The sequence below is a fragment of the Dermacentor albipictus genome, unplaced genomic scaffold (assembly GCF_038994185.2).
Source record: "Dermacentor albipictus isolate Rhodes 1998 colony unplaced genomic scaffold, USDA_Dalb.pri_finalv2 scaffold_14, whole genome shotgun sequence".
Taxonomy (NCBI): Eukaryota; Metazoa; Arthropoda; class Arachnida; order Ixodida; family Ixodidae; genus Dermacentor; species Dermacentor albipictus.
Window position 1 is genome coordinate 2,660,530 of NW_027225568.1, and position 144,179 is coordinate 2,804,708.

At 46.8% G+C, this 144,179-nt stretch overlaps 2 protein-coding genes and 3 long non-coding RNA genes across 5 annotated transcripts; 3 read left to right on the plus strand and 2 right to left on the minus strand.

The window, feature by feature from the left end:
- Positions 1-44,296: 44,296 nt before the first annotated feature.
- On the plus strand, positions 44,297-46,289 carry LOC139051763 (uncharacterized). Its single transcript, XR_011509535.1, has 2 exons — positions 44,297-44,759; positions 45,533-46,289. It is a non-coding gene; the product is annotated as an uncharacterized lncRNA (long non-coding RNA).
- An 8,398-nt stretch (positions 46,290-54,687) lies between these two features.
- On the plus strand, positions 54,688-58,716 carry LOC135914753 (uncharacterized). The gene is made up of 2 exons (XM_070528673.1): positions 54,688-54,858; positions 56,204-58,716. The coding sequence occupies exons 1-2, from the start codon at positions 54,808-54,810 to the stop codon at positions 57,674-57,676; spliced, it is 1,524 nt and encodes a 507-aa protein (XP_070384774.1). The 5' UTR covers positions 54,688-54,807; the 3' UTR covers positions 57,677-58,716.
- An 11,409-nt stretch (positions 58,717-70,125) lies between these two features.
- On the minus strand, positions 70,126-92,871 carry LOC139051784 (uncharacterized; the record flags this gene model as incomplete). Its single annotated transcript, XM_070528776.1, has 7 exons — positions 70,126-70,199; positions 70,267-70,390; positions 72,021-72,181; positions 79,028-79,094; positions 84,412-84,539; positions 86,858-86,965; positions 92,652-92,871. Coding segments are annotated over 6 exons (732 nt in total), but the record flags the coding sequence as incomplete, so codon positions are not given.
- A 22,587-nt stretch (positions 92,872-115,458) lies between these two features.
- LOC139051761 (uncharacterized) lies at positions 115,459-117,405 on the plus strand. The gene is made up of 2 exons (XR_011509533.1): positions 115,459-115,879; positions 116,639-117,405. It is a non-coding gene; the product is annotated as an uncharacterized lncRNA (long non-coding RNA).
- Positions 117,406-122,751: 5,346 nt separating this feature from the next.
- Positions 122,752-125,591, minus strand: LOC139051775 (uncharacterized). The gene is made up of 2 exons (XR_011509548.1): positions 125,335-125,591; positions 122,752-123,585 (listed from the first exon to the last, which is right to left on the minus strand). It is a non-coding gene; the product is annotated as an uncharacterized lncRNA (long non-coding RNA).
- Positions 125,592-144,179: the final 18,588 nt, after the last annotated feature.

The following is a 144,179-nucleotide window of genomic DNA, read 5'->3' on the forward strand; positions in this document are numbered from 1 at the left end:
ACACGATGAATAAATGTCTGGTAATGACTAAGTATGAGAGTCCGTAAACTCAAACCCTTCATCAAAGAATGTATGGCTCATAAAATGAGGGGTTGTTTGCTCATAGATTTCCTTTCCACTTCATATCTTGTGCGTATTTTGTATTCTTCATCCTTGCTGGGTTTACGTAGAAAGTAGACTCCAGCTAGCATACGGCTATCAACGCCTGCTGTGCTCCGTACACAACGCATGCATGCCCGCTTCTGAGAGACCGGCTCCCTACGTGAAACAAGCAAGCGCACAGCGGAATAATAGCGCATGCACACTTGGTCAGTGTGAAAAAAAGAAAGAAATAAAAAATACGCGTCCCCCCAACTTAACTCCGGCGACGAAAAAACATTGCGTTAATTGTTTTGCGAATATTTGAGAAGTAATCTGAGCAAATTCTGATCAAAGGAATAAAACATGGTCACTGGCGAACTCTAAATAAAGGTTTCGTAAGTGTAGTAGCTAGATTTCTTCAATAGTGCATATTAAAATTTCGGGGGTTTCTTAAAGGCCATCTTAACAGGTTTGGAAATTTTAAGCGGACAAGTGCAAAGTATACATCCCGCGCTGACGGTCGTGCCTGCAAAGTATAGCAGTTCTGCGCGCCCGAAAGAAAACCACTGAAATTTCCAACCAAATGCCAGGCCCCGCCCTCTTACTTAACCCCGTCGTGGTTGCTCAGTGGCTGCGGTGTTGGGCTGTTGAGCACGAGATCGCGGGATCGAATCCCGGCCACGGCGGCCGCATTTCGATGGGGACGAAATGCGAAAATACCCGTGTACATAGATTTAGGTGCACGCTAAAGAACCCCTGGTGGTTGAAATTGCCGGATTCCCCCACTACGGCGTGCCTCATAATCAAAAAGTGGTTTTGACACGTAAAACCAAATAGTAATTTTGTTATTTATTTGTACAAACACCTCGTTTGTCATGGACGCACCTGACAATGTACCTGATTTTATCTGAAACTCCACCACTTGAAGGTTTATTTAGGTCATAATGGCACATTTAAATTTTCCACTCTGTCATGTGACACACCCCATGTGGTCGCAGTAAATGTTCAGAAATCTGTCCTCGTACCCGAGCGCTGCATTTTGATGCCAGAGCTATACTGAACGCTGAGTTTGCAGGAGATAAAAAACAGAAAAGCCAAATATACATGTGTTCTCGGTGCAGTTAGGCTCTGTAGATAGAATATATTGATAGGGTCTGTCTTGGCTGGTCTATTTGCTCGTCATCTAACACTATTTTGTTCTATTCCGCCACCCACACCTTGTTTCCGTTGTCGCAAAACTGAAAGCGAAGATCGCATAGGCTAGAGACCCACGCCTGGTGTGCGAAAACAATCGTGGTAGCTTTTCACCTAGAAAAGAAACAAAGCTACGTTTTCACGGCGAAATGCTGCCACGATCATTTGACTACAGTTTGCTTTGTTTCCAAAGAAACAGAAAATTACGTTGCCTATTAGACGCACACAACGGCCCGCGCCCACACGCACAAGAACCTTCGCATCAATCGCATACCCGCGTCGCGGCATCGAGATTTCCAGGCAACCAGGCACACTTGAACGAGAGGCGCTCGTGCGCGTCCCCGTGCATGTGGAAGCCATAGGAAACCAAGACGCAACCCATGAGGTCCACACTTTTGACGGCTCGATAGATGCGATAGGGCAGTCGTACCAGCACTTGCTGGTGATCGCGAATCTCTTCGAGGCGCTTCACTTCGCGGTAGAGCCTCATCTTGTGTCTGCTCCTACTTTAACTTCGGTCACAAATTGGACCAGCCGGTCACGTGAGAGCGCCACGGCGCTCGATTTCTACAGATTTTTTAAGAACCGGCGAAAATAACACAGTAATGGTATACAAACAATAAGAACACCATTCTCCCGCTCCATGCTATACTATTAAAAGCAAATTGTCGAAGGTAGACTTACCTTGCATTCAAAGCTGGCGATCAGAGTGATTGAACTTCATGAAGGTCCGCATTTACAAGAATCATCTTATGCTAGAAGAGTTTGTCAGAGCAGATGCCAGTTAATAGTGACGTTTGACATATTAGCGAAGGCGACTGTCCAACAGGAAAAACATTTACAAATAAATAAAAAATAGCCCAGAAAACCATCCACGAAGATTGTCAATGCAAGCTAGTAGAACGAACGAACGAACGAACGAACGAACGAACGAACGATAGCCCAGAAAACCATCCACGATGATTGTCAATGCAAGCTAGTAGAACGAACGAACGAACGAACGAACGGACGGACGGACGGACGGACGGACGGACGGACGGACGAACGAACGAACGAACGGACGGACGGACGAACGAACGAACGAACGAACGAACGAACGAACGAACGAACGAACGAACGAACGAACGAACGGACGGACGGACGGACGGACGGACGGACGGACGGACGGACGGACGGACGGACGGACGAACGAACGAACGAACGGACGAACGAACGAACGAACGAAGTAACGAACGAACGAATGGACGGGCGGACGGACGGACGAACGAACGGACGGACGAACGAACGGACGGACGGACGGACGGACGGACGAACGAACGAACGAACGAACGAACGAACGAACGAACGAACGAACGAACGAACGAATGAACGAACGAACCGACGAACGAACCGACGAACGAACGAACGAACGAATGATTGAGAGAGCGAACAAAAGTACGAAAGAAATAACGAGGGAAGGAGCGAGTGAGAGAGGAAATAAACGAACACTTTCCTTACTGAGTCCGACCACCGGCCACCAACCACGAAAACAGCCGAAAGAGCCAAAGACAGCTATTCGCTGTAAAACTACAAGTACGTGACTGGGAACGGCAACGAGCCTTTAGCTTTGTCCCGGAACACAGTGCACTTTGAACTGTCGAACGCGACGATGGTGCTCTCAGCTACCCCATCACACAGCATTTCAGATGCGCGATGGCAATTAGAAACTTGATAAACGCGTTCTTTGAGAATACGTGCGTATGTTGCTGTGGAATGTGTCATGTACCGACGTCGCCAGCAGAAGAAAACGCAAAGACTGATACGTAGGACGGGCCTTCTTTTTATGTTGTATGCAAAAAAAACATTATCGGGAGGACCATCTTCTTTGTGTAGCACCACCAGTTACGAGTCTGGTGCTAGCGGGCTTATGGCGACAGGAGTGAGACCACGATGACAGTGACGATGGTGATATGACGGCAAAGGAAAGACCTTTATTCCGGCCGTCCGACGTTAGTGTACGAAACGCTGACTGTCGATGTTTACATAGTACTGAACGTGACGTACACTCCAAACTTCCCAAAGAGGTTGTTGGCTTTGGCACAAAAAATGCGTGCACGCTACCGTACAATATAGTGTCGAGGCCCAGGGCAAAGTTTCTTAAAGTTTGGAAGTAGCGAGGAACCAAGACCTCGAGGAGCACAACGCACGAGACTGACGTAGTGGCCGCGTCGCGGTAAAAGCTTGTCCTCCCTGCGTGGAGGGAGCCTAACCGATTCTGCAGCATTTTTAATGAAGTTGTTCTCTCTCTCTCTCTCTCTCTCTCTCTCTCTCTCTCTCTCTCAAGTTTGTAAAAAAACTTGGTCGCAAACCAATTTTCAAAGCATGTTTCGAAAAAGTGTACACTCACTCTAATCTCGCTAAAAATGGCTTCAACAACGAGGATTGTTTGTACCACGGGCGAGAAATGACATGTTCTGCAGAAATCATGTACCGCTGGAACACGTATTTGTTGAACGCTGCGACTATATTTTGCACAGGGACCTCCTACAGCAGACAATCAAAGAAGTGTTACCCATTTGCTTATGCATATTGTTGCATGCTTAATGCGAACACAGGTGGAATGTCATATGGTCTAATAGTTTTTTTTCGCCTGCATATGTCGTGAAAAATGGGGCTGCAGATACGGCGGGGATATATAAACGTGCGCTAAGTTCATGCGAACGCTGAAGAAAACATGGTCTTATGCGAGAAAATGATCGTACAGTTCTTGTACCATCCGAAGGGGTCATTTTTCTTGAAAAATATATTTTTATTGAAATCAGTCCTGTGCTAATAGTCTATGAACGGCTAAATATTTATATTTGCCTACTGTTTATTTTGTTCATGCGAAAGAAGACAGTACAATACAGAAAAAGAAGCGATGATGGGCGAATAACTAGAACATTCGTTTCCACTGCAAGTTCTTAGATCCCACCGTCGTCCAAACATTTGTTTCTTGAAGAGGTCCAAAGCAGCAACGCGATACTGGATGCTGCCTGTTTACAACTCAAGTGCGTAGAATTTGCCATTCACGATAATTGGCGTATCGGGACTTCTTTAATACGACCCCTACCAGGCCAGGACGGTTTGATCATCCGACAAGGATGCTTTGTGTTGTCTGGATGACTTATTCGGTGCCGCTCACGGGGGTTTGGAAGCGGGCCCAGCAATCTACCTGCACGTGAGTGAAGAAAGAACTTCTAATTAGTAATTTTTTCTATTCTGTTATAATTACTATTTTATTTATAATTATTTTGTATACGTCCCCTCCCCGACAACGACGTTTTGATCATCTGACAACCTCCTTAGGATGTTTTGTGTTGTCTGAGTGCATAATTCCTACCCCTCACAGAGGACTGCAAGAGGACCATAAATTACACTATACCTTCACGTGAGTGAAGAAAGAACATCGGTGTCTAATTATTTTAAACATTTCCTCAACAAAGCGCCGCATGACCAAAATCACGAGATTGAAACGCTACGGCATCGGTGACCTCGTGTACACAAGGGCACCGATGTGCTCGTCCAACATGCAACAGACGATTAGTATTAATCTTGCGAATGCTGCAGGAAAGCTCTGCTGAGCACTAATTCTCTGTTCTTGGTAACACAAGCTGTAATAAATTATAGCCTGAGGCAATGATGGAAATCGAAAGCCGGCCACTCAAAGCCCTAACTATGTAAGCAAGAGAACCTCGTTTGCTGCAGAAACAGGTAATAGGTACAGCCTACGAGGAAAGCATGGCTTAATCATACCCCATTCTATATATTACGTGATGTTAGTTTTTTCTGTTTACCGCTTACACAAAACGAGAAAGTTCAAGGGACGTATTCCCAAAAAGTTCATACGCTGATATGGTTCGTAAGAGCGAATGCTAGCCAAATGTCATTCTTGACATATTTTAAGCGAAGGTCATCGGTCATTGGCAATTTTAATACACTTACGAACAGTTTTGTGAATTTGGACCCATTGTTCTACCTAGCTACCACGCGATGAATGAATGTGCTTTAACGCGCGCAGGGGGCAGGTCAAGTAAGCCGTATATATGTGGAACTGGGGAACATACCTAATAACTGGTAAGAAGGTCTGTGGATTTGGTTGTTTTATTGAACGCCACGAAGAGCCCAGATACCGGGTGTTTCAGCAAATACGTTGAATTTTTTCAAATATTGCCTGTCGCAGCTAACACAATTATAGTTAATGAGCTGGTCTACTCAGAGGCAGACATTACTTGCACAAAACATTGAAATGCATAGTCACAAATTTTTTCTCTAATTACCTTACGGCCCAAATTGCAATTTACACATTATAGCAGGGGAGCTCGCAAGGCGAATCCACTTGTAATGAATTCATCTAACTACAGTATTTGAGAAGTTGAATCATTAAGACCAATTATGTAATTAGTCAGAGCGCAAAAATTATCTGTGCATCTCCAAGCCAACGGAAGACAACATTACATTTGTTCTATCCAACTACGAGGCCTTTGCAAAATTTTAAACCTTGGTGCATGACAGTTGGGACGCCCTGTACATGCGATGTAATAGTGCATGTGTTATTCAGGTACCAAAGGTTTAGACATATTATCATCATTACATTACACATTTATTAAAATATTCCACTACAGATCTTTATTAGTGCGCTAATGAAGAAACGAAAGTTCATGGTTTGGTTGAAACTATAAGAGACAAATAAACTTAGTGATTACAAAGCAAGCAACCACAGATATGCTGCTGTATATAAAAAGACCAAAAAGTATGCCCACATGTGTGGCTCTTTTAGCACAATCTCAGTAACTGATTATGTCACGTTCACAATTGTACCCCGTTATGTCGAGGTGCCATTCAACGACCAAGTCTTGAAGGGATGTCTATGGCCGAGATGGTTGCCACCACGTTAAAGCGTTCCTCTCGACACGGTGAAACTCTGTGAGGGTCGGACTCCGTAGAGCAGAGTTCTTTGCCATGTATTTTGCGGATACTTCTTCTAATTCAATGGAACCGCAAGTGAAGATGCAAGAAATATCGAGGCGCGCCTACGTTTCAGCATCAGTGAGTAACTCTTACTCGTCTCCAAGTGTCCAATGTCTCGACTGGTGAGAGTTGTACCTCGTATTAATAAAGTCACGACTGACCGCAATTCCACGTAAACCGTGTGACACGTATTCAAGGTCCTCTGTTTTTTATCTGTCTCAGGGGCGTTATTCTAGGTAGCAAACGTGCTGTACGTCTAAATTCTCAGCAGTTGACTACCTTCTGACACTTGCCCTCTTAATTCTGTGTAGCTATATTAATAAGTGCATGATGGAGTGCAACGGTAGCGATGTAGGCTATATAGACGATAACAATGCATCTATGCTACGTGTTCACTATTCAAGAAACACATGGTGAAGCCCCTTTCCACTTCGCTCAGTCCGTTTTCTTTAGCTCCGAAGCGCTTTCCTGAAACACTCACTAGCTGCACATTTTCTTCATCGTCATCTTCGTCCACCTCGAGCTGGAGGCCAAACTTCCAGAAGAGGTAGTTGCATGCCAAAAGGTGCCGCATCACATGGCAAACGCGAGTGTCCGCGGTTCTTGTACAAGGCAACTGGAGCTCTTTCTCAGTGTTGCATCCGTTGCCGAGCTGGTTCGTGGGTCGCCAATGCCGTAGGATATTCCAGCAGTTACCCATGACTCGCATCTCGCCGGGATCCAGTCTTTATCTGGTCTTTCTGCTACTGCCTGTAGAAGGCTGACTTCTAATACGGCTGTTCTGCTTCAGATGCCGATGCACAGCTGAAGCCTCTTCCAGATTGTTTGTCACAGCAGAAAGACGGCAACTCGGAATGATGATCGGATCATCACGAAACATCCAGCTTGAAACGAATGGACGAAGATAGGAGAAGAGCCACACTCACAAACAGTTGAACAGGAAGGGGCCCAGCGTGGAACGCTTTCACGTGCTGCTCGCCAGGTATGGACAAAAAAAAGGAGAGAAGTGTTCGAATGACTTCGTTGCTGTTTGGACTGGCACAAGTCAAATAGGGGGCATGGCACGTGCGACGCCGCGACAGCCGCTCTTCGTCCACGTCTTCGTCGAGCTACACGCTTTTTCATGGCATCTGAGAACGTTCTAAGAATAACACATCTTAAAATGCGATATTTTCTTGCACCATGTGGAAGCGCCTCTTCTGAGTTTCACGCGGGAAAAGTGTAGGATTTACTTTTTTTTTACGCAATGCTAACCACGTCCTGCAGGATTTTGTCTGTTCGCGTAACCGTTAAATTACAGAATATGTAATTTTTATACTTCGTCTTCATTTTTTCTTTTCATTATTGAGCATTTTCCAGTTCTGGATTTCGTTTTTACTGCTGATTTTTCTTTACTTTCTGCGTTTATTCTTCTATAGCCTTAATAGCTCAGCTAACACCCTAGTCATCGGGGGTAGCAGCATGTCAGGCATTTGGCTAGGCTAACATCTGCAGTTCTCATAGAGACTTTGTGCCTTCCTTTTATGTCGATGGTTGAGTTGCCCATGATATTTGTTATCAAGTAACCAAAAAATGACGAATCCGCATGACCATGCTTTAATGTAAGCATTCATTTTCGCATTGATGTAAAGGGGTAAAAGGACGTTGTTGGATGCAGGCGAATTTTTTTCAGTCAGCTCGTTTAGTAAAATATATTTAATGCGAAACCACTTCACCACAGCTGTGAGGTGGTGAGGCGAGAAGAATAGATAATTGTTTCGTCTTCATTACAGAAAAAAACAAAGTGCACCAGACGAGACATCTGAAGACAAAAATGCCTGGCAATTTAATTTCGCCAGGTATATTTCGCTGCGCACAAGATATAAGAGCTGTTGTCGATACTCAGAAGAAGCAGCGAGTACATAGACAGACGAGTGGTATAGTTTGCTTTCTTGCTTCACAAACCATTGCATTTGTTTACTAAGGGGTAATGTTCAATACGAAGACGGTTAAAATCACGAGGGGAGCGAATGTTTCAAAAACTAAGTGAGACAAGGGAAAGTGGAAATCGCTCAAGTGATAACATATCAGACTAATTCCAAGACACTAATTTAGAAAGACTGGTTATTCAGAAAAGCGTATAATCTAGTGAAGGATAGCATATTGCGAGTTATAGAATATGGATTTTTATATGGTCAGCAATTTTGTTAAGGAATAATTGATTACTAAGACAGTTAACATACTATTCAACAGTGAGTCACCCTATCGGATGCACGAATGGATGGATGCCATGAACGTCATCTTTGAAACGGGTTTGTTGGTTGCGGAACTAATCTGTTGTTATTATTTTGCCGCATGTCTTACCTATATTTAGAAGAAAAAGAAAATAATTACCCGTCGTGGTTACTCAGTGGCTGTGTTGTTGTTGTTGTCTTTAGTGGCCGTGGCACATACCCACAGTGGGGGATTGGCCAAGAATCGGGCGGTTTAATTAGGTGCCTAAAAATAATAATGATAACAAGGGAGTTAGCAATTTGGGCTTGTGAGTTTAAAAGTAAACGTTTTGTGTTTGGAGAAAAAAGGAAATAATCAGATGAAAACGGTATAAGATAATAATGGTCTTGGGCTGTTGAGCACGAGACCGCGGGATCGAATTCCGGCCACGGCGGCCGCATTTCGATGAGTACGAAATGCGAAAATACCCGTGTACATAGGTGCACGTTAAAGAACCCCAAGTGGTCGAAATTTCCGGAGCCCTCCACTACGGTGTGCCTTATAATGAGGAAGTGGTTTTGGCACGCAAAAGCCCATTATTTATTTTAAAAAGGAAAATTCTCAGCCTCATATTTTCTGAACCACAATTGGGGAATTTTTTTGTATGCCTCCATTGTTTGTGGTGTGCCTACTTTTCTGGCAACAAACTTACAATCGGCTCTTACTAATCTCTATTGCGGACATATTTATTTTCCCCCTGCTAATGCTGAACCCAATCCCTTCAAGGAGGCCAGAGTAACCTAGACCGACAGCTGGGCAGAGATCTTCACATTCTAATAAGACATGTTCCATCTTTTTTCTTTAAGTATGCGTTTTAAGGCACCCTGATCTCACATTGAAAAGCAAAGAGCTTGCCTTTGAGTTATCATAAATTGTTTCATTCCTGGTTTCGTTTATTCCTCTCAGGTAATTACTCATAGCAGGTTAGCTTTCCGTTAGCGCCACCCATGACATTGTCTCAGCCTCTCTGACTATGCGTTTTACGTTCATAGTTGCCATGTTGCTTACAATACCGTTCGCATACTTGCTGGTAAGCTTTCTAGTTCTTTTCCTCCGCTGTCAGCAGTGGTTTTTCCTGTTCGCGACCAAATTACTTTCTTCTGTAATCCTCAGTCGTTCTTCAAAATCCATTTTACTCTGAGCTTCCCACACTTCGAGACTTGTCCAGCCCATATCACCCTGCACAGCTTCATTTGTAGTCTTCCCGCGAGCGCTCAATGCGAGGCGTCCCAGTGACCTTTCGAGTCCTGATTCGAGTCCTGATTCGAGTCCTGATTGTACCACTCACTTTAAGCAAACACCCACATTTCCAAATGTAACTCCTGCAACTATTACACCTTTCCACATACCCCGGAGTTCCTCATGCGTATTGTACCCCTATAGCACTCTGTGTTTCATTATGGCCGCATTTTTCTTCCGTCTTCCTGTTATTGCCTATCCTGTGTTTTCATATACCTATTGCATTCGTTTATCCATATACTAAGGTATTATTATGTTACCTGAGGTACTTCCTGGCTCTGTATCGACACTGTCCCGAACCAGAACCAGGACAAATTTTTCTTCATCTGCGATGCTTTTCTTTCAACAAACCCGTATAAGTTTCCTTTGTAGCAAGTTCTACAACTGAGTGGATGTCTAATTTTCGCATAATTAAGTACTTCTCTTCACATTGTGCGTTTCCGCAGAACTATTATGTCAGATTGTGCTCACTAAATATCATAAAATCAGATTTTTCACGTTTAATTCTCACTTTCTTCTCCACAGATATGCGCGAGATGTTGAATATCACATTGTTGTTAGCGATCAACACAACGTCGTCTACATAATACAAACCTGGAGGCTGCTGCTCCGCTATTGTGCCGGCCTGTTTGTATGACAGATTAAACCCGATATTACTTTCCTCTAGCGCCCTTTCCATTATCACCATGTACATCATAAACAGCAGTGGGGATAAAGGGCAACCCTGCCTCAGTGCCTTGCTGATATCAAGTTTCTCCTCGCTCCTCAGCTCTTCCAATTCATCGCAAACGGTATTTTGCGTTACAGTAAAAAGCTGTATACAGTAAAATCTGTATAAAGTCGTTGCCTAGATCTTGTTGCGGTCTGCGTTGTCATACACTCCGGTAATTTCTAAAAAAGCCACATATTGCAGTTTCCTTTCGTCTCTTGATATTTCAGCACAGTGATTAAGAACAAATAAGTTGTTATCCAGACGCCTGCCGATTATGAATCCATTCTGAAATGCTTCAAATATGTCATTATTATCTGCACATGCTTTCAGCTTTAATGAGCTGCATTTCTAAATTCATATTAGCGATGTAATGGTCAATGGTGTATATGATTGAATTCTATATTTGTCTCCCTTTCCCTTATAAATTAAATTCGTTCGATCTTGTCCCCAACTGTCTGGTATTCTTCTATTTTTTAAGGTTTTTCATACTGCTTTCGACAGAGCATCCATACTTGGCATTCTTCCTTACTTCCTTAGTACAATTCTTCATTACTTGGAAGAATGGCGCTGTCAATTCTTCGCTCTTTGCTCTCTTTGCCAGCTACATATGCAATTTTCAAAATGATGCGTTTATGGTCACTCCCTGAGCTGCTATACCTTTTCTCGTCAATAACCAATTCTCTAAAGTCTGCTTGGAAGCTTGGTCTTGTTGGTGATTAATTGGAAAAAGGACACAGTGCAAGAAAGACAAGAACACGAGAGAGTGGCAGGCACACAGCGCTGACTTACAGTAATTTATTCATGAAGCCATGAAGGAATAAATATATAGGGCGCTACTATGCGCAATATGTGAATGATAGGCAAAATTTCTGGAACATAATCTGCAATGCTCATAATGATAGCCACGTACCTAAAGGACACACGGAACGCTTACCATTCAAACCCATTGATACGCACGAGCTATCAAACTTCCTAATGAAATCTGCCTTAATGATTTCATGTTTAGCCAGCACTTCACTTTATTTTCCAAGTAGGGCAGGCATTCATTGGATTCATTGACGCGGGTCGCGGCATTCATTGCCGCGACCCGTGTTCGCAGCAAAGAATACCCAGATGGCCCTGCACCGTGTTGTACACATTGTTATGGTGCTCCATGAGACGATCATTTAAGCACCTTCCTCTCTGTCCCACGTACTTTTTTCCACAAGAGAGAGAAATCATATACATCAGACCAATGATGCAGGTCACCAAACGCTTCCTGTGTTTCACAGTACAACGGCTACGCCTGGCTTGTGAAGCAAACTTGCAAAGCTTAGATAGTTTTTCAGGAGCGAAAAAAACCACCGCAACATCAGTGCGTTACCCTACCCTCTCCAGTTTGTGGGACACATCATGTATATGCTGAAGTATTGCAAGCTTTCCTGTTTGACTGGCGGACGTGGTGCTCGATCAGCTTCACCATGCTTGATTTGCTTGAAAAGCTTTTCCGCGACAGCTGATACTGGAGCCTTCGTGTATCCAGAAGACAACACGCGGTCAACCTGAGCATCAAAACTTTTTTACATAGAATGCGAACATGACCTTCTGAGGGCATTCCGTACGTGGCTATCAGTATCATCATTGCAAATGGTGTTCCGGGTTTTTTTGCCGATCATTGAAATATTGCGCATGGTAGGACCCTATATATTTATTCTTTCATGGCTTCATGAATAAACTGTTGTAAGTCAGTGTTGTGTGCGTGTCGCTCTCTCCCGTCCTTGTCTTTTTTTTATATTGCGCTGCGTCCTTTTTCTAATGAGTCTCTCAACTTATCATGAATTCCTTCTGTCATCACATAATCAATGTTCGATTGCCTATTTCCAACTTTCCGCGTGATCTGGCCATTACACTTAGGACCCGTATTCGCTACAACGAGATCATGTAGCTCATAGAGATCTAGCATTAATGTCCTGTTGTTGTCGGTATAACCATGTGGATCCTTCATGTGGGCATTCATGCCAACTGATCGGATAATTTCAAACCCTTTATATCAGCGCGTAGGGTTTCTACTAACTCTTGATCTTTTTGTTGCATTTTTCCCGTCCACAAATACGTTACGCCAAGCCAGGTTTTCTTTCTACTCACTGTGCCTGATAAACAAAGATGCTCTTGACACTTTGAATTTACTCTTTTCCATTTGGCTACCTTATGTATAAGCATTCCGACTGTACCTCCCTTTCTTTCCGATTTAGTTCTGCTGCACCCTTCCCAAACATAATTCTCAATCACTGGTGGCTCTTCTAAGTTTCTAAGGTGCGTTTCTGTAACTGCATACAAACGTATTTGTCCTCTATTTAATTGCTCCTCAGTCTCTAACTACGTTTTTCTTTCTTCTGCCGCTCTGCAGGTGTTTATGTAGCCTATTGCACGGCAAGCTCTCTTCGTTCTTCTTTTGGCTCCTATATTTGTTATTGACGGTGGTGGTAGTGATAATAGTCTGGGTTCCCCTAGGGCACCTCCTTCTTCATTGCTACCTACCCTGGACTCCTCAGCGCCCGTGGGCCCTAAAAAAAAAAGCAACTGCGCGACCAGCAAGTCCCCATCCCACTTCTTGTCGAATCCTGTTATTGAAGTCAAACCGTCTCGATGAAAACCATCATACCTTCTGACTTCACTGTTTCCTACCACAATCTCGAAACCTTTCTCTCGGCTCATTCTCCATATATCTTCATTAGCGGCTGCAGCAGCTCTTTGTACGTTACTGTCACGTAAAGGCACCTCCGGCACCCTGCAGACAACAATCTGGACCCGAGTGGACATCTCACGTGTATCGTCTAGCACTTTCGCCCAACACTAAGCTAGACCTGTCCCTCTTCTATTTAGCACGTCATTTAGCCCACCAGCTGCTACCACAAAGTTGCTTCCCTGTTCACTTTCCGCCTTCATTATCACTCTAGCTTACTCAATGACCAAACCCAATATCTGCCTTGGAAACGTTCCTACCGCCACTGTTTTGTCACATTTACCCTCTCCACAATCGCCTCTGTACACCTAGTCAGATTTAAGTCAAAAGCGACAATCACCTTTTCACTCTCTCCTGCTGCCAAGGCCTCTCCATGCTTTCCTTTGTCATCATTTTTCACGCGATTGGCACTTGACCAAAGGGCATTGACCCCTGCGTTGCTGCTTTTCTTTCGTGGCCACTTCATGGTCGGTGACCCTCTTTCCAGCAGCCCAAACTGCACGTTCCACGACGCATTCCACGCATTTTATTGCCATGTCCGATCCTGTCACGCCAGGACATGGCATTTCATCGTCACTACCATTTTGGCCTATGATGGCGGCACTGTTAAGTGTTTCCTCGGCTGCTCGAAGTCTCTCTTCTACTGCCTCCGCCATCGGTGCCTCTCGCTTCATAATGAGCTCCTTTTTTAACTCTTTGACCTGTTTCACAAGCTCTGCCTGGACGTCCTTCCTTTTCTATAGTCTCGCATCGACGTCACAGTGTTTGCCGATCGACTCGATTTCCTCTCGTATCTCATCCTTCCCCACGTACGTCTACCTTGAGGGACCCCCCGCCCCGACGCTGCACACGTTTCCGCCTTTCCTGCCATGTGTTGCACTTTCTTAATGTTTCTTTCTTAATGATAGAACCATAATCTTTAAATTCTCACAGATTATTTATCTGCAATGTATTAAAAGCAATAAATACTGAACAGACTTCACGTATGACACATGGTCGCACGTGTTGAAACACGTGGCCGCGCTCTGGCTCTCTTACAAAATCAATATTTTGGACTCCTGATACAAATACGCACCCGCTAAAACCACTAATACCTTATAGCATTGCCACTCCCAATCTACTACTTAAAGGCTAAAACAACTTAGCGTCTTAACGTCTTGGTAGCACATATGGAAACATGGGGCACGAAAGGACGCTATGATTATCCCACAAACCATATATACGTAGAAAATACACGGAGACACGAAAAGAAAGGAAAACAAACCTAGCTAGTAGCGGATAGAGTTGTCGCTTCCAACCTACAATTCATAGTCTGATAGAACAGCAAAATGAAACACAGAAGCTAGCTCAAAGCGAGTAAAAAAGAAATTATATTCATCGCCGCCACGGAGTCCTGAAAAAACACATCCGTCCGCCACAAACATCACGAGAACCCCTCGAGAACAAAAGGACAGACTGGTGGGCTAGTTGGTATGGCATTATGCACAGAGTAGCGCAAAAAGCACACGGACAGCTAAAGAAGCAGACGCTACACAGCGCTATCGCTGTTCATTGCACGAAAACATATGTATACGTCATTGCACAAAAGGAAGCGAGAACGAAGGCACACAAACAAATCAACCCAGCAAGTTAATTAATTAAATTCTGCCATTTTACGTGCCAAAACCTGCAATCTGATTATGAGGTACGCCGTAGTCAGGGGCTACAGAATAATTTGGACCACCTGGGGTTCTTTAACTTGACCTAAATCTAAGTGCACAGGTGTTTTGGCACTTCGCCTCCATCGAAATGCGGCCACCATTATGAAAAAAAAAATGGACGAAGCAATGAAAGAAATGCATCGTCAGCATATCTTATGAAGAAAATAACCGCCGTGCGATTGCTTCCGGACAAATTTAATGGAGGAATGCTCAGCTACGTATGGCGCGGCTGAGAACTCCGGCGTGGGCCCAGCTGCCTTGCAAGCCATCTGGGATGGGTGAAAACTCTAGGCACGCCGAGGGCTGATGGCCTTGTGTGCGCTGTGTTCTCGCCGCTTAGTTCGCGTTGAAGCGAGAGGCTACATTGAGAGGCATTCGCTGCTGCTGCTGCTCTTTCTCACGCCGGCATTTTGACGTCGAGCGTCGGTGGTCATCGAATCAGATGTCTTCTTTTTTGCTGGTGCGCGCTTGACACAAAGCTTGTGCATTTAGTAAGCGTAAGTTTATATATTTATGCTTCCGATACGTCTCCTATCCTTACTGCATATGGCTGTCTAATAATTTCTTATCACAGTCGATTCTTCGCCTTTTCGATGACACTGCGGCCTTTTTTAAATTATATACTCAGTTGGTGGTAGTTGATACACAATCTCCGCATGGCGACCTATCGTTTAATACCATTGTCATGTTCATGTGGCCTATACAATTCACCTGACCGGCCGTTTCTTTCTAGAAGCAGTTACAAGATACCCTGATCCCCAATATGCCAAATCCTTGCGAGGTCGGCCTAGAAGACCTTGCCTTCAAAAATACTTTGCCCGTTGATTCCCCATTGCCCGTGTTATTAAAGAAAATAAGAACGAATCAGGAGAGAAAACAAATCTGAGGATGTCACCTGTTTCACGATATGCACTGTAAAACTTGCTGTAAAAGTGGACCATTGTTTTACTTACTTTTGAAGCTGTATATGGCTAGTGTTCCGTTCAATTTTGTTCTCCGTGAACTGAAACTATCATCATCAATGGCTCATACCCCCGTAAGCATTCATACTCCCGTAAGCAAGCAAAAATACAATGACTCATAGCCCCGTAAGGCAGAGGCTACAAGCAGCCAGCAAAATAAAGCAGACAGTGCTTAAATTTTTTCTAATCACGCATATACCATACAGAACAGCATGTCGAAAATTGTCATCATCAATGGCTCGTACCCCCGTGAACAATGGCTCATACCCCATAAGCAAGCAAAAAATGCAATGACTCATTGTCCCAAAAAAGTCGGAGCTCCTACTCTACCGCCTCACGCAGAGGGGTGGTAGACCAGGCGACGACCAGGCGAGAATACAAAGAGATCAAACTACACACGAGAAACGTAGCAACCATCCCGATAGTGCAGGTAATTAAGGTCCAAGGCATGATAATCGTGGCCAACGGCGTCAACGGCGAAACAATTACTAAATTAAAGCACAAGACGGCTAACTTCATTAAAATCCTCAAGAGGTTCACCAGCAGAATAAACGGAATGAGGGAGGCGAGTCTCACACTACTCATACACTCTTTCGTCATGTGCCATATTGCGTACGTCGCGGCATTCTACAACTGGTACAAGGGAGAAGAAGCCAAGATAAACGTCCTCGTCTGCAGGGTATACAAGATAGCAATGGGTCTACCCGAGTCCACCAGCACGTACCGCTTGCTCCAGCTCGGGCTTCACAACACGTTTAGCGAAATCGCCGAGGCTCAGCGCACTTCACTAGAAAGATTGGCGGGCACGAGAGCGGGACGCTGATCATGGAAAGTCTGGACATCAGTTACCATGCACAAGGCCACAAAGTCGCTTTTCTGGACGCGATCAAACAAACGCTATGAGTCGACCCGATTCCACGGAACGTCCACCCGGAACACAACCGGGGAAGAAGAACGGCCAGGGCCAGAGCTCTCCTACACACCCACGGAGACGAAACGGGAACATGGCTAGTTGACACGGCAGAATACGGAGAACGCACGCGATTTGTGGTTGCGGTCGTTGATTCGAGTTGGAAAACGCGCATAACGGCAAGTGTAGCGTGCGAGCGCACAGAAGAAGCGGAGGAAGCAGTGGTGGCACTCGCCCTGACGCATTCAACGTGCACCGCGGTTCTCTGCGACTCGCGACAAGCGGCCAGAAACATCGCCGAGGGACGGATCTCACGGAGAGCTGCCCGAGTCCTGAGCAATCGAAAAGTCCAGCGGGAGGTAGATTTTCAAACCAGAATCCAATTGTTCCCGGGCGCACATGGGAGAAGTGTCAGAGACACATCGCAACCGAAACGAGACAGCACAGGCCAAGGCACGCGAGCTCCCGGACCGCGCCGGCGACCATCGTCCATGAGACAGCAACGAAGACTGCATGACCCCCTACAACGAAATTACCAAGACCCTCTGCCTGGCTCGCCGAATCTTCCCTGCGCCCAGCGACAAGCTGGACAGGGCGCAGGCGGTGGCCCTCAGACAACTGCAGTCGCTCACGTACCCTAACCCGGCACATATGCGACAAATATATGAAATGTCTGCCACACTGATACAGCCACTTTAACTCACATGCTCTGGGACTGTAACAACAACCCGCACGGTGCTAACTCCGAAACCCTTCCACCGCAGTGGGCCGCTGCCTTGCGCAGCCCCAGCCTCGGCGAGAAACTCTGGGCCGTCCAGCAGGCCCGCGAGGCGGCGGCGAGGCAACACATCGACGCCCCAACGTGGGAGACCTAAGGCTGCGTCGGCGAAAGCTCTGCAGGACTCTAAATAAATTTGTTACCAACCAAACTTATTGTCCCGTAAGGTTCACGGCTACTCCCTTTGCGTGAACTAGCTTCAGTGACACTACCGCTCTTTTTGTTGTCGATGGTTTCAATGAGGACGTGTCGGTACCGAAAATGGAGTGGTTTACGCGTTCCCTGTTGCATGCACATCCCTTGCGATGCCACATCGGTTCGGTCCAACCGACCACCCAGCGCACGTGCCTCGATATGACATCATCAAAGAATGTAATTGCAGTTGCGAGTGAAGTAATGAACACCTATCAACATAATAAATTATTGTGCGTGCCTTTCGTCATGATGACCACCCATCAAGACAATAAATGAGTTCGTATCTTTGTTCACAATTATGCGTCACCTCCGTGTCATGTGCTAAACAGCTTCGCTGGTCAACCACCATCACAGAGTGGAATGGCTCATGATTTTTTTTTAAAGAACACGCTGCTTTATGCATTGAAGCACAAAAGTATAACTGGAATGCCCGAGCATTTCGTTGGACACTTTGAGAATTATATCTCGAAACTGGTACAGTCCTGCTAATTTGTTCTAAGTCGATATAGCTTGCAAGCTTACTAACTACAATTCGTAGATTGAAATATGCACCCTAATGTAAGTATTTATAAATTATAAACGTAATGATAGTAATTATTCAATTAAGCATTTTGACTTCTCGTAGAAGTAATAGGCAGTTTTAGTATAGCGTACGCTATACCATTGCGTACGCTAAAGAATAGCGAGTCGTCACTGCGCATGCGCTGAACGCTAAACGAAATAGTGGGTATAGCGCGCGTACGCAACGCAAACGAGTTAGCATTAACGTTCTTGCGTGGGTTGCGGAGTTTGCGGGAAACATGGCGGCGATCCCGGCTGCCCGCTTCGAATTGAAATTGGCGTTGCTTTTGTAAAATGCACTTCGTTCGTAGCAAATAACTGTGTAAACGGCTTTCACTTAGTATCAGGCCGCTTCGACGACAGAGTATTATGGATAACCTCATGGTGTTTCCGAGATCGCTTCTCGTTTCGAACGAGTCGAAGCCTAAGGAAAGAAAGGTTTGAGATGTCATCGCCACCTATCGCTACAGGCGCGAAATAGCTGCAACGACGGCATATGGCCTCAGAGATCGAAAGATATTGCCGGCCAACTAAAATTGTAGAAAACGTGCGCTGCTTAGCGTACGTTATATTATAGCGTATAGCGTACGCTATATTTAGGTACGCTAAACTAAAGCTGTCTAATGGCTACCTCATCACGGGAGCAAAGCAGATGACGTTTCTTGTTGTGGGACAAGCTAAGCCCCAAAGGGTGCATTCTTCTTAAAGAGTATAGTGGGTGGTGCTTTCGGTGCTTTCCAATCAGAATTGAATGCGACATAACAATCCGAAGCAGTCCGGGACTGGTAGGGACCGATAACCAAAGGAGCCCACTGTTTTCATCTAGCCACTGTTGTGCCATACGACGTGCTTACCATCGAGGCGACGGGAGCTGCCCTACTACGTGTCTATCATCGAGGCGACGAGAGCTCCCATTTCTCCTCGATGAATGAAGAATTCGACACCGGAGGGGACTTCAAGAGGAACCCAGCCACCTCCCTCTGTTGACTTAATCGTGATGCGATTGACATGCGCCGTGGTTCACGGAGCAAAGAGTGCGAATAAACTAAACGAAGGAAGATAATTATCGCGACATCATGTTCGTTTATACTAATTGAAATTGTTAGTTGCGGTGGAAGTTTGATCAGGTGGACGGTCGTATCGAAGCCGCAGTCTAGTGTTATATATTGCGTCGAGCAAACGGATTCTTTCAATGTACATGTCTACTCTATTTATTTGCAGGTGTCGTCGGCGGTACATGCCAGATGCAGGCCTTAAAAGACCTTGTAAGACAGTATTATACCCAAGCGAAATTTGTGTAGTGGTGTGGTGGCTGCACAATACTCGGCTCGTTACTTGTTTGGGCCTCAGTTTACCGTTAACCCTGCAACCATATCGCATATGTTCTCGACAGCCCAGACGCAGCAATAACAAAGTTGTTTGAAGAAAAGTTTAAGCAAACGACAGCTGCTTCTCACTGAAAACTTGGGCTTTAAATTGGACAGCTCCGGCAAGTGGAGCACTTGCCAAATTTTGTAGCCGAAATGTATCAGGGTAAATTAAACACCGCTTTTGGCCATTTAACCCGGTTGCATCATGAGGGGCAGTCAAGACGATAGACACGGAGAGGGATGAATTTATCGCCAACTTTTTATTTATTAGACGTACCGGCAGCAAGCATTAGACGTGGCTATGACTGGTGAGCGATAGCAGGGTTGAAAGAGAGACGGATAGGGGTTGGGGGAGGGGGCTGACCCCGGGAAGGAAAACTGCGTGGGAATCGGGGGAGCTCGCCCACCTCTACCCATGCAGTCCCGGAGTCCCTGCCGTCGACAGTAATTGTGAGATGGGTTCTGCAGGAATTTTCTTCTGGGGCTATTGTAAGACACATTATCAATATGGTAATAACTCAAGAACTTAAAAAAATGTTTTTCCAGTTCCACGCAGTGAAAGCTGTCAAAACAGTGACGCTGGTGGTCGTTTTCTCAAGTTCGAACTCGTGTTCAGAGCGATTTTCATGGAAGTCTTTTGTCTCGTTGTCATCGTTTTGCTAGATTCGAGCTTCGATTCCGGACTGTACACACTCTTCAGTTGCGTGAGGTTGTGATCAAAGCACAGTCGCTCACACACCCAGCAGCTGTGGCCACACTCATGGTGTAGGAATTCCCTCTTTATCCGTCCATCGGCACCCTCCGAGGGAGTAATCTCTCTGCGTCGACGTCTCTGCTCGCCCCACTACTCTGAAAGTTGGGGGTTAGCTTGCCTCTGCTGGTGCTTGGCTTGAGTTGCCTTCTCTTGAAAGTGGGGGTGGGCTTGCCTCCACCGGCGCTTGGATTGCACTTCTCGCTCTTGAAGCTCGGGATTTGCACGACGACGGCGCTGCCATTCTCGTGCGAGCTTCCGCTGCCGCTCGTGCCGAGCGCAATTCATGGGCCAAATGTGCGCGCGCCGGCGAAACACCTGTTTCTATACCCCTATCATCCCCCTCCCACGGCGCGCCCTCCGAGTGGTCCGCTGTCATCCTAGCGGGGCTCCGCTCCTTAAAGGGAAGCTGAAAGCTTTTCCAGAAAAAATGAGTGAAGAGCAGCACGCCGTGGTTTTCAACCCTCTGAATTCGAATATCGCATCGAAATTGAGCGAAAGAAAGCGCAAACATATTTTATTTCGACGAAAAGTGCAGCAGCAGACACGCCCAGCTCGCGCGCCTCGTTTCCGCCTGTCATTGGTCGGGTGCCTCGTGACGTCAACAATGGTGTTCGTCCGGACCGACTGCTGCCGCTACACACGAAGCACGGTGCAAAGTAGTTTGGTGGAGTTTTGCTGAGACTGTCATGGAAATTTTCGAGAGCTTGCGTTTCTCTGAGGAGTTCGGCGTTAAGTCCAAACTCTACGAGAGCGATTTTGCGCGCGATGGTGACGAGCGACGGCTTCGAGCGACAAAACGGGCCGTCGCTTGAACAAATCGCTCGGTGTTGTCGCTCGATGGCTCGTTTCTAGAAATCTAGAACTCGTCGCTCGTCGCCCGGAAATGCTATGAGCGACTAGCGAAGCCGAAACTGGATGTACATAACCGAAATACTACTGTTTGTCGCACGGAATGAGCAAACTAATGAATTTTACACATGCAAGAATAAGAACCTAGTGCAAGACCTTCAGAAATATTTTGTGCTGCTTCTTCAGTAAAATAAATCAACTTAAATTGATAATGCATGCGTCACGCTGCAGTGGTTTAGGCGCGTATATTGCTGCCCTCATGCCGGGAAGTCGTCGTTCAAAGCCGTCGCTCGCGTGGAGTTCGGCTTGCAGACGACGAGTGAACGCGACAGCCATCGCCTCGCTTGTAGCGCTGTCGCTGTCGCGTGCAAGATCACTTGTAAGGGGTTTATACTTGTACATACTACATGTACGAGCCGATTGCGAAGAGCAGGCCTCTCCAAGAAGCAAAAAATACTGGTGCAAGCATTGCTTTCGACGAGAACGAAGGCGAAGTGTTAGCATATCCTTGTGTTGGAAATGTTCTTTGGCGAGTATGTTTTTTGCTAAGCTGCATTCAGCGTTCCAGTGAGTACGTTTCCGGGAAAACAACTGTAGTGTTATGTTCCTGCATGCCTCCTCGCAGAACGTAAGCGGTGATGCGATCTTCAGCATTTGTGCGCTGCCTCAAAGCTGTCGGCAATCGACACAGACGGTTCAAACGCGGGAAAAGTTTACCGGCTGTTGTAGCACGTGTAGCATAGAACCTTCGTCATCGCGCCATCCGCACGCTACTCGTAACGGGCGAATTCCGTCGGCTACGTTAGATGGTCGGTTTCTTATGTGTGCGAGAGAAGGGGGAGCGCAGCGTCTTGGCGTGGGCAGGCTTTCTTACACATGCAAACTTTTCGCTTGCACTGCGTTATGGTAGCTGCTTGCAGGCTGTTTCACAACACACGTGCGAATAGAAAATTCGAGGCGCTTGGCGATGAAACCTGCGTCAAGGGTGGGCGATAAACATGCACCTTCTGTTCAGCGTGCTAACTATTTTTTATAGGAAAACCCAAAGCACGCATTATTGATAAACTGCGGTAGTAATCGTCACGGAAGTGCATGGTTAGAGCACAGCACTCTTGTTCTTGAGCGCTTGAAGTTGTTTCGCTTCACAGCAGCCTCCCACTTAGCTGAAAGCTTCTTGTCTTGCAGGAACTAATGGAACATTGGAACATCGTCGCGGCCGCTGGTGTTCGTGCAAGCGTAGGCTGCACAGAACGCTGGCATGATCGGCCTACAGGTTCAGTTGATGTTGCGCACGTCAACTACCACTCCTATATACACACAAATAAAGGAATGTAGGGTCGAGCAAAGCAGATTAGGACGGCACGCACGCAGAAATAAACCCGGTCAGGCACGGTCGCGGAGACTGCGAAGGAGCGGAACACCAGTGTTGACGTCACTAAGCCGCGGTTTCCGGTCTCCGCTCGCATCGTCAGTGTCAGCAGCTGCGCGCGGCGCTCGACGGGGGGCGGAGCTACAACGCAATTTTAAACGACGATTGCGTCGCTCCTAAGCGAAAAATCCCCCCCCCAAAAAAAAATTTTGCCTTCATGGTTTATAAGGTTCCCACATCCGTATATGAGCGTCTTATTGAATTCGACAGACTCTTCAGCTTCCCTTTAAGAGGAAGCTTTAGCTCGGGTGCTCCTATCTAAATACATGTAAAAGGAGAATTCGTTTTTCTCGGCAACCACTGCACTAAATTTGACTGGGTTTGCTGCATTTAAAAGAAAAACTTAAAATCTAGTGACTGTTGGTTTCGAATTTTTGAGTTAGGCCGTCCATATTTTATAAAAAATTGACAAAAATTGCAAATTTTCAGAAAACGAAACTATCAAGTTTACAACTCTGTAACTCAACAAGAAAAAATGATATCGCAATTCTGTGAATTGTATCTGATAGCACATCTAAAGGGGACAAAATTGATATGTTACACATGAACCTTAAAAAATGTAATAATAGGTAATTACAACTTTTGCAGAACCCTCGTAAACAATGTAACAAATTCACGTAAGATGTAAAATGACATATTTGACCGCTTTGAAAGATCTAACGGATGCGGTTTACGGAACCGCGATATCTGTTCTTTATGCAGAGCTATTAGTTTGTAAACTTCATGCTTCTATTTTTTTCAAACTTCTGTTGAAAATCTTTCTAACAAAATTCAAGCCCTAAATCAAAATTCTGCTTCCAACAGTCACTAGAATTTATCTTACTCTCTCAAATGCAACAAATTTCATCAAAATCGGTCCAGGGGTTATCTCAGAAAAACGTTTTTGCGTTTTTACATGTATTTGAATAGGCCGCGTCGGAGTTGGGCCCGAGCTAAAGCTTCTTCTTAAAGCCCATGGAGGAAGGAAACTGAGGAGAGGCCCTACACCCTCCGCGAGCTAGGAGAAAAGTGTGGAGGAAGTGACGGAGTAAGTTCTCCTTTTTCGTGCTGTTTCTTTTCGGGCCACAATGGCGGCTTTGTTATTGTTCTGGTTTCGTACCGTGGCAAAGGCGCCGTGAGGGCATGTTTGCGTTTGTCTTCGTGTTTTGTTGCGCTGCGTTATCTGGACCGTGCTCTACGGGATGTTGTTGTGGCCAGGTGGGACAGGAGAAACTAAAGTTTGTGAAATGAACGCGCATGCAACGCTGTACGCAATGTACCGCGACACGGCAATAGCAATGGACGAAGGAATATCCGCGGGAAATTTTGCCCTATTTGGGGGAATCATGCTAACGTGCTAACGATTGTTTAATATTGCTGCGGAGCGCGCGTCCAGGCAGCCCGGTTGCGCGCAGCGCGGTGTGGTCTCGTGAGAAATGTAAACAAGAGAGGAGAACTGGCCCGATAGGCGGGCCAGTTCCTCCTCGATCTTTCCTCCTCGATCTCGTCGCGCGCCATGGCACGATTTTTTTCCTTGGCGCCCGCGGACAGGCCACAGCATTCCACGCAGGCGAATAATTTTGGGCCAGTTGCGCGCCTCAATGGCGCAGAAAATTTTGAAAAATAGTGATAATAGCCATTAAAATGCCGAAGGTGATGTTTACGAGGAGGTTTGTTTCTTCTTAAATCCGTGTAAATCGCGCATACTGACGTGAAATTAGCTCCGAGGCTAGTTCTACAATCAAGACATTTTTTTCTGCCACGTGCTAAGAAATATTACCTTGTGAATCTGATCTTGTATTGACTGTGGCACATCACTCTGTGTTTGGCTTTAATTCGAAAGCATTATTTTGCTCATGAGGTGGAAAATCCGGTGTTGTCACTGCTGGCGTGACCTTGATGGTCCAAAAAGTCAAGTAAGCCAATCGAGGCAGTTGATGACGTCGATTAGGGCAAAGTAAATTAAGGTAAAATAATCATGGTAGAGTAAATTAAGGTGAGGCAAATTAAATCAGGTCTAATTAAAATATAGTTAATTATGCACTCGAACCCATGACCATTGGTGGGAGTCTAACCTAACGAGTTTGTTGGTAATAAGGCAAAATTAATTAAGGCATACCTAATTAAAGCATTCAAATACACGACCTTTGTTGGGAGTCGAATCCTAGACTTTTGGTGGTAATGAAGACCGTGTTAGATAAGGCACATCTAAATAAACTATAGTTAATTAAGACACTCGAGCCTATAGCCATTCGTGTTAAGGCGCAATTAACTGAAGAGAACTGGAAGTGCATAGGCATCGCTCGATGGCCGTGTAATGCTTTCGCGCCCATCCACGTAGGGACAATTAATGCCCCTTGAATTTTTTTCTTACCTGTGCGCGCATGAGTACTGCAGGTATCATTTCAGCGTGCCTTAAAATGAATTAGTCGCGAGTGCATCGTCTTTCCATGTGATTGTCTCCTCAGTGTGCAAGTAGCTTTTGCGCTGTGGTCTCTAAACTGAATAAGACGGCTGCGCAATTTCAATGCGAGCAAGCTTGCACGATCATGTGAACACCCCCTGCAGATGGCCTTTATCCGCCAGAAAACCAAATAATAATCGTGGCCCACTCATTCTTGCATGACAGACCAATTCAAAGCAAATTCAACAACTGAAAAAACCGAATGTTGACTAGTTAGCGCCCATCATCCGCAATACCATGGGTATTCTTGCCATTAATTTTTTCAGGGCTTGCATTCATTGTAACTAAGTGACTGAAGCACACATTGAAGTAAGCTTGAAAGAAAGCTCCTTTACAAGCCGCTTTTTCGATTTTCAGTCAAGGAGGCAAAGGATCCCAACAATCACGAAAAGCGCGATCGGGAGGCTGTACCTTCGCGCATAATCGATCACAGGGGAAAGTCGAACCAATGCTGCTGCATTTGCAACTGCATAACCGTTTACGTGCGAGGTGATGGAGTCCAAGCAGAATATTCAGCATACTGGGGACAACACCATTTTTATGCTACACACAAATTATCAAGCAAAAACGATGATGAATAAGGTTGAAGAGTTTTTAAAAAAATTCAACCTTAGGGGATGCTTTGGTGCGAACAATAACGAAGGCGCCGTACCTCGCAAACAAGGCTGTTCTTTGTCGGAAGAAAGCTATTTCGGCCATTGTTGGTCAGCCACTGCTTCTTGCGCAAGCCGTCATGCTTTCCTTGTGGTCTCATAAATACTGCATAACCATCTTCTGATTTCCTGCTGCAGCTATATGCGCTACAACACGGCATAGCGCCAACACTAAACCGCAGGAGAAGAATGGTGACATTCACCTAAAAAGAAAAACATAAGTAAAGCTCAAGATTCGCGCATTTTCAAGGGCAACGGCAGGGAAACCAGTGGCCGTGCATGGAAACTGCCACAAAACCGGTTTTCGCGGAGGAGGCGGGCAAGGGGCGATGAGGAGGCGAGGATGTAGCGCGGCGGCGGCAGAGTTCAAAGAGTGGCGCTACTTTCAAACTATCGAGGTTCTTCATCGCTCTTTAAAACCCTCCTGTTGCCGCGCCTTCGACAGAACATATTATGGGAGTAGTACACCCCCGTCTGTTAACATAAAGCCTAGACCACACGTCTGTCTCTTAAAAAAAGTAAAAGGTTAATATCCACATACAAAGCGTATGTTGCTCCAATTACTCTTGGCAGCGTTCAAGTTCAAATGAAGCTGATCATAAGTGTGGTTCGAGAAAAAACATTTCATTAGCTCGTTTTCGCGCACCACCTCCACCGTTGACACTGCAACCGAAGTGATCGCTGTGGAAGGAGCTTCGATAAAGCAGTGCAACGTGGATCCCAGCAGTTATTGGGGTAACTCATTTATGAACCTCTCCTGTCATAAACACAACAACCAAATCCTTCAGGCGCGCAGTGGACTGCGCGCCAAAGGGGCGAACGATGGGAGCGTCTACTTGATGTACCCGGCGGAACTGCTGCCACCGTCGGCGCCCGGTAGGAGCCGAAAGAAGCGCCGGCATAGGAGGAGGAGACAGGAGATGTCGTTACTTTTAGATCATTTAGGGGTTTTATCGCTCCTCATACAGTTACTATATTGACTCTAGAGGACAAGCTACCCATAGTGCCCATGCATTGAAATCGGGAACCGCAAGAGCGCCGCCATGTTGCTACGCGCCGAGGTTGCCAGCTCCTGAGACGCTTGCTAGACTTAGTGACAGTAGTCAGTTTTAATCCGGCAACCGTAGCAGCGTAGCAGCATGGCGTCTCGCTTGTAGTGTGGTGATGTTCGTGCAGCCATGTGGTTTGGGCTTTATAAGTTGGTTCTTTATTCTATGTTGCGGGATGGTGTGGGTGTGTTCGATGTTGGCCGTGCAGGTGCCAGTTATGCAACCGAAGGATGATCCTGATGAAGTTTCCGGTGCTATGCAGATTTCAGCGGTAACGCCTGTTGCAGCAGTGTCACTCGACGAGGTTACGAGTTAGGAGCTCGAAGCTGCGGTCAGATCACCTCAAACTCTTGCCATTGCTTCGACTTGTCGACAAATGCGACTTCGGCCTGCCATCTGCTAGCCACTTGGTTAGCTCAGATGGTAGAGCGGCTGCCCCGGAAAGGCGTTGGTCCCGGGTTCGAGTCCCTGACCAGGACGTCTTTTTCTTCAACTGCGAGGCTTTTCTTTCGAGGAACCCGCATGGGTTTCCTTTGTAGAAATTGCTACCAACGGGTGTATGTCTGATTTTCTCTTTATTAACCTTCATAAAGACATCAGGTATGCGTTTTAAATGGCAAAACATCAGGTGACCTGTACTTGCTTTCAGCTCTTTCAGTAGTAACTGCACTAGCCACATTGACCAGTGGCAACAGGGCGGGCGCCCTAGCGGTTCCCACTTTTTCGGGCCAGCGTTTCCTCTAGAGCTGGTTATATTAACTCGCTCCTACCCTCGGCGCGCCCTCTGGCGGTGAGCTCCGGAACCTGCCCCCCTGCGTGACACCGGACGGCGAAGGCTCGACTCAGAACAGCTACGCTGTTAAAGCCGTTTTACTGTATCGTCTTCTTTTCGCGTGCTTCTTCACAGAGCAGCAGAAACCTCTCATTAGTCTCCCAAGTACAGGGTTATAGGAGCTCAACATGGTACCGCAGGGCAGAGATGCATGTCGCTATACCTCCCTCTTGTTCTCTAGTGAAATGCCGCAACTCACCCTGGGGGATCGGCCCTGAATCCGGGTGTGAAAAAACTGTTATCATTTTCTTAATAAATTAATAAATAAATAAAAATTAATAAATATAACATCAACTTTTTGAAAAAAGCTGAATACTTCACAGCTTCCTACTTTGTCGCGCATCATTTGCCCAGCGTGCCGATGGCAGGCATGCCATTCCCCAATAATCGCCATAGTTGGGCGCTACGATACTTAAAGCAACCACTGATGTAATTCTTAGAGGCACATAGACTTGCGGAGTGTAAAATCTTTTGAAAGTTTGATGCAGCCTGCCTCACACGGGCAGCGCGGATTCTTTTTAATATATCTAGCGGTCTACAGCAATAAAATTATGCACCACGGAGCACTGATCGCCCTAGTTTTACTCGAAAAGCCGAATCTGCTGCCTAGAAAAAAAGAACGCTATACTGTCAAAGCTCTGTACGCAAACATTACTAGTAATCGAAACTACATTCAGCGATGGTTTTAGGTGTAAAGCTTCTATTAGTAAAGCTGTACTCATCATTATCTTAAACATTTTATTGAACGGCATAATACAAAAATGCGTTTAGCGCGTACATGATGAGCCCGAAATTTAGTACCCCTTAGACGGTAGCGAAGTCACCCACCTTGTAATTGCTTCTCAATTCACAAAAATGTTCCTGTCTTTTCCGGTGATGGCACAAGACGTAAGTTCTGTGTAGCGCGGTTGCCGCCTGTGTCGCTTTTGACGACGCCGTCTTCCCGGGAATAAATGCTGCGTTGTTCGGGCGCTGTAAAGAGGATGGCCAGTGCCACGCCAAGCTAGGAAGCAAGAGCTAAAAAGCCGGCCTTGAAAATTTGGCTCCTACGAAACAGCGCGCAGCAGTCAGGTAAGGGAGCCAAGAAGAAATAAGTCGTTGTTATATATTCCTTCAAGTTTGCACTTCTCGGATTCCAAGGAAACTTTCGACCTGGCTGGCCTGCTCGTGCTGCTCTTGCTTTTCCTCCTCGTGTACCGCGTGAGTCACGGCACGCAGAGCCTCTTCCTCCACGACGACGGACATCACAGTAGGCATCTCGTCAACGGTTCGAAGTGGGCCAGGACCAGTGCCGTCTGCTGCGTTGCCAGTAGCGTTGGATGGCGGGTTCATCAGGCTCAAAGCGGCACTCGCATCCATCGGGCGCTTGTAGTCGACGCCTTGTGGAGCAGTGTTCCTGTCGGAGTCTTCGCCTTGCTTTCCAGCGCCACGTGGCTTACCGCAAAGCAGAATCGTCGCCTTTCCCGTTGGGTGCCCCGAAAAGCACCCTCGTGCACGTGGCTGCAGGAGGTGGGCGTCATGAGCAGCTCGACTGCTGCCAACAGGACGAAACTTCAACAGCAATGCGCACCGTCCTCCTCGCCTCGAAGTCGCTCGCGCAGCAGCGTGACTGGCCCGCATCATCGCCTTATCAAACTGGCGTAGGTGCGGTGGTAAATCACGTTCGCAGCTCCAGACTAGACAGCCGTAATATGTGCTGCGCGTGCTTTGGAGTTGGAATGTTCCCGTGCTGTCCTGAAAGCGATGCCCTCCGTTTCCACTGACAACCTTCCAGCAGTGCATAACTGGGCCAGGCATGAGGCATCGCACGTAGCGCCTTCTCGTCGTGGTCCGTGCAAACTCCGGAGGCAAGGACTTCGCAGCCGCGCTAATGGCAGAATGGCAGCAGGATCTGAGCTTCGCCTTTGCCACGGTGTTGCCTACCAATTCTATAGATGGAACGTCGCGTCCCCTATGCCCGCAGTGAAGCCAGTCAAAAAGGTATTCCACTGCGCCGTCGTAAGCAGGTGCTTGTCTCTTGGAAAACATATCAGGTTGGCAACGACTCAGGGCGTAGCGACAGTGGCGATGGTCGGTAGAAGTGAAGGCGCCCCACCATCTGGAGCGAACTTGAGAAACGACAGCCGGTCTTGCACATTGCTGTGGGACGGCTTGCCTCGGTAGATACCCAGTGGACGGGGCAAGAGTGGCAAGGCGACAGGAAACAGCCTTAACAGGGACACGTCGGTGGCGACGCTCGCATATCCATTGATGTGGCATTGCTTGGCACTCCTGATGCATGGGCAGCCGATCAATAGCCTGGCAGAGGTGGGCCGGATCTTCGCACCTCGTCTTCGGGACATCAGCTAGGTGAAGGTCGCGCTGACTCCGGTGAGTCCTTGAGAGCGCTCTAGTTCGAAAGCTGCGTGTCCTTTCGGAGTGACTCGTGGAAGCGTCCGGTGCATGGACTGTTGACGCGATTAACACGAGGCACGCGGAGGAAACGTCGTCGTCTCTCCTCAGTCCGAGTGTCACGTACATGCGCTGATTCCTTTCAGTTCGCCATCGGAAAAAATTACGGTAAATTACAAAAAAACTGGCATTTTAAATCACAGTTTCTCGGCTAAAGTCACGAATGTCTTCCTGTTAACAAAAACGACTGCCGAATTTGCAAAGAAAAAAATTCTGCTAGGTAAAGTCGCAGAGAGAGAAAAATAGCGATGAAAAACAACTTCGTTAGAACTATCCTTTCATAAAGCACACGGTTTCCTGCAAGGAAAAAAAAATGTCTGCAACGCTAGTTTGTATTATTTCTTTTACAATATTGATTTTAATCCGACCTATGCTTGTTATTTCAAGTTTTCTATCCTATTGCCCGTTTGACCACTGGTTGCCTTGCAAATCCTCTGTAGAGGGCACGCGTCATAATTTAAGAAGCAAACAAGCAGTACAGAGTCGATCACATTTGTCTAGAGTGGCCCGAAGGCTGCTCCGCACTGCGGCTGCGACGCCTAGCGACAAGCACCGGGTTCGAGATGTGTTGGCCGATAGCGCCACGCGCGTGCACGCTGCGGCATTCGCGGGCGGCCAAGATACAGGCCGCAGCATTCTAGCCGTGTCACGTTGGCAGCTCAGCTGGCAGTGCTCGTCCAGTGATAAAAAGCCGGTGCTCGCGACCCGCAAATCACGCAGGCCTGTATCTTGGCCGCCCGCGAATCCCGCAGCGTCCACGCGCCTGGCGCTATCGGCCAACACATCTCGAACCCGGTGCTTGTCGCTAGGCGTCGCAGGCGCAGTGCGGAGCAGCCTTCGGGCCACTCTCGACAAGTGTGATCGACATATCAGCCCACATTTTTCTGCTGCACAATCTCCGGGATCGGTCCATGATAAGATGGTAGAAACATACCCAATACGGAAAAGTGGTGGTAACTCGCAAAGAAAACCGCTGTCTTTAAAAACAAAGCGCAGGTGGATAGGTCCGCTTACACAGGTTACATCGTCCCCTTACATAAGCTACTGTCATCTCGTCACTTCGCTGTCATGGCTATAGTGATGGGCCCCCTCACTATAGTGAGGGGGCCCATCAGTGAGGGGGCCTTTCCCTTCCCTTCCCTTGGAATCCAGTCCGTAACCCTTAATGACCATCGGTTATTTTCCCGCCTCATTACAGGTCCTGCCCATGCCCCATTTCTTTTTCTTGATTTCAACTAAGGTGTCATTAACTCGCGTTTGTTCCCTCACCCAATCTGCTCTTTTTTTATCCCTTCGAATACTGGCACCACCCAAAACACACTGGCTTTTCTCATGGGTAGAAGTATCCCTGGCCCTTTGCTTGGCTGTTTCTAGTGGTTCTCAATTAAAAAAGGGTCTTTTACAGATTACTTGGCGGGTCATCTGGCAACCCTTCTCCAACCATCCAGCATTTTAGTAGAGCATTCACCATGAGTGTGGGAGGCCGACTAGATCCTCCTGCAGATCATGCAATAAAAAGAGAAATGCCACAATGATCCTCATCACACCTGTGATGCTGCTGGTGACATAGCGGTAAAATATGTATAGGCATGCTCCGGACCAGGTACAGACCTTCTATGCTTGAAACGGTAACATAGCCGAATTACGTCTTATTCTTGTTCAGGAGCCTTTCTCCATGTCTCAACTTGAAGTAAGAACCCACTACAGCTGTCATGCCGCAGACATCGTGTCGCGTCACAATTTCAGCCTTGCAAATACAGGGATCATTGGTTTGATCGCCAGCTGCCACGATGTATTCTTTTGTGTCGCTGAATAATCTTCGTGATGCATGCAGGCGTTAGATTTTTGTTGTAGCCAACCATGAAGCATATTCATGTTAAAGTTTAGGATTCAACCACAACTGCACACTGCCCCCACTATGGTTCCCATCCAGAGGTGTGCTAATGCCCCTTACATGAACCTCAAAATGAACCCTTTTGCTGTGAGACCAATCAGGCTAAAATACCACCCAATGTAGAGAAACCCAGTGCCTTTACAGATCAGATTGGTGATATATGACTAGCAGAAAATAAGTACAATGTGCAAGGAAATGTACTGGCAGTCTTGTACATCACCCCACGTGCCTCTCAAGCACCAAATGAGGAACTCATTTCTGAAGGATAACTTGGTATGCTTTTATCTCTCTTGCCCTCACATGATAACACTGCCGATAAGAAAGTTAAGTTATGGGGTTTTACGTACGAAAACCACTTTCTGATTATGAGGCACGCCGTAGTGGAGGACTCCGGAAATTTCGACCACCTGGGGTTCTTTAACGTGCACCTAAATCTAAGTACACGGGTACTTTCACATTTCACCCTCATGGAAATACGGCCCCCGTGGCCGGGATTCGATCCCGCGACCTCGTGCGCAGCAGCCCAACACCATAGCCATTGAGCAACCACGGCGGGTTGCCGATAAGAAGATGCTAAAGATTATAACAGGGGACTTTAATGTCATTGTATCTAGATCCGCACATGCCTGGTTTCCCAAAAATTGGGAGAAGCATTCGGTGTTAAAAGGGCCTTCAAAGACTTCGTACCCAAAGTGGAAACATGAGGGGTCATCGATCATGCGTTTGTTAGGGATTATTTACATCAAAGCACTTAAATGCGTATACTTAACCATCCACAGAACTTTCGTGCATTTGGTGACGAACGCTGTGGGGAAACTCAACTCGCGCGTCCCCTGATGTTTCTCCCGCATGGTTCTCGCATCTCCTGTAATCCGGCTTCTCCCCGTAGCTAAGCGCCGGTGGTGGTCGGTGTGGTTGCAACATATTACGAGAGATGGCGTGAGTGTTGCGCTGCTAACGCCGCCTAACGGCGGAGTTAGTCGGACGCACCAGGGAGTAGGCTGGTAGTCTCCTCTTTGGCACGGTCTCGGTGGGCGGCGAGGTCATTCCGCGCGTGCGCCAATTTATGCTTCTGCGAGACCGTCTCGCGAGGCCTAGGAGCAGGACACCAGACTGAACAAACACGATCGTTCGAACGTGCACGCCACCGTTCGCGTGACCGTACGCGCAAACGACCAGGCGTTGGTGTCCAGCATAGGGCGAACATATTCGCTCGATATCCAGTCGCGGTGGAGTTGAACTCCCTAGATTTGTCGCGCGCCCATCGGCATGTTATGTGGATAGCAATTCGGCTAGCAGGTATTAGTGTATGAAAGGTGCAATAAATGTCCTTGTGATTGTTTGCACTACTGTGTTGTTCCTTTGTCCCCAAGATCACGGGTGAGACCCCACAACGCGAAGCTATGTAAATCTGAGAATTATCTCAACAGATTGTAGATAAATGTGTCTTCAGCATTACAGTGTGTCACTACATTTCTTTAAAGGGTCCCTGAAACGGTTCGGACAAATTTTGTAGACGCGTAGGATACAGCTAAAGTTAATAATTTGCACCACAATTTGTGTGAAACGTCTCATATTAGGAGCGCTACGGACGATTACAAGGTGCCCTCCTCCATAGTCATGCATTTTCTCTTCAACTCGTTTGCCGAGTGATCGGGGCTAAGCTCTGCCTTCACTGGCTCTGCGTCATGATGGCACGTCGTGTCGTTGACTTCCGGTTCTCTAGGAGTGAGCACGCGAAGCCTCTCCAAACTCTCTTCCAGCTGCTTGACAGTCGTCCCCAAGCGAGAGCTATTCAAGTAGCGTGCGTTGCAAGCATTCTGTCGCAGCGCCGAACGTGTCTGGTATTCCGGTAACCACAGGCGAGCTGGGCATTTCGACCAAACGGTGGAGGCATAAACTAAAGCTGATGAAGGAATTCTAGCGTAGACGTTCATGAGCTGCCTGATCGGTCTCCACGGTCCAGCTGCCTGTTGGCGCAGAGCTTAATCAGCTAGACAGCTAGTATTGCTCTAACGAAGTGTAAAACATTTTAAACATTTACAACAACAACGTGTTAACGATTACACCCCTGCGAAAAATTTACGCAAGCCAACAAAGAATACATTTCGTTACTGCTACTGTGTGTGGTTGAGCTCTGTGCCACCAGGTGGCTGCGCCATGCAGACTATTCACGTTTGTGCTTCTGCTCATCCTGCGAAACGACACGATCAAACGGCCAGGCCCTCTCCCCTTGCGCTTGAGTTCACCCTAATACCGGATTCGCGAAGCGCTATTGCGTTAATAAGCTTCCGGTGTAAAGTGACGACCGCAAACGCGGAAATCCTGGTGCCGATCGGATAGCGGCAATCTGATGCGCTGCAGCCAGTCCACTCGTCTGCTGCTTTGCAGAGGGACATGAGGTCGCAGCTTGACATATTGCCAGTCGCTACGTTTGCAGCCCACAACGCAACAAATTCGAATCAGTGCTCACGAAAAGACTGAGACTGACTCTGACTGCGCAGCTCTCGTCAAAATGGAGCACGTTGTAACACAAGCAGATGGCGCTTGATGTGTGCCGTAAGTGCTTAAGTCTAGTGAGAAATTGTTCTTGTGCATTCTCTTTCTTTTACCTTCTTTTTATGGAAAATAATGAACTAACATTCTAACTATTACTAACATAATTTGTTCACCATAAAGGTCGAAAAATTATAGATGACGTACCCTGTGCAGCCAATCGGATAGCTCGCTCTACTGACGTCATTGGGTGATTTACGTCATATGTGTAGGGGCGGCTGCAAATTCCGCCGATCAGTGTGCTGCAATCTGCAGCAATGTACGTCTTTAAAACTTTATAATAAATTACACGCTTTACGCGGAGCACTTAGATGCATTAATTAACAATCAGAAGGACCTAACGACTCAGTACGTTTGTATAAATTGTCAAAATCGTTTCAGGGTCCCTTTAAAGGCCAACTGCACCGAAATTTAACTTGGGCTAAACTGACTAAATGCTGAGCGTATACTCTCAGAGTAATCTTGGCAAAGCCGCAGGGCCGGTAATTGCTTAATTTTGCTATTAACTGCTGTTAAATAGCGCCTATGCAGACGACGCGTGCACCTGGCGGCAAAGCGGTAGCGATCCGGACATCGCGAATAGTGATGAACCGTACGCAAGTATTGATCTCTTAGTTACGCCTAGGCAGCCAGACGCATTGCTCGCTCATCATTTGCGAGTTGACAGGCGTCTCTCTCGGAGTACGTTCTCCCTTTTTCGCTCATGTTTGAGCTGTTGCAAGAATGACGATGCATTGTGGCCGTCGGGTGCTCGAATGCGTACTTAAACACGAGCAATGGCGGTGCCGTGTTGGATGTGCTCGGAAGCCGAGCACATCTTTCCTGTCCCAGCTTTCAGAGCGAAAGCGCGGACCGCGGCGCAGCAAACAAGTGCGACGCGGACCAGACAACGTGCACAAAGCACGTAAGTACAGTTGACGAAGCTGCACAAGGTGCATTTCAACACAGTCGCTTAACCATGAAGCTCTGCTTGGCAAACGCTCTATCTGGTTGACTATGGCGCACGAAAACAAAAGGTAACGTTCAAACGTAAGTTGTACTTAGGGCGATATTATCGAGCGATCTTTCCCGGTAGTAAATCGTCTTCAAGGTATTTCGTGCGTCTCTACATCGAACGCGTTGAAATAGACAAACATAATCCTTTCTCACACAGCTCCAGAAACGAGCAGGAATATAGCATGCTGCATTTGTCACGAAGGAGAACGCGACGCGGCAGCCATAAAGTTTCCTACAGTATACTATATCTCTGGCGCTGCAGTCATTGACCCTAAGTTGACCCACCACGGGAATGATGGGGGAGTCATGGAGGAAAGAAAAGATGAGGAGAGGACCTACCCCCTCCGCGCACTAGGAGAAAGGTGTGGAAAAGCGTGGTATTTTCTCCCTTTTGCTTTATTTTTGCTTATTTTTTGCTTCATAGTGCGCTCACACTTGTTGCTCCGTGGGTTTAAGACCGTGAGAAATTTTTCGTGTGTGCAGGATTGCGGTGGTCCGCGTGTTTTGTTCTGCTGTGTTATCTAGATTGTGCTCTCCCAGCTGTTGTTGTGGCCAGATAGGATTGGAAGAAGTAAAAAGCGTAGGACGAGCGCGCATGCAACGCCGTACCACGGAGGAAGGATGACGGGGGGATATTTTTCTCGTCTTCGGTACGTGTTGTCATGCTAACTGTGATCGCAGACTGAAACTGCTGTACTTCAGCTTATGTACGATAAACACCTTGCACGTCAGTGACAGCTGTGCAGTGTTCCAGCTTTTGACAGTGGATGATGCATTTGTGGCACGTAAAACAGCCATGTGAGAGTATATGGGAAAGAAGCGGCTGCCATGAGTAAAAGAGGGACGAACCTCGTTTACTACAGTAAACTTATATGTGTGTTCGAGGGGCGCAGGGTAGGGAAGGTTGGCGGATGTGGTGCAAGAGTGAACAAGGCTCGACGCAAGAACGCACGCCTGCACGTATGTAGGCATGGTCAACGCACTAGCCGCACGCATACGCGCTTGCTGTTGGGCATCGCAGAACTTCGTTTCCCTGAAGCTTCACTTACCGTGAGAACAATATACCTCACGGGAATATATACCTCACGGGTGGGTGTATTTAAACGCGTAACGACATTCTCATCTGCCAGACCGTTCGTCGGTGCGATGTGGGTCGTCCCACTTCCGCTGTGAGTGGCCGTCCGAAACGTGTTCAACAGAGCAAAACGATTCCGATGAAGCCACGACCAGCATGCGTGTTTGTTCTCATAAACAGCAGATGAGCTTGCCCTAGGTGGTATCGCGATGGAATCCAACGCGATAGGACCGTTGGTCAGATCGCTACGGCATGCAGCCCGGCGTGGTTGCGCCTATGGTAGCGCGCCGAAGGCGAGTAATGTAAACAAGAGAGGGAAATCGGTCCCGACACGATGTCGGAGTAGCACCGACTTCCGGCGTCACTTTGGCATCACAAAGAGTGACATCAGGGCCCCTCCTCAGATTTTTCGTCTTCTACGTAGAGGTGCGCGACGAGACGTCGGCGCGCTGCCGCCGCCGATGTTTCTTGTCAGCGAGATCAGCGCGCCATTTAAATAGGGACAAAGATTTCTTTTTAAGTCAATCCAGCTTGGTTGAAGATTTTGTCTTGTCTTTTTTAATTATTTTGCCTGTCTCAAGCATAGGATCATGTCAAGCAGGGGAGCAATGTGCAACACACTACAAACAAAAGTAACCCTGCTCTCCACGCGTCTGCGCATGCGTGTCGTCGCAAGTCAGCGCAACGTGGGATTCCAAAACTTTTCAAAAGCGCAATATGGCGCAACGAGAAAAAACAGCGGCCTCGGAACGTCGGAATCACGGCTTGAGGGTCGCGGGCACTGTAGTTGCAGGTAGAATCGGCGATGTGTCTGACAGCAGCATCAACGCGAGAGATGCAACTTGTAGCAAGATAGAAATTTCTGGCCCCGACATGTTTAAGATGCCGGTTGGAAGTATTCGCATTATTCCGGTCGTTGCATTCGAAGGAATTTCGCTACATGTAAAGAAAAAAACTCTTTACCTGTCTACTGCATGGTGCTGTTTCTTTTGCAGCTTCATATAAAAAATTAAATGCCACTGACACCGATAACTGCACTGAACTATAAGACAGTTTTGACGTGCAGGTTAAAAAATATTTTTTTTTTTTCAGAAATCATTGTGCATCCGAGCAATGCCTCCATTTGTACTAATCCACACTTCGTTCATTCAACCTGGTGATGACGAGTTAACAAATTGAGCAAGTTTGTTTTCTATACTGCATCATAACATATCTCAGCAGAAAAATAAAAAAATTTCACCTGGCGCAGAAAAAATATTTTGTTTCTTCATTCTTCAGGAAAAAAGGACGTTATAAAAAGATTCATAATAAGCAAAGGGTGTTTATTATTCAGAACAAGTGATTTCACTAATTGTCCAGTCGGGAATGTGCGTTATATGTACATTTGCTGATTGGTTGACAGCTGAAGGGCTCAACCTAACAAAAGTTGGTCATCTAGACTGACGTCACGAGCCGGACGGCCGGTGACCCCGCCGATGGAGATGATGGCCGCCCGCGCTTCGAACTGGGCCGAGTCGTGTCAGTCGTGTACGTGTGCCCCTCGTCAGAGTGAATTTCCAAACTTTTTGCCGTGGTCTGTTTTGCCGGAAAAGACAGACCACGGCAAGACAGACGGCAAAAGGGAAGCGCAGTCGAGGATGGCCGAAGACTAGGTGAGGCGATGAAATTAGGAAATTCGCAGGCGCTAGTTGGAATCCGTTGGCGCAGCACAGGGGTAATTGGAGATCGCAGGTAGAGACCTTCGCCCTGCAGTGACGATAAAATAAGCTGCTTCTGATGACGCTATGAAGTAAGGATTGTATTCTCATAAGCCGTATAATTCGTGAACATTCCCTTACTAAATATAGTAACAATCATGGTGTCACGCGCGCACAAGCAAACATGAACACGTGTCACCCCATGAGCGCGGGCACTCGCTGTAAACACCGGCGTGAGGAAGAGCGGCGGCAGCATCGAGCGAATTGTCGTTCGTGCTGCCTCGCGCTTCAACGCGCAATAAGTGGCGAGAAAGCCGTGAACACGAAGCTACCAGCCCTCCGCCCGGCCGACTCTCATCGCAGATCGCTTTCAAGGTAGGACCCGCTCGGTCGCGCCCAGCCGCGCCATGCGCAGCCGCCGTCGGAGTCGAACCCCTTCCCGCCTTCCTCCCTTGCGTGCGCGAGACCAAGCCACCATCCTTGGCTCACCCTCGCAAGCTTTCACTCGCACCTTGAGCATACGGCGCGTGGTCACGTTGTTTAGCGCTCGTACATTATACGGAACATCACGGCAACGCTTACGCCAACGGACGAAATGCGCCTGGAGTGTCCACATAATTGCTATCAAAATAAAAATCGCGTACAATTAACAAACATAATTCGCATGGTATGGCAAAAAAGTAAGTAATATTAAAGGATGGCGTTCCGTTCATTATTCTGAAAACGCATAGCGGAAAAGTAAACGTCGTAGCAAAGGCAGCTCCCTAGTTATGTGATAGAGTGTGGGCGTAGTCCCGCACCAGGGGCAGGTGTCCCTATACTGCGTTGGGAACATCTTGTTTAATATGAAAAGGTTTGGGAAGGTGTTTGTCTGGAGCCTACGCCAGCCCGTTGCTTCCTCCTTCGTCAGCGCTTTATGGGGCGGTGGGTACTTGAATCTAGTCCCCCTGTAGTGTTGCAGTGATTCCGAATAACTGTCACTGAGGATCCCGGCGTAACTAGCGCGGTACTCCTGCTGCTGCCCAGCTCGGAATCTATTAGCTCGAGCTAGACCGTCCGCCGCCTCGTTACCCCTTATGCCCTCGTGCCCAGGTATCCAGATCAGATTGTGTTTGATTTCCGCCTCCTCCGAGGGGTTACTCCCTCTGAGGATCCTAAGGGCAGTTTTGCATATTCTGCCCCTCATATAGTTGCGACAGGTCTCTTTCGAGTCTGTGTGAATGTTTAGAGATTTATTCCCCCTATAGCCTTGCATTGCCGCCAGCGCCACGGCGATTTCCTCGGCTTCAGCTACGCTCCATATCTCGGCCGAGACGCACGAGACAAGCTTTTCCTCCTTGTTCATTACTACCGCGATGGCCTTTGCCTCGCTTCCTATTACAGTTATGCTCGCGTCCGTGAAGAGAGTGTTCTCTTCTCTAGCCACTGTCTTTTCTATGTATTTTCTAAGCATTGGGAGAGCCGGCTCGTCAGCTGCGAGCTCGCCGTCCAAAGAAAGATGGTGGAGCACGCTAGGGACGCGGCCAAACTCAGTGGAGCCCTGGACTGAGGGACCACCCGTGCTGCAGAGGCTTCCCTTCGACGAGAAAACAGCGTGACGAAGAGATGACCTCGATCCGCGAGAATTCCATTTTATGCTTCAATAAATGTTTCTCTCTCTCTCTCAAGGCAGCTCCCTAAGAAAAGTGCTAGAAAGTTCTTGTTGCGATATCATTTCTGTTCCCTTCTTGCATTATGTGCCTCATTCTAGACCAATCCCCTTTGGTGGGTGGGAGTCATTATATGTTGTAGGGATGCTGGCCATACCCAGCAAACGCAACATACTAGTTGCTTTTCTACGAATATTTTTCTTTTTGTGGCCCAGAAGCAGCGGCTGAAAAACTGGTTTTATCCATTCTTCATCTAAACTGCAGGGTACCTTCAGAAAAAAAGTTCAGGGTCACTGAACTTTAGCTCCGAACATGATTGCTAGAATTTTAAAGTATTTTTTTTAACAAAGCGAACGCAATTCAGTTGTAATATAGAACAACGTTCAATGCACACTGATACCAGTGACTTTTTGCGTACGTCTTATCCTGTCCAGAGTTGTACACTGTGGGCCAAGTACGACCTTCCAGAGTGGTTGTGCTTCTCGACGCGACAGGACTCAATGGCAACTCCTTACTTTTCTATGAGTAATTGACATCCTTTCTCGTTAGTAGAGCATTTTATTTGGTGAGGGACGAAGTCGTGCTCGCTTTGTTTTGGATGTTTCACATACTGTAATCCGTGCGACCTGCGTTTCTTTTTTCTTTCTGTTTCTGCGTGACTGTTCTGTTCGTAGTTGGGTCACTCTATACGTTGTCGTCGTTTTACTTTAGTCCACATGGTTTGTCATCTCTCCATTTTCCTTCTATGATGGCGCATAGCATCATCATACTACCATACCATCCGAGCTGCGTAAAGCTCGGTCCCACTCTTCCCTGGTGGACATGGCCCCCGGCGCCAGGGTGCAACCTCAGAGCATGTCAGCAAGGCTAGCTGTATCTTTACAAAAGCAACACGCATTGTGAGGGTGCGCGTCCGGAAAGATTTTGTGCAGGAAGGCCGGGCATGGGTAGGTGCTTGACTGAAGCCGCCTGTACGCGACTTTTTGTGCTTTATTGAGTGCTTTGTGCGGTAGTGGCATGGTTGTCTTGACCAACTTGTAGTGCTGGGTGAGATCGTTGTAAATGACGAGGGGGTCGCGCTCGCACACCTATCCTGGCGAGAGGGAGTCCGGGCTCGCACGGTGAGTTAGGTCTCGTGCGGCCTCGTGTGCCGTCTCGTTGAGGTTAGGGAGCGTCCCCTCCAATGGTCTCATTGCGCCGGGAACCAAATGATGTAGTGTTGGGTGAGGTGCCGAGTACCAAGTATTGGTCGGGGATATGCTTCCTGTTCCGAAGGACAGAACTGCCCTCTTTGAGTCGAAGTATACCAAGCATTTATCGTCTTCTAGGAGTGCAAGGCTGATGGCCGCCTGCTCGGCCACCTCAGGACTAGCAGGGCGGAACGTGCACGCGTTGATGACCGTGCCATCTTTGTTGTCCACCGCTGCTACATAGGCTCGTCGGCCAGGATATTTGGCTGCGTCCGCAAAGCAGCATGCTTTCCCGGAGCCAGCTGCCTGTCCAAGAGTGCTTTGGCTCGAGCAAATCTTCTGTCGATTTTGCGCTCGGGGTTCACATTACTAGGCAGGGGGGGGGGGGGGGGGGGGCTGCCCTGATCTTTTTCCTCTGGTCGGGTGTTATCCCATGGCTGTTACACTCCATTTCCCGAGGCGCAACGCCGGGTTCTCGTAGGATCCATGTGCCCGCAGGTGTGCCGGACAGCCTGGGGATCTGTGCCCGTTCCCGTGCCTACGCAATCTTGCTCAGCGTGTTGAACATGCCTAATGCTTTTAGTGCCTCCGTGCTCGTGTGCATGGGTAGACCTACGGCTCTCTTGGCGACCTTACGCAGGAGCTTTTCAACCTTGTCTCTCTCCACTTTGGATCATTTGTGCATGGCCGCGATGTTTGAACGGTATTCGGAAATTGCAGTTACTCCTAAAGATACGAAAACTTTTCGCGAGAAATGGATAAAAAATAATGTGTGAAGAACTTAAGGAATATCCCTGAAACAACCATAATTTCCACCTCAACTTCTCTTCTTCCCATCGTAATTTTTTTTTTGTATTCCCTTGTTCCTAAATAATAAGCAGGTGTTGTGCGCCTCTCGGTGGCTGTGGTCAGCCTGCTCGTGCCATATTTCCATCTCTGTGCAATGTATATGTGTTTTGAAATGGAATAATAATGTTAACATCATCTAACAATAATAGTAACAATAATAATAATGATGATGACAATAGTAATCCTCTGATGAAGAGCTAACTTGCGAAGATGTTGTCGCGCGAACGATGAATTGAACACTAAAGACAATTTGCTATGTATATTTACAAAAACAACTGCCGCACTGGCCACTTAAGCCGACAGCTCAAGACATGGGAGCAGTTCGCTTTCATCGTCTCGACGAGCGCGCATATCTCCCAAAAGAAACTCGCAATATGCATGAAGCATTACCTCCTGCGGCAGAAGCATCGTCTCGGTGCGTCTAAATATCGGCTTCAACAGGGGCGCAATAACGCTTGAGGCGTGCGACATGTACAACGTCAGTGGGATGCGGGGCACATGAGGTACTTGCATTGACTAGGGCAATTTCATATGTAACTGGAGTCACGGCACGCAGCAGGCAGTATGGGCCTGTGTACCGAGACAGGAGTTTTTGTGGCAGCTCAACGTGATGGGTTGAGGACTGCAACCGTACTAGAGGTAGACCTCTGGTACGGTGAGAAGTCGATCCTGTGTTGTCGATCTCTGTGTTGTCGACCGTACATGCGCCGCTGCTTCTCTTGGGAAGCCAGGAGATGAGCGTGGGCAATATCGCGTGCTTGCGCTGCTTTTGTGATGGCATCAAGTGCATATTAGCTGATGGAGGAAATGTGTCCAGTGCCAATGTTGGTTCACGGTCGAACAGCAGATAAAACGGGGAATAACCGGCAGTGTCGTGGCGTGAAGAATTATATGCGAATGTGACGTATGGTGAAGCAAGGTCCCAATGAGTATGGTCGCTGGAGACATGCTTTGCAAGTATGTATATCGGGGTTCCATTCGGAAATTCCGTGAGACGATTAGGTTGCGGATCGTAACACATAGTCAGCTTGTGCCTGGCTGAGCAGGACTGCAGGATGTCAGCGGTGACAGTGAGCAATTGACGCCGAGATCCATGTTGCAAAATCACGTATAGTAAAAGGAAATCGGTGACACCTGTGGCGCAGCTTGTTGGCAGCGCTCTGGTGATTGCGTAGCGCGTGGCGTAATCTGCCGCCACAGCGACCCACTTGTTGCGAGATGTTGATAGAGGGGCAAGGCTAAGTAAGTCCAAGCCCTCGCGAAGGAACGGCTCCGACAGGACGTCGAGCGGTTGAAGGCACTCGGCAGGGAGCGTCCATGGTGTTTTCCGGCGCTGGCATTTCTCACACGCCGCAACATATTTCCGGACGGAACGGGAAAGACGGCCGAAAGAAGCGTCGGCAAATCCTGTCGTAAGTGCGGGAGACGCCACTGTGACCGGTGGTTGGTGAATCGTGAAGTTCATGAAGAACCGCTGACGGTAGGTGTTTAGGAGTAACGAGGAGTAGGGCAAGACCATCGGGTCTAACGTTGTAGTGGTGTAATACACCATGCCGCAGGACAAACAAGTGAAAGGAAGAACCGGAAGGCGAAGGTTCCAAGCGATCAAGGTTGGCGCACAAGGTGGCATCAAGGCGTTGCTCGTCGGTGACGTGGGGCAGTTGAGAAACAGATAAAGCGCAAGCGTGGTATCGGTGTCAGTAATGACGGGTGATTCGTCCACTGGATAACGTGAAAAAGTGTCTGCGTCTTGATGTAAACGGTCCGATTCGTTTATGAATATTCTTGTAAGCGCAGAGCCCAGTGACCAAGCCGACCGGTAGCACCCTTTAGTGACGAAAGCGAGCAGAGTGCATGATGGTCCGTGATTACCGAGAAGTGCGTCCCATACTAATATGGGCGGAATTTAGAAACTGCCTGGATGAGAGGCAGGCATTCGCGCTCTGTAATCGAATAGTTGCTCTCCGCTCTTGAGGCGGCGGCTAGCGTAGGCGATGGCTCGATCTTGTCCCCGTTGGCGTTGCGAATCGCCAACCTCCACCAAAGATGTTAGGCGAACGATGGATTAATTGAACACTCAAGACTATTTACAAAGTTTATTTACAAAAACAACGGCAGCACTGACCAGTTCAGCCGACAGTTCGAGAATCAGGAGCACTTCGTCTTCGTCGGGGCGCCCACGCGCATCGCCCAAAAGAAACACGCGATATGCATGTACGAGCTATATTTCCTGGAAAGTGTTCTAGGCGCGTGAGTAGAAGAAAATGAAGAGCACAGCAGGGAGCTGTCTCGTGCATCGCGCAGCCGCCTCCATTCTGTGGGAGCAACTAGGCGCGTTCGTCCCGCAGTGCTTCATCTAAACAATCCAGCAAGCTTTCCAGGACGCGACCAGCGGCAACTCCTTCTTTTCCGCCCAGCAAAACTCTTGCGACGTCTCGTGTCAGTCATGATGCAACGGCCTCAATTCGATGCCATGACTTCGCACCAGGACACAAAGACGACTGGCCACGGATTTCGCCATGCTGCTCAACAAGACGACGGCTGCGGCCGCATTCGGGGGTCAGCAACTGTGTCCGCACAAGGTCACCCTCGATCTAAACGTTCTCGTGGGTGGACGAAACGCGGCAGGGATCCCGGGGTCTTTCCTTCTGGCGGCTGCTACGTATCGGCGTTCCATTGGTCCGGAGATGCTTGCCGAAGCGTCTTGGTCAACGGAACAGTCGACAGGTGAATATTTTTACATGTTCTATGAGCGTAACCATATCATTTCTGAGAGATATAGTTTAAAACTAGCCTCCATGCAGTGCTCTAGCGAGACGTCACCCTCATCTTGGTGGCACCGTACACACAAGGTCCGTGGGAATGATGGCGCGAAACAATTTTAGGGTTATTTTGGATTCTTCTTATCACTTAGAGGCATTCCGAATAGAAACCTGCATCTCTTTTGTACATTGAGTGCGCAGGCGCCTTCAATCTGTTCAGCGGGCATGTTGAAGCTTGCCTAAATGTGTTTCATGTACCGAAGAAGGCCGAACACAAAGAGAACAAACGCTACACTGCGTTTGCTTCGTGAGGGTGTGTTCTTTTAGTGTAAGCCTTATTGGATTGCCTGTGATGCTTTCAAGTAACCAAAAGCTGAGGAAGGAGAAGTATTTTGTTTGTAACCGGGTATTTGCCCCTGGCAGGTTGTTTTCGGTAATAAAACGTAGAAAATCATGGTTAGGTGCCATCTGCTTTTGACAACACTTCTAGAGGAATGACGATTTTTTTACATATGCGCCCAGGCGCCTAATGCATTGCTGTACGATTAGGCTCTGAATAAAATAATAATAAAGATAAATAATTTGATCTTTTCTTACTTACATGCTGTTTAAGTGTTTAGCATTGAAATTCATTATGTGAACGAAAAATATGATAAAGGAGAACAAATAAACTATCAAGTAACATTTATCAACCATGATGCAAAGAGTCTGATTTGCTGCGAAATTTTTATACTGTAGCGGGAAGCCCCACCAAGGAGTCAGCCATTGTGGTCGCGGGTCTGCTGGTGCAATCTCGGCGTGGCTTCTCGCTCCAGCTTCACCAACCAAGACGAGGGTTCACAGGAGGCGGAACGAGCTCGCAGCTGGTACAGTGTGTCATCCCAGGAGCCGCCAACCCCACGTCCTGAAAAACTCCGCCCACCGCCTGACCATAGCAGGAGCACTGCGCAGTCCTGGCCACAGTTCCAGCGGCGGTGCTTGGCGCAAGGGCGGCGTGTCTCGCTGCGAGTGCACCAACAGTTTTTGCGTGGATGGCTCCGCGCGTGGAGTCGAGGAGCCCGCCGTCGTCGCCTTCGACGCGCTGCCCCGTCCCACGGCGAGCACCACGGGAGCTTCAACGCACGTGCGGGGAGTTCCAGTTCCGCGTGGCCGAGCACTGCGCCGCTATTGCGACTTTGGCGGAGTAATTTTCACACGGATTCTCGCAGTTTTCAAGCAGTACAAGGACGTCCTGGCTTTTCTTCCGGACATTATAGGCTTCCATAAAATCGGCTCTGCAATCGTCGATCCGGAAGCCTGACGGCGCGCGCGAAACTTTCCCGAAAAGGCGTATCTCGAGAATTCCGCGGATGACGCGGCTCACAGTAGACGGGAACATTTCTGCGTTGTATTTTTTTCGTCGAGTCCTGTCGGAACTTGAATGCCGCTTCACTCTAAGATCAGCGAGGTGTTACATTTTTTGTGTTTTTAAGTAAATATATTGTCACGTGTGCGATATTCGTAGTTTTTCCTGAATATTTCCTTTTTAGAGGGCCATCCTTTTTGCATTCTCGGAATTAACGCATATCTCCTTGTTATAACGGTCATGAGATGGCACATCTTGACTTCACATATACCTAGCTTACAATGAACAAAGCCAATAAAAGGGGAAGAGGGGACACATGAAGCACTGCGATCTTTGTCCCCGCTTCGCTCTTTTTTCGTCCTTGTTTATCGTCCACTACGTACGTGAAGTTAAGATCTACCAATTCGTTCAAATCGCCGCACCAATCAAATTAATTTCTCTTTGCCTGGCAGGTATAACCTGCGACTTAGTAGCTTATACCTATATCTCCTGTTTAGTTTACAGTTAGGACGTCTCATATCTAACTTCAGGGAAAATGGTAGGCTGCACACGTTTAAGGTGGCCAGTCAGCCGGCAATAATTTCTGAAGGGATACTGACTAGACATCCGAACTAAAAACTAAAAACGCAACAGCAGAGGGGAAGATTAAGATAATAAATTTATGGATTGCCTCACACCCATAGCTGATTAATGTGTATACACAAATGACGTCGCCCTTTACAAAACCAAGGAGGTTCGAGTCGACGGGCATGCTTTTCAACACGCAGCATTCTTTACAGGCATCGCCCTCGGGGTCACGGATAATAATAATAATAATATTTGGGGTTTTACGTGCCAAAACCACTTTCTGATTATGAGGCACGCCGTAGTGGAGGACTCCGGAAATTTTGACCACCTGGGGTTCTATAACGTGCACCTAAATCTAAGCACACGGGTGTTTACGCATTTCGCCCCCATCGAAATGCGGCCGCTGTGGCCGGGATTCGATCCCGCGACCTCGTGCTCAGCAGCCCAACACCATAGCCACTGAGCAACCACGGCGGGTCGGGGTCACGGATAATAGAAGCCGTTCAATGCTTGGCGTTATGACAAAATGTCCTGAGCTGCCGCGGTGGCTTACCGACTATGGTTTTGCACTGCTAAACAGGAGGTCGCGGGATGAAATCCCGCCTGCGGCGGCAGCATTTCGATGGGCCTGGAATGCAAAAACGCGCGTTTCCAGTGCATTGAGGGCACATGCGGGTGAAACTTAGCCTCGGGTTCCCCATTGAGGCGGGCCCCTTAATGAAATTGCAGTTTTGGCGCGTGAACTCCTGGAATTAAATAAAATTAAACAAAATATCCTTTACATGTGGGTGCGGTTTGAAGGCAACATATAGAACCGTTGGGCCGTTGTTAGGGTGTTGGTTGGCGGTAAAGTTCAGCTGCAGGACCGCCCTGCACTGGTGTCCATTGATGAGTTAGACGTGGGGTTCTCGCTGCTCCATTTATTGTGAGTGAGACGGAGTGTCGCCGTTTCATCGATGCCTGGAGGCTTGACAGGCATTACACAAGTCTGCCTGTGCCTCGATTTCGTTTAGTTCTGTTTGAACCTTCAGTTCCGCTCACTCGGTGGTCGGTAGCACGCCTATTCCAGCGTTTCTTCTCTACTTTGTAGCGTTGTGACCAGGCCGTGGTGCTTGTTCATTTCCCGGAATACTATTGTGCACGGGTACCCAGACAATGTGGAAATCTTTGACTTCATTTGTAAGCAACATGACTCAGCGATACATGTTGATTTTGTAAGGGGTGCAGTCACAAAATAGGATTATTTATTATAAACTATTTGCTTTAGGCTATGTGGATTATTGTGGCCGGTTGACAGGGAACTTTGCAGCACGTGCACCCTCCAAGTGTGTCCTAATATGCAGCTATGCGTCACTGTGTCCGTCTTGCACTGATGCATCAGAGTACATACGAAACGCGATGCGTGACGCCCCTAGGCTGGATAATGTGCTCGTACCATGTCCTTTTGCTTGAGTTGCCCGTTTATATAGAAGAAAGGAACGACATAACGAAACGATGCAATTCCCGCCAAAGACGCATATTTAGCAAAGTGTGCTAGAACAAATAATTTCATTTACTGGTAGTAATTCTATCTATCTATCTATCTATCTATCTATCTATCTATCTATCTATCTATCTATCTATCTATCTATCTATCTATCTATCTAATCTATCTATCTATCTATCTGTCTTTCTGTCGGTCTGTCTGTCTGTCTGTCTGTCTGTCTGTCTGTCTGTCTAACTAACTAGCTAGCTAGCTAGCTAGCTAGATAACTAAGTGACTGACTAACTTACTAACCGTTTTCCCGCCAATCGGGGTCACTGTGTAGTCCATGGTCCAGTGGTACGCTACCGCACGTGGCTGCCGTGCGGAATGAACAGGATTTAAAACCTACCGTCGTACCACTGCCAACAGGCCATTGCTGCAAGCGGTGGTGGGAGCTTAATGAGGAGGAAGACTCCGTCTGCAAGAATATTGTCGAGCTTGACTAGCCTCTTTCAAACAAGCCTGTTTTGTAATGGTCAAAATGTTTGGAGCTTACCCGGATTTACATTTTATTTAAAGCTTTCCCTCTCTCCATTGCATTTAATCGCCAGCATCTTGAACAATCCCCGTAGTGGTTACGAGGAGGTCGTCTACGAGTACGACTGCAAGCATCTCTTGAAGCTGCCGTATATGACGATATCACGTGCAACCAGCCTTAACACCTATCTGTGACGAACGCCCGGGGAGAGCTCAAGTTACACCACAGGGACGCCATATGGCAGGCTCTGCACACCAATCTCTCATTGACGAAATAACTGGACACGCAAAGGACAGGCTGCACACGATCATACAACATGACCAGGAGTTCTTCGACAAACACATCTTTGAAAAACACGTCATTCTCGTCGCCATCTACTTGCAGTCGCCCGATGCGTACGTCAGGCACCTCGAAGGAGGAGGAGGAGGAGGAAATAAAAAGAGAAGGCATGGATGTTAACTAGACATGCGTCTGGTGGCCTCCTCTACTCTGGGGGATGGGAAAGAGGGAATAGAAAGGTGTGATAGAGAGAGTGGGAGGAAAGGGTGGAAAGGCGTGGAGAGCTCGCACACACACGCGGAGGGCCTGAGCAAGTCAAAGGCGTTCACATAGGCTAGTCGCCTCAAAACAGACAAAAGTGCATTCAACAGCTTCACTTCGAGCGAGACCCCGTAGGGAGAGGCGTCTTCGCGGTTCGCAGCACCACCTGGCACCCATCAAGCGTTATGACCTCGTCGGGCACTGAATGGGCTTAAAGTCAAGGTGCAGTGCCGTCGCCGTGTGCAACAACATTGTCAGGCGCTGTTTTGGGGTCAAATTCATTAGGCTACGTTTGTCGCCCCACGTTGACGATACGCTAGTGTACAGCAGCGGAGGAGACATCTCCATGGGTCAGGCAACTTACAACGGCCAAAACATCGCCGTCATCGCCTTCCACGTCAGTCTCAAAGCCATCTAAGAGATGGTGCAGCGATTCATGTCAATCCACCTAATAGCTGACACCAAGACTGCGTTCATACCTTCGTACGACGGTGCTTGGGAACGAGACATGCCCCTCGCCCCCTGCGGGGTCCTTAACATCAACCTCTTGAAGTTTCAAAAACGTGTGGATCCGCCGTACACGAGGGAGGCGTATGGCGTCAAGCTGGACTCCCTCGACATTGTGCCCATGGCAAGGGCTGGAGGTGTGTTCGATTAAAACTTCGTCCGCGTAAGCAGAAACATGAGAACTCACACGCATGCGTCGTACGTGTCTGTCCAGCACCCTATGCTAGCGTGAATGAAGCTCGCGAATCCACGCAAAATGGTCGCTTGACTGGCCGCTCCGGGAACTTTGCGTTTTTTCAGGAGCTTCTTTCACGCTCAGAAAAACACTTTTATGTAACCAGTATTTAGCAACAGAAACCTGTATCGGGAGTTTTTCATGTTGCTCTACAATTTTCACCTTGACATTTTTCATCTAATTATAATATTCGAGAGGTTGAATAAGAATTAAGATTTATTAAGCAATTAGGCCTAATTAAAAGAATAATCCGATTATATCCAAGCGACCGTGAACAACATTACTTTAATTCGGTACACCTACGTGGCATTTGCATATTTTAAATCTTGGTGCATGATAGTTGGGACATCCAGTTACAGAGATATCAGGTTACGCGAACATGTGTATTCTTTGCTTCCCAGAGTAGCTGCTTTAGTGATAGCACGTGTTTTATGCATTGATTTTCTCTTAGTCTTTCCTTCCTTTGTCTCTAAGCAAAAATAATTAGCCCTTTCACAACTTTACAGATAAAATAATGTTTTCCCCATAAATTCATTTCGATATAAAACAAACGATTGCATCACGTTCAGTGTTGACTCTAGGAAGCGCGATAAATTTTAAGGAAGTTCAAAGCGTGTCACAAAGGCCACGGTGCACAGCCAAAAGGCGCAGAGTACGCAAGCACCTATCGGCGCGCAGCTTTAGAAGCTTGGGGAATGCAGTGCGTAGATTCCAATGGCCAACGCCGAAGAAGAGATCGAATTGAATTCAGCTGTTTTACATTCCAAAACCACGATTTACTTATGAGGCACGCTGTAGTGGAGTAGACCGGATTAATTTTGGCCACCAGGGCATACTTAACGTGCACCCAGTGCAGCCGCAGAAGATATAATACGGGCGTTCTCTTAGACAGCTTTTAGCATGTATCGTGGCTTGAAACTTTGGCACAGCTAATCATTACGTGCTCTTCTCCTTAAAATAATGCTTCCAAATATATGTCGTAGCGTCCTTCAGCTTGGAACCGAAAGTAAAAGCTTTCAGTAACAAAAAAAAAATCCCAATCGCAACGTGCTTGCGTACGCGGCGTTAGCTTCGTTGCTGTTATCACGGACGTTGTTAAGATTGCGGTCGTCGTTGTCGGCTTCTCTACTGATGTTTCCGGTTCCACTTACGTTTCCCTTTGAGTGCCTGTAAAAAACGCTCTCGAAAAAAAGGTTCCTAAAAACGTATAATAACGGGTACAAATACAAACTTTATCAGGCCATACTATGCCTATCTACAAACTGTTTGCTATAGCTTCAAAAATTCGGACTTATCGAGTGTTGCCTTTACTAAGAAGACTCTGTGAATGCTGCGGTTGGGTCTTAGCCGAGGTCTGTTATGGTGTGCAGTCATGGACCTAGTGCGATATTTGGATGAAATGTAGTTTATTTCGTTACAATGGATTGACAGTGATGCGTTATCACCTGGAGCGAATATGTACACACGCAACGTTACACAAATTTACGTTCATAAGAGAAGCTAGAAAGCTGGCCTAGTTGATTTGATTAGTGAGACATATTTATGGTACTGACAAGAAAAAAAGCGAACATGCAACACAAAGACAGGACGGGCACTGAAGTGCGTCCCAGTGCCGTCAGTGCCCGTGGTGTGTTCTTCATGTTGCGGGTTACCGTTTTTCTCAGCGCGGTGAGCTTGTTCCAATCTTTAATTGTTCAGCTACCCACATACATAAGTGCTCATTGGTAATGTCTGTGTTCCCAGGAATGCGGGTATATATACAAATCAGGCCATCCTCAAAGAAATGTCACGTGGTATTTCGAAGAATGCGTACAGCAATATCGTTCTCGCTGTTTCATTCTTTTCTTTTTTTGTTTTTTACCTGGGTAGTAATTACTAGTACTTGCGGCGTTGCTACTTCCAGTTACTGAGATTTTAAAGAAATTTATAACAAGGTGATGCTAACTTACGGTTATTGAAATTTTATAGAAGTTCGTGACACGACCCAAGCTTTTTCAATTTTCAATTTCTGTTGCAGCTTTTCGTAGCTCTTGTTTAGGTTTGATACGCAATTAACGGCACTGCGACGAACTGCTGGCTAGTTTTCACGCAATTACTGCGCTTTTTTAATCAATTTTACAGTTTTCTGGAGAAAAAGTGCCTCTGTAACCAACTGGAGCCAATGCGTAAAATGAAAAACACGAAAAAAGTATTTTAGGGGAAATTCACAAGCGGCAAGTGATTCACAATTCAGAAGTGATCACGTACTCCCAACGGGATACACTGTGGACCAATATTACTTCTTTAAACAATGCAAGGCGTTCGGAGGCAGCTTCACGAGGCGCCTTCGCATATTGAAAACGAATGCCGTGCCCTGCAGAGAACGGTGTAGAGTTGAGTTTTCTGCGCTGAAATATTCGATCACGAAATAATTAAAGAAGGCAATTGCCGTTAAAGGAATTATTTATTCCTACTGATATATACCGTGAAGAAGTTTGTGTGCGCCCTCTCCGAACCGTACAGTAGAGAAGACATGACCACTCGAGGGTGTCCGCCTTTGTTGACATAAAGCAGGCATGTGACACATGATTGCTTTAGGAATTCTCAGAGAACATATCTATGGTGTCGACGAAATGTAAGTTACAAAATATCAGAAAGGAAACTTTTGTTCCAATCAGTGTCTATTATTTCGTGCTGCTGCTTCTGCGCCTTATGGCATAGAGGCGTTAGCATTACGTGAATGTTATTGTGCGTCGTGATGGCATTTATAACGTTTTTGCGTAGCTCTGACTGTTTCCAAGTTTTTTAAGTACGCTTTTCTGCTGGTCGGCAAACCTCAGCCGAAGCACTTATACAGGCCCAGAAGTTGACACCAGAGGCGCCACCGTCAGGAGAAGCCAATCAGTGATCCGCGCTCGCTCGGCCGCAGCCGCGCGCTCCAGCCGTCCGGGAAAGACGGCCATGTTTCTTGGCCAGTTATTATTATTTATGCATTTACAATAAGAAGGATAGTCAAGGTCGGCTGCGTTTATAGTTCGTTGAGGATTACCAAGCAAGTGGCTGATTGCCGCACATTGAGAGATCCGACGGTGGAAACGCGCTAGAGTAAAAATAACCGAGAAGGCTCACCCAATAAACTTGGGCTCTGAGAAAGTGCACAACGTAGAAATCCCCCACAGTTATATCGATATGTTAAGTGACGTCGAGTGGAACATCATTGGATCAAGTAAGAATACACCTTCTGCGTCAATCTAGAATATATTCAACATTGTGCTGAGCAATTTTGTCAGCAAGTTCAAAACTGCTGAATCAGCGAAAAAAAAAAGTCTAAAAAGAATACTGCCTTTTATTCTTGATATTTTGCTCTTTCAAGATCCAGCAAAGTCAAGCTCACCAGAAGGAACTTCCGTTATTTAATAATTCGTGTGTATATATATATATATATATATATAAAATAGTGGATCGTCTGGCGTAAAAAACGACCTGCACATCCTGCGACTCGGTAACGGCTATTCATCGGCATATGTCTATGGCTGCATATTGGATACTCATTTTATTCACATAGAGTAGAGATTTTTCTTTTGTAAATATTCGGTATTATTTCCCTAACAGAGGGGCCAATATAATTTGCCAGTCAGCCTTCATTCCTTTGGCGTCTGGCGTTGTCTCTTGCCGAAAAATCACGAATTATACCACGTGTAATTACCAACAGCACAAAATTTGACAGTCACTCCTGTGTAAGCGAAAGAGGATGAAGGCGACAGCCTGCGCGCCGTCCAGTCTAACCTGCGTCCTAAAGTGCTAAAGCAGCCCTAAAGCCTTCACATTTTCATTCAAATGCTGTTACTTCCTCTTACTTGTTTTCTCCCACCAAAGGTCACGGGCTCGAGTGCCTTAATTAACTCTATGGTGATTATATATGTGCCCTAATTAACTTCGCCTTAATTACCACAAAGGGTCGATGGTTCGACTCCCTCTATAGGCCGTATGTTCAACCCCCACGAAAGGTTGAGGTTCTGACTCCAATTTTGCTGCCATGGAATTTTGGTGCCATTGAATTTACCGGACCGCGACATTTTCGACCCATGAGCCATCTAAGGCTTGCACCTTAAAAACAGAGACCGTTCAAAACACATTTTTCTTGCGTCTCTGATCTTGTGTCTTTCCTCGTTCCTATTGATTGTGCTGTAGTTAAATATGAACCGGTTGACTCTTACCCACTTCCTTTTGTAATAAAGGTAATATAGATTTCGCGCATCTTCGAGGTTGGTTTCGTTTGGTGCCTACGGTTGAGACCCAGCCCACTAAAGAGGATCGGCCACGATCCGGGCGGCGGTACATAAAAAAGAAAATACTTAAATAGAATGTTGTAATTGCAGAATGAGATCATGAATCAATACTAATCGTTAATACAAATTTTCGGGATTTATTACTGTAAAATTTGAATTAATAGTTTTGTGTATACATTCAGCAAAATAAAACGATAAGGTTCACATAGCAGTCTCTTTGTTTCACTTACAAAAATGCATATGGCGCCGCATACGTTCCTATTGCTTCGAGTGCAGCACTTCACTGGCGCATCAATTCGGCTCGTCCTCTTTTCTGGTTAAGCAGGCTTGTTGCACAGAAACACGCAGCATGTCATGAACGGGTCCACCTCGCGTCACGTGATGCAGCCCCGAGACAGCGTGCCACGAGCAATGCGTGACCACGAAAGGGCGCTGATGATCACGTGATCCGCGCGAGTCACGATCCAGCCACCGGCCCAGCTCGGCTCCAGGGATTAGCGCCCAGCATCGCGTCCAAACCTAGAGGCGGTCCAGCTCCGCGGCCCATAATGGCGATAATGCCGATGGACTTGAGGCGACGACGATGCTCCAGCGACAACGTAAGGCCCTTCCCTCACACTTAGTTATGTTCGTCGCTGCGGTAAAGAAGAGATTTTTCCGACGCAGCGGTATCTAACCGTTGGTGTATGTCGCTGTGCTCTTGAGCTCGAGGTCGAGGTTTTGACTCTCGTCCTAGATAGCCGCATTTCGATGATGGCCGCATTGCTATTTTCTTAGACGGTGAAGAGATTGCTACGAAACACGAACTAGAGGATCAAGTTGAAAGTAGCATCCGGCACAATTTGAAAAAAAAAGAAGAATAAGTAAAACACTTCTGATCTCGGCACAGCTTCATGGAAACTACGAGGAAGTGCTATGTTCAGTGATTCGGCAGTCAATCTTTAAGCAAGCTGTGAACCGGGGACGGAAATGCACAGCGTTGTGCGTGAAGTGAGTCACTGCGTAATAAACGCAGGCAATGCTAAACACGCATTAATGTTGTGTAGGCGCCTTTATACTGTATTGGCATTTGAAGTTTAGTTGATAGTACCGGAAAGTGGCCGCGGTAGGTGCGCTGATGTGGATATACGGCAATGCTGGGCACGGCCAAACCAGAACTATTCCATTTGTAGTAAGGCTATCTTTGCGTTTTACCGTTCACATACATCTCCTATATGTTGATTAACATGTAGAAGGACTATTTGCAGCTGGTTCGTCAGCCTGCGCATGGTCAGTTTCTGTGGTCACTTATAACAAATGGAGTTACGATTATGCTTTGGGAAGTGACTTTGACATAATGAGTAAAGAAATGAATGCTTATGGCGCCCCAAACTTATGTTTCTCAGTTACCTGGTAGCGGGGTGGCGGCTTCAAGGTCGAGGTTCTCTAGTGCTCGATGGTGCCTCTGGGAATGGAGTAGGCAAAGCTCTGACGTGCAACGACAGGCTGCGCAAGTTCAGTTACATCTCCGTGGTTCTCCCTCCTGATTGGCTTGCGCAAGGTGCAGGACAGCCAACATATTTTTCGACAAGCTGTACACGCTTGAACTCTCTCAAAAGTGAAGTGGATACTTCTGAGTCACTGTTAGAATGAAGCTGACCTATAATTATTCTTGAAGTAAGCAAACGGCAAATAGCGGACACCCAGTGCATTCGTCTGCCATTTCCGCTTGCACTTTGGTGCAAGCGAAAATATATAATGTATAGCAATGATTATAGTCATCGCCAGGCTTCTTTGTTAACAAGCAACTTGTGGGTAGGCCTTTCAGAGAGAGCTCCTTAGTCATAGCCCGTGTGTGTGCAGCTCACTACTCGGGATTGCAGCACGTATCAGAAAAACGTCATTTTATCGCTGTGGAACGTGAAAATAGGCAGGCGTACAGACCCGACGGGTGTTTGTCCCCAGGTTTGCGAGACGAGACCATGGAGAGGCCGCCTGCGAGAGTACCCCGAGTGCCTGGTCGGCAGCTGTCCCGGCCTGTGGCCGTCGGTGAACCAGCTCGCTTCCAGCCTTCGCTGCCCGCGGATCAGCCGGAACCATTCTCGGGTGGACCTCGACAAGTCGTGCACAGCCAACGCAGCCGACAGCGGCTTCCTCCTTGCGGAGCGGTCCCAGCGCAACATATCGCTCTTGGTCGTCAACATCGAGCTGCGCAAAGGACGGCTGACCGCGGCTTGCCTGCGCAGACGCGCGGTTCCTGCAGCGTTGAGCTTGCAGCACAGGCACTCGGTCGAGCTGGTTTACTGGATACTGATGGACTACCGCTGTGTAGACATCGTGGAGCTGTGCGAGTCGCACATGTCTCCAAATAAGTTTCTGTTCCGGAGCGAGTTCCAACTCATCCGAAAACTGAGGCCCGCCAAGCTCTGCTACCACCTGCTGGACGACAACCCGCCTAGGAATCTGACTGACTCGCTCCGCTCCCCCGTGACCACGTTCGACATGCTGGAGTCTAGGAGCGTGCGCTTCTCGAGAGTCAGCATTCACGAGCCGAGTGAACTGCCCGACAGGTTCGAGACCATGCGCGCGCTCCTCTTCCGTGAGAACAAGTGCGACGTGCCCGATGCTGAGGCGCTGATTCGCTGCTGCACCACGCACCGTAGTCAGGAAAAGATTCACGTCGACGAGACGTTCAAGTTGATCGTCTGCTGCTATGTGCTGGCCGAACTAGTATCCCGCAGCGCGGTCATCGAGAAGCTTGTCATGAGCCGCTGTGTGCACAGTGCGCCCCACGAGTTCGCAGCTCTCACGGGTTCTCGGGCCGTCGGAGATCGGTGCGAGCTGCTCGGAACGTTCGAGATGCAGAACTTCGAGCAGGACGACGCAGACATCCCGGACCTATCCAGCGCGCTGAACATCAGCGCGTACGTGAAGACACCGAACGTCACATGCACCACCACCTCCCCAGGCCTCCAATTGACTGCGGCGCCTGATATATGGCACGTCGCGACACTCGGCAAAATTTACATGAGCGGCTATTTGGTCCCTGTTGACTTCTTGAGAGAGAGGACGATCGAGGTCAATGCCACGCTCAAGAAGCTAACAGTCAGCCAGGCGTGTCTTAACAGAGATTATGACTCGCGGCTTGTAGATGCTCTGTCGGTCAACTGGATGCTTGAGCTCTCGAGCCTCGGCACGGTAGTGCAGCCGGGTCTGGGAAATTTCTGGGCGCAAGTCGGCGAGAGAGACCAGAGAAGCAGGATAGAGCTCACTTGCTGCTACGCTGCGACCGACGAGGTGATCGGTTGTCTACAGTGCGTCCTCAAGATCTCGCACGTCCCATTAGAACTACCCGTTTTTCTGGCCTGGCCCGAGTACCAGGAACTCGATCACGGATTCTACTATTGGAACGCAAACGTCTGGAGTCTTCTGGTATGATGGGCCATAACTTGGCCTTCCTGCTGTCCACTGTATTCGTCAGCTGGCTGTACCTCGAGAAAGCCCTGGTGGCCTTCGCCAAGCACACTTCTCAGGCCGGGAATCAGCGCATATTTACAAGCTGGAGCCGCATCCTCTGCTCCCTCATCTTCGGTGGCTGGACGTTCGATTACCACGCGGCGACCGCCTTAAGTGACATGCTGCACAGGAGTAGCTCCCTGAACCATGTCACGTTCGACGCGGTGTTGCCCGAATCCGCCGTCTCCCTGATGGAAGGGCCGCGAGGCCTAGAAACAAATTACACGCCCTTAACCATCAGAGACTGCGAGCACCACTACCACGCGCCGAACGTGTTCGGGCTGCGCGACGGCGTTCGTGTTGCCGTCCGGCTACACACGTGAGGTGGCGGCCACGCTACTGAAAAACGTGCTCGAGAGCCGGTAGCTACTCATTAACCTGTTCCCACTGGCTGGCCTGACCGAAGCCGAGGTGGCCTAGGCGGTAACTCGGTGACAATGACACCGGAACCAACACTTCCTGGCCCTCGCTGGTATCACGAGGGAAAAAACTTTAGTGTTATCATGACCTAGCGAGTAGTCAGCACCCACGCGAGCTCAGTGAAGTTAATTTCTACAGCTGGATAAAGATAAAATGTCATAGCAAAGACTTGATATGTCGAAGACAGGACAGTAATCCTGGGCCATTGTGTCGCTTGAGTTTGACTACATATTGTAGCGAACCGAATGAGAGTACATCACGGCTAGCCGTTGCAATACTGCTGGAGATACCGAAGCTGCAGAACTAGGTGTACGCGAAGAGAGAATTGGGGGACGTTATGTGTGTTTTAGATTTGATACATGCATATCAGTTTGCGTTGGACACAATGTGTGCGGCATCAGGCGCTTGAGAACGGTTGGCTCACCGCAGTGAGAATGGCACTGGCAATACCCGCTTGCAGGATTTGACTTTTACTTCCACATTTACAATTTTTTGCGCAATTCATCACGAGCAAGTGATAAAACCAACAATTCTTGAATGACGAGATCTGGTAATGGTGCTCAACATTCTGCAGAATTACCATCCCTTCTGTTCAGTGTTCTTTTTTCTTAACAGTGTATTTTTCTCGAAGTGGTTTTTTACATTAAGTTTCAACTAAACGGCGCATAAAGTTATGTAGCTCTAAGTGGATTTTACTTAGGCCAAGAACATCAATACGGCATATTGGTTGCAACAGTTTTTTTATTCTCTCGCGAACCTTAGAACATACGCCTAAGCATAAACATATGCCTGAGCTTTAAGTGCGTTAACTATTTTGGCGTGCAATTACGCCTTGTGTAACTGACAGCTAAGGCGGTTGCGTTAACATAGCTAGTGAGATCAAGAAGGATTTCTGAAGTCTACTAAAATCGCTAGCAGTTTAGAGTTAACTAGCTTTGAAAAATGAACACTTTATTTTTGATAGAGGCCATGGCAACAAGATGTAGCTGCAAGGAGCGCTACAGAACTAGCAACGCAAAGGGCTATCCCACTAACTGGTTCCCTGTGAACTTGTGTTAAGTGCTAGTTTAAGCGTGGTGCGTATGGTGTTCCCTGTACACAGGTCCAGATAAACGCGTCTACGTAGTCATTCAGGAGGAAAGATTAAATACGTTCACGCATATATTAGCGATGTTAATGTATAGCTGTTGCTATCTACAACTTGTATAATGGTCGTTATTGGTGACCACATAGTATTTGATGGCAGGAAGTTTCATGACGGCAGTCGCAGGCAGGGGCCTTCAGATGTGAAGTTGGGGCTTTGAACGTGCTTATATAAGGCTCCGTCGCGCTTTCACCATGGAAGCTTGCGACGATGAGGGACATTAAGAATTGCAATAGTGAGGAGAGCGAGAAAATTCTACAGAAGAGCAGCAGCAGTGACTGTATAACATTTTAAACGCTCCAAGGCCAATTGCTTTTGTGGATGTTTGCCGAATTTATCAATGTATTCGTTTAGTAGGGCGAGTCGTTGAATGGTAGCACGTGTACGAACGCAGGCTGCCAGTTTATTGGTAATTCGCATATGTGCATTCACCCTCATCCTCCTTTGTTTCTCGGGTAGTTAAGACCATGCTTCAATTAAACAGCATATAATTATATGATTTTCTCGCTACGCCGTCGCATTGCTTGATAAAAACGGACAGCAGACATTATCAATTTCATTAGCTCTGAATTATTCTACAGCGACAGCAGTATTCTCCAGCTGCGAAGAGAACCACCTCGTTGTTGCTCTTGCCTTTAACTTCGGCCAGGTGCACATGAGGGGGCTTTCGCCAAGGTTCAAAATGGAAACGCATTAAAAAAAATTGCGAACCGCTAACGTTATGGTCACTACTCAGGGTGTCTACCAAGTTGACATTTCCAAATTCCCCGAGTTTTCCAGGTTTTCCCTGAGCACCTTTGCGAAATTCCCTGAATGAGTCAGATCTTTGTTTTATGTCAAGACAGGCTGACACCACGTTGCCCGATGCTGTCACTCTCTAGTAAGCATGCTGAAACAAAAAAATGACTTAATCCAGTTTGAATAGTAAGGAGTAATATATATTTTATTTAAAAAGAAAACAGAAGGAAGGTGTTAGTAAAATGCACAGCGAAAGAAATGGTAAAGCCCATTCCAAATTGAGTCGAACATTTTCAAATACGAATGAAAAGGAGATGCATACATAAGTAAATATTTTTTTAATATCAGCTATTTCTATCAACTGATAGCAAGCTCATCTGTATGAGGTCCTGAACTTTGTCACAACTAAGGTTCTCTCTCAGCAGCTGAGAAGTCAACCTCAACTGTTCTGACATACTCAGCCCGTACACAACATCTCAGTGTTGGGTTTCACTGCGTAAACAATTTATTTTGGTTTGGAAGAGGGACACCTGTGTCTCAGCATCAGCCATCACTTAGTTTTTTTTAGCTCAAGCTCCTTCAAAAAGGTGGCGGCACCCTTCCTTTCCCGTTAATTCCTCAGTGCGTCGGTCCTTTCTGTCCTCATCCTCCTTCTACCACGCTTTCACCACATGGATCATCTGAAGCATCCTCTTGGTCAGTAGTACAGTCAACATTTGATTTCTTGGACTTCCGAGGGGCCGCAAAAAAAAATTGAAAAAAAAAACGGGCAGTCTGAAAAAAATTAATGCATGTCTTTAACTGCCTTTAAGGGCTAAAATTACCACAGGCACGTCTCAAAAAGCTCTGAAGGCCTGCCAGTACGCTTTTTAGGCATATCAGGGCTTGTACTGTGACAGAAGACGACGTGCACGCATGTGTAATTAAGTAATGTATACTGTGTCCCGCGACAATTTCCCCCTTCCCACGCTTGTTATGCTTCACCGCCTAACACTAGTGTACCGAGGCGAAGCTAACTTTCGCAGACTGGCTTTACGCAACGCGCTGTTCTCTGCGAGCTTCAAAGCCAATCGCTAGGATTACAAAGGCGGAGTCGGTGCCAGTGGTGATAGCGGCGAATTCTTTCAATGAAAAACACGGCACCGCACGGCAAGAAGCTTAATAGCGAACATAGAAGCAGCTAGGCCTGACGTTGCCGCGGTGGTGGTTACGGATTTGCGGATTTGCCTGCGAGAGTGCCGGTTCGAGGCGGCGAGATAATCAAAATAGCGGCGGTGGCGGCTTTGATTAATGCCATTTCAGACCTGCAGTCGGGGCAATATACATTGACTATATGGAGTACGTGGTGGTGCCGCAAAACCGTGCAAATTATCGGGCATGTCCGAAAAATCGGGCGTCTAGAAAATCGGTCGTTAACTACTCTGGCAATACATCGTGCCGATGACACGGCGTCAATAATGATTCGTTGCGATTCCTCTGTTACTGGAGCCAGCATTAACACGACTTTCGTTCCCTTTCAATAAAGTTACAGCTAATTTTCCCTGATGGAAGCACAAATTCCCCGAGTTTTCCCTGAGTTTTTCCAGACTGTTCAAATTCCCTGAGAATTCCCGGTTTTCCCGGTTGGTAGACACCCTGCTACTGTGTTGTGTTGTGTTGGGTTTAATGGCGCATAAGCAGCTTAGGCTATCATGCGCCAAACGCAAGGTCAGAGACACCCTGCTACTATTAAAATTTTCGACATGTCTAGAAGGGTCTTTCCACCCCCTCACCCGAAGTTGAATAGGGTGCAAGCCGTTTAGCTTAGACTTCTACAGACCAGCACATATCCGTGTCTGTCCGTTCTCCACGAGGCTTACCCCGACATGCATCGCGACGACGCCTGCCCGTCCTGCGGGTAGACCTCCACTCTAGCGCACATGCACTGGGAATGCGGGTCGACATACCCCCAAGTTCATCAAGGAAGAGTGGGACTCGCTTCTGCGTAGCCTCGCTCTAGAAAAGCAAATCCTGGCTGTCCGGCGTGCCCGCGACCGGTGGGCTAGACCTGCCGGTCCCGACCTGGGACTAGCCAGCTGCGCAACAAGTTCGCGGCCTCGCTGAACCTGCAATAGTTCCTTCACTCACTCGCTACTGCATATGTATGTATGTATGTATGTATGTATGTATGTATGTATGTGTGTATGTATGTGTGTGTATGTATGTATGTGTGTGTGTGTATGTATGTGTGTGTGTATGTGTGTGTGTATGTGTGTGTGTATGTGTGTGTGCATGTGTGTATGCATGTATGTATGTATGTATTTGTGATACTATAAATCCTAAAATAAGGTTCAAAAGTTATCATGCCACTTTGGACGAAGTCGCTCAAGTATTGAAAGAAAATCAAACGTTAGTAATGAGGGAATGAAGCATTTTACATGTCAGCCTCTCTGTACCGTTGCTTTACTCATGCACAATCTGACGTACTTCTTTTCAAACCTTAGCAAGGGTGCTCGCACCAAAACAAGAAATATTACCCACTGTGACAGCAGAACCGCTACGCGATAACAGTTGTTATAAATGTGTATTTATTTCCGGATTATACCTGTGGTAAATTTTAGCGTGCTTGGCTTTTCCTCAATTAATTTCGCTCAGCCACTACTGGGAATTGAACATGAAACTAACGGTTAGAAAGCGATTGGGTTGTCTGGAAGGGTGCAGTCCTATAAAAAAAGTGAATAATTAAAAAGCGAGGCCTTCAAAAATACTTGCTATATGTTAAACTTACCTTTTGGCTCTCAATTCCGTAATATTACAGAACGATAAGTGTGGATTACATAAAAAAGTTGCGACTGTAGCTTATTGGCTGTGTCTTAAAGTTCATCTGTATGAACTAATAATAATAATATTATTTGGCGTTTTACGTGTCAAAACTACTTTCTGATTATGAGGCACGCCGTAGTGGAGGACTCCGGAAATTTTGACCACCTGGGGTTCTTTAACGTGCACCTAAATCTAAGCACACGGGTGTTTTCGCATTTCGCCCCCACCGAAATGCGGCCGCCGTGGCCGGGATTCGATCCCGCGACCTCGTGCTCAGCAGCCCAACACCATAGCCACTGAGCAACCACGGCGGGTTCTGTATGAACTAGTAGCGTATATTGTGAATCTCGAAATACGTTCATGAACAGGCTTTAGGACTCTCCTGTTCTGTATGTCTATGCAGGCCAAATTTATGTCCTAGAAATTTTCAGCTTTTTGGATCCTTTCGTGCCGCACTGCTTCGGCACAAACTTAAGCAATTGTCTCTATTTTTTTTGTAAAGCGTCAGTGAACCTTTTAACGAATGTATGTATTTCATTAAAGCAACCATGCTGCATCACGTTTGCTTTTTTATGTGTGTTTGTTTATTCTTATGATGTTGTTGTCAGTGTATAAGTTTGGAGAACGTTTCTAGAATAGTTTTACAGTCGACTCCCGATAATTCGAAGCCGCTTAATTGGAATTTTCGGTTAATTAGAAGTGAAGTGTTGGTCCGGTCAGTTTTGCATGTAATCGTATAGAAGAAATCGCTTGATAATTCGAAGTCCTCATCCAGTAATATTGTTTAATTGGAAGTTAATTTTCAGCCGGGATCCTCGAGGTGACCGTCATTCTTTGGTAGAATGTGCAATTTTTCAAGTGTTGCAACAGTTCCGTGCTCCGCGTTGGTGTCATCGCCACCGCAGCCGCCCGCAACGCCATCCTTCTTGGGGAGGCGCGATTATTCATTGCTACGGCTGCCGTGGCCTCCGCGATCAACTCCGGCGGGAGGCGAAGCGGCTCCCGCCGGAGCAGCCGCGCGTGGCCGGAGCTGATCGCGGAGGCCACGCGGGTGCCATAGGTGCACGCAGCGCTGCATACTGGCAGTGGCGAGACTGTGCGAGATTAGTCTTGCAGCGTGCGCAGCGTATGTCGAGGCGTGCGTTGGTCGAGCGCCTTTGTGCGAGTAGCTCGTAGGCTAGGTTGTTTCGACGGGTGATTCGGAATTGACTGTACCTAGTCGCACAGTTTATAGCCATGGCGAACCGTGGCTCTTATCGCACGCTTGACCTGGCAACGAAAGTCGAGGTTTTGAAGGAAGTTGAGAAGGGAGGTGCCGCCAAACAAGACAGCGTGGAAGTACGGGATCAAGCCGAACACGCTCTCAAATTACATCAAGAACAAGCGCACAATAATGGATGCATTTGAGAACGACAAGTTCAAGACTTCTCGGAAGCGAATGCGCACCGGCGCTCACCCAGAGTTGGAGAAGGCTCTGCTGGTTTGGATTAGGGAGGCCAGGAGCAACAAACTTCCTCTCAGCGGAGACATCGTTGAGATGAAAGCCCGAACGCTTGCAGCAATGTTGGGGATCGATGACTTCGTTTCGTCAGATGGATGGCTGACGCGCTTTAAAGATCGCCATGACCTGGTTTTAAAGAGCGTGTGTGGTGAAAAGGCGTCCGTTAACCAGGAAACATGCGCCACGTGGAAGGACGGAAAGCTGCGTGAATATCTCGCCGAATACAGACCGGAAGACATCTTCAATGCAGATCGAGACTGCACTCTTCTATCGGCTTCTACCAGAGAAGACCCTGACATTCAAGGACGACGACTGTGCTGGGGGCAAACGCAGCAAGGAGAGAGTGTCGGTGCTGATCGCGGCAAACATGACTGGCACGGAACGATGTCGTTTACTTGTGATCAGGAAAGCCACGAAGCCGAGTTGTTTTAAAAGCGTGAAGACTCTGCCTGTGGACTATGAGGCGAACAAAAAAGCGTGGATGACGGCCGAAATCTTCAAGAGCTGGATAAGCAAACTGGACCGCAAGTTTGCTGCTTCGAACCCCAAGGTGTTGTTCCTTGTCGATCACTGCAGTGCTCCCGTGAATGTGCCAGCCTTGAGTGCAATACGCCTCGCATTTTTGCCTGCAAACACAACGGCTGTTTTGCAGCCAATGGACCAAGGCATCATCAAGAATGGTAAAGTCCTGTACAGGCGGCACCTCCTCGAGCGCATAATTTTGTGTATGGATAGCTCCACAAAATACGAGGTGAGCCTGCTTAGTGCCATCCACATGTTAGCGCGAGCATAGGATCGTGTGAAGCAAGAAACAATCGCAAACTGCTTCAGAGCTTGCGGTTTTGTGGCAGCTTCTTCGGAGGATGCTTCTGAAATTTCAGCGGAGGAAGCGTCAACAAGCGAGCTTGACAGCACTGATTTTGGTGATGCTCTCGGGGACGTCAATTTTGAAGATTACGTCACCGTAGACAAGGCGGTCGAAACGTGCGGTGCGCTGACGGATAGCGAAATTGTAGATTATTCGGCCCCAGGAAGCGACCCAGGAAAGCGACGATGACGTTGAAGGCGAGCCGCAACCTAAGGCTGCCGATGTAGCTGCGGCCCTTGCTTTCGCGGAGCGCTTCTTTGCCGCTGAAAGTAACGCGGAAGAAGCGTTCCGCCATATCTACAGCCTGCAGAACTTGCTTTCAGCAGCGCGATTCGGCAAGAAGCAAAGCAAGAAGACAGACGGTTTTTCTTAACGAAAATACTCGATTTCGCCACAAATAAAGTGCTGTTTTTTGTGTTTTGTGCTTAATTGGAAGTTCGTTTAATTCGAAGTTTTTTGCGGTCCCCGTGAACTTCGTATTAACGGGAGTAGACTGTAACTTCTTTTTCCATCATTTGCTAGGAAAACGTCCGAGCAATTACCTAGCCTAAGCATCGGCATTGTGGCAGCGCAGAGGACCTTCAAGTACAACATATCCTTACACCATATTTATATTTGTTTGTGACCAGCCAGTGTAGACCAGCGGCTGTAGCACTGTGCTGCTGGGCTCGACGTCGCGGATTCCACATGCCACATTCCTGTATGCGAGGTCGGAATGCATGAAGGCCCGTGTACCGTGCATTGGATAGATGCTGCAAAATCCCTGATGGTCATATTTGTTCAGTAAGCTCCACTACGCGGCATTCGTCATAATTCAAATGTCCTTGCACGAAACCACCCGACTTTAACATTATGCGATGTCACTGGATTCTTCAGTCGCGCAGTCACTGTTCTGCAAGTGTGGACGTGCTAAGCATTGGTTCAGTTTGGACGAAGCTGCTGAAAACTACGTGTGCACAGTTCTTCGGATTAACATCACGTCGAGATTTGTTGCGTCCCCCCCAACCGCGAGCCTGGAAAATTCTCCGTCGCATAGAAGTGCCGTTGGTTACGCAGGAGCTTTAGAAATTTTGTGGCTTTTCCGGTGGACATGATGGAAGCCTTCGGGCTGATTTTAATACTTGTGGTCGCTTCATCGTAGATTTCTCTGAAACAGTATCGCTATATGTCTACTAACGCATCTGTAGGGTGAGTGCAAGAAAATGATGTAAGTGCACACCACAATGTACTTCACTACGTGTATTAGGCTTATCAATAATTTTCGTGCACACTGTTAAAAAAACCAGTCATATTACGGTAAAACAACCTGCTAACTCTTGATGCCAGGGAGTTCCCGTAACGATACATGATACTACTGCAGCCGTAGTTACCAACCAACATTTTCAATGCTGTACCACAAGAAACTACCATTAAAGCCGTAGTACCTCCCAACGTTGCCGATGCCGTACCATGAATGAAAACTTTTAAAGCCGTAGTTACCTACCAACATTGTCAATGCCGCACCACGGCTGAACAGTTATATAACTGTAACATGCAAGTTCAGGGTCGGAACCGCAACTGGCGCACAAGGGATCTCACCTGTGAGAAATTGTGACTGGAATGACACTGTAATGAATTTGTACGGTTGCTGTGCTGTTGTGCAGGTTTCATGAGTAATGTAAATACTATCATAAAATAATGCAACATAAGTAGACGGAAGAAAAGGAATCTCAACACCAGCAATTGCGACAGGTGCTCGTGTGTCACTCCTTTCGTTCTGTCTTGTGCAGCATTCCCCATTGTTGTAGCCATCTGTTACGTCGTCTAATTAAATTGGAACTCGCGCAGTCGAGTCCATTAGGAAATAAAGATGTTAACCAGAATAATGAACAAAGCGACCTTTAGGTTCTTGTATGGGAATTAGGACAATTAGGACAGGCCGCCATTGGAATCTGAACCTGGCAACGTTTAACGTTAGAACGCTATCTAGTGAGGCGAGTCTTGCAGTGTTATTGGAGGAATTAGAGGGTAGTAAATGGGATATAATAGGGCTCAGTGAGGTTAGGAGGACAAAAGAAGCATATACAGTGCTAAAAAGCAGGCATGTACTGTGTTACCGGGGCTTAGCGGAGAGACGAGAACTAGGAGTCAGATTCCTGATTAATAAGGAAATAGCTGGTAACATACACGAATTCTAAAGCATTAACGAGAGGGTGGCAGGTCTTGTTGTGAAACTTAATAAGAGGTACAAATTGAAGGTGGTACAAGTCTATGCCCCTACATACAGTCATGATAACCAGGAAGTCGAAAGCTTTTATGAAGACGTAGAATCGGCGATGGGTAAAGTCAAAACAAAATACACTATACTGATGGGTGACTTCAATGCCAGGGTAGGCAAGAAGCAGGCTGGAGACAAGTCAGTGGGGGAATATGGCATAGGCTCTAGGAATAGCAGAGGAGAATTATTAGTAGAGTTTGCAGAACAGAATAATATGCGGATAATAAATACCTTTTTCCGCAAGCGGGTTAGTCGAAAGTGGACGTGGAGGAGCCCGAATGGTGAGACTAGAAATGAAATCGACTTTATACTCTGCGCGAACCCTGGCATCATACAAGATGTAGACGTGCTCGGCAAGATACGCTGCAGTGACCATAGGATGGTAAGAACTCGAATTAGCCTAGACTTGAGGAGGGAACGGAAGAAACTGGTACACAAGAAGCCAATCAATGAGTTAGCGGTAAGAGGGAAACTAGAGGAATTCCGGATCAAGCTACAGAACAGGTATTCGGCTTTAACTCAGGAAGAGGACCTTAGTGTTGAAGCAATGAACGACAATCTCATGGGCATCATTAAGGAGTGCGCAATAGAAGTCGGTGGTAACGCCGTTAGACAGGAAACCAGTAAGCTATCGCAGGAGACGAAAGATCTGATCAAGAAACGCCAATGTATGAAAGCCTCTAACCCTACAGCTAGAATAGAACTGGCAGAACTTTCAAAGTTAATCAACAAGCGTAAGACAGCGGACATCAGGAACTATAATATGGATAGAATTGAACAGGCTCTCAGGAACGGAGGAAGCCTAAAAACAGTGAAGAAGAAACTAGGAATAGGCAAGAATCAGATGTGTGCGTTGAGAGACAAAGCCGGCAATATCGTTACTAATATGGAGGAGATAGTTCAAGTGGCTGAGGAGGTCTATAGAGATTTATACAGTACCACTGGCACCCACGACGATAGTGGAAGAGAGAATAGCCTAGAGGAATTCGAAATCCCACAGGTAACGCCAGAAGTAAAGAAAGCCTTAGGAGCTATGCAAAGGGGGAAGGCAGCTGGGGAGGATCAGGTAACAGCAGATTTGTTGAAGGATGGTGGTCAGATTGTTCTAAAGAAACTGGCCACCCTGTATACGCAATGCCTCATAACCTCGAGCGTACCGGAATCTTGGAAGAACGCTAACATAATCCTAATCCATAAGAAAGGGGACGCCAAAGACTTGAAAAATTATAGACCGAGCAGCTTACTGTCCGTTGCCTACAAAGTATTTACTAAGGTAATCGCAAATAGAATCAGGAACACCTTAGACTTCTGTCAACCAACGGACCAGGCAGGATTCCGTAAAGGCTACTCAACAATAGACCATATTCACACTATCAATCAATGATAGAGAAATGTGCAGAATATAACCAACCCTTATATATAGCTTTCATTGATTACGAGAAAGCGTTTGATTCAGTCGAAACCTCAGCAGTCATGGAGGCATTATGGAATCAGGCTGTAGATGAGCCATATGTAAAAATACTGGAAGATATCTATAGCGGCTCCACAGCCACCGCAGTCCTCCACAAAGAAAGCAACAAAATCCGTATAAAGAAAGGTGTCAGACAGGGAGATACGATATCTCCAATGCTATTCACAGCATGTTTACAGGAGGTATTCAGAAGCCTGGAGTGGGAAGAATTGGGCATAAAAGTTGATGGAGAATACCTTACCAACTTGCGATTCGCTGATGATATTGCCTTGCTTAGTAACTCAGGAGACCAATTGCAATGCATGCTCACTGACCTGGAGAGGCAAAGCAGAAGGGTGGGTCTGAAAATTAATCTGCAGAAAACTAAAGTATTGTTTAACAGTCTTGGAAGAGAACAGCAGTTTACGATAGGTAGCGAAGCACTGGAAGTGGTAAGGGAATACATCTACTTAGGGCAGGCAGTGACCACGGATCCGGATCATGAGACTGAAATAGCCAGAAGAATAAGAATGGGCTGGGGTGCGTTTGGCAGGCATTCTCAAATCATGAACTGCAGGTTGCCACTATCCCTCAAAAGGAAAGTGTATAACAGCTGTGTGTTACCAGTACTCACATATGCGGCAGAAACCTGGAGGCTTACGAAAAGGGTTCTGCTTAAATTGAGGACGACGCAACGAGCTATGGAAAGAAGAATGATGGGTGTAACGTTAAGGGATAAGAAAAGAGCAGATTGGGTGAGGCAACAAACGCGGGTAAACGACATCTTAGTTGAAATCAAGAAAAAGAAATGGGCATGGGCCGGACATGTAGTGAGGAGGGAAGATAACCGATGGTCACTAAGGGTTACGAACTGGATTCCAAGGGAAGGGAAGCGTAGCAGGGGGTGGCAGAAAGTTAGGTGGGCGGATGACATTAAGACGTTTGCAGGGACATGGCCACAATTAGTACATGACCGGGGTAGTTGGAGAAGTATGGGAGAGGCCTTTGCCCTGCAGTGGGCGTAACTAGGCTGATGATGATGATGATGGGAATTAGGAGCTGAACTTTTGTTGGTGAACTTTCTCCTTTTCTAAGACCACAAAATGTCTTTCATGCAGTAATAATTGATACTGCATAAAGGTTACATGAATACTCAGGATAGTTTTTGGAAAAAAGACTAACACAAGAAGGTCAATTTTCAATTGTGTATTCAAAGAACATGCACGTCAGCCAGAACACGAGCCTGTCTTCGGCCATCAGAGGAGCTGGAAATGAAAAGCAGGAAATGCAAGTCATTACCTGAAGTCAACCAAGCAATAATAACAGACTCACAGAGCTCCATTTCTTCTTGAATGACGCAATCTCTGCGCACGCCGCCAGAGCTTTCGAACGGGCAACTTTGCTCTTTTTAATTTGCTGCCGTGTGCCCTCCTCTTCTGATATGCCGACAAGGTATCTGGAATGAATAAGAGATAGGCAGGTGACAAACACAATTAAAAACAGCTAGGCAAAAAACCATTGTGGTAACTAAATTAAGTTTCCAGATTAGTGCTGCATCCTCTACTAAGCTTCGCACGTAATGTCAGCCCCTACCAGTAGATATACGCAGATATCCGCAGCTACAGACAATCATCTATCCAAATCTTGGCACTTATGCTAGGCTATTCTACGCTGCAATGGAAATATGTGCAGCCATGACAGTATCCATGTAATGAACAGCTTGTTTACGTATATCTGTTCCTGCATTCTTAACAGGCATAATCAGTGATGGACCAACTGAAACCTTTGTTCTTATATATACAAAAAGTGATAATATGATAACTTTTAGCTTGAAACTGGCAAATCTCAGCAAAGAAAAAGTGATACTTTCAATGTAACGCAATGCAGAAATGAAAGATAGCATGTCTTCCTGATGGAGAAGTCAAAATCAGTGTAATGAAAATAAAACCTAAGGACACTAGTCCAATAAATTTGCCTTGTGTTCATTTTCTTGAGTAATATTGTCGATAGGCAATGTTATCTGTACAAGTGTAAGGGAGATTAAGCACACCAATACATGTCACTGTAACTTGCAGATACAACTTGCAAAGTATACTGCCTGGCCTCACATGCTTCCTTCAGACCATCATTACCTGTTTTTTGTGGTTAAGCTGTAAATATAGCAGGGCATAACAGACAAGGTAATACCATGCATCGTTACCTTGGCCAGTCTCGGCTAGAAGGAACATTTACAGAAAAAAAAAGTTGAGAACTGCCAACTGTAGCACACATTTCACAGCAAGTAGGTCACCTATATTCACCCTTCTTTTTAGTGCTAATAGCACATGTTATAAAAAGCAAGGCAATTAAACAAGCTAATAAAGTCTACCTATCGCGATACATAGCTGTGTTCCATGTTAGCTCTCTGGAATACCTACTGCCTGCTGTGTTCAAATAATTTATTAATTCCTCAAACAACTCTGTCAGAGTATTACATGATGGGCGGGCTTCTGTTCGATAAAGAAAAATTTCTTCTATAGTAGCCTTGAAATGGTAGTTTGATCGGCGGCCGACTGAACGAAGGATTTCGGGTACAAAGAAGTATGTGTAGGCAGCAGATGTGTGGTTTTACGCGGGATGTGCAATGGTGCAGTTGCAACGTACAGGCGATATTGCAGTTAAGAGGAAGAACTCTACAAAAAAATGAAAATTTTGTGTCTTATTTATCAGTCGTGAAAGTTAGCCTGCAAGGACATGCCACAGTAGTAGAAATACTCATAATAAACAAATTACCAACACGAACAGCCGGTTTTATACCCGATTACAAATATTTGGAGCGGTTAAAATTCAATTTTCACTAATTGCACTGAACTCTGCTAATTTTGACTACCATACAATCCAAAGCAGATGCACATTTCTTTTTTTCAATAGGCTCAGCTTTGATTTATGTGTATCAGTTTATACCATTCATAGAAGTGTTTCACCTTGTTGAATGCTAATGTCTTTAGTGCTTTTCTAGACTAAGGTTGTGTGGTGTCTTGAAGAGAGCTGCTTTGTTATTGGAACATTTTTTTCTCCAAATGTCTCCAGAAGCAAGCGGTACTTACCTCTGAAGAAATTCGAGTTGCCCCTACATGTGCATCATATTTGATGTTCAAGAAGTTGTGGACAGCAAACAGGTACTCAATAGCCAGCTTCAAGCAGATGTTTGGTATTATGAGCTCCCTATCCACAAACAGATGGCAGGTGCATTGAAAGATGGACTGACCTGGAGAAGAGCAGACAGAGAAACATACATCTTTATGTTAATACACGCTGAGCAGTATTATTCATTTATTATCCAGTGGTTAATAAGGAGTTGACCTGAACCAGGTTATTTCAGTAAAATCTGGCTGTATCATATTACAGGCAGATCAGAAATTAGTCAATCTGGAAGTGGGGGTGTGCAAATAAAAAAAATGAATACAACTGCTTAGCTAAAAGGGCTCAGAACATTTAAAATCCTCTCCAAGTTCCCAGTTATCTGCCCTCATCAACACTGCCACAGCTACCAGCCAAGAACGATAACCGTAACAGTCAGTTGAGAAAAGCGCTCATGCCTGTTGTACAGCGCACCACACGAGCCACAGATGAAAGTATGCCTATGGTAGAATGTGCACCACTCCTGTCAGTAACAGTGTTCACGACGATACTGTTTTATTTGTCGCTCTCAAGCAGTGTCCTCATGATGTGATCCTAGGACAGGATTTCTTGTCTGTCCACTCTGCACTTATCAACCGTGCGAACGGTGTTCAACTGCAGCTTACGTCTGAACCTGACATTGTTCGTGTTCCACTGAAACACCTGTGCTGCATCGATTTTGTTTTGTCACTGTCCCAAGCTGCAACCAAAGTCTCTTCGACGCCTTCTATTTGTGTAACAATATCCTGTTAATTTCAAGACATTTCATGTTTCCTTTGATGAACGTTTATGGCAGGTGAGTGCTTGAGCAGTGTACCGGTGACATCAGGGCCAAGAAACTAAACGAGAAACCATATTATATCGTATCTATAAAGGTTCTATTGCGTGTGGCAAATCCTCGAACTACAAATTCTTGTCTCATTCACTCCTTGATTTAACATAAGTAGTTGCATGAAGATTACCAGGGCTTCCACTGAAAAACTACTTTGGAGAAATCTTTGGTACACAAAACTTTGAATTTCAGAGTACTTTAGAACAGACACAAACTGTTTTATTTTTGAGCTAGTTGAAGGATTATAGGTTATAATTTTGGGGATGTGTTTCACTAGATGATACACATGTATTTTCATCACATCCGGCGGACTCGCTCGGCTTGCTCATTGATAATGCGAAGTTAAAACAAGGAGGGCATATGGGTGTTCTGGTGTTTGTCCTGAACCCCTTTATGTGATAAAGAATGTACAGGTTATTTTGCTAGTCATTGCAAAATGTTTTCATGTACTAAAATTCACAGTGCAGATATGAATACAATAAAACACTTGAAGCGGTATGAGCCTTCGAATAGAAGATGAAGAAGCGCGGGAACCGGGGGGACAGAGGAAGAGAAGGGAGAGAGAGCATAAACTTTTATTTCAAATCGGCAAGATTTGAGTCCGGCGTCTTTTAGTGGGTCTGGGCACCCACCGCGGACGCAGTTCCAAGACCTTGTCTCGAAGCGACTTCCTCGGCTCGCTGGACGGCCCAGAGTTGTGCTGTCAGATCAGAGCTGAGCAGTGCGGTCATCCAGCGTGACTGGAGGCTGGCGGTGGAAGAGACGGAGGGGTCGGCACTGCCCGACTTGTTTGTTAGGTCCCGACACTCCCATAACATGTGATTTAGTGTGGCAACCTCGCCACACGATGTGCATCTGTTTGTAGTGTATATGTCTGGATACATGGCGTGCATGAGTCTGGGGTTTCTGTAAGAGCCTGTTTGTACTTGTCTGAAGTGTACTGCTTGCGTCCTGTCTAACCTCAGCACAGCAAAATTCTTGGAAAACGGAGCCGACGTGAAGTGCGTTCGCTCCCTTCGGCGACTTCTCAAGAAACGGGAGAAGTGGAGAAATAAATGTAGACGAGATGGACGCCAGTTCCACAGCAATGCTTTACGTCTACTGTGTCCTTTAACTAGGAACGCTACAACATTTTGGTGCAGCCGACAACATGTGGGTGACATTTTTCCTCGAGGAGACCTCCGCAGAGAAGATCATCTTTTCGAGATACCAAGCTCAAGCCGAACCAGCGGTGGAACTACCTTGCGAACTCAACTCAGCAGAACTCGTGAACCTGGTTTTAAAGAAGGCTTCCAGGTGCGGTGAAAGTGAACTTGCGTCTGGCGATCTTCGACGAATTAGTTCAACCGATGCGTCAAAAGGACTCTGGATCACGGTCTTCGATAGAAGAGGTGAGCCTCGTTTTGAAAGCTCTTCAGCTACAAGAACAGATGGCGCAACAAAACCAACTGGTGACGTCACTTATAAGCTCTCTAAACGCTGAGAAACCGGTGACTAATTTTGAAGAACCGGATGCGTTCGACGGCATGTCTTCAAGCCCAGAAAGTTGGCTTGAATTCTATGAATATGCCGCTGGGAAGAACAAATGGCACTCTAATGAGGACAAGATTACCAACATGCGTAGTTATTTAAGAGGTGTTGCACGGAAGTGGTACGATCTGCACATAACTGAAGATGTTGGCAACTCTTGGAATCAGTGGAAGGAAAAATTCTTGACGACATTTCGAAGCAACCCAGTGCAAAGCTGGGACGCCGCGCTTAATTTCAAATTCAAGCAGGGCTCCCCCGTCAAGTATTTCTTTGAAAAACGCCGCCTTTTAAAGCTGGCCGAGCCTATGCTTCCTCCTTCTGCCATAGTAGCTCTAATAATGTACGGATTGCCCGCGGAAGTCCTGAAGCTAGTGCAAGCACAATCACCTAAAACTATAGACGGGCTCCTGAAGTGCCTTCACGACATACCATCTACTTCAGAAGAAAATATAACCGCTGGCTCAAGCAGTCACTTCAGACGGACCGGTGCAGATTCGTCAAGGCGTAATCCGCAAGAACCGAGCCGCCTTGCAGGCAGTACAGAGAACTTGGGTTGGCGTGCTCCCAGAGGTCGAGTGAATAACGTCAACGGCCCTGTCCCCCTACTTTCAGACGCTCGAGAATCTCCGACGACAAAAACCTAATAAACAAGGGTGATCAGTCCGACCCGATGACCACAACTGAGACTGTTTATTTAACTTGCTGTAGCCTACTTCACATTCCTGTCAAAGTGGGAAATAGACCTATGATGGCTTTGGTTGACAGCGGTGCTGGTAGATTCCAAGCTGGTAGATTCAAGTCACCTCCATAGTGGAAGAGTACTACGGGTGCAAGGGTACGATGGAAAAGTGACAATGCATAATCAGTGGGCCTCAGTAAACATCGAGTTCCAAGGTCATGAAATAGAGAGTGAAGTACTGGTGATAACGAGGGTGACATACGACTTTCTACTATCCAGACCAGATATAAAGAAACTAAAAATCAACGTATACTGGGACGATGCAGTTTTAGTGGAAGGACTATCAAGGGAAAAGACACAGCGAGAAAGAAAAGATAACCTGCGAATTGTCAAGTGCGCGGAGGATATTGCAACGACCTACCCTGAACTGGTATGCATAGGAAGCTATCCACAAGCGATGAAGTCGCACAAGATGCCTTTCGAACTAACTGACAAGACCATCATCCGAAAATCGCCTTATAACATGTCAAGAGAACGCAAGATATAGAGAATTGCAGGAGATGCTGGGCACCGATACAATCCGGCCTTCGGTGTCACCCTTCGCTTCTCCCATAACTACTGCGCCGAAGGAAGATGGAACTTTCAGACTGTGCACAGATTACAGGGTTCTCGATCGCCAGACAGAACTTATACCATTTCCCATGCCGAAGATAGACACGATTATAGATGAGACAGGTGGTTGCCGGAGTTTTTCACGCATTGACTTAGGCAAAGGTTTCTGGCAGATCCCGCTAACCGAAGAAACAAAAATGTACACTGCTTTTATCACGCCCTTCGATCTGCACGAGTATAACCGGCTTCCTTTCGGCTGAAAAAACTCCCCAGCATGGTTCCAAAAGATTATGAACGAAGTCCTGAAGCCTTTCCTAGGTGTCTTTTGTAACGCGTACATAGACGATATTATCGTCTTCTCCAAAACAGAGGCTGAACATCAGGAACACCTTTCTCAGGTATTAAATGCCTTGAGCTTGGCACAACTCAAGGTTAATTTTAAGAAATGTGCAATCTTTCAAAGAAAAGTTGTGTTTCTTGGAAGAGTATTTGATGGGACTACCAAAAGCATGAAACAAGAGTCCATCGAGAGAATATCCCAACTGGTGAAACCATATGACGTCCACTCATTGCGTGTGTTTTTGGGATAAGCAGGACATTTCAGACCTTTCATAAAAGACTTTGCTATAAAAACAAGATGCCTCATGCGCCTAATGCAGCAAGAAGTTCAATTTGAGTGGGATGAGGAATGTGAGAGAGTCTACCATGACCTGATGCAGAGAATCTCTGCTGACCCTATTCTACGCATACCAGATTTCACTTTACCCTTTGAACTGAATACCGACGCCTCACATTATGGAACAGGTGCAGTCTTGTACCAGAAATGTCCAGAAGCATCCGGCCGAGAAAAGCAACATGTAGTAGGCTACTACAGCTACACCCTCAAGCCACCTGAAGTCAACTACACCACTACTGAAAAGGAAGCTCTTGCTGTCCTTAAAGCAATTCAGTACTTCCGTACGTACCTAGAAGGTGTGAAGTCTACTTTGTTCACGGATCACCAGGCACTCACTCATCTCTTGAATATGACCCAACCTAAGGGACGTATCGCCAGATGGTTGAACTACTTGCAGCAGTTTGATTTCACCATCTCCCACAGACCTGGACTACTTTTGACTGATGCAGATGCATTGTCTAGACTGACGATACAGGCCAACAAAGAACAATCGGAAGAAATCAATGAAGTAAAATTGTGGGAAGGCACCGAACAATTAATTTTTATGGCAGGTCGCTATCAAGTCCCGCCAACGCTGGTTCCCAGGGTGCATTATTTGTACCACGATAGCCCAGAATCTGGAGGACACGACGGATTTTGGCACACATACAACAAACTAGTCAAGAAATTTACATGGCCTCACATGAAAGAAGACGTCAATCAATACGTTCGTTCCTGCCCCACTTGTCAAGTCAACAAAGTGAAATATAAGCAGCCTACGGACGCCATGATAATACCTTGCCACTCGAACGTGTCTTTTGAAGTTATACACCTGGATTTTGCTGAGCTAAATAAGAAACGAGAAGGAGTCCGAAAAACGCAAGCTTTTCTTCTGGTCATAGATGAGTGCACCAGGATGGTCGCGACACGGGCAGGAAAAGAAGGTGCGAATAGTGTCATCGCCCTCCTCCAACGGGATATGTTTAGGTCAACCAGGAAGATCGTATGTGACAATGGTCCAGTGTTCAAGAGTGAAAAACTAGCAAGATGAGCTCGAGACCACAATATTTCAATCAAATTCTGTGCGCCATACCATCCCGCGGCGAATGGGCTTGCAGAGCGTGCTATACGAGACAAAACGTAAACGTATGAAAAAAATTTTTGACAAGAGACATTGCTCAGATATCCCAGACATTCAAGTCACCGACCTCATTCTAGTTAGGAAAGGAGTAAGAGAATCCAGTGCCAAATTTTATGGTCCTTACTCTGTGACAAAGACAGCCACTCGGAAAGGAATATTGAAGATTGTGTGGTACATTGGTGAACGGGGCTCAGTTGAATGTGCTTCGACTGGAAACTTCTTCAAGTATTACCCCAGGAGGGGTTAGCAAAAGAAACCTGGAAGGGTGAAGCGGTATGAGCCTTCGAATAGAAGATGAAGAAGCACGGGAACCGGGGGGACAGATGAAGACACGGGAGAAGCAAGAAATAAATGTAGACGAGATGGACGCCAGTTCCACAGCAATGGTTTACGTCTACTGTGTCCTTTAACTAGGAACGCTACAACACTAGCCAAGCCCTGCTGCTCTTTCCGTAATTCAGGTCACTTTGTAGCAATCGTGCTTAACTGCAACGATGGTAAAGCTAAATGCTGCATTAAACAACCCCAACATTCAGAGATGCAGTGTTATGTTACAGATCGTTTAAATGATACGAACAAAGTCCATCATGCAGCTTGTTTTTTGTAACCATGAAGGTGATCACTCAAGTCTCAGCTTTGTCAAGAGTACTTAGGTGTGAGACCCCTGTGCCCTCCACCTTGCTTCAGCATTGATGAATGAGCCGAAAGGCTCTTGGTAAGTCGCTAGTGGTGAACAGAGCTGGCAACTCTAGATGAAGATCCTTATCCTAACAAGGGTCTCCATTCCAAGTACCAGCAACTGCTGCAGCAATGTCTACATCAAATCAATTTACTACTGGCTGCACATTGCCATAATTAGTCACAAATAAGTACCTTCTCAACTCTGATGGAATGGCACCCGAGAAAAGCCACAGCTCACTGTTTGTTTCAACATATTCAGCTGAAACATATACAAGTGTAGCAACAGGTGCTTCAACATTACCGACTGCATGAAGCCTGCTTTGTGGAAACTTATTCATTTGGGAACATAGCATAAACCAAAGAGCGTGACAGGCTAGCCACAAACATACCTAGTCATTTATGCTGATTGATCTTAATGCAATAAGCTAATCTAGCTTTCTGTAGAAGAAATTCATCACAGTCTCAGGTTTAACTTTTTTTTCCAGGTGCCATTTTTTTATGCTTTGTTGCAATTACATCTATTTTTAGTTTGGTATCGCCAATCGGACTGGTAAGCAGCTTCCAAACAAGTCAACAGCTGTAATTGGGCCATAAGGCAGCCACAGCTGTGGCAATAGGCATTAGATAGATTACGATGATTTTGTTAAGTAGCATTTGGTGACATACACCATCTAGCCATTCAGAAACTTCCTCACGGCCTTTGCAGTTACTTGCTTTTCTTCATGATGAAGAGTGCATTTCGGACTTTTGGGTATAGAACGTATTCTAAAACATTGGTAAATTAAAAAGGCTGAGAAAGCTCACCAAGTGCAACTATGACTGGGCAAACGGACAGGGTGTCAAGAAAATTGCCAGTCATCTCTGTTGATGCCTGAAACAAGAAAGAGTGCAACCACAGCTTAAAGTAATCACATAAGTTTTAGTCAATGAAACATTTTTGTATATGTGAAATGTAGTTTAGTTCCAACTGAAATACCGTATTTACTCGCATAATGATCGCACTCGCGTAATGATCGCACCCCTAAAATTTGTCGTCAAAATTCGATTTTTTTTATTTCCCGCGTAATGATCGCACCCCGAACTTGCCGCAGCGATATGTCGTGTGCTAAGTCTAGCGAATAATGATCGCGCTTACCACCTGTCGAATGCTACGCGAACCACTCTTCAAGACAAGCCAAGCGGCCTGCACGCACTAAACATTCTTAAGTAGATGCCTCATTTCATTACTTTCATCACTTTCCGCACTTCCATGACAAAATGAGGTACAACCAAACTTGCCTTTATTATGGGTTGGCTTTATAATGGCTGATGTCAACAAAAACAATAAAGGCGCATTTCGATTCTTTTCATCTGCTTTTGCACTCGTGAGCACGCAACAAATCGCGCGCGGCAATGATAGTAGCCACGTTTACTCTGATACGTTAAAAGTGTGCCCTATTCATACGCCGACGCTTGTAACACAGCTAAGATATTCGCCCACCCTTAGCGGAAAGTAGTGAAGACAGATGCCGCAGTTTCCGCAGCATGCCCGTCATGTGTTTCTGTCACAGGCAGCTAAGCGCGCCCACCTATTACTGTCCCCTCAAAGTGGACATGGCTACGTTATTGCCGCAAACTTGCCGATATTAACGATATTATTCATCACTAATACGGAAGAAACTGTTTCAATGCATGTAATGTACTCACGAGAAGAAAAAAAAAATCGCGTTCGGCGCGTTCGGCTCACTCCGCTAGCCGCCATTTTTGTTTTGGTGTCCCGCACCCGCAATCTCGCATCCCGCAGCAAACGCGGACGAAAAAAAAATTTTTTTTTTCCCCGGGAAATTTAACCCGCGTAATGATCGCACCCCTGAATTTGCTTCAGTTTTTCTGACAAAAAAAGTGCGATCATTATGCGAGTAAATACGGTACATTTGCTGTAGATCTATCCTTAGTGTCTGGACCAGGAAACATTGTCAGTGAGACAAGAACTCTACTCTTTTTATAATCTAAAAATGCATGTCTTATTTTTATAACCAAGAAGTGCATACGAGAGAAGCAGCTTGCTGATTAGGTCTCTATTTTGCCTCTAGGCCTTTCTGTGTGTGCTGGAAATACAAAACAATTGAGGAACAAAGCAAACATTGCATAGCATTTCTTCTGATCGGTTCAAAACAGAGCCGCATGATCATTATAACTGCACTTCTTTAGGGAACTGATCAGCTTGTGTGCTTAAATCCTTACAATTGTGAGATTGACTTGTTTAATTTGCCTAACGTTCATGAAAAGGCCCTTCGTGATATTCCTTGGGAATCTGTAGTGAAATATATCCAATCATTTGAGGTTAGAAAGATAATGGTTGAACATGCATGGTAGAACCTTAGACGCCTACACCCAATTGAAAGAATGACATCACAAGTAACAAGTAATAACACCACCTTTCCTGCTTGCATAAGCATGTATTGACTGTTTTTTCCAGTTTAAATGTTGAAAATTGAACCTTATCAATAATGTATAACCTTTAGCCTGACAGTTCCACTGGTTTTACAGTGGAAATATTTGCCTGAATGACAGTGCTTCTAGTATCAGGCGTCAGCTGCATCATAAGGCTAAACAAGCGAGAAATCTAATGCGGTAGTGTGGCACAGAGATACTTAGATTAATCTAGCTCAATCACATTTGAAAACTACTGGGAAAACAAGGGGAATGCGGGAGATGGGAATTCAAGATGATGAGAAACGCAAGAACAAGGTGAAAGCCGGAGCCAATGTTTCAACAAGTGGACTTGTCTTTTTCAAGGCGACATAGGCTCTCTTCGGCACAGTATATATAGGTGCATTTCTTCTAAAGGGGAGAGAGGGTAAGGCGGGTTGGCGAGGCAACTACTGAAGGTGTGTTAGCAGCGAGGGTGTAGAATTCAGGAGAGTTGTGCTCTCAACGTCGGAGGAAGCAACGCGTGTGAGCCAATTGACATGTTATTGCAGGTTCCATTTTTCGTGGAAGGGGCCTGGACAACAAGGGCGGGTGGGGTAGTATCTGCTTCACTGGAGGTCAGTGAACTATCGTTTCGGTGAAAGAGAAAATAAATTAATGGCAGAAAATGTAGCTCTTGGAAGAAAAAGTAATGAATATATAAATGAACGAATGTGGGGAATAAATATAAGTAAAGGGTGGAGGGTAGGCTGCAATACTGTTGACAACCAAAACAAAATATCTACGTACACGTATATTGAAAAAGGGGGGGAGAGGGGGTACAGGGTAAACCAGTGATAAATAAGTGCTGTTGCCCACATACTTTGAAATTTAGCACAGCGAATAAATTCTAAATCTCCCTTTCAAACGTTTATGCCAATCGGTTGCAATGTCTTGAATTTATGGATGAGGTATGATTCTGTCTATTTTATGTCTCGTGCAGAAAGGAAATTTGACTGTAGGATATAGAGCTTAAGTTCATCAGTTATGACTTGGTTGGTTGAAATGTTCGGTGACGCTTTTGGGAAGCTCTTTAGCTGTGTCCGTGCGATGTCCAACTTGACATTCTTTGATTGTCCCGTTTTATTGATATATTCTTTCTTACAGAAGGAACACTCAAGCATGTAATATCGGAACTAGTGCAAGTAGAGCTAGTTTTCACTTCGTGTACATAGCCATTTGCGGTGCTTTTAATTTTAAGGCCACCTTGAAGGTGCCTGCAGTATTTGCACCTGACGCGAGAGCATGCTTTTTATTATGGGGGAATGATGTTGGCCGACTTTTGCATGCACCAACATGTCTAAGATTTCTGTTGCGGCGATAGGTCAGTCTTGGTATCACCAGGAACACTTTTCTCAGACGCTCGTTACTTGATAATATTGGGTGCTATTTTTGAAGAATGTTGTTTATGTTCGGGAGTGCATTAGAATATTTTGTTATAAAAGCTGGTGGGCTCTCAGATTCTGATGTAGGCTGTTTCTTAGCTGATTCCGGCTGCCTGTTCAATCTTGGTGCGACGTCATAACTCCTGTCGAGAGGAATGTGCGGATAGTTTCTGCTAGTGTTGCTTTAAAGTAATTAAGATGGTGGATATAATCGTTGTCTTCGCTCAATATTCTTGTTGGTTTTGCATGTCTGCCAAAAATTCCTCGCTTGCAGTGTCACGGATGATGACTGGTGTAGTCCAAATGCTGCTGGCTATCCGTAGGCTTCTGGTATGTTGTTCTCAGTTCTCCATTTTTTATGTAGACTGTCGTGTTGAGCAAGTTGATTTGACTAGGAGAGTGGCGAGCTGTTAAGTTAATACTCGGGTGAAAGTGGTTAAAATGGCTAATTAGGTCGGTTGGTGCACTTATGCCATGTTCCCATATTATAAATATGTTGTCAATGTAACGCAGATGGGTGTGGGGTTTTAAAGGGTATGACTTTATGCGAGTTTTGCTTCAAGCTGCCGCATGAAAATGTTGGCATACGTGGGAGCGAATGGTGTTCCCATGCTTGTGCTGAAAGTTTGCAGGTAGTGAGCAGAAACAAATTCGAAATAGTTTAGTGCGAGAACTAACCTAAGGAGTGACAGGTAAACTTCAGGAGCGTGCGCTTGAAGACTGACTGTGAGGGACTTTGATACAGCTTAAATTCCTTCACTCATGGTTATGTTAGTGTAAAGGGCAGAAACATCTAAAGTTACTAGAATAGCGCTGTCTGGGAGGATTTGGTTGGCGTTAGTGCCGCCGATAATTCGAAGGAAGTGAGGCGTCTTGAACAAAAGATGGGAGAATGGACGGGATGTTTGACAAGTGGTGATTTAAGAATTTAGATGGTGACTCGTTAGGTGTGTTATTAGACACTATAGGCCAAACTAGGATTTCTGCTGTGAATATTTATTCTACGGGAACCTGATGTATTTTAGGAAGAAGATAACGGCCTGATTCTTTGTTCTTGAGCATCATAAAGCTATATTCAAACTGGGTGATCAGTTCCTGCGACAGGAGCTCCGCTATTGTACTTTGCACAAGGTTGCTCTAAACTGAAGAGAGGTATGAGTCAAGTTTTGTGTATGGGCATGGTTGCGCAGTTTGAAGGCCTGATTTTTGTACTTTTCCATAGGCCAGATTACAATACTGCCACCTTTGTCTGCAGGTTTTATTACAATATCCATTTTTTCCACAAGTTCTTTAAGAATTTGGTGTTGAGCGGAGGACAAATTTTTGCTCTTGCGGCAACGCTGCGTTGACTCTAGAATGTCCTTTGATATTAGCTTTATGCACAAATCAAAGGGCACTGTTCGACTTCCGGTGTCCATGCGCTAGGTGGTCCAAGAGTCTTTATCCTGTTTTCCTACGTCTGGCCTATCGAAAAAGAATCCCTTGATGCGCATGCACCTTGAAAACTGTTATATCCTTGTGGAGTTCATACTCATTTACTGCGTTGTTCGCGAGACAAAATGTTAGACCACGTTTGAGGATATCAACTTTATCGGGATTTAAACTCTGTGATATGTCTACTACATTGCTGCAGTGCTCTGGATGCTCGCTCGTAGCACTATCGGTGGAACTATGTGCTGTAGAAGTCATAGCAGTTTTCTTGGGTGGATCTGTGGTTACAATACCTTTGTGTTGGTATTTATCTAGTAGGTTTTCCTCCCTAGTTTCTACGAATTGTTCAAGTTCTCTTTTTTTCAGTTCAGCTTAATTTATGCTGTCAAGCTGATTAGTAATTATCATAAGTTGTTCCCGGCAGTGCTCTAGAATATAAATTAAAGAGAGCTACGCATTTTCTAAGACAGCATTCCACTTCAATAATAGTCTGAAGGGTAAAGAGCTGAGGGCACATCTAATCTTAATTCTAAGGTCTTCTGGGATTTTCCTGTGTTTAATGCAGCTAGTGTAAGTTTTTAAGTGAAATCTGCAATTTGTTTGTTTGGCGGCGAGTTTGTGGCAATGGGAGAAAGGGTGAGATTTGTAATTGCGTGTGCTATATATTTGGAAACTACTGTTAGACACAACTACAGGCTGCACATTGTGCTGTACATTCTGCACATTGCGCTGTACATTCAAGGTACAGCCACATACAACTGTAAAAAAAAGCAAAGATCATCAATCTTTCACTTATGCAGCAGAAATCAAAGAATGACCACTAACCAATCACTTACTGCCAACATTACACCCCAAGAACTGACTAAACCTTGTGCACATGTGACTTGCATACAATGCGTGCATGTTAACACCGGCTCTTACCTCATGTACGAGTTGGCTGAGGTCATCTTTGAAGTAGGACACCACAAGGGGTATAAGACCGACCAATGCAGCATCCTTGTCACCCAAACTGGTCTCTGCTTGCGTTATCTTCAAACTCCACTCCAGCACTGCGTCATTCCCCGTGTTCGAGTGCAAGAACGATGTAAGCAGCAGCACTACATCTGTGGGTATATTGCTCAGCCTTCCATCCATTCACACCCCTGTAAGTCTTAAAAAAAAAGATGCAGAGAATAAAATGCGATTACGTACCCATATATTTCTTACATATGGAAGAATAAAGAGCTGGGCACATTGGTACATCATAGAAATACTTGTAGAGGCATAAGCCTGTTATATTAATCTTTTAGCACATTTGTGTTATCTGCATCAACACAAGATTTTGCTGCATTGTGTTCAATCCATAGTTGAATGTTTAGTTGCAAGTCAGCACCTGTGCATATTTTCGTTTCCTACAAAAAACCAAACAGTCCAGTCCTGCTACCACCGACCAATTCACAAGCTAGAGGGCAGGTTTGCAGACTTTGCAGACATAACCTACATTCTTACATCATCCAGACCTAAGTGGCTTTCTCTATGCCCGACAGCTTCCAAACGCTGCATGCTTCAGCATGCTTTAACTGCGCTGCATAAACATTGATATATATGTGGTTTTGCATATACTAATGCAAGGGGCAATTTCCACCCACAACTTTAACTGCCTTATTTTACAAGCTTCTTTCGTTTCAAGTATGCATAGGTGCAAAAAATTTCGAATTGATATACGTTAATGAAAACCTGAAATTCTTTAGCTTATGTGTACTTCAGCCTTTCTGTCTGGATCTTGCTGATGTTAAAGAACCCCAGGTGGTCAAAATTAACCTGAAGCCCTTCACTACAGTGTGCCTCATAATCAGCACTGGTTTTGGCACGTAAAACTCCAGCATCAATCAATCAATCTTGCTGAAGTGCACTTAAATTAACTTCTTTGCCTGCGATGAAATATTGTCGCCATGCCCAAAGAACGAAGCAAACCCCTCTTTGCTGCTATTTTGTCCATAAATGTACTCTGAGCTGCTTCCAGCTACATTAACGCTAAAGGCTCGCCCCAGCTTCAGATGCAGTTTTCAAATGCTGTTCACAAGATATAGACAGTAACAGTACTATTGTAGTTGACGTTGCTTAACTCTACTGCAGAGCTATTGTACAGCAGTTATGGCAGTCACTGCCCAATAAACAGCCTTGACAGAATGCCTTTGCACTACTTCAAAATACCCTGGCTTGAAATCACAAAGGTCACTGTGGGTACTGCTAGTGTGAAGCACACAGGAAGAGAGGCTGAAAGGCAATTGCACTTCTGCTGGAACCGACGGTGACATGTTTCAACCTACTTTCTCACTCAGCTCGTCACTTCCACTTTGCTCGTGGAACTCACATGGGCAGAGCTGTTAAGAATTGTGTATTCTCAAGCTCAGATCGGACCAATGAGAGAAGAATGGTGAAATTACTCACTGCCAACTTCTCAATTTTTCAATTTACTTTTGTTCAATTTAAGCAACCATTTCAGTTTCTTTTTTCAGCTGCTTATGCTACTATAGTTAACCAATATGAATAGAAGTCCCCTAGTAGCTCAATGAAACATATACTTTTGGACATGGTCGAGAAGATGTTCCTTCTTAAACAGTAATGGCCAAATCTCTTTAAATTCCTTGGCTGAGTGTACTGGCTCTGAAGAATTTATAAAGGCTCTGATCAAAGGGTAGCATTCTCCCATTGCCTTTCTATGGAGGGGGATGTCCTCTTCACATGGTGCTTTCGATGCTTGCTTAGCCAAAACTTTCTTTGATGATTCTAGCTCATCAGGCGTTAATGTGACAGTAGCAGGCTGCCAATCAATGCAGCCATACGAAGAATTCGAGGTTTTTTTTTGTCTTTGTACTACCAGAGAGAGCCTCTGCAGAACGCTTACAGCCTCTGTGGGCGTTCTCAATTCTTGTTTCAATCTTGTAGGCTAGGCCCACCGAGGAAACTGAGTTTGAGCTGGAGTTAGGGTCACCAAGTGAATGTGGGAATTTGCCGACAGCATAGTTTGCGATTTTCCTGATTTCTTTCGCAGAAGGTCGGTCCTTCACTTTTCGGCATGCAGCTGCTATTATTCACACTACTTCCTGTTTTTCTGGTGGCCGAAGATTTGCACCTTTGTCTAAGGTATCCAGCACATCCTGGCTAAGGTTTGTCTAAGAGCGCTCTACCTTAGAAACGAAAGATGGTGCCAGGTCTCTGCTGCTCGATGGCCTGACTTCATCGTTGCCTGAAGAGCATGAAGCATAGCCTTCAACTTAGACCACAACAGCACCACAACATCACCATAACATCTGGTATACAAAGTGTACCTGAAATTAGCATGTGCGTCTTTTCAGTAAAAGTAGTGATGTTTGAATAGACTTGCCTGAAATCCATTCCCCATTGCACACAGTGAACGTATGAGTGCCACTCTCAACGGATTCAGCCAAGCAGCTGAACGCCTCTTCATCAACCTCTGTTCCATCAAGTAGACCTGCAAGCATCATAGAGTATATATTACCTTGTACACAAAAATGAAATGCACACAATTTTCAGGCTTTGCCACAGGTGAGTTCTAGCTACATTCAGAAATCTACGAAGGGGGGAGCACATGAACCTCCTTATCCTGCACAAAAAACACCAATCGCACAGCCCTGAGAGCTCAAATGAAATCATTTGCGTTTGTAGTCTGCACTTTGTATACCAAACACTAAATTATAAATAAATGTAACAGAAACTAACACTAACACAAGGCACATTAGGAGCAGCCACATATGACATTCAATGCTTCTAAAGATGAGCAGCAGCCATGTCAGGCCATCCCAAACTTGGCATCATTTAGTACCTTCAGCTGACCCCTTCATACTGTCACCTGGTGCTAAAAATTGATGCTAATTCATACCCGGCACAACTATTCATGTAACATGGCTTCTATTGGATTACAACAAAATTACAGTGCTGATCATCCAAGCCAGAGCATGAAGAAAAAATGCATGCCATTGACAGCCTTAACAGCTGTAAGCAACAATGAGTCCAGCTACACCAACTACACTCACAGGAGCAAATAACAGCCTGAAAATACGAAACGCAAATATACTATGCATTTCCTATAAGTATTTCCTAGTTTTCCATGGAATTCAGAATATATTTAGAGTCGTAAGCATAAGCTCAAAGTACATTTACAAACCTTCATGTTCTCATTGCAACACATTCCAAATTCCACAGCTTTCCTTTTTACGGCATCAAGCGTGCTCACAACTGCGAGTTTCTGGATGGTCTTATCACTGCTCCATAGCTTCACAATCAACTGAAAAAAAAAAAGAGGCACATACATAGTTGCTTGTTTAATAAGAATGCAATGCCAGGGTGACAAGAAATGTAGTCAAAAGAGCCTTAAATTGGTCAAACGAGAGTGGAACTTGATAGAGGAATTCTGTGAAACATGCAAGGTGGAGAAGTAAATATTCAAGTGGAATTTAGACATGTACTCAATTATATGAAATTGCTACAAAGGAGACCCATACAGGTTCCTCGAATGTAAAACTTTGCAGATGAGGAAAAATTCGTCCTGTTCTGGGACTTAAACAAAGGACTACCTACTTTCTTTCCGGGGCAATCACTTCACCGTTTAAACCAACTAGGTAGGTGGATAGCAGATGGCACCATTTACTCGAACTCATTAAAAGCTCAAAGCAACACCAATTGACAAAGAAATTTTGTGGAAACCAACAACGTGGAAAGAAGGTGGATTACTTCACTTTGTAGGTGTAGAACTCCACCTTGCGATTTTTCAACTACGAAGCTCCACTATGGAGAAACCCGTATGGGTTGTCTTTGTAGCAACTTGTTAGAATTGTATAGATGTCTTATTTCTATTTAATTAAATATGGAACTAGCTGTACAACTGGACCACATATGTTCATTGATATTTCAACTAATTGGACTGTGAAATTGCAGCAGTCGATTTGAATGCCTTGCTTCTTGCCCCTGAATTAAGCTGCAAAATTACAGCGGCACCGCCAAAAACACAAGTGGGCTTACTCTTAATCTACCGCTCAAGAAAAAAATATAGTGAACCATTCCTTTCTGTGAAGGTAGGTGACCAGCGAAGCTGTTTAGCACACGACACATAGGTGACATAATTTTTACCAAAGTACGAACATATTTACTGTCCTGATTGGTGGTCATCGTGCCGATAGGTACGCACACACATTAGCACATCACCTCTGTTGTTAAATCTTTCCGTCACGTAAGACAATGAATGGCTCATATCCCCATACCCCTGTAAACGTGGCCTCCCCATTACGACAACAGAAGTGAAATTCTACTCTGGAATGATGGGCGGCAACGAAGCCAGCTGTGAAAGAAGACAATGCTTGAGCCACTGCTGATGCTGGTAGTTTTTTTGCACAACGGAGCCAGCCAGCTGTGGAAGAAGACAATGACGAACATGCAAGAATTGGCACGAGTGTGTCTGTGCAGTTGCGCTGAGAGTTGTGCCAGCTGTGAAAGAAGACAACTGCACTCGAGCTATTGCTGATGATAGTTTCTGCACCCATCGGACGAACAGATTTTGGTTTTGCCTAGCCATATATAGCTTCGCTGTAAAAGCTCTTTTGCTTAGTAGGCATACTACTCCAATTCCTATAGGTGCAGTAAGTGTGCATTGCCTTTCATTTTGTTATATGACATCACTTGGGCATCGAATTTTCAATCAGCCAGCTCAGCATGAAGCCAGCGCAGCAGGAAGTTTCAAACTCAATTAAATTAAAATTTTGCACTGGATGTGACCTTGGCATGGCGGCAAGCAGCTGTTCTCCCTAGTGTTCCTGTTTCACGAAGGTTAAGGCAATAATGTTGAAAGGATTGCACATATGTAATATTGTTAGCCCCTTGTCGGTAGTCTACATGAGCAATGGTGGTGCTGCGTCCTTGTTGGTTGAAAACGTGGGTTCATGCTTGCAACCAATCAGCAACATATATATTTTACCTTTGCAACAAAAAGTTAAGCCTACTTCAAGCTACACACTTGTTTGACAAACCAGGATGGCTTATTTCATTCTACTGATATCGCTGGGAGCTTGTCTTCCCCCAAAAAATATGTTGTCAAAGAATTAGGAATTAGAAAAGGAACAGCCACACAATAATTCTGCATTGCAATGAGAAGCCTGCTTAGGCCTGCTGACTAAGTGGGCTAGGTGAGTTATTGATACGCTATCATATTATTGGCTAACGCTTTATTCATTATTAGATTTGAATCAGGTTAATCGGTGCAAGTCATCCGTGATTAATTAGTCAAGCGTGTCCTCTTAAAACTATACATGCAATTCCTTATACATGCAAGTTTAATTTCTGTGTTGAAATCACCATCTTTTCGTCACAGCAGGATTTCAAGTGCAGCTATACATGTATTCTGCTGAAAGTGAGAAGGCAGACAACTTGTCTGGTGGTGTTTGATTTCAAACCACAGTGGTGATGATACAACACTTTGCAGGGTGTATTAAGCACAATCTCACTCTTTCATGCATAGAGCCAGTGCCCAAACAGATGTACATTCGACGAATTCCAACGCATTGCCAACTTTTCTGGTGCAACTCAAATGTGCTCTGGCATATGAAGCTTTTTATAGTAGGAAAATACTAGCAAAATTTGCCACTGCAACTGAACTCCTTTTCTGTAATTGTGTGAAATGCATGGTGCACGTCTGTAAGAGGAAAAACTACTATAAATGTATAATGTGGAATAATCTTTAAGTTTTGTGCACATCAACAGGCAGGACCATTTTGTTGATTAGTGGCTGGCTAATATCCAACATTTTTAATCAATCGATGCCCAGCCCTACTGGCTACACACAAAATGTTAATGGACTAAACATGGTGTTTGTTGGCTTGAAACATCAGGCTCGGCTTGTCACTATTCTATGTAGACGAGACCGAGACGAAGGCCACCTTCAAGCCTTGCAGGCGAACTACATCTAGTTTACGTGACATAACTGCTGTATCCAGGGTTGAAGGTTTCTTTGTAGCGAGAAAAAGGGGGGGCAAATGGATTTGAGGGCTTTAAATGTGGGAGCCTTTAGTTATGCTTAATTGTTCAGATCAATGTCCTACAAACAGACATATTCTTGTTAATTTCTTGTATAAGTCTATGGCTTAAAATACCAAGTTTGACAGATCAATCCTGTTTTCATATTATCTCTAATGAATTTATTTCTCTACATACATCTGTCGAGTAAGGCCCAAAACTCTCGAGATCCTCAGGACTTGCTATCACCAAGCTGCAGCATTGCATTATCACGCCACACTCTCAATTGCCTCACAGCTCATAATTTGGTAACAGAACACAATTATTGGGGAAACCTATAGAAAGGTGGGCGAGAGGTTCAACACAGGGTTTCCCTCTTGACTTTTGTGTTGCAACCACTGTGCCATTTGCCATACTGCAACCTAATGTTAATAGTACAACTAACATTTTTACTGTATTTTTAGTCTTCTGCAACATCATAAATGTACATACTAAAATATTCTTGCATGCAATGCCACCCATGTCCATTATGTTCACCATCTTGGGATTGGGACTACACCGTTTCTAATAAAGCTCAGCTGATAGTCGAGTCGTTGTGGTGTGAACCTATCCTCTTGTCCTATGTGTTTTTCGACTGGTTTCTTCCTTCAACTATGTATGTACCTACTCAAGCACTATGAAAGCAAACACCCAAAGTAACACTTGAAAGGCTTTATAGCACTTCAATGCACATGCTTCACACAAAATGTTCCACAAGAGTGCATATTAAATTATTTCTCATCAAATTAGTTCAAAGCACAGGGTACAGCTATACCTGCAAATTGCTGGGTGCAATGAAGGAAACTATGTCAGTTTTCTCCGTTTCAAGAAAATGACATTGTAGTATATATATTTCTGTTTTTCATAATTAAAGACAAATTTCATGTTCCTATCATGCTCACAAATCACATTCACTTTTACTCAGAGAAGTACAAAATTAATTTACAGACATCCAATCCACTCCTACTTCCGGCTTTGCCATCTTGTTGGAAAAATGATATTGACTCGCACTTTTTCAACCAAGGATTACAGTGACTCACACTCTCAGAAACTGATACTCATTCACGTACACGTCTGCAGCATCTAACCAGCACTACACATAATTTACTCACACTCAATTAGGGTACTCAGTAACAGTCACCATCACACTGAACTAGCTCTCGGGAAGTTACACTATCGCTCACACTTGCATTCCCTCAGACACTCAATTCACATTAATCGCCATTCATATTTGAATTCACATCTCACGCTCACTGGCGTTCACTCAGGTCGACCCGCTAACCGGCCCTCACTTATGAGAACTTTCTCATCATTGCCTCTAGCTCATGCTGGCACGTAAACTCACTGCCACTGGAATTGTGGCCCATTATCCACAACTTCTCTGCAGGGCATTTGTTAAATATATTGTCTCCCACCACGACTTGGGCAGTCCCTCGAGCCTCGCAAGAACGCAGAATTACAGACCTCAGGTTCTTTAACATGCGAGCGACTGGCCAGAGATGCCATACACGTTTTCACACGCGCTGTCTACCGGAGCGCCGTAATCGAGAACACGCGTCGGGCGCGCCGCTGCTCAGGGTGTGCTCGACCACACACGAAAGGAATTCAGCGCGTCTTCGCAGCGGCGATTCCAACAAGGTATCTGATCCGTGCCGGCTGGCGCGCGGCTACGAATGGTGTCTTTGCGATGTAGCGCAGCCTTATTAGCGCCTAGTTTGCCGCCAGCGTTGGAAACGGTGAGCGATGCCTCAACAAAATATAATCGTGCTGTGATGACCGAAGCCGACTTGCACAGGCACCTCAACTACATACTATCGCTACTGCGCTCAAGCGCGTGGCAAAGCCGTCGCGGGTTCTAGCTCGTACTGAGCAGCACTGGCCGGCGATTCGGCGACACATTTTAATTTCCAGGGCGATAGCGCAAGCTAAGCCATTCAGTTGCACGCCCAGAAAGTATGTCTACAATTGAACGTCACAAAAGCACTCGCATGATGCCTAGAAAACTAACCTATAGCAAGGAAGCGTGCCATTATAGAAAGGCAGGCGCACGGGAGTCAGTGATTCGCAGATGAACAGCTTTTGGACACAACAAAGATTTCAAGTTCATTCGAACTTACCGTGCAATCCTTTGACAGAGGAGCCGTACAGTCCACACCGCTGGTTGCACCTTACAGCAGCAAAAAACGCTGTAAATGAAAGTTGCCGCCGGGACACAACAGCTCCGTCTCGCAAACCCGAAACTGCCGAAACCACGACGGAAATTGGGCCTGCGTGCGACTGGCGGTGTTCTTCCGCGCCGTGGTGTCGTCGGGCGTCGTCGCGCAAGTTCCGAGCAAGAAGTTAGTTCTATGGAAGCTTTAATGCTGCATTACCGAAACGGATATAGGATGAGCCTTCTTACAATCGCAGGCGATAACGGTACTCACCACATTAGTTTCAATACACATAACTACTTATCATGCCCCCAAATAAGATTCCGTTGTGAAACGAGTTCGGAGCAACTACGGCGTTCGCGCTCTTGCGTCCCGTAAAAGTTCCTGTAATTTTACGGTATTTTTAACAGTACAGTATTCCAGGTGACATGCTTAATCTCCGAAGTAGGTGGGTCTTTTCGCGACCTTTTATTGCGATAGCAATTATAGAGAATATTCCGAACACCTTTTTGCCGTCGCCGTTACGTTCTGAGCACAAGGGCGATAACAGCGTCGCCGCACATCGTATGCTCTATGTGTGACCGGAAGCACACGAAGGAAGCCGGCGATCGATGGTCAGTCTCGCGCACGCGAATCAAGAAAGTGGAGACACGCGTAGTTTTCCGTCGCGCGATAGGCTGCGCGTAGCAACTGCGCATTTCGCGACCCAGCGCCAAGGCAAACTGACAACGGCTCAAAATCGCGCGCCATATTGGCCTCGAGCTCCACCACTGGAAAAGCCGGCGCCACCGTCGGCGTGACGTGCTAGGAGGGATCACGTGGACATAGCGGCCGCGTCGGCTGCTTCGGGCGCGCCGAAGCGAGCTGAAAACGAGTTTAAATTCCCTCGTACGCTGCGGTTTTCATTTAGTGGCGATATATTCCCGCTTCGAGTGTCTCCTTTACAACGCTTGAAAGCACTACAATATGTAGTGGCTGCCTTTGAAGGCGCGCGACATGGTAGGCTACTGCTCGGTGCCGCAGGGCCGGACGCACGTAACGGAGGCCGGTGTCAGCCTTATTCACACATAGCCGCAGGACAAGAAGCTGTGTGAAGCTTGGCTCGCGAAACATAAAACCGGCAAACAATCATCGGCTGCAACTCGGGTATGCAGCAAGCACAGACGCGAGGAAGATTTCTGCTACGGCGCCCGGTCTGCGATGTTCTGAAAACGCGCACTGAGACGCACGCCCGAGTCCGCTGCCCGACTAATGCCATGACGGTTTGGTCTATGAACTTGTCGATACTATAGATACTGGTAAGTTCAGTGGAGTGGAAAGGCAGCGGTAAGAAGCACATTTAAAGAAAGCATGGCATATCGTCATGTTTGTGTTATGAATTAATGCACTGGATTACAAAAAAGGAGCAGCGGGAAATTGCGCGCTGAGAACGCCGATAAACATACAGTGCGACGCAACTCGAGAAATAGTATCGAAAGGTCAAAGAATTTTGAAGAAAAAAAAGATTGAATCGTCGCGACGGCACATCACAGTCCCCGTAGGCGTCGAAGTCTCTACAATGAAATTATTTTTGAACAGCTCTGATAGCGCCCACGCAACAATGGTTGCTTGTATACTGTCAAATGCTCATATTCTGCGGCCTAAAGCTCATGGCACGGTGCGAAAACGCGCGCGCGGAGAAAGCGAAACAGTGCGCGGACAAGCATGCAGACGCGCAGTCGGTCGCTGCGAATCTACGCGATCGCTGCATTGAGGCTTCATTCTATTACGCTCCATTTAGTTATACAAACACTATAAGAACATATTTCACATAGTTTGCTCTCAGCGCTTACCTACCTTTCACGCAAGTAGCCGGTTCGGCAGACTCCATTGCGGCGACCGCGCGCAGTGGCGTTCACTGTACGTATTCGGTAAAGAGATAGCGACTGTAAACGATTGTGTGCTTTCAGTTGGCCCAAGATTATTATTTAGACAGTAAGAAACTTCTCTCGTTTCGAAAGTACTTACAGAAATGTCCGGGAAAGCTCGCGCGTGGTGTTTTCAGTGAGCGCTGACAGCAAAACCTATGAGGAGCGCGCCACGTGATCCCTCATACTACGCCAGCGAGGCGCTTCCGATAGAGGGCGACTCCGTAACTCCTCGCCGCCAATATGGAGGCAAGCGGGAGGCAGCTCGGGAGGGAGGCGGTTTCGACTCCGCCAACAAGTGCGTACCTTGTTCGGCTGCGTGGGGACCCACACGCTCTACCTTGAAAATGATCTGCACACGGCTCATACCATTGTGCGCGCTGTGTGCTCGCCGCTGTTGCGTTGAAGTGGTAGACCGCACGAAGGTCACTTCGCTTTCTGCTGCTGCGGCGTTGCTCGCACCAGCGTTTTCACAGCGAGTGTCCGCATTCACCGAGTACGATGATGTGTTCGTGTCTACTCGTGCGCGCCGACACCATATGGTTGTTAATTCAGTTATTTCAGGTTTCCAAGTTTATAAGGCCGATAAAACGACTATCCTTGCTTCCTACAGCTGTCAACTAATTTGCTGTCGCAATCGACGTTTCGCCTTGCGGGCGAAACTGCGCCTTTTCGGCATTTACACTATTTATTTATTTATTTATGTAATATAGCTTACAGGCCCTATGGGGCAGTGTGTAAGGGTGGTTACAAAACCAAAGGCATAAAAAAGGAGTAAGCAGCCTTCTGAAATCTGGTACAAAAGATACGTCCCAATGCAGGTCTCATGAACATTACTAGAAAGATCAAAACATGAAAAAGGAAATAAACTGAAGTAATAAAATGCCATAAAGGTACACTTCAAGTAAAGAACACGAGTAAAATTTAACGTAAGGCACTAATACTAGAAAGTACAATACAGGAAAAATGAACAGATCAAGGAATACAATGCCTCAAGGGATATTTTCGTGAAAAAGACGCAAAAAAGCAACAACATACCTCCGTGTGGGTCAGACCTCCCTGGTAGGTTAACCCGCCGAGAGGAGGTTACGTTAAGGAGGCTGCGTGTCGGGGTCGCGCTCACCCCGTCTGTGACCGCTCTCTGGCCACAACAATACCATGGTCCTTACGGCTCATCGTGCCCATTTTGGAACACAGGAATCCAAAATGTGACAGTGACACACCTATTATGGACGTGCCCAGGACTTCATCTAAGCCGTCTCCGCCAGCTCCGGGCAACAGGTCTTCGGCCTGGCCGCCCACCCGACCTTGAACGTTGGATTCATGGACCCCACCATCGTTCACTCCTAGATTTTGTGCACGAGTCGGATCTGTTCGTGTATTTCTAACATATTTTGTATTATGCCTAAGGGCATGCTTTCGAAATAAAAAAAAGCAACAATATATACTGGGCATACAAGTGAACACGTAACGCAGCATAAAATACCAATTCATAAGAGCGACATAGCAATGCATCAATAGAAATGAAAACATCGGCAAGAGTTCGAAGCACATTGCCAAGTGCAAGAAACAAGATAAAGTGATTTGAAAGTGCTATTATTAAAAATGCCCGTGTAGGAGATGACGAAATTTTTCTTGATCTCACTCAGAAGCAATATTATCAGGAAGATTGTTTTTGAAGCGAATGGCCGTAGGGACTGCGGAAAAGTCAAAAGCATGTGTCGTACCGTACATGCGTGCAAAACTTAGGTGGTTATTTAATCGGCGAGACGTGTTTGAGGCCATCTGGATATGCAGGGTGGAGACAGGACACGACAGTAGAGAAGTGGACAACACGAACGCCGACTATCAACTGAAGGCAGCACTGAGGCGAATAAAGAAGACACAGAACTCATCTGCGCAAGCTCCGGAATGGTATCACCACGTGTCAGTCGGGTACATGTGTCAGTCTACGTGAGAGATAACTGTTAAGGCACTTAATCTCTTCTTTATGTAAAGTAATCGAAGGCTGATTCACGCACGCACTTCCACCATTATAGATATGCCATGCCTTGTGGGGATCGCACGCGCATCCCGATATCTCCGGAGCGGCCACGCGGTTATCACGCGATAATCACGTGCTCGCTCGCGGAGGGTAGCGCGGAGAGGACACCTTCGCTGCTCCCGCTGCTCTTCGCGCCTGGCCGCGACGCTGCAGCCAAGGCACCCAGTTCCCTCCTTTCCCTTTCTTGGAACCGGGGAGACTCTCTCTCCGCCGCTCGGGAGAAGCGCTATTCCCCCGATGCACGGTTGTCTCACGGCGGAAGAGCTTGCGAGAGGCCGCATCTCAAATCAGCCGGTGAGACCGCCGCACGCCGTCCCCTGTCGCGCCCGGCCTTTGTGTGCGACTCACCGCCCCAGGGCCCGAGCGCGGATCCACTTTTGGGTGAGCTGAACTCTTTTCAGCCTCTTTTGTGGTTCCCACATTGTGCGGTTTGTTTCACCCCAGACGTGCGGAATGCTCCGCCGCTGTGGTTGTGTTTTGTGTTGTATTTGTGTGTGTTGTGGCTGTTGTTGTCTGTTGGAATCATTGTACTCTAAGGTGAATAAACGCCTTAGGTCGAGACTCACCCTGTCCCCACTGGCCTGAACCCGCCGTGGTCGCAACTCACTGCGAACCGCGGGTTAGGGGTCACAGCTCTGACTGCTAGGGCTGCTGCGAAAGTGCTAGGGAGCGACTGCCGCTCCGCCGGCGCTGTGCGATCCAGAGAAGGGTCAGGTGCGCACGCGCGAGCCTGAGTAATACCCCTATATTTGGCGCCCAACGTGGGGCCAGAGGTGTGACAGGTTGAGTCTGTTTGTGTGAGTGACTGCCACTGCACGAACGAACCATGGCAGCATACGGGGCTGATTTACAGCCGTTGTATACGCTGTCGCAGGTTGCTACCAACAGGCAACAATTCGAAGCGGCGGTAACTGCTACCGCTCAGTCATGCCCTGCGGCGAACATTTGATAAGCTTCGAAGAGGGTAGCGCTACATACGAGGCGCTCTCTCCGGCAGGATGTACCCTTGAAGGCGTGAGGCACATTACGCCGAACCCTTCGCCAGTGTTTGCGGAGAGCATGGAGCCACTGCGGCATACTTGCTCGACGCGTTCTGCTCCTGTGCCAGGCATTACTGGCCAGAGCGAGCCTCAACAGGCGCTGTTGCAGGATGCGATGCGCTTGATTGAGAGGTTGACAGGTGCCGTGCAACACTCTGCTGACATCTGCCGCCGCTGCTAGACCGAGAGTGAGGGTGGACTTACCCACCTACAGCGGGTATCATGATTCAGTTAGCGTCAACGAATACCTCGATCGCGTGCTGACTTACCAGCGCGCAACGGGGCTGTCCGATGACGAGATGCTGGAACGCGTCGTACCAGTGTCGTTGACTGATCACGCTGCCCGCTGGTTCCGGCTTACTGGCTACCGGTCTAGCACGCTGGCCGAGTTCCGAGCGGCATTACGCGAGGAATTCCTGCCCGCAGATTACGAGCGTCGTCTGCGGCGCGAGTTGGAGCTACGTACTCAGCATCCGGACGAATCCTTGCTCGAGTACGTCAGGGCGATGGACGAACTTTATCGTACCGCTGACCCTACCGCTCCGAACTGCGATAAGGTGGAGAGAGTCACACGACAAGCTCATCCCACCTTCGCAGCGTACCTAAGAGGCAGCAAGTTCAGGGATTTGGATGAGCTGGCCTCGGAGGCAAAGCGCATACAGGCGGACATACTCGCCTTGCGCTCATACCGACCTCCACCCCCAGCGTCGAGGGCACTTGAGCCGCGATGCGCGTGGAACGGGGACACTTTTCGCACTCGTTCCGGTGGAGGTGGTGCGGTTGCTTTCAGTGACGGACAAATGAGAAACGGTTGGGGCTTATCTGACCGGGCTCTCGACCCGTACACTTATGCCATGCGTGCAGCATGCGCTGCCGATGGCCGAGGTATGCAGAATCGTGGTCGATATGCCGGCTCGATGATGCGAGAGCAGAGCGTGCCTGCAAGGGAGCAGTCGATACAGAGGAACAACGGTCAAACGGCGCGAGGCACTGGACGCCAAGCCCGGCATAGGCCGGCTCTCCTCTGTTATGGGTGCAACCAGCCAGGGCACTTCGCCCGGGATTCCAGACAGCCTGCGAACCGAGAGCACGCGCTTTCGGGAAACGAGCGGGGCCGCCGGTGAGCAATGCTGCATGGCCGGCGGCGGTTACAGCGGTGCGAAGTGAGACACATGAACTCCTTGCCCCGCTGGCTTGTCGTTTTGGATTACCCAGCGACACGCCAGTGCCGCTCATAGAGGTTACAGTCGCCCGGCGCAGGTTTTTTGCGCTGTTAGACACAGGAGCAAGCGCTTCACTATTTGGCGACGAGGTGTGTGAACATCTCCGTCGGAACGCTATCCGACTGAGAGAGAGTAATGTGACCTTCCGACTCGCCAGTGGCACGGCACACGCGAGCTGTGCTGCTAGGCTTGTGGTGCGGTGGGAGAAACGGGTGAGGCGACAGCGCCTAGCTCACCTTCCCGGCCTGTCGGTTCCTATAATTCTTGGTAGAGACTTCCTCGCCAAGACGGGCATTGTTATTGACGTCTGCAACGGAGGATATAGGGAGCGAGCATGTGGCACCCTGAAACCTTTCGTTTCATTTCAAAAAGCGTCAGAGACAGCTTCGTTCGATGATGCTTCGCGCGCAGACCGACCCAACGATTGCCCGAAAAGGTCCCTCAGAACGGTTGCGGCCGGGTCGAAATGCCGTCCGGCCAACCGCGCTGAGAAAAGAGCCGCGGAGGGGAACTGCTCCCCTCCCGCACAGCCCATAACCCCCGCTGCGGTGGCAGACTGTGCCGCAGTGAGGGGCGAACGATACCACCCGCTGCTGGACGACTCAAGCAGTTTGTCGGGGGAAGAAAAGGCTCGCCTCTCCTCGCTTCTGACTGAATATGATGCCGTATTCACAGAGCGGCCTGGTTGCACAACGCTATACAGGCACAAAATTGAGACTGGCGACGCCTCTCCGTGGAAGTGTAATCCTCGGCCGGTGAGTTTGGCTAAGAGGAAAGCACTAGACAGCGCTCTGGACGAACTGCTCGATACAGGCGTTGTTGAAAGATCGGACAGCCCATGGGGTTTTCCTGTGGTGTTGGTTCCTAAAAAGGATGGGACGCCCCGCCTTTGTGTTGACTATCGCCGCCTGAACGAGGTGACACGCAAGGACGCATATCCGCTTCCTAGCATTCCCTCGATCGTATCCAACGTTGGCGGAGCGAAGTACTTCACTACGCTCGATGCAAGCAGAGGATACTTTCAGGTGGAGGTAGATCCCAGCGACCGAGAGAAGACTGCCTTCACTTGTCACAGGGGACTTTTCCAGTTTACCCGTATGCCATTCGGACTTGTCGGTGCGCCTGCGACTTACCAGCGCCTGATGGACCGTGTCTTGGGTGACGCAAGGTGGCACCACGCTCTTGCTTACCTGGACGATGTTGTGGTATACTCGCGTACCTTTGATGGGCACTTACGCCATCTCAGGGACGTGTTGGAGCGTCTGAGGTCTGCGGGGATAACGCTAAACCCGACCAAGACCCAGATTGCGGCAACCCGAGTAACGCTACTGGGGTTTAAACTTGATAACGGACGCCTTCTACCGCGTGATGACAAGGTTCAGGCATTATTGAACTACCCGTCACCAGAAGACATAGGCGGACTGAGACGCTTTTTGGGGCTGGCGAATTTCTATCGACAGTTCATCCCAAACTGCGCTGCACTGCAAGCCCCCTTGACAATGCTGTTGAGGAAAGGTGAGCAGTGGAGGTGGGGTCCCGAGCAAGAGGAGGCACTGCGCAACCTCGTAAACACGCTCGTGGAAACCACCGAGTTAAGGCTACCTGATTTGAACAAAGAATTTGTCATTCATACGGACGCCAGCGACCTTGGCCTAGGAGCGGTTTTGCTCCAACAGCACGAAGGTAGCTTGCGCCCGGTAGCTTTTGCCAGCCGCTCTTTGACTCCCGCAGAGAAAAATTACTCCGTGACAGAAAAGGAATGTCTGGCGATCATTTTCGCTCTCAAAAAGTTCGACTACTATATTGATGGAGTCCCATTCATAATTGAGACCGATCATATGGCATTAACTTGGCTTAGGCGCTTAGGAGAGCCGAGCGGCCGGCTCGCGCGATGGGCACTTCTCCTGCAGCGATACGATTTTACCGTTCGCTACAGGAGAGGAAAGAACAACGTTGTGGCGGACGCACTTTCGCGCGCGCCCGTTGACTGTGAGAAGAGTGATATTACTACTCAACTCACCTCGCCCGAAACTGAGCTTGAGAGCGGACTAACCGCTGCGACGATTGAGGTTGTCAGGAGGGGTAATATTAATACCCATCGTGACCCCTCAGTGACTCAGCCGAAGAGCAGAGTAACTGCTACAATGCTCGACGGCGCTGGTCCCGAAGGAAGGGCGGATGAACCCCCTTCTCAGGACGAAAGCGTGAACCACTTGGACTGCGTCAGTTCAGTGGGGAGCGTGTTCGGCAGAAAGGAGCTGTTAGAGGCACAGCGGGAGGATCCATTTTGTAAGAAAGTGTTTGAGGGGCTCCGGGAGCCCGGCGGCGCGGCCGCGGCGCACATGGACGCAGCTGGTATTGCTGTGGGTGCGCGGCGCTCCGAAACAGCTGGTAATGCTGTGAGCGCGTTGGATTCCTACCTGCTAGACTCTGACGGCGTCCTGCTGAGATACATTCCCGCGGAGAAGGATACACACGAGTCCTTCAAAGCGGTGATTCCACGCACGCTGAGAGGAGCACTTTTACGCTACTTTCACGATACGTGCCTGGCCGGGCATGCAAGTGGCCCTAAGACTTATCTAAAGTTGTGCCGCTTTGCTACCTGGCCTGGAATGAAGCGGGATGTGATGCGCTACGCCCGCTCTTGCAACGTGTGCCAACGCGTGAAGCCGCGTGGTGGACGCCCACCCGGGCTCATGCAGCCGATTAATAGCCGAACACCGTGGCAAATTGCGGCATGTGACGTCATGGGGCCTTACCCCAGGACACCGAGCGGGAACCGATTCCTTCTCGTAGTCACAGACCATTTCAGCAAGTGGGTGGAACTGTTCCCCCTACGGAAGCTGACGGCACGCGTAATCATGGGAAAGCTGATCGAGGTGTTTACACGATTCGGCTATCCTGAGCAGCTGATAACGGACAATGCGTCCTACTTCACTGCCAAACTCTTCGTGGACTCTTGTGCAACTCTCGGCATTAAGCACAGGAGAACAACCACGTACCATGCCCAGGCGAATCCCACTGAGCGTGTGAACCGCAACATCAAGCACATGCTAGTTGCATTTGCGGGGACGCACAATGAGTGGGACGCTTGTCTTCCTGAAATTGGATTTGCTATCAGGTCGACAGTGAATCGATCGACTGGGTATACCCCCGCCACCCTCAACCTTGGGAGGGAGCTGTTGAATCCGGTAGAACTTACTCTACAGGAACGAAGCAGCACGGAACTGGTTGTTTCGTCGGCACGCGCCGATTATGCGACTGGGCTGCGCGCGAAGGTAACGGAGGCTTTACGAAAAGCGCGACGGAACCTGAGCACTGCACGTGCCGAGCAGAAAGCGCAGTACGACCGCTCTCATCGGGAAGTTCATTACAAAGTGGGCGACCTGGTGTTGAGACGGAATCACGTCCTGAGCGACGCCAGTAAGAAATTCTCAGCTTCTCTGGCGCCGAAATGGACAGGACCGTACCGGGTACGAGATACTGTCTCTTCGCTCGTGTACAGGCTGGCGGACTTGAAGCTAAGACCGATCAGCCGACCGGTGCATGTCTGCGATCTCAAACCCTACTATGACAGAGGGAACGAGTGGCCCGAGGAGAACGCTCTCCCGCGCCCGCAGGCAGCGGCATCGGGTGGCACGGCTCGACGTTCGAGCCCGGTGCGGTATTATAACTTGCGATCTCGGCAGAACTAACTCTGTCCGGTTCGCGTAGGCTATTTTATTGTGCGCGATATCGGACGGAATGCTCCTCCGATGTCTAGCATGCAGGCTTCCAGAGCGAGCACGCGCTTTCTCTATGGAAGAAGCGAGAGGGGCTAACAGAATTGTCGCAGCAGCAGACCGCCCGTCGGGAGCCGTGAAACAACCACCAAGCAAAAAGAAAAGACCGTCTCCGCTGCCGGTACGGACGAGCAGGCCTAAACAGTCAGCAGCGCAGTGCAGGCAACAGGCGGCGAGAAAACATCCCCCGGCGGCTAACAGCGAGGTGAGAGGTGCAGCGGGCGACTTCCGGTCCGGAATGGTCGCTGCGGCGCAGAATTTGCCGAACCGCGCCGCACAGCTCCGCGACCGAGTTTCGAGCCCCGCAACCAAGCATCCAGCCTCAAGGCCGAGCGAAAGACTTCGCCCGCAAGGACAGAGTGGACCCCTGCTGCGCAGCGAGGTGCAAGCCATCGTCGGGGTGGGTCGGCGCGCCTTTGCCGATCTTGCGTGCCGACACCCGCGAGGGTGCGCAATGACAGAGAGCTGTGTCGGAACGAACCGGAAGAAACGCGTTCGACCATACCAGAGGGCAACGACCTCCGAGAACATCAAAAGAGCTGTCCTGCGCCATATTGAGGCTGGTTCGGGGATCGCGTCAGCGTAATCGAGGCAGCCAAGAAAAATCCAGGGACCCTTTCGCCACCACGGACCCGGCACGTCCGACTGGGCAGGTGACGCCGCCGAGACGCAAGGTGACCCGGACCCAGCGCCCTTCTTGCCTCCAACTGCAGCCCGCTGCTATCAAGCTGCTCCGTACCATCCTTCAACGTTCCGGCCTGGCTCGCGACCACCTACACGGCGACAACGACGGTCTGCAGCTAGAGCTGCTCCCTCACCAACATGGATGGACTCAAACCGTGTTGCTGTCGGAGTAGCATGTCCCTCTCGCAGGAAAGCCTCAGGTGACGGCGGCCTCTTAGCGGCTAAAGGGTTATTTTAAGGAGGGGGGGATGTGGGGATCGCACGCGCATCCCGATATCTCCGGAGCGGCCACGCGGTTATCACGCGATAATCACGTGCTCGCTCGCGGAGGGTAGCGGGGAGAGGGCACCTTCGCCGCTCCCGCTGCTCTTCGCGCCTGGCCGCGACGCTGCAGCCAAGGCACCCCGTTCCCTCCTTTCCCTTTCTTGGAACCGGGGAGACTCTCTCTCCGCCGCTCGGGAGAAGCGCTATTCCCCCGATGCACGGTTGTCTCACGGCGGAAGAGCTTGCGAGAGGCCGCATCTCAAATCAGCCGGTGAGACCGCCGCACGCCATCCCCTGTTGCGCCCGGCCTTTGTGTGCGACTCACCGCCCCAGGGCCCGAGCGCGGATCCACTTTTGGGTGAGCTGAACTCTTTTCAGCCTCTTTTGTGGTTCCCACATTGTGCGGTTTGTTTCACCCCAGACGTGCGGAATGCTCCGCCGCTGTGGTTGTGTTTTGTGTTGTATTTGTGTGTGTTGTGGCTGTTGTTGTCTGTTGGAATCATTGTACTCTAAGGTGAATAAACACCTTAGGTCGAGACTCACCCTGTCCCCACTGGCCTGAACCCGCCGTGGTCGCAACTCACTGCGAACCGCGGGTTAGGGGTCACAGCTCTGACTGCTAGGGCTGCTGCGAAAGTGCTAGGAAGCGACTGCCGCTCCGCCGGCGCTGTGCGATCCAGAGAAGGGTCAGGTGCGCACGCGCGAGCCTGAGTAATACCCCTATAGCCTCTACCATAAGAGGCGTATCTTCATTCTTATGCCTGTACAATATAGCGCATTGATCTAACTCTCGAAGAGGCGTGGCATATCTATAATGATGGAAGTGCGTGCGTGAGTCAGTCTTCGATTACTTTATACATAAGGAAGAGATTACGTGCCTTAACAGTTATCTCTCACATAGACCGGCACATGTACCCGACTGGCACGTGGTGATACCAATCCGGAGCTTGCGCAGATGAGTCTTGTGTCTTTCTTTATTCGCCTCAGTGCTCCCTTCAGTTGATAGCTGGCGTTCGTGTTGTCCACTTCTCTACTCTTGTGTCCTGTCTGCACGCCTCACCTCTTTTTTGCATAATGATTCCTTACCAACTAGCTCAGCTTTCTGTCGTTCTATGCAGTGTAGATTGTGTGGCATTATAAACATACTTGTGAAACAAGGAGAACAGAGCAATATTACGGCGAATAACTAAAGGCTGGATGGAATGATCGAGTTTCATTTGCGTTACGCTGGAGTGGTGGCTATAATTCCGTGAGATGAAATGGGCAGCTCGGTTCTGGACTGATTCAAGCATGTCGATTAAATAGGTAGGATGTGGTGACCAAACGGATGATGCATACTCGAGCTGTGGACGAACAAATGTCTGATAGGCCAGTTCGCGGATGTTGGAAGGGCAATTATCCAGATTACGGCGTTGGTAACCTAATGTCCTTGAAGCTTTTGCGCAGATGGCTGCAATGTGTTCTGTCTAGGAGAGGTTTTCGGTTAAGTGAACACCCAACTATTTATATGATGCTGTATGCAACGATTCTTTATTATTGACGTTGTATGAAAATTGTGAGTTGTCGTGCTTACTACTAAAAGAATTTACCTGACATTTTGATACATTTAAAGCCATTAACCAGGTGTTATACCAATTATGAATTAGGCTAAGGTACTTTTGAAGGGCCAGGCGGTCGTCAGTACTGTTAATTGATCTGCAAATAATGCAGTCATCAGCGTAAATACGTAAGCGAGAAAAAGCATTAAGTGGCAAATTATTTATGTAAATTTAGAAGAGTAAAGGGCCCAGAACGCTGCCCTGAGGCACACCAGAAGTAAGTTAAGAAGGAGACAAAGCAATACTGGTAACTACTGTGCACTGTTGACAATTCCAAAGAAAATTGCGAAGCCATGATAGAGTGAAGGAGTCAATTCGAAGTGCAGTTAATCTTGCAATAAGGCGACAATGGGCTACACGATCAAATGCTTTGGAAAAGTGAAGGAAAATGCAATTGGTCTGCTGTTTATGGGTCATGTTAAGGTGCAGGTCAGTCGTGAATTGAAGTAACTGTGTCTCACATGATAATCCTTTTCTGAAACTATGTTGATGATGAAAAAAGAAATTATTGGACTCCAGGTGATTATACATATGAGAAGCAATTACATGTTCGAGCATCTTGCAGCAAATGCAGATCAATAAAATTGGACGGTAATTTTCTGGGAAGTTTTTATTCCGAGTTTTAAATATGGCCATGATTTTGGCAATTTTCCAGTCATTGGGGAGCTGTCCCGACGACAAAGACTGCTTGAATATATGGTACAGAATGTTACTGGATAAAGAAATGGTATTTTGTAATATCTTGGAACTAATATTAGCAGCACCAGACGAAATAGATAACTTGAGATTATTAATAAGACATGCAATTCTCGCCACCGAGATTTCAATACTTTCCATGAATTGCCAGTCGTAATCAGCAACATCAGGTACATTGGTATGATCCTCGTGGCTGAAAATGGATGAAAAAAACAGCGCAGAGGGGCATTCATTGTCAGAGAGGAGAGTATTTGTCTCACTATGTAAGGCTATCCGGTTAGAGTCGTGGTCAGGTGATATAACTCGCCAAAACTTTGTCGTATTCGAATGTAAGAGAGAAGGTAAATCAGCGGAGAAATATTTATTTTTAGCTGCAGCTAAGGCAGAACAGTATGTTTTTAAACAAAGCCTGTACCTTTCCCAAGAAGGAGCATAATTGCCGCATTTAGCAGTGTTGTACAGACGTTTCTTTTTATTCCTGAGCTTACATAGGGCATTATTAATCCAAAGATTAGATTTGTAATTTCTTATCGAGATCAGCGGGATATAATTGTTAATTAGAGCAGCCATCTTATTCTTGAAACATTCCCAGTTACCTTCCACCAAGCGATTATGAAAAGAAGGAAGTAGCGTGCGGTTGAAAAATAGTTCAAGTTCATCGTTTATTTTAGAGTAGTTTGCTATGTTATAATCACGTATTATTTTCTTTGAGATCCCTGAAAAGGGTAGTGGAACGCTGATTGTTCCCTGAAGTAGATCGTGATCGATAAAGCCCTTTAGGTGAATTACGGATTCAATCATTTCGGGAGTGGTGGTGAGTATAAGGTCTAGATTGTTAGTACCACGGGTTGGTTTGTGAACGAGCGGGAACTGGTTAAGATCTGAAGTTAAGACAATCCACTGATATTCGACAAGATGATGATAGATTACGCCAATTTATGAGCGGAAAGTTAAAATCACCGAATAAACAGAATGCGCTGCACAGAGTTGGTGGGTCGTGGTTATGCTATATGATGGTTATGACCATCCATAATAAATGTGACGTTATAAGAATAGTTACGTCTAACTCCCTGTATTTTCAAATTTTGCCATTTCTCTCTGGACTCGTACTGTATCAGCGAACAGCTAGAATTTCTACTTCTACTAATGCCCCTACTGGAAGAATAAAAACCATATTCCTTCATTATGGCGATGTTAGTTTGATCTTCTCCATATATAGCACTTATCATATAGATACATGTTGAGAGCTACGTTTGACACACATAAGCAGTACTTTTTTCTTCAAGGAAAATGAGTAATAAGTTGAAATCTGAACGCCATATCTGTCAACGCTCTGAATAAAACTGAAAGCTGCAAATTCTTAAACAAATAACAGTGAGGGAAAAACCAAATGTGACCATCAATGTCACGATACACCCCTCGCCATAGGGTCGTGGGTAGCTCCAGCATCGGGCAGCTTGTGTGGGAGCAAGCATATTTCAAAGCCAGTCTAGCGTAGTCGATTTCATAATTACGAGGGTCACGAGACTAGTCAAGACGATCCCGAGGCGAACATTCCGTGTAGCCTAGCCACAGACGTAGTGCGTGTGCTAGAGAAATATCGCGTGCGCTTGGATAGAAGGTGTGCTGAACTCGGGCCCGTTGGTGGGGCAAAGCGAGAGTGCAAATAATCTCCGCGGAACTCCATTACCTCCGCCGATTGCGCATAAGATAACTTTTTGTCCATTCTTGAAGGTCCAGAGGAGGCGGTCACACAGAAATGATACATGTGAATATGTCGCGGAACTTGTCCACGGGACAACGTCAGTGGTGCCTGGGAAGACTCGCTGCAGCAGCTTCTATCTCTTTGGAAGCGCCCTGTGTCATTTTGACAGGAGTTAGCAGACCCGGCTGCGGTAGCGAAACTGCAGAGAGGAGAAGTGTCGCTTGCTACATGATGCCTTCTCCGTGGAAAGTTAGCATAAAGCAAAAAATCAGAGTGAAGTATTGGTTCACGCCTACGTAGATGTTTTGTTAATTTCATGTAAAAAAGAGTGCTTTTCATGAATAATATTGTCGCGTGGAGCGAAAGTTAGTTGATCAGGAAGTTCAGAGATGAAAACGTTTCAGCTATGTAAACGTGGGCCCACATACCAAAACTACTACATCGGCTATTCTGACGGTAGATTCTGTGATTTCCGCGCATTCTATGCCAGTGTCATTCACATAAATGTAATTCGTAAGACCCGGAGCATTTGAAGATCTGCAGTTTCCCACAGCCCTATATGAACAAAAGGTGAACTCGAAATTATCAGAGGCAATATTGCCTGCGCGTACAGTCTGAGAAGACGACCTTGATCACACGCATGAACTCATTCTCGGATATTTAACTTGAGTTATGACCAGTGCTAGAAGCGTCATAAGGCGTTCTGTCATTTCTATCGCACGTTTTATTCAGAAGTGAATACAGAAGACAAAGGCATTGGAACAATTATGATGCATATTTTATGAAAACATTAAGTATTATATATATATATATATATATATATATATATATATATATATATATATATGTAAAGCCAACTGCCACTGACGCCAAGAAAAGCATATGGGGGGTGTACTGCGGCGGGTTTTCTCTTTCGCGCATGCCTAAGAACATTCGGTGCCAACTAGCGGCTCTGCCGCCCAGCCTGCGCGTGTCATCCGAAATGTATGGCGCGGTGGTGCTTGAGAACGGTTAGAGATGCTTCATGTGGAAACCGAGCTCCGAGTCCGCGTTGCTTTCTAGAAATACTGAGCCATCTAGTGGAACTGAAGAGAAGTACGCGAGTAGACTCCGAGACGGCAGGCGAGGTGCGCCGGTGCCTGATACGCTGATACCTAGTGGCGCATACTCAGTGTCCCAAGATGGTGAGAAGTTTCTTGAGGAGCAAGACATACCCAGAGAAAGAATGCCGCAGTTCGTTGAAGCGTCGGCGTGATAAGTGTTCATTGAAAGCAGAACATTCCAAGTGCATTTGTTGCGCAGCATGCTAATCCTTCCGGCTACGAAAAAGGTGGAAACAAAATGGTGCGTACGAGCCATATTTTGAGTCAACATGAACAACAAGACGGCTTTAAAAACAGTGGGAAGGACTTTGAGAACATCACCACCACTAATCAAGAAAACAGGAGGCCCTTAGAACGGGTCTTGTGTCTTTTTCTTGGTTACAATGGCGCAGTCGACTAACAATGGGACTCCCAGCACCTGACCGTCAAACATAGTGCTCCGAAGAGGTTGCCAGCTTCCGGGCCAAAATTCACAGCACTCAGTTGCCCACTCAGTGGCATCGCTACAGGGCGCCAGCAGTGCTGCTGACGGGGATCTTGCATCTCCGGTTTGTCACAATGTCTCCATGATGCGACTCATTCTTTTGCTCCACCCGCCGGCCCCGGTGCTTTGGCAACTTCTGCACAGAGGCTTGCTGACGTTCACGGGTTCAAGGATGCCTCTTTCCACTTAGTTAACAGCGTGGACGCTGGCTGTCTCCAATCAATGAACGGATGCACATAAGAGATAGATCGCCCAACGATGTGTTCATGGAGCTACAGGGGCATGGCATTGTTTCTAGCTTCTGCCACTACTCGACATGGGCAAGCTGGAGCGCGGCGTTGATGTGCGCATTTGATGAGCTTCCGGGCGCTACGATATGGATGGAAACAATTTTATTTTAAATCCGGCGAAGTTTAACGACCCGGGCTCAGGTCTCCCATGAGGGGACTTCGAGGCCTTGCCTCTTCGCCGTCTCTCAGGCCTGCTGGACAGCCCACTCTTTCGTCTCAAGGTTGGAGGCAGTGTTATACAGACAGTTACAGACGGGGTCCCTGCTCACCCCTGTGCTAGCTAAGCACGTGTGTCCGAGCGTGTACGCGAGCGACGTGTGTAGACTGTGTGCGAAGGAGAGAGCCACCGTGGCTCACATCCTTTGGGACTGTAGCGTAAATCCGCGAGAAGCCAGCGAGAAGACGACGATCCCGCCGCAGCTAGAGGCTGCAACAAGGAGCTATGATCAAGAGACACAACTCAAGGCCGTCCAACAGGTCTCGGCAGCTCTAGAGAGGCCGCGACCGCGCGAAACTGAGGAGAAGGGAGGCAGCACCCTCAGGAAGTGGGCGGCGGCCCTCTCGGACCCGCGGAAGTAGCGAGGGTCCAAGACCTCGAGGAGCACAACACACGAGACTGCCGTAGTGGCCGCGCCGCGGTAAACGCTTCTCCTCCCTGCGTGGAGGGAGCCTAACCGATTCTGCAGGCATTTCCAATAAAGTTGTTCTCTCTCTGTCTCGCCTTAAGTAAAGCGACTGTCAGCTCAATCTGCCTATTCATGTCCACTGCAGGACGAAGGCATATGCAGAGGTTTATCGTACTCTGCGGATCTCCAATTACCCCTGTCCTGCGCCAACCGATTCCAAATAGCACTCGCAAATTTCCTAATTTTGTCACTCCATCTAGTCTTCTACTGCGCTTCCCTTCTCTTCGTGCCCATTCTGTTACCCTAATGGTCCAACGGTTATCTAATCTGCGCATCACATGACCTGCCCAGCGCCATTTTTTCCCTTAATGTCTATTAGAATCTCGTCTATGTCCGTTTGCTCTCTGATCCAAACTGCTCTCTTTCTGTCTCTTAACGTTATGCCTAGTATTCTTCGTTCCATCGCTCTCTGCGCGGTCCTTAACTTGTTCTCAAGCTTCTTTGTCAACCGTCAAGTCTCTGCGCCGTATGTCAGCACCGGTAAAATGCATTGATTGTACACTTTCGTTTTCAATGATAACGGTAAGCTCCTATTCAGGGGCTCGTGATGTCTGCCGTACGCGATCCAACCCATTTTTATTCTTCTGTGAATTTCCTTCTCCTGGTCCGGGTTCCCTGTGATTAGTTGACCTAGGTAAACCTACTGCTCCACAGACTCTAGAGGCTGACTTGCGATCTTGAACTCTTATTCCCTTGCCAGGTTATTTATAATTATCTTCTTCATATTAATCATCAGTTCCACTCTTACACTCTCCCTGTTAAGGTCCTGAATCATTTGTTGTAACTCGTCTGCATTGTTGCTGAATAGAACAATGTCATCGGCAAACCGTAGATTGTTGAGGTATTCGCCGTCAATCTTTACTCCTAAGCCTTCCCAGTTTAATAGCTTGAATACTTCTAAGCACGCAGTGAATAGCATTGGAGAGATTGTGTCTCCTTGTCTGACCCATTTCTTTATAGGTATCTTTCTACTTTTCTTGTGCAGAATTAAGTTGGCTGTGGCATCTCTGTAGATATTTTCTATGGTATTTACGTAAGCGGTCTGTACTCCTTGATTACGCAATGCCTCCATGGCTTCTGGTATCTGTACTGAATCAAATGCTTTTTTGTAATCTATGAAAGCCATATACAGAGGTTTATTGTACTCTGCGGATTTCTCGATAACCTGGTTAATGACATGGATGCGATCCATTGTAGAGTAACCTTTCCTGAAGCCAGCCCGCTCTCTTGGTTAACTAAATTCCAGGGTTGTCCTTATTCTATTGGAGATTATTTTGGTAAATATTTTATGTACTATTGGGAGTAAGCTAATTGGCCTATAATTTTTTAGTTCCTTAACGTCGCCCTTTTTGTGGATTAGTATAATATTTGCATTCTTCCAGTTTTCTGGGACCCTTGCAGTCAATAGACACTTCGTATAGAGAGCTGCCAGTTTTCCTAGCATTATGTGTCCTCCATATTTGATTATATCGACTGTTATTCCATGCACTGCTACCGCTTTTCCCCGTTTCATGCCTTGCAAGGCCTTTCTGACTTCATCTCTAGTTATAGGAGCAGTTTCGTATACGGTTCATTATTGTTTTGAATAGAGCGCTCCTGAGTCGTCTGGGTACTGTAAAGGTCAGTATAGAATTCTTCCACTGCTTTTACTATATCTTCGAGATTGCTGATGACTTTACCCTGCTTATCTTTTAGTGCGTACATCTTGGTTTGTCCTATGCCAAGTTTCGTTCTCACTGATTTCAGGCTGCGTCCATATTTTACGGCTTCTTCAGTCTTTCTCACGTTATAGTTTCGAATATCACTTATTTTCGCCTTGTTGATCAGTTTTGACAGTTCCGCGAATTCTACATTATCTCTTAAGTTGGACACTTTCATTCTTTGTCGTTTCTTTATTAGGTTTTTTTTTATTTGGGAGAGCTTGCCTACTCGTTGCGTTGGTGCCTTGCCTCCCGCTTCAGTTGCTGCCTCTGAAGCCAGCCTCGTTACGGTTTCATTCAATACCTCTATGTCATCATCATTTCTCTGTTCTAAGGCTGCATATTTGTTTGCAAGTACCAGCCTAAATTTATCTGCTTGTACCCTTACTGCTTCGAAGATAACCTGTTCATTCTTGACCAATTTTACTCTTTCTCGTTGTTTAAATTGAGGTGGATCCTGGCCATATATACATATATATATATATATATATATATATATATATATATATATATATATATATATATATATATATATATATATATATATATATATATATATATATATATAACGTGCATCCTCAAACTACAAGCGCTCATGTATATATATATATATATATATATATATATATATATATATATATATATATATATTTATATATATATATATATATATATATAGAGAGAGAGAGAGCTAAGTGAATCTCAGCCGGGATCCAGTAGTCTAAGGGCAACATTTAAGTTGAGGGCGCACGTTCCCGGAGAAATACAAACGATGCGTTATTCCCTACAATTCCGCGGGAGCTCACGAAGGCCGAACCCTTGTCGAACCATAGGAATTAAAGCATCGCTTTTCTCGAACGTGCATCCTCAACATACAAGCGCTTATATACATACATACATGCATATATATATATATATATATATATATATATATATATATATATATATATATATATATATATATATATAAAAGGGCAACTGTTAGGTTGAGGAAGTACGTTCCCGAAAATATAAAAGAACGCTGCTTTATTCCCTACGTTTCTATATATACACGGAACGATATGCAACTAGGGGGCCGTTTTTCCCCTTTGTCGCAGGGAGACTGGGCGCAGCAGCCGTGGTTGCTCAGTGGCTATGATGTTGGGCTGCGGAGCACGAGGTGGCGGGGTCGAATGCCAGCCACGGCGGCCGCATTTCGATGGCGGCGAAATGCGAAAACACCCGTGTACTTAGATTTATGTACACGTTAAAGAACCCCAGGTGGTCGAAATTTCCGGAGTCCTCCACTACGGCGTGCCTCATAATCAGAAAGTGGTTTTGGCACGCAAAACCCCATAATTTAGGCCCGCGCGCACGGCGCGTGCGATTTAAAACCAAATGAACACCATAATAAGCCGTGTCGTGTTCCAATGATTTCTCTTCCGCGCTTTTGTTCGCCCTTTGTGTTGACTGCATGCAGTTTTTGACAGCGGCAGACGCTCTACTTCTAGCACAGCTACGAACAAATTGCTTGTCAAATAGCTTTACAAATACGTGGCGGCAAACTGAAAAAGGCAGAACGTCACTTGCCTCTCTTGGGTGTCTCGTGCGTACAGGCTCGGGCGGCAACCTTCCGCTACATCGTGAGCAATAGCGGATGCCCTTCCATCTTCAGCAACATTCCAGTCGGGGGGAATGCCACCTCGCAGCAGGAAAGATAGTTGAGAGGAGCCTATCGCATTTCTAAACTTGGACACGAAAAGTGTGTAAGCGCGACATCGGTGGTCCTAACCAAGTAAGAGCTTCAATATTTTGAACAGTGTTGCCGTGTACTGATAATGTGATTGCCGTTACGTTGTGCATTGTGCATGTTCAGCGCGGCTAGGAGAAACTGTTAGCAAGAATAAAGATCAGTTTTTTGTCCAGCCATCGTTCTCTCGCTTGGTCTACCTTCACCTCTCGACTTTCGCCTTTTTCAAGGCATTCTGCGACTACATCCACGTAGCAACTAGCCGAACAACCCACTTTCACGTTTAACTAACCACCGAGAACTACCAAGCAACTATACGTTATTTGTATAGCACGGACACACACTGTTGACCCTGTTTCTGTGCAAAGCACGTTGACAGTGGAATCACTCCCCCATGTCACGTGTTATTCATGTTAAACACAGTGTTATTCACTCACCCCTCTCAAATTTTCCTACAATTATATAACATCATAACCAGCGATATGAGAGATCCTTAAAACTTAAAAATTATCACTTCGTATTTAAATATCCAATCCAGCTTAAGGTTAAGGACGAGACTGGTGTACTTCCAATGGCACATCAACAATGTGTCTCCCAGATGCGCCGTGTATTATGATATTTTTAAAAAATTGCAAATTTCGACACTTGTTACAATCTTATAGAATTACTTTGTCTGTGATTCGTCAACATGTGTATATATGTACCATCTTTTGGGGAACTCAACATCGACTGTGGTGGCGTACGCTGTAAAAAACCGCAACCTTCAATTTAATTGCAACACCCGCAACCTTCAATGCACACTAAACCTGTCCCGTTTTGCATACATCATGTCCTTTCGGGCGTCGGACTCATCGGGCCAAGTACGACCACCCAGCGTGGTTTTGCTTTTCGGCGTCACCAGATTTATTGTCAACCTGCCTATTTTCTACTAGAAACTGACTTCGTTTTGTCGTCTCTAAAGCATTTCTTTCTTTCGGAGGGACGAAATTCTGCTAGTCTTGTTTTCATGTCATTTTACATGTTACTGTAATCGGCGCGGCATGCCCGTTTTCTTTTTTTTTATCCTGCTGTTGACCGGCTGTACTCTTCCTACGGGGAAACGCTATACTATGCCGTCGTTTTACCTTAGTCCATGTGGTCTATCATCTTCCTTCACGTTTTCCTTGTCTCATGGCTCATATCCCATTTGAGGGATCGGTCAAGATGCAGATGGTGCTAGAGGAATTTACAATTATTCCTAAAACACGTAAAAACTCACGTGATGAAAGGAATAAAATAACCTATGGAGAATTTTAGATCTCGACGAAAGAAGTACAAATTTCCCGTGAACTTCATTACTTCATTTATTCAAATAACTTTATTCAGGGCCTTGCGATTTGTTGGGGTGGGCCTGGACCCCGCCTTGGTTTCGGCCAAGGGTTATTGGCCCTTGGCGGCCTCCTCGGCTCGCTGGACGGCCCAGAGTTGGTGCTGCAGGTCCGAGCTGAGCAACGCTGACTCCCAGCGCGCGCGGAGGCTGCCCAATTTGAGGCTGCATCACCGTTATGTAGCCTCAAACAGCAACAGCCCGTGAATTTGTTTTTTTTAATTCTTTTTTTTCCTCCTTCCTAAAGAGTAGGGAGGCGTTTGGCGCCTCTAGGTGGCTGTGGCCAGCCTGCTTCCGCAATATTTCCGTCTGTGCCAATGTTTACGTCTTCCTCCACCGAATAATAATAGTAATAATAATAAAATTAATAATAATAATAATAATATAATCTGGAGTCTTCAGAAAATATTTCCTCGAACGCTTTCTATGTGAGGGAGTAGAAGACAAAGAAGAACGCAGCCTGTCTCGTGCATTGCGCTCCCGCCTCCATTCTGTGGGAGCTACAAGGCGCTTTCGTTCCGCAGTGCTTCATCTCAATAATCCGGCAAGGTTTCTTGGACGCGACCAGCGGGAACTCCTTCTTTTCCGACGAGGTATACGCTTGCGACGCCTCGTGCCAATCATGAAGATACGGCCTCAATCCCATGCCACGACATCGCACCTGGATGCAAAGAGGACTGGCCACGGATTTCGCCGCGCCGCTGAACAAGACGATGGCTGTGGCAGCGCTCAGGGATCAGCGACAGTGTCCGCACACGGTGACCCTCGGTCTCAATGTTCTCGCGGATGGACGAAATGCGGGAGGAATCCCGGGGTCTTTCCCTCTGACGACTGCCACGTGTCGCCGTTCCATTGGCCCGGGGACGCTTGCCCGCGCGTCTTGGTTGACAGGTGAATATTCTTACATGTTGTACCAGGCAAACCATAGAATTTCTGAGAGAGATAGTTTAAAAGTAGCCTTCATGCAATGGTCTGCCGAAAGGTCGCCCTCATTTCGGTGGCAGCACCGTACACCAAAGCCCGCGGGAATTATCGCACCAAGCAATTTTAGGGCGGTTTCGAATACTCCTTCTCACGTAGTTCTAATTCCAATAGAAACGTCCATGTTGTTTCTACATTGGGTGCGCAGGCTTTTTTCACCCTCTTCAGCGGGCATGTTGAAACTTGCTCAAATGTTTTGCATGCATGGCACAAGACCGCACACGAAGAGAACACACGAAACACTGCGCTCACCTCGTGTGGACGTGTTCTTATTGTGGCAGCCTTGTTTTATTGACTGTACCCAGGAGCGGAAGAAAGAGACGTTTTGTTTGTAAGTGAATGTTTGGCACTGGCAAGTTGTTTCTGCTTCGTAAAACGTGGAAAATCATGGTTGGGTGACATTTGCTCTAGTGAACATTTCTATCTTAGTGGCAACTTTTTGTGTAAGCGCCCAGGAGCCAAATGCATCCTATTCGATTAGACCTTTAATAAAGGTATAATTAAAAATAAAAATAATATGATATTTGGTTACTCGTTTTTTGAGTGTTTAGTATTGAAAGTAATTAACCGAAAGAAATATATTATAGAAGAGAAGAACCTAACTGTCGTGTACTTTCTAACAACAGTGACACAAGTATTCTTATTCAGTGCAAATCCTTGATGTTTCAGGGGGAATCACACGAGAAGAGGCCTCCCCAGTCGTGTCGGTCGTGGATCGGCAGACGGAGTGACCGCGTCGCTTCTCACTCGATCCAGCTTCAGCAACCAAGACGATGGCTCACAGGAGGCGGAACGAGCTCGCAGCTGTCACAGCGTGTCATCCCGGGCGATCTCCACACCAGCCACGTGTTGTCGAAGCCTCCGCCCACCGCCTGACCATCGCAGGAGCACCGCGCAGTGCTAGCCCCTGTTCCACTGGTGGCGCTTGGTGCAAGGGCCACGCGTCGTGCTCCCAGTGCACCCACAGCTTTTGCGTGGCTAGCTCCGCTTGTGGCGTCGAGAATCCAGCCGTCATCGCCTTCATCGCGCTGCTTTGTCCCACGGGGAGCGCCACGATATCTTCAGCAGACGTGCAGGGTGTTCCGGTTACGCGAGGCCCGGCAGTCCACCGCTACTCTGACGGTGGCCCCCGGAGGAAGATATTCTGCTACTTTTGAAGCAGTACAAGGACGTCCGGGCTGTTGGTTCGGACGTTATAGGCTGCCATAAAATCGGTTCTGCAATCGCTGAGCTGGAATCCTGGCTGGTCTCGGGCAATTTTTCGGTTGACGCGCCTGGAGACGATTCCAGGGATGACGCAGCTCTCCGTGGACGCGGACATGCCTGAGTTGTTTTTTTCCGTAGAGATCTGCTGAAACTCGCACGGCGCTTTTACCTAATTACCACGACATTTTTCATTTTTTCTGTTTTGTAAAAATATATTTTCTCCTATGCGATGTTTGTAGTTGGCCTGAATATTTACTTCTTGGGGGGGGGGGGGGGCATCGTTATTGCATTGTCGGAATTTGCGGATTCCTTGTCATGATAACAGGAATGAGCAGGCATATCTCGACTTCATCTCAGCAGTGAACAAAAGATAGCTCACAGTGAACAATGCCATTACAAGGAGCTTTGTCTCCTGTTGGCTCGGTCTTGTCGTCTTTGTTTATCGCCCGCTACGTACGGGAAGTCAAGATGTAAGAACTCGCTGATATAGCCACACCTTTCAGTTTGAGTACTCTTTACCTGATTATAGGTATACCATGCGACACCATAGTTTCTGCCTTTATCTGTTGTTTAGTTTTTAGTTACGACGTCTCATATTTCACACTTTAGGGAATAGCGCAGATGGTCAGATGGTTATGATGGTCAGTCAGCCTGCAATATTTTCTGAAGCTAGACTGATTAGACTTACTAAAAACTAATGAAGCAACAGGAGAGCAGAAAATTAAGAAAATAAATTTATGCATTGCCTCACACCTCTAGGCGAATTACGTACGTGTATATATAGACATAGTCACTCTTTGTAAAACGAAGAAAGTTCGAGTAGACGGGCGTGATTTTCAACATGCAGGATTCATTACAGGCGTCGTCCTCTGTATAAAAGTGGAAAGTTGGGTGAGTTGATATACATTCATAATGGGAACAGCGCGAACAAGGCGACGACGGAAAGAAACGTCCTGTGTCCTTTCACTCTGTCGTCGTCTTGTTCGCGCTGTTCCCATTATCAATCGTGCTCTGGTTCACGAAGAGAGTGAATAGAACCCGTTGAACGCTTGGCATTCTCACAAAATGCCCTTCGCCGCCACGGAGGCTTACCGGCTATGGTATTGCGCTGCTAAGCACGAGGTCAGGGGATGAAATACCCCCGGTGGCGGCAGCATTTGGATGCGCGCCAAGTGTAAAAAGCTTGTTTCCCGTGCATTTGGGCCACCCTAAAGATCCTATGGGCGTCGAACTTAATCCGTAGCCCGCAAATGAGGCGTGCCTCCTAATGGAAGCGTGGTTTTCGCTCGGAAACGCCTGGAATTGAAATAAACAAAATGTCCTGTACATGTGGTGCGGTTTTAAGGCAACATATGGAACAATTGGGCCACCGTTACGGTGTTGGTTGGTGGTAAAGATAGGCTGCAGGCCCGCCGTGCACTGGTATTTGAATATCTAATCAAACTTAAGGTCAAGGAGGAGACTGGTGTACTTCCAACGACACAATAACGATATGTCTCACAGATGCGCGATGTGGTATAATTTCTTTTGTAATTTTTTTGCAAGCTTCGACACTTCGTAAAATTTCATAGGATGACTTGGTCTGTGGTCAAGTCATCCTATGAGAAGTTTTAGTGGCCATAATTTAAGGAATGTACATCGGCTTTAGGGGCGCACGCTATAATAAACCCCAATATTCAATTCAATTGCAACACCGGCAACCTTCAATGCAGATTGACACCGATGCCGTTTTACGTACATCTCATCCTTTAGATTGTCGTACACTGCGGACCAGGTACGACCACCCGGGGAGGTTTTGGTTTTCGACGCCATCAGACTCCATGGCCTACAAGAAACTTACCTAGTTTTCCGTCTCTGAAGCATATTTTTTGCTTTCGGGAGGATGAAATTCTACTATTGTTGATTTCGTGTGATTTTACATTTTACTGTAATCGGTGTGACCTGCCCGGCTTTTTTTTTTCTTCGTGTTCTCCTGCATGGATGTTCGGTTCATACTGGGACACTCCACACTTTGCTGTTGTTTTACGTTAGTCCGTGTGGACTTATCGTCTTGCTATTTCTCTCGTCTCGGTTCATTTTCCTACACTATTAGCGCACACCCACTGCGATGGATCGGCCAAGATCCGGATGGTGTTCGGGGAAATAGCAGTTATTCATAAAACAAATGAACATTCTCATCAAGAAATGAAACGAAATCACCTTGGATGACCTTAAATATCTACAATTTTTAAGGCCTAACCAACTGTAATTAAGGTTTTAAGCAACTATGCTTTTCCCCTTAACTTCTTTTTCTTTTCTTTTTTTTGTCGTTTTGAAATTGCTTTCATATTCCGTCCTTCCTAAAGAGTAGGCAGGTATTCTGCGCCTCTCGGTGGCTGTGGCCAACCTGCTCCCTCAACCATTCCACGTCAGTACAATGTATATATGTATCCACATGGAATAATAATAATAATAATAATAATAATAATAATAATAATAATAATAATAATAATAATTTCGCGATTACATCATTAAACTTTAAAATGTGCAGAAAAAATAAATAAGATGTATATATAAGAGTTATGACCGTCACTTCTCTCCCACAGTTCACGCCCACACGTTATCACTTGACACACTTCAACACAGACGCATATGTGATCGCATTATTCTACTTCACAAGATTATCAACAAGCGTATTTATGTTGACGCCCCCTCCTCTTTCGCCAGTTCTTCAGCACGTGTCACTCGCCGCTCCATCCCGCTTAACATCGTGCCGTTTATGCCGTTTTTAGACAGCTTCAAATTTTCATTTTTTCCTTTCACAGTCGAATTGTGGAACCATTTAGATGGCACATTACGTGAGATCTCTGTTGATCATTTTATACGAGAATTGCCTAATCATGTATTTTCTTTATAATACTGTACTGTTTTCTCTGTAAATCTTTGCACTCACATTTGTAATCATGCACTTTCCTAATATTGTTGATGTATAATCTCCTGTACCACTCCTGCAACGTCCCGATTCATGGGATAGCAGTATTTGTAAATAAATAAACCCGCGGTGGTTGCTTAGTGGCTATGGTGTTGGGCTGCTAAGCACGAGGTCGCGGTATCGAATCCCGGCCACGGCGGCCGCATTTCGATGGCGGCGAAATGCGAAAACACCCGTGTACATAGATTTAGGTGCACGTTAATGAACCCCACGTGGTCGAAATTTCCGGAGTCCTCCACTGCGGCGTGCCTCATAACCAGAAAGTGGTTCTGGCACGTAAAACCCCATAAGTTAATTTTTTTCAATGAACAAGAATCCTCTGGAGTCTTCAGAAGATATTTTCTCGCATACGTTCTATGCGCCTGAGTAGAAGAAAAAGAAGAACGCAGCTTGCATTGGGCACCCGCTTACATTCTGCGCAAGGTACTAGCCGCTTTCGTTCCGCAGCGCTTCATCTAAATAATCCGGCGAGGTTTCTTGGACGTGACCAGCGGGAACTCCTTCTTTACCGCCGAGCTGTAGTCTTGCGACACCTCCTGCCAAACATGATGCAACGCCCTCAATCCGAAGCCACGACTTCGCACCAGGACAGAAAGACGACTGGCCACAAATTTCGCTTTCGCTGCGCTCAACAAGACGACGGCTGCGGCCGCGCTCAGCGACAGTGTGCGCACACGGCAATCCTCGGTTTCAACGTTCCCGTGGGTGGACGAAAAGCGGCAGGCATCCTGGGGTCTTTCGTTCTGGCGGTTGCCACGTGTTGGCGTTCCATTGGTCCGGAGACGCTTGCCCGCACGCCTTTGTCAACGGAACTGAAGACAGGTGAATATTCTTACATGTTCTATCAGGCAAACCATAACATATCTGAGAGAGTCAGCTTAAAAGTATCCTTTATGCAGTGCTTTGGCGAGAGGTCGCCCTCATGTCGATGGCACCGCACACCAAGGCCCTCTAGAATCGTCGCGCGAAACTATTTTAGCGCTATTTCGAATAATCCTTCTCACGTAGTGGTAATGTCAATAGAAACGTGCGTGTCCTTTGTACATCGGGTGCGCAGGCTCCTGAAACCTGTTCATGGACATGTTGAAACAGGAATAAATGTTTTTCATGCGCAGCAGAAGGCCAAACACAATGAGAACACATGCGACACTGCACCCACCTCGTGTGGACGTATTCTTATTGTGGCAGCCTTGTTTTATTGACTGTAATCAACAGCGAAAGGAAGCAGAGACATATTGTTTGTAACTTGATGTTTGGGACTTGCAGGTTGCTTTTGCTTCCTAGAACGTCGAAAATCACGGTTGGGTGACATTTGCTCTCATGAGCACGTCTAGCTTTATGACAACTTTTTGTGTAAGCGCCCAGGAGCCAAATGCATCTTATTCGATTAGACCTTTAATAAAGATATAATTAGAAATAGAAATAATATGATATTTGGTTACCCGTATTTTGAGTGTTTAGTATTGAAAGTAATTATCCGAAAGAAATATATTATAGAAGAGAAGAACCTAACTGTCAAGAACTTTCAAACTACAGTGACACAAATATTGTTATTCAGTGCAAAATCTTGATGCTTCAGGGGGAATCACACTAGAAGAAGCCTCCGAAGTCGTGTCGCTCGTGGATCGGCAGACGCAGCGACCCCGTCGCTTCTCACTCCAGCTTCAGCAACCAAGACGATGGCTCACAGGAGGCGGAACGAGCTCGCAGCTGGCACAGCGTGCCATCCCGGGCGATCTCCACACCAGCCCCGTGTTGTCGAAGCCTCCGCCCACCGCCTGACCATCGCAGGAGCACCGCGCAGTTCTAGCCCCTGTTCCACTGGTGGCGCTTGGCGAAAGGGCGACGTGTCTCGCTTCGAGGGCACACACAGATTTCGCGTGGCTGGCTTCGCTCGTGGCGTCGAGAATCCCGCCGTCATCGCCTTCGACGCGCTGCCTTTTCGCACGGCGAGCACCACGAAATCTTCAACATACGTGCGGGGTATTCCAGTTCATCGAGGCCGATCACCCTGCTGCCATTATGACTGCTGTTATTCTCGTACTTTTCAAGCAGTACAAGGACGTCCGGGCTGTTGGTTCGGACGTTATAGGCTCCCGTACAAAAAAATTATTGAGAAGGCATTGAAATATTGTTGGTCAATGTTGAGTTTTTTATTGAGGGATTATTGAGAGTATGTTGGAGAATTGTTGGGTTGAGTGTTGAGCACTCTTGAATATTGGCCACTGAAATCGAATTGAAACACCATTGGGTACCTCAATGTTGAATAATTGTTAACTTACCATTGAAAGTCCATTGTGCTTAGACGGCCCGTTGTGTTCGTTTTGTTTAACGGTTGTTGACTTACCATTGATTCTGCGTTGAACTAACGTTGTGGTAGTTCTGTTGACCTGTTGAGTTATTATTGCCACAGCATTGAAAAGCATATCGTGGCACAGTTGAGATGCCATTGAGATTTCAGAAGTCGCCATTGAAATATGATTGACGTTTCGTTGGGCTAGTGTATTTTTATTCATATATTGAAATTGCTTCGCTGTCCACACTTGCATGCCCCGGTGCCTGCTTATAACTTTCCCAAACACAATAAAATCAAAGGAGAGACTGATCAAGTTGAAGTACCTTTATTTACACTAAAGATGTGTGCACGTGAAACATTATTACAGTACATAAGGCACCACTACATCGAACCTGGAGACACAGGCTAGTACCTACAGCACTCTAGCAGTGTAAATACATCTGAAAAAACCTATACATATGAATCCAATCAAAACGATCATTGTGCTCTTCACTTTCGACTTAAGTTTATGACTAGAAGGCAAAGCGACTCAAAAGGCAGGGCTTAAGCATAGCCTTGTAACAACCAACTTTGAACACATGAACTCTTGGAGCTGCTTGCATGTGGATACACAAAAGACATCTGAATATGTTACATTAAAATTTTGCGCACACTAACACATCACAGGAAGAGCTACGGCTGACTGTGAGAAGGCAAAATAACCAGTGACCAGTGTTGACCGGTGTGTTTAATACCTTTGTCATCAAAAGCAAAATTTTAGTAGAGCTTGCACTCGTTTCTGCTCCTACCTATTTCGTCGTCCACCTCTGTTTTCTGCTGCTGTTTACAGTACCCAGGTATCACTTGGTTAGGCTGGTAAACATTTTCACAAACAAAAGTAAATGCCTCCCCTCAAAAGGTAGCCCATCCTTTACTACTAAACGCCAGAGCAAATCGAAAGTAAGCCTTCACAGCGTCCATGCGGCAGCTAGTACACCACAGAGCAACACAAAAAATAGTTGAAAATCCCACTTGATGTAGAGTGGCAACAGAGATGCGAGCTTGCTAGTGAATCAGCCACATATCAACGGGTGTCTCTTGCACGACGGCGAGGTGCTTTTGGCGTGAACACTTTAGCATCTGGGAATTCACTGCATACGTAACCTGTGAGAAGGGAACGTGGACAGAAAATGAGATTGCGCGGATAAAGAGTCTGCCACACACTGCACATAACTACGCACGAAATAGAAGTACACACTATACTGGCAAGTAAAAATTTGCGACTCTTTACGAGTGCCGTCGAGAAAAGGAAGGAATGGGTTGCTACGGTAAATGTTAGCTAAAACACGCACAGCGATGTTTCACAGTGGGGAAAATATTCCCGGCTCTCTCTCAGAACCAAAGACCACGCGACAGTGCATAGCCCATACCAAACAGATATCGAATCTTTGCGTAGAAGTCCAGTAGAAGGGATGACCTAAACATACGACGAGAGCGATGCGAGCGTGAGCGTGCCTGTACGAGTGAGAACATGTACCGCTTCTTTGAAGCTAGCCGCGCTCCGGCGTGGCTCCGATCATCCCGCGCGATTTGTGTGCAGAACGTCGCGTACACGCCCTTGCGTTGCGCGGTAGCGTCCGCGCAGTGAGCTAGCTTCATGCACGCGTCATTCTTCACCGCGCAAACGGTGCTCGAGTGCTACGCTTAGCTCGAGGCGACAACGCGCCGATTGGCGCTCCTTTCGCTTCTGGAAACAACGCATATTCGGAACGGTCCAACTCAAAGAGGCAGCAGAGAACGGTGGCATGTTTCAGTTATCTCTTATTAAAATTGTACAGTAAGCCTTCAACGGCAAACCGCCGCGCTAGATGAAGATGCTTACTGCGGTAGTTTTGGCGGTGATAGACGATAAGGTGAGCCCGTCGGCGGCTGTGTTCTTTGACCACGTCACCACACCTCTCTTCATTTGCGCTGTGTATCCGTGTACAGTCACCGCGCGGAAGCTGTGACTAATCGGTTGGCCGTTCTCCGAAAATCCCAGAGAGGCGAAATATATTTCGCGGTGCGCCGCATCATTAGCCGCAACCTAAATCGAGGCGCGCTTAACCGCTACGGCACAAAAGGTTATCACACTAACCGTATGGTATACGATGAGCCACTACGGAAAAACAAAATTCTGATGTTCCACGTGCCAAACCAACGATCTGATTATGAGGCACGTCATAGTTGGGGGGACTCCGTATTAATTTTGACTTCCTGGAAATTTTTACGTGCATACAATGCACAATGCACGAGCGTTTTTGCATTCCGCTCCTTTGGAATGCGGCCGCTGCAGGGATCGTATCCACGACCTCGATCCCCAAATTGCCACGGAGGCCGCCATAGTTACGAAATGCGTGAAGTGCAACACCGCCTTCCGGCACGAGTGTGGTACAAGCGTAGCACAGCTGCACACCTGCTGCACGATTATTTGTCGCGGTTCTCCTAAACTCGTAGTGCCTGCCTAAATACCTTGAAAGGCAGCGCGCCTCTCACGTATCGGAACGCGACAACAAACGCTTAGATGGCATACGTGAGCCCCCATGAAAAATGACGTGGCCACTGTACAATATTATCACTGCGCAGAGAAGCCGATCCTTATGTTCCAATTGTGTTCTCTCATACAAATGAAGGAAACGTTATTAGACATGAACAAATGAAGCAATGCAATTTTACGCCCATGGGGGGCCGCTGCCTCTTCGCCCACCATTGTTTCAAACAAAGTGACGGCGGCAGCGAGAGTTAGTATCGCGCGCATTTGCTCCGGGGCATGCGGTTTGCTTCAAGAAAGTGAACGGTGTGCTTAAGATGTCACGCTCGTAAATGTAAAAATAGAAAAGAAGGCTACGTGCCCAAGAAAAGCAGATTACTTACCTGTCTTCAGAAGTACGGCTGCGACTGTTTCGCGGTGCCTTCTCTCCAACAGGCATCATGGCCTCTGCCGCGCAACTCATCAAAACCGTCAGGCTCGCACATCAATAGAAGACTAGTTGTTGGGTGAGCCAACCACTTCACCGGATAAACGTCCCACTTATCGTCGTTAAAGCATATCACTAAAATGTGCATCATGATGTCCGAAAAGAAAATACTTTCATTAAGAAGCACGAGGCGTGAACCACCGCACAACTGCAACCGAATAACTGAGTCCGAAAGCCGTTCACAGCGTCACATGGCTTCACTATCGTATTAAGTTATAAAAACCTTTCAAACACAAAATAATGACACTTAAGAACCACTATTTAATTAGCAATAATTTTTCATCTACTAACCTTCATAAATTATTAAGAACTACCTCATTTATAGCGTAAACAACAAATACTACGACCAAAAAATGCGACTACGAAACTAGCGGTCCCCATGTGTACTGTTGCAAAAGTGTGCGCAAAACGAAGCTCGGTTGCGCCCGTTTGCGCGCACACATACACACCCGAACGCTACCTTAACGTATGTCGCGCCACCTAGAAATAAACATTACTACTAGTTTTGCTACTTTTACAAAGATAAAGTTTCTAAAATAGTTTGGAGCGTTTTTGCAGATGACGAGGTGACAAGTAAGGTACAATAAGAGTCCGTTACCTGTATTTCTTTCATTTCCCTTTGGTGTTCTTAACTGAACATACGAGACCTGCAGGCTTGGGAGAGGACGACCGTTCGGCGAGGCTCAAATAAATCACGTGCTGCTTGCAAGGCGAGAAACGGGAGCAGCCGCAGATACAGCGATTAGGTGTGATACTGTTGCGGCTGTTGCTGAATCTGAAGCTCTTTGAAGTCAATGGTTATAGCGGCTGCGCGCTGCGATCTCAAAGCGCGTTCATTCTTTGATCTCTAGTACCACGGACATTGGACAAAAAACTATATTTGCTTTACGGACAGAGGGTACGTCGCAGGAAATTCGAAGACCTCACCCGTGTATGTTTGTAGCGTGTGCGCGCTTGCATCCTACGGTTCCCACAGTGCGTCCGATGCTCGAAGGTAGCGTCGTCGCCTGTCGGCACCTGTCTTATCGCCGGCCGCGCTGCCGCCGTGTCTACTCTTGGGGAACTCCACATGCGCGTAGTCACCGTGTTGGCAAATGAGTTTCGCATTCTTGTGCTCCCCGAAACGTGCTAATTTCGGATCGTACCAATGGTTAGGTCATCTAGTGTATGTTAAAACGACGATGGCATTTGTACACCGGCGAAGAAATAAATCGTTATGAACTTGGGCGGTCATGTATCTTGTCTAACGTTGCAGTTTCTACGTAGCGAAAATGGCTACGAAAGTGGGGTGGTCCCGGAGATGGGCGCTTCAAAGCGCCAGCTGTAGCGACAGCACCAGGAAGTGGCACGCGGCGCACACGGCAAGCATTTCGGAGCTTACTGGCTTTCGAATGAGAGGAGTATGCGCGCGCTCGTGGCCTATTAGAATACCGGGCTTGACGGCCGACGTTCGATTCCACCCCATCGGTCACACATAATTTTTTATTAATGAAAGCGAAGCGAAAGAAGAACCTACCTGCCGCAAAGTGACAGGAATGAGGTTGGAACGCATCGCAAAACATGTTTGGAATGCCTTCATATGCGAGTCCTAAGTATTGTATACTGGACTCAACTGCTACACAACAAAAGAACAACTAGAAAAATCAACACAAATTACCCAATAAATTGTTTATTGAGAACACTCAACGGTAATATTGTTGTGCAAGGATTGAGTGAACTCAATTGCTTTTGAAAATTTGTTGAAGTCAGTTGTTTCAACAATTCCCCAACAATATATCAATGGTTAATCAACACTCATTTTTGTACGGGGCCTCCATAAAATCGGCTCTGCAATCACTGAGGTTCAATCCTGGCTGTCCTCCGGCGATTTTTACGATGAGGCGCCTCGTGAGGATTCGACGGATGACGCAGCTCTCCATTGACGCGGACATTTCCGTGTTCCTTTTTTTTCCGTAGAGATCTGCTGAAACTCGTACGGCACTTTTACCTAATTATCGCGAGATTTTCCATTTTTCCTGTTTGGGGAAAATATATTCTCACCTATGCGATGTTTGTAGTTGGCTTGAATATTTACTTTTTGGGGGGCGTCGTTCTTGCATTGTCGGAATTTGCGGCAACCTTTTTATTATAACAGCCATGAGCTTCCATATCCTGACTTCATATATGCCTATAGCTTACAATGAACAGAGCCATTAAAAGGAGAAGAGGGGACACATGAACCGCTGTGAGCTTTGTCGCCTCTTCGCTCTGTAGTGTTGTCTTTGTTTATGGTCTACTACCTGCGGGAAGTCAAAATGTTATAACTCCCTGTCATATCTACGCCCTTCAGTTTGATTACTCTTTACCTGATTATGGGTATGCCATGCGACTTCATAGTTTCTGCCTTTATCTGTTGTTTAGTTTTCAGTTAGGACGTCTCATATCTCTCACTTCAGGAAGTATATTGCAGACTGTACACTTTTAAGATGGTCAGTCAGGCTGCAATGTTTTCTGATGCTAGACTGATTAGACTTCCTAAAAACTAATGAAGCAACAGGAGAGCAGAAAATTAAGAAAATAAATTTATGCATTGCCTCAGACCTCTAGGTGAATTACGTAAGTGTATAGACACATAGTCGCTTTTTATAAAACGAAGAAAGTTCGAGTAGACAGGCATGCTTTAAAACATGCAGCATTCTGTGCAGGCATCGTCCTCTGGTTCACGAAGAGCGAGATTAGAAGCCGTTCAACGCTTGGCATTCTCACAAAATGTTCTGCACCGCAGCGGAGGCTTACCGGCTATGGTATTGCGCTGCTATGCACAAGGTCGGGGGATGAAACACCACCGGCGGGGGAATCATTTGGATGGGCGCGAATGCAAAAAGCTTATTTACAGTGCATTGGGGTCACCCTGAAGATCCCATGGGCGTGAAACTTAATCTAGAGTTCCCGACTGAGGCGTGCCTCATGATGAAAGGGTGGTTTTGGCACGAAAACCACTGGAACTGAATTAAACAAGATGTCCTTTGCATTTGGTGCAGTTTTAAGGAAACATATAGAACAATTGGCCATCGTTACGGTGTTGGTTGGTGGTAAAGATAGGCTGCAAGCGCACCGTACACTGGTTCTCACTGAAAAGTTAGACCTGGGGTTCTTGCTGCTCAATTTCTTGTGAGTGCGACGGAGTCTCGCTGTGTGATCGATGCCTGGAGACTTGACAGAAATTACACGTTTGCAGGTACATCGATTTTGTTTCCTCCTGTTCGAACCTACAGTTCTGTTCAGTGGTATCCATGGGTCTTCTTGTATGTGAACGGGTCTGTGTAGTGTTCTGTCCAAAACTTGGTGCTTCTTATTTTCCTGGAATGCTATCGTGCGTGTGTGCCTAGTTGATCTATTGCTTCAAATGTAAGCAACATGGCTCCTTGATATGTGTTGATGCTGTAAGGGATGCATCTCACAAACTAGCATAATTTATTCTAAAGGAGTTGCTTTAGGCTATGCGGAATATCGTGGCCGATTCGTCCACTGGGGATATTGAAGCTCTTACACTATGCACGTGTGTCCTTGTATGCAGCTATGTGTCACTTTGTCCGTCTTGCACTGATGCGTTAGAGTACATAAGCGCGATGCGGTGATGCCCTAATCGTGGATAATCTGCTCGTAGCCAGTACGTTTGCTTGAGTTCCCCTTTTATACAGCATATGCGAAAGACTAAAGGAAACGGCGTAAATTCTGCCAATGACGCAAATTTAGCAAAGCGCGGTAGCACAAATAATTGGATTTATTGGTAATCTAAATAAAAGGCCGCAGCACGGTACAGTTGGACAAGTGCGTGGCAGGAATCTCGACGCGCCCATTTCAGTAAAAATGGGCTTCACTGGATTCTATGCAGGTTTGCAGTGCTAAGAAAAGTTACATTGAAGTACTTGAATGAATAGCCTGTAATGTCCTTCTCTTTTCTCAATACAAACCATCGTGGTCGGCTGCGGTACGCTGTAATGCTTTAGCATTCTTATGCTACTTCGCCGACTTTCCTGGATCTATCTATCTATCTATCTATCTATCTATCTATCTATCTATCTATCTATCTATCTATCTATCTATCTATCTATCTATCTATCTATCTATCTATCTATCCATCCATCCATCCATCCATCCATCCATCCATCCATCCATCCATCTATCTATCTATCTATCTATCTATCTATCTATCTATCTATCTATCTATCTATCTATCTATCTATCTATCTATCTATCTATCTATCTATCTATCTAAACTAAGTCACTCACTTTACTCCCTCACTCACTCACTCACTTACTTACTTTACTTACTCACTCACTGACTCACTCACTCACTGACTCACTCACTCACTCACTCACTCACTCACTCACTCACTCACTTACTTACTTACTTACTTACTTACTTACTTGCTCACTTACTTTACTTACTCACCCACTCACTCACTCACTTACTTACTTTTACTTACTTTCACTCACTCACTCACTCTCACTCACTCACTCACTCACTCACTTACTTACCCACTTACTTTACTTACTTACTCACTCACTCACTCACTTACTTACTTTTACTTACTTTCACTCACTCACTCACTCACTCACTCACTCACTCACTCACTCACTCACTCACTCACTCACTCGCTTACTTACTTACTTACTTCCTTACTTACCGTTTTCCCACCCCCTGGGGTCACTGTGTAGTCCGAGGTCCAGTGCTGAATAGTACGCTTCAGCTCAGGTCCTCCTATCTAAATACATATAAAAGGAGAATTCGCTTTTCTCGGCAACCACTGCACCACATTTGACGAGGTTTGTTGCGTTTAAAAGAAAAGCTTCAAATCTAGTTACTATTGGTTTCGAATTTTGATTTAGGTCCCCAATGTTTTATTAAAAATTGGCAAAAATCGGAAATTTTCAAGAAACAGAACTATCAAATTTACAACTCAGAAACGAAAACCGATAATAAAATTATGTGAATTGCATCTTATAGTACATCTAAAGCGGACAAAATTGATGTGCTATACATGAATTTCAATAGAATGCAGTAATATGGAAATACAGATTTTGCAGAACCTTTGTAAACAACGTAACAAAATCACGTAAGATATAAACTGACATATCGAATTTGTCCGCTTTCAATGGTCTAATGGATGCTGTTTACAGAACTGCGATATCTGTTTTTGGTGCAGAGTTATTGATTTGTTAACTTCGTTCTTCTATATTTTTCGAACTTGCGCATTTTTGAATATTTTTTTAACAAAATTCAGGACGTAAATCGAAATTCCGCTTCCAACAGTCATTAGAATTTAACTTTCTCTCTCTGTTGCAACAAATGTAATTAAGATCAGTCCAGGGGTTATCTCAGAAAAACGTTTTTGCGTCTTACAGGTATTTGAATGGGCCGCGCCGGAGTTGGGCCCGAGCTAGAGCTTCCTCTTAACGCAAGGGCTCAATGAACAAGATTCGAAACCAACCATCGTACCACTGCCAAGAGGCCATTGCTGCAAGAGGCGGCGGGACCCTAATGGAGAGGAAGACTCCGTCCGCAAGCAGCATTACGAGCTCGAATAGAATCTGCCAAATAAGCCTATTTCGTAATTGTCTAAAAATTTCTGCTTTACCCTGATTTACATCTTTCTTTATTGTTTTTTCCGTCCAATCCATTTAACCACCGGCTTCTTCAATGAATGAATGAATGAAATTTTATTTCTACAGAAAGGGGGCTGTCTGAGCCCGGCCCCGGCGCGCAGGCCGAGAGGGATCAGGGACTGCCCCGCAGACTAATGACTAGAGAAGTTGCTTATTCATAGCCTCAGCCGCCAGGCGGGTGGCTTGCTGCTGGACATCGGGGTCTTCGCTCCGCAGCCGAGACCTCCCAGGCTTCTCTACTATCTATGTTTTGGTTGATTCCTGGGTAACCGGCACATTCCCAGATTATGTGGTCTAGCGTACCCCTCTCGCCGCAATCTTTGTATTTGGCTCCATTTTCGTCCCCTGTCTGCGTAAGGAGACCCAAAATGGACAGAGGTAATTACCGGCTTGCAATCGCCTCCTATATACGCGCCTCGTTGCAGGAGAGAGACCGATCCGGAGGTAGGAAGGTTTCTCCTTTCAAGTTTGCAATGTTCAGTGATTTCATGATATGTAATTACACTATCTTTCATTCCCGCGCATTCGGGCTGTTCCGCAGCCGCCCGGTGATAACTCGGGCAAGCTCGTGTGGAGCCTCATCCCCTGGGACAGATTCGTGTGCGGATATCCATATAATAGATAGTTTTCTATTAATTGGGTTACCGAGGAGTATGCGTCCAGCTTCCTCCAACATTCTTCCTTTACAAAAATTCCGAATAGCGGTGTTGAAGTTTAATTTATTTTCATCAATAGTACAAACAGTAGTACAAACAGGTGTATAATTGCACTGTCGGCGCTCCCGAAGTAAAGACAGTCGGATGGACCTCCTAAACAGGAAACAAATGGGTGTTGGTACGATTGTGGCAACACTAGCAGGCTACATCACCCAAAGGTTGGGCTTGTCAGCGGAAAACAAAAAAGCTGCATGAAAAAGAATTATGTTAGAAAAATGATTATGTTTTCCTGTGTATCAGTGCAAGCAAGCGCTATTGCGACTTCTTCAGCCCTAGTTGCATCTCTATTTCGTGATGAGGCCGTGATTTTGGGTATTCCGTCACTGTCTACGACAGCCGAGACTGCAGCCCCATGTCTACCGCACGCTGCGTCGTCATTGGCTACCTCATCAGCTCTTTTATCTTTCATTCTTCTTATTAAAGTTTTAGCTCTGTGGCTCCCTGCGTTCTTTGTTGTCTGTGGGGTGCATATTTCTCTGTAATGGCACAATAAATAAATGTTTTCTTGTGTCGGAAAGAATGTCTTTTTTTTCATGCTGGTCTCTGTCCCTCCGGAGGCCAATCCATCCAAGGATGGTCCTCTAGGTCTATGACTGGCTGAGTCGTTCTTGCTGCGCTATTCGGACTGCCTCTGTTAATTCTTGATATGTGTTGTTCATACCCATCCTGTGTAGCACATCCGTTGATGTGGTTATGGGAAGGCCTAGTGCCCATTCAGTACATTTTTTATTTACTGTGTCGAGTTTGTCACGCTCCGCTTTCTTGATGTTGAGAAAGCGGGTTGTGTACATACAATGACGTTACCAAACATTACTATTTAGGACTCAGGCAATTCCCATTGCCACATTCAAAACTGAACAGGGCTCAAGCAGTCTCACTGCGCTTATTGCAAACGGGTTCATATCCCGCACCATACACCATTAATAAAATATATCCAGAAAGGGAGATTAAGATGGACTGCAATGATTGTAATGGCATCATTGGAATCAGACATATACTGGCGGGGTGTCCCGCGACTCTCCCCAACCTCTTTGAAGTATGGACACAGTGGGAGAAAAGGATTGAAAGCCCGTTGTTTCAGGACCAACTAAGGGCAGTGCAGAGGGCCTATGATGTCGCTGAAAGGCTTGGCCTGACAGTGCCAACGTGGGAGCGGCCCACCTTGGCTTGAGAAGTCTAGCCTCCGGACCTCATTACAATAAATGTTTTCACACACACACCAGATGCGGGGTATCATATAGGCTTGTGTAATCTTTAGAAGGCTCCTCTCCTTCAGGCCGTGGATTTTGAGCGACACCCTTCCAAAGATACCCATTACCTGTGCGCCATAACTATCTAGCTTCGTGATTGTGTTCGTGTTCTGTCTGTTCGTGTGCATAAACATGCCTAATATCCTTATTTGCTCGACCCCAGGGACGAGGTATACTTCTAGCACGATACCGTGGTCTGGTTTTGTCTCAGGCGAATTTCCCTTTCTCCCCTTCGATTTATTAATGAGTAGCTCTAATTTTTGCGGAGAGCACGACAGCCCTCGGCCCGCCGCGCATTCGACAACCGCGTCTGCCGCTGTCTGCAGTTTGTGCTCTATATCCGCGTCAGTGCCTTTTGATTATCCAGAGGTTTATATCGTCCGCATACATGCTGAACTTTGACCTAACATGGGGGTAGTCCTCTCACTGCGAAGTTGAAGGGAAAAGGGGACAAGACTGACCCTTGAAGGGTGTCCTTACTCCCTAGTTTATTTGTGGGGGATTCAATGTCTTGGAATTTCATCCTGACTTCTCTGCCTGTTGGGAAGTCTCTGATGTAGTTATATGTTTTTTCGCCAACCCCGATCTCCTGAAGCACTGTGAGTATGGCTGCGTGTTTGACGTTGTCAAAGGCTTTAGTTAGGTCTAGGCCGAGGATGGCCTTTGTGGGAGTTGTCTGGGCGCTAAGTATGTCGTATTTGAGCCTGAGCATTACATCCTGCGTGCTGAGGCCCGGCCTAAACCCTACCATTTCGCGTGGCCAAAGGTTTTGCTGCTCCATGTATCTAGTGAGCCTCGTCTGCACTACGAGCTCCATAAGTTTGCCCACACACGACTTTAGCGATATGGGCGTCAAATTCTGTAGTTGGCGTGATCTACCCTGTTTGGGTATGAGGACCATATCGCTTTCTTCCACGCTTGTGGGAGGCGTCAGGTTCCCATACCTCGCCGATATATCTTGCTAGCGCTGCTGTGGAGTTTTCGTCTAGATTCTTGAGGAGTGTGTTTGTTACCCCGTCCGGTCCCGGGATCGACCTGGTTTTTAGACCGATTAATTCGGCCCGAAACTCAGCCGCCGTGATAGGCGTGTCCAGCTCCGTGTTGGGACTGCCCGTGTATTCATGTAGTGTCTCAGTATCCATTTGTCTTATGCACAATCAAATTAATTTGTCAGTCAGCAGTTTGTCTTTTCAGTTGAAGCTGCGTTTCGATTTGATTTGGTTTATGTTTGCCTGCGTTTTTGATTTGCCGGGGTCAAGTAGGTGCCTAAGGATGTTCCATGTTTTGGAGAGGCTCATGAGCTTATTCATTTCGTCGCATCTGCTACACCAATTTTGCTCGTTTAATTTTATGACGTATGCCTCTATCTCCTTGTTGTGTCTGGCCTATTCCCTCCTAACGTTTACGTTCCATCTTTGGGCCTTTAATTTCTTTTCTAGATCACTTTTTCTTTTCGGTATGTTTATCAGTTTGCTATCTATGTTTGGTGGTGCGTCCTCATCTTCTATGGTGGTGGATGCACTATTCGCGAGTTTTTTTTCAGCTGTCCCGCCATTCATCAATGTCGTTAATGCTTCCAGAGGGTTCGGCTTCCCTGATTTGTCTGAATCTGTCCCACTCTGTAATATTCTGCTTCTTACCTTGTCTGGTCTTGACACCATGAGCATGAGCGAAATAATTTAGCGGTGACTGCCCAGGTTTTGCTCCGTGTTTCTCTCCGTGTTTCCAGCGTTTCGGCTAAGACTGAGATCCGGGACAGTGTGCCTAGTAGTACTACTGCCCATTCAGGTGGGCAGCACATAGACCAAATTGCCGAAAAAGACATAGCCATAGCGATCCAGGACACCATAAAAAACCCGGCCAAACTGTCGGGATACCAATGCTTCGGCAGCGATGAAGGAGAAAAATCCAGGGTAACCACGGTGGTTAAAACAAACATTGTGGCTGTAGACCACGAAATCATAACTATGGACTGTGACGCGATACTAACGATAATTATTACAGGGAGAAAGGACCGGAGAAGCATATTCCTCCTTAATGCCTATAGTACACCGAAACAATAAAAGTCAGATTCTTACCCTTATTTCGCAAAGCCCTCAAAGCGGCCGGTAAGAATCCTCTTATGATAGTAGAGGACTTCAATGCGGCTCATCCGGAAGGGGGGGGGGGGGCATGATAGGCAGGATCCCAAAGCCAGATAGCAATGGGAAGACATACAAACGCTCGCCCGGCTTCTTGAACAATCTCCCGAAGTGGGTACAAGGAGGTCGTCTACGAGTATGACCGTAAGCATCTCTTGAAGCTCGTGTACATAGCTATATCATGGGCAACCAGCCTTAACGCCTCGCATCTGACGAACGCCAGGGGAGAGCTCGATTTTCACCACGAGAACGCCACATGGCAGGCTCCGCGCACCGCTACCTCATTGACGAAACGACTGGACTCGCAAAGTACAGGCTGCACACGATCACGGAGCAGGGCCAGGAGTTTGTCGACCAACACATCTTTGAGAAGCACGTCATTCTCTTCGCCATCAACGTGCAGATGCCCCATGCGCACGTCGGGGAGCTCGAGGAAGGAGGAGGAGAAAATAAAGAGAGAAAACAGGGATGTTAACCAGAAATGCGTCTGGTTGGCTATACTAATCTGGGACAGGGGAAAGATGGAATACAAAGGTGTGATAGATTGGGGGAGAAGAAGGGGAGGAAAGGCGTCACGAGCTCGCGCACACACGTGGAGGGCCTGAGCAAGTCAAAGGCGTTCACATAGACCAGTCGCCCTGAAGAAAGACAAAAGTGCCTTAACACCTTCAACTCGAAGGAGACTTCGTAGGGGAGACGCGTTTCGGCAACCATGGAGTGTGGACGCCTGGTTTCTCTGCTCCTTCGACTACGGCGCGTCCCGCCGCGCCCACTCACCTGCGATGCTACAAATCGCCGCGTTCCTCGCAAGCTGACACCAACCTTGTATGCCGTGAGTTTATTTTTTGCTGCTCCCCGCGCCTCTACAGCTCTGAAGCCGTTCCAACGCGGCTGCCCCTGCCGGGGCCATAGCTGCCTTGGCATGTTTTCTACGCATGAACCAAAAGCGCCAAGCGACCAGCTCTTCAGAGGCTCATGTCCTAAACGAGCGTGCAAGGGGCCTTCAGCCGATTCACCACTCTGTTTCGATGGAACATTTATCTGCCGCAACGTCATTTTCCAACGAGCACGAGACGCAATCGGCGACGGAGAACGCCACCGCACGTCCCTCGGCAACAACGAAGACACCCGAGGGGGATACCGCGGGACTGGCCGCCAATCCCATCGTCGCCAATTTTCCCTCCCAACAACGGGAGGTGGACACTCCGACTGGGGAAAGGATGGAGGAAGATGCTGCCCCGAACATTTACGACGACAAAACTGACGACGACGCAGGTGCCTGTTGGAAGACAGGCATACATAAGCGACGCGTCCGTCAAACGCACGCTAAGACGCAACCCTCCGAGAACATCTTGGGCATTCCGGACGCCTCTCAGCTCACTGTACGCAAGCGCAGTCGGAATCAGAACCTGCCTCGACTACCTTTGCACGATAAAAAGATAATTCTGCGGCCTCACGGAGGACTTTGTCTCGATTAGTGGATGCGCCCGGAAGTCGCCAATGCTCTGTGGAGTGCAGCCGCCTTGACCACCGAGGATCGTCAGGACATGATATCCCGATCGCGACATCAGCAGAACTTGGCAATCATCAGCACACCCCAGTCACACGTGGCCGACACATTGTACAAGGTGAGGGAGCTGAACCTTGGTCAGCGTGTCTATCCCATTACAACATATTTTGTGGCCCCAGACAACTCATGCAAGGGAATTGTTCATGGCCTTTTGCCCGGTACACCGTCTTCCAAGCTAGTGGATGAACTTTTGGCTCCTGGAACTAAAACACTTCAAGCACGAATGATGGGTCCGACCAACGTTGCGTTGGTAACATTTGATGGACTAAAGTCTCTCGCTACGTGCGTATCTATGGTGAAGAACTGCGCTGCTACCCCTATCGCCCCCGCCAATTGGTTTGCAAGATATGTCACAAGCTCGACCATTGGGCTGATTACTGTCCTACCCTGCACGTGGTAATTTGCGCGACGTGCGGGACTGACAACCCCACCCCGTTGCATCCGTGCATCCCACACTGCAGATCCTGTGACGGCACCCACCCTACAACGGATCCAAACAGCTCGCGGCGTGCTAGGCAAACACTGAACAAGGCTTAAGTGCGGAAAACTCTCGAGAAAGAGCAGCATGAACTCCAACCCTCCAGCCACCCGACCACAACCACAGATACGGCGGAGACCCGAACGTCACGCACCCCAACGAAGGAAACCGGACAAGTACGGTCGGAGACCCGTTCGAGATCCCGTCGCAAGGTCCAGACCCGCTCCAACTCTCGGTCTTGATCCCGCGAGGCATCGGCGTGCTTCTCGGAGAAGCGCCCTCCTTCGCCATCTTCCCAACAACTCTACAAGAAGACCCTGCAGGCCAGCGCTCCAGCCAAGGTGACCCAGGCCCCTTCAGGGGTGCAGTGGACCACGGAGAAGAAACCAGCAACAGAAGTGCCTCGGGGGGTAGGTCGGGAGGAGGTTCATCCAAAGCTCGGTCCGTCCCGGAAATTTCTCCCTACCCCTTCCCCTATCACTAATTCGTTATCAGCCCCCAATCCTCTTATAGAAATAGCCCGTCTGCGTCGTGGCATGGAGGCGCGCTGTGAGCGCCTGCAAAAACAAATGAACGCGCTGGAGGCAGACATGAACATTAGTATGCAGGCGGTCCTGGATAGGATAGAACGCCAAATGGAGGACCTTCGAATAGAGATTATGGAGCAAGTCAAATCATCAATAGAGTGCACTTTCGCACGCATGCAAGTTCCTCAGCTTAGCGGTTACAACTAGAGCGGGCTTTCCGACCAAGGCTCTTGGCCGCAACCTTCAAATGTGGCCACCCGGCACCCGCATCCCTATGCACGACCTCCTGCTTCTTCTCGCGATGATGATGGTGCCGTGTAACGCGGAGCAACTAGTGGTATGGCAGTGGAATCGTAGGGGATTCCGTCAAAAACGAGGTTCCCTACAGCAATATATCGTCACATCAACGAATTCTCCTGATGTCATCCTCTTACGGCAGCTCCAATTGCACCCCTTCTTTATCCGGCTACAGCACCCTCTCGAGTGTCTCTCCTCTTGCGGGAGCCTTAGTTTCGAGACATGGTACATGTCGCATGCATGCGACTAGCATTGACATCCCTCAGCAAATAGAGGAAATAATTACGCAAGGTAAACGCAGCGAAAGTCTGTTTATACTCAATGTACACAGTTCCCCCCGTTCGCGTACGTGCTGTTTTCAGCATCTACTAACAGAAGTTGGTAGTTTTGGACGGATGTGTGAGGTAGCCGGCGACTTTAACGGTCCGCATACTTCATTGGGTTACGTTAAATCGCAGGCTAAAGAAACACGCTTATGAAATGTCATCTGTAACATTAGATGGACACTGCGTACCGACCCGGAGCACCCCACTCCATGGGCAACAGCCTATCTCGTGACACCTACCCTGACCTTACATTCGTGCGCTACACTGGCCCAGTCGTTGCGCACGGGTCTTTAGAGGAGCACCTTGGTAGTGGCCACTACATTGTAGCGACCACCTTGTCATAACGGGGTCCGCGCAGGCCCGAGCGAAATGTGCGTATACATATAACGGATTGGGCGAAATTTAGGGAACGCCGCCAGGACCAACCTGAGGGCCAGAGGTACGAACGCTGGCTTGACTCTCTCACACAAGATCTAGAGGCCACCACGTGCGCACTGAGTACCACAACCAAGACACCAGACATGGACCGCCATTTACTTCATCTTTGGAACGCCCACCGAGGGTTGACACGACAATGGACACGACAACGCCTCAACCGCAAACGTCGGAATCGTATAGATCAAATTTATTACACGGGTATCCCAGGAGTATGCAGAGACCCTTACGAGGAATAACTGGCGAGGATTTTGCGATCGCCTCTCAGGCACACTTAGCACAGGAAAAACGTGGTCGATTCTTCGCTCACTCAAACCCCACCGCAACAAAGGCGAAAACATTTCAACAAGTAGCTCCTATGAGGCCAAGTGGAGGGTCCACGGTGTTTACGTTAAGTTTTATGTGCTTAACTGAACCCTCTTTTTTTAAAGCCCGTCGGCGGTGTGCCTGACAAATGGACGAAGTGTTGGCATAAAGATAACCCCACGCATTGTCGCTCGTTATGCAGCACTCTGAGAAGTCAGTTGTCCGTCCTATTTGCAAAATCGGCAAGAGAATAAAGTCCTCTTCAATCATATTTAAGGCCGGTCATATATGGCAACTACCAAAGAACGTCGACGCTTTCACAAAACGTGAAAGGAGCTCTGCAAGCACAATGTCGCCACTCGATGCCGCCGTACCAAAGCAAGGCTAGAGCCCAGATGTTTTCCAACCAAGCGGCGAGGCGCAAGCTTCCTGTTTTTCGAGCTAGGTGGCGCTCCGACTGCTGCAAGTGGTCAATTCGTTCAATGAAAAACACGGCACCTAACGGTAAGAAGCTTAATAGTGAACATCGAAGCACCTAGGCCTAGCGTTGCCGCGATGGTGGCTACGGCTGCCAGCGGATCTGCGTGCGAGAACACCCGTTCGAAGTGCCGAGATAAATCAAAATGGCGGTGGTGGTAGCTTTGATTATGCCGTCTCGGACCTGCAGCCACGGCAAAACGTCTCAAAAATGGGACAGCGAAGGGTTATTACGTGCGATATTTCAGGCGTTCTTATACATTGACTCTATGGGATATGTGGTGTTGCAGCGAAGCCGTCCGAATTATCGGACATGTCCCAAAAATCTGGCGTTCGGAAAATCTGTTGTTGACGGTACACTAGAATCTCCTCCAGCCGACGACACAGCATAAAAAAAGATTTGTCACGATTCATCTCTGTTACTCAGCCAGCATTGGCTCGACTTCCATTCTCTTTCAATAAAATTACAGCTAATTTTCTCTGATAGAAGCACGAATTTCCTGAGTTCTCCCTCATTTTTTCCAGACTATTCAAAATCCCTGAGAATTCCCAGTTCTGGTTGATAGACACCCTGAGCAAGTGTCACTGAACTTTTCCATCTGACAGTCTGGGTATGACACAAACAGCGAAGTTCACTCGCCCAAAGTACCACTAAATTTGCCAGTCTAACTGGGGTATCACTTTTGGATTACACTAACGTTGTGGCAAGGTGTCTAAGACTGCCAAGCTTAGTTGCAAATTAATACTCATGGATATTTAAGCACCTAATTTTATTTCAGGATTTTCAAGGCATTGAAACGACGTTCAATTGTCAAGGTCCACTACAAACCCTGCATCAATGTCAGCAAAATATACTCACCTGAATTTTAGCAACACAGCCACCAGCCACAGTGTGCTGGCCTGGAAATTGTGCCATGACCATATCAAAGTGCTTGGGTTTGCGCCCATTAATGTTCGAGCAAAGCTGTTGGATTTGGTAGCACCAGTTTTTTCCTGTTGGATTTATCAATGCAAGTGCAACATCCCACCGTGCTCCTGCACAAATTGTACCAAGGTGTTTTCTTGAATGCTCAACAAAGCCCACTGGAAGCAGCAGGCCCGCATCGGATATGAAAAGAAGAAAAAAAAGAAAATAATGTACTACAATCTGTGGTGGGTGAATATCTTAGTGCATACTTAGTGCACACTAAGTATGCACACAATACTTAGTGCACACTAACTATTCAGATTTCGAAAGGAACTATATTTACTATTTTAAAATACTTGAAACTAACCAAATATTTCACAACTAATTGTTAAAGTATTGTTACTGTTCTCCATCTGCTAAACAAATTATTGGAAATTATCAGAAGTGAAACAATGACAAACGTTTTCCAAGGTATACAGAAACAAAATGGATAATGCAAGCTTTGCACATGACAACCTGTTAGTCTTTCTTGAAGTCTGTCATTTAGTGTTTTTGGCAGTCCAGAAATGTAGAACTTTTATAATTTACGCTACAACAAAAGACGTTTTTCGTGCAACTGACCCTTTTACATATTTAGGACACACAAGTACTTCAGCAGTTTGTTTTTATTGTGATAGCAATTATATGAACAATCCAGGTGCATTTCTACTGTTGCAATCATCGTGATGTTCTGTATAAAGTCCGAAGACGATAAAACCATCACCATGCACCGTATGCTGTATGTGTGAGTGAAAGCATGCGAGGGTGAGCCAATGATGATGGCGCAAACTCACGCGAGCAAAGGAGGAAAGCAGGGAGCAAGCACACCATCTTCCGTCGTGTGCAAGGCACCAGGGGAGGGGAGAAAGGAGGGAGGGTTTTACTTTAGCAGCTGCTGTGTATGGCGTGGCCACGTGGGCCCTATCTTGAAACCGATTTGCTATGGGGACAAAGTGCACCGCGTGCCAACAGCTTCGTGTGCACTGTGTTCTTGCCGCTTAGATCACGCTGAAGGGAGAGGAAGCCCATGGTCAATTTGTTCACTGCTGCTGGCGCGCTTTCTCCCTCCAGCATTTTGACAGCGAGTCTATGCAGTCATCGAAGAGATGTGTTCATGTTTGTGTGCACGTGACATCCCGCTTGTTAATAAAATTAGTAAGCGAACGTTTACGAGTTTAACCGACCGATAAATCTACTACAGTTAAAACTTGATACAACGAACTTCAATATAGTTATATTCTCAATATAATAAAGTATTAGTGTTTTCATAACCTCTTGTCAATAGAACACCATATATTTTGAACCTCAATATAAGGAATTGTGTTTGTATGCGATTTCAATGTAAAGAAATTTCACATCTGCCGCAAAAAACTGCCAAGACAATAAATTGAAGTTTAGGCGGATGCAGATGGTCAAATTATTGAATTATTAATGGCTGCTTGCAAACGCACCTCTCAAATTGTGCGCCACGTGACAAGAGCGACCGCCGAAGTGGAGCCACATTGTGTTCCGCATAAGTCCAAGTGCGATAAAATCCTATCATGCCCCGCATACTGTGCGCTTTAGGTGTGACTGAAAGTGTGCGAGGGTGAGGGAAGGTAGTGGCTTTACAAGTGCCGCCTTCTCTTGCGAGCACAGGGTAAGAGGGGGAGCGGAGCAAGCTTGCGGTAACGCGATCAAGCGCACGCGAGGGGGCGGAGGGTAAGTCTGCGCGCACCTCGATTTCTGGCGTGCATCTCGGCCGTGGCTACAGATGTCTGTAAGCGCGGCTGAGTGCATACACAGCGGTGACCCTTGCGTTAGAGGTAATCTGCCGGGTGAGCAAAGAGCTGGCGTGCCAAGATGGGGCGGCATCACGTAAGCTGTCTTCCTGCGCATTTGGTAATGGAGACTGCATAATCTCGAGTTCTGGAGACCTGTTGGGGCTAGAGGAAGACAAACCATTCGCTCCCCACAACCGGCACTTTTCACGACAGCGCCGTCCCAGTGCGGGTGACGCTCTATCATCCATAGGGGCAGCGCGCACATGAAAGTGTGGCTGGAGGGCATTTAATTTGTACCGTCGATGTGAAGATATCGTCGATATGGCATGAAACCATATAATTCGTCGCCGACTACCAAATTAATCAAAATAATTTTTTTTTCATTCAAGTTAGCGTTTTCCGATTGCCCGATAATTCAGAAAAGTTTGGAGCCCTTTCCTTGCAAGAAAAATAGATCGGCGAAAGCAATTATTTGGATAAAAGGTAGAATTTCAATACAATGAAATTTCTATATACTGAAGCAAATGGTTGATTTTACTGACTTCGTTATATCGACGTTTAACTGTACATTCTTAATTCGTATAGCTGTCTACTACTTTGCTATCGCAATCGATGCTTTGCCTTGCGGGCGAAACTGCGAAATGTTTTTCTTTTACTACAATTTCCGACTTTCTTTTAACCAACCCTTTATTTAGAGTTTTTGTAGAACTTCCTTCCATAAGTAGCAATGCAACAATGCTATAAAATGTTGAGCAGCTATTGGTGCAGTTTTTTATGACAATTAGTAATCTTGTGTTTACAACTGAATTTTGACCTGATGATAAGCTGCTCTTAGTCAGTAAAGGTGTGATACTGATTTCTGCAGAAATAAATATTACTGCTGCAAATATCTATATGAGTCTGCAGTTGACTATTTAATATTCAGTACTTACTATTCATTTTTATAAAATTTCCTGTTTGTCTATTCCTAATCACCATGTAATCATTTTTTGATGCCTTTTCCCATATTTGAGAGAACTGACAAAACTACGTTCCTGAAGTGTTATAGAACTAGTGTTCGGTGAACACCAGCAGACCCCACTGTTGATGCCCACAACATCCCCTGCCTCAGCACTACAAAACATCATCATCATCAGCCTATTCATGCCCAGTGCAGGACGAAGGCCTCTCCCAGCGATCTCCAATTACCCCTGCCCTGCACCAACCGATTCCAACTAGCACTAGCAAATTTCCTAATTTCGTCGCACCATCTAGTCTTCTGCGGTCCTCTACTGCACTTCCCTTCTCTTGGTACCTATTCTGTCACCCTAATGGTCCAACGGTTATCTAATGTGCGCATTACAACATATGCCCAGCGCTATTTTTTTCTCTTGATGTCTATTAGAATATCATCTATACCCGTTTGCTCTATGATCCAAACCGGTATCTTTTTGTCTCTTAAAGATATGCCTAGTATTCTTCCTTCCATCGCTCTTTGTGCGGTCCTTAACTCGTTCTCACGTTTCTTTGTCAGTCTCCAAGTCTCTGCCTTATGTCAGCACCAGTAACATGCACTGATTGTACACTTTCCTTTTCAATGATAGCAGTAAGGTCCCAGTCAGGAGCTCACGATGTCTGCCGTATGCGATCCAATCTATTTTTATTCTTCTGTGAATTTCCTTCTCAATGTCAGGGTTCCCTGTGATAGTTGACCTAGGTAAATGTACTGCTTCACAGATTCTAGAGGCTGACTTGCATCCTTGAACTCTTGTTCCCTTGCCCAGTTATTTATCATTATCTTTGTCTTCTGCATATTAACCTTCAACCCCACTCGTACACTCTCCCTGTTAAGGTCCTCAATCATTTGTTGTCACTCATCCG

What these genes read in the sequence shown, in the direction of transcription:
- LOC135914753 (XM_070528673.1), top strand. Translation starts at nt 54,808, where the DNA reads ATGGCGATAATGCCGATGGACTTGAGGCGACGACGATGCTCCAGCGAC. An exon ending in GACGATGCTCCAGCGACAAC is followed by an intron (nt 54,859 to 56,203) that starts GTAAGGCCCTTC and finishes GTTTGTCCCCAG; the next exon opens with GTTTGCGAGACGAGACCATG.